Genomic DNA, 143,803 nt, shown 5'->3' with positions numbered 1-143,803 from the left:
TATAAATAAAGTTTGATTTTTCTTGATTTATTTTTTAATAGACATGTTCACAGATAATCACACATCTTTCCTCCAATGACAGCAGTTCCCCACAATGAGAAATCTGATTTACACATATGGTATTCTGTGTTTCTTGCTGGCACGTATCCACTTTGTCTGACAGATTCTGCAGATTCACGGTTTGTGTTCTGCAGAGAGAAGCCGTGTTCCTGATTCTGTGTTGGACCCAGACCTCCTTTCCGCCGATGCAGTAGAGGATCACTTTGTAATGGAGCCAGGTTCCTACGAGGAGGTGCAGCAGCATTCTAAACAATGTCAATCAGCGCAGTTTCCTCTTAGAAAGCTCATCAGTTGCATTGGTTTTGCACCCTGCAGGACTCGTCTGCAGGCCTGCAGCTGCAGGGCCGGGCCATGCGCTCGTCTCGCCGCTGCATCCCTCACCAGCAGTCCTGCCTGGGTTACCCTCTGCCCTGCTGTGACCCCTGCGACACCTGTTATTGCCGCTTCTTCAATGCCATCTGTTACTGCCGCCAAATAGGCCACACCTGTGCACCCCGGCGCACCTAACTGCTTACCTGATGGCTGAGCAGCGACGTGGATCTGTTTGCTTGTTTGTTTGTTTTTTCGCTTGTTTTTTTTTTTGTGCTAGATAGATATTGTGTGTTTTTATGAAATAAACATTATAAATAATCCCAGCAGGGGCTTTGTCCATGTGACTAACTAGTGTTTTGTGTTTATAAAAGAAATCAGAGTAGATGTTTCCTGCTATGTTTGATTCTGGATGCTGGACGGTGTACCGAGACATTCGGTAAGTTTCTCAAAGAATTTCAGTAAAACGTCAACATCAGCACAAAAAAATTCTGCTTCTTTGGACATGTTTTATTCAGTTCATGTGCTGAATTCACATGAGAAAATGGCAGGGACAGTAGTGGATCCTAAAGGGAAGGAGGAGACCAAGAGGAGAAAAACGTTTGTTCATGCTAAAAGACATGCTGATGTAGAGGTTCTGAACGGGGGGGGGGGGGGGGGGCTGGGTCCTTCTGCTGAACGCGCTCAGTTAGCAGCTATGGTCTGGTCCATCCAGGCACGCAGCTTAGTGACTCTCGCATACACACCGGGCATAGAGGTGCTGCAGGTTGAGCTTCCCCAGGACACAATACCCACCAGAGTCCAGGCTCCATCCTTCTGGCAGACCAGGGGACCGCCAGAGTCACCCTGAAGGAAGAGCAGAGGGAAGCAGGTCAGTGAGAGGGAGGGAGCACAGGTGTGGGGGTGGCACAGGCGGAGCAGCGCCCACCATGCATGAGGAGGCTCCAGAGGCGCCGGCGCAGATCATCAGGTCTGTGATGTTGCTGCCCCAGTAGCTGCTGCAGTTAGCGTTGGTCAGGAGGGGCAGGGCAGCCTGCTGCAGCAGAGCGGGGGTGTTTGCATCTAAAAGACATTTTCACAAAGGCTCAGATGTAGAGTCCGCTCAGAATCCTCCAGATCCAGTTTTCAAAACACAATTTCTGGATTTTACAAGGAAAAACCCAGTTTAGTTTAAGTTTTGCACCTAAGATTTATCAGATGTTTTGGTTTTAGAAAGCCAAGGCCACTCACTAGCATGGTGGGTCAGACCCCAGCCAGACGTCATACACATCATGCCTCCAGCGAAGTTGTCGGTGGTTTCAGCCACACACACGGGGGACACACGGGTGTTAAGCTGGGCGGGGGTGGCCAGCTTGATGAGCAGGATGTCGTTGTTGATGGTGTAGGAATTGTACTGAGGGTGCTTGAACACCTGGAGGGAAGAGAAACCGTGAGAGGGGCCAGACGACAGCAAGACCACGAGACGCAGCGAAGAGCCGGTTCTGTCACTCACCTGACCAACGTTCAGCACCTGGATGTTCTCAGCGTTGGAGTTGCGGTCATGTTCTCCGAGGATCACATAGTGAGAAGTCCTGACAGCACAGCAGCAACACCTTTGCTTAATTCACCAGCAGACAGCCACCATATTGGTGTTTTCACCACGGGGTTACCTGACGTTGCAGTGGGCAGCAGTCACCACCCAGTTCTCGTTGATGAGAGAGCCACCACAGAAGTGGAATCCAGACCAATCCTGAAAGAGCAGCCAGACGTGTGAGAGCTGCAACATCAATGCGACTCTGCTGACATGTGAAGGCCGGCATTCACCTGCAGGGACGCCTGCCAGGGCCAGGAGTGAGGCACCGCCTCCTCGCCGTTCACAATCCGAGAGTAACCGGTCACGATAGGGGAGATGGCAGGCCTGCCACAACCTGTTGACATCACCACCATCATCATCATCATCATTTAGTCTTTAGGTATCCAAACAAGACAGATTAAGAAGAACATTTGTGCTTTCAACTGTAGTCTGGCGGTCATAATCATCATAATCATCATCATCATCATCATCATCTTCATCATCATCCTCATCATCATCACACCAACAAAAAAGTCTAAGTGTTTGGAGGTTTGTGAATGCTGGAAGTGTCATGTAGTGTTCCATCAGCTGTTCATCAGCATGCTGACACCGTCAACGCCACGGCATGAGTCTCACCGTGGGCGGCACCAATAAAGGCGAGGCAAGAGAGGATCCACAGGAAGGCCATGGCTCGATCATGTCTGCACAGTGGAGTGGTGGAGGATTTATACCCCCCAGCACAGGAGCCTGATTGGGTGGAAGAGGGGGCGTCTTATCAGAGAAGTCTGGGAGGTTGGACAGATGGAGCTGATGCAGTCTGGTTTTCCACCTGAAGAAGCCGGAACATGAAGGTCAGACATGTGAAACTGAGCAGAGGGACAAACCACAAACAGCTCAGGTCCATGTATTTGTCTGTCCCTTCAAGATGTCTATGAGACAAAAGGGAGGGAAATATACTGATGATGTCCTGAATTCCAGAGAAACTAATACTACAGTATAGTGTACTGAATGAAGAACAGAAATTAAGCTTCAACATCAAGGACAGTTTACACTTTATGGTCAAGAACGCTCAGAAACCTCTGCAGAAGTTTTAAACCAAACTTTTAAATTCCAATGTTTACTTGGAACCGTTATCATGTTATTGTCTAAACATGCGCTGAACTGTAAGGAAACATCTGCTGCAGTCCTGACCTCACACAGTCAAGGTTTAACTTCCACATCAGCCTTTTATGAAATATTGATCCAGAAATCAGTCATCCAACTCTTCCAAAAACAACTTCTTTGTATTTTCTGCATTCCGTGTGGTCTTCCTCTCCACTTAATGATATTTAGAACAGATCTTTTGATGTTTTCTGTGAAAACTGCTGATCAGCTCTTCACACCAGGGAGAGGGGGGGTCAGCTTTGTTAAGGCTGGCATTCTGTCTGCAGTAGAACAAACAACCCTACTGTTAACAGGATTTGACATATACTTCAACAGTTGTGAAGTCATTTTATTTAATGATTTGTTCATTCATTTGACAGGGATATTGCACATTAAAAGCATTGCTGCCAGTGCACCAGAGTCAGCTAAAAAGCCATTTTCCATCTGCTGTCCTTGGACTGATGGTAAAATTGTCGCCCTAAAAACATAAAATTAGAAACAAAATGCAATGCAATTTTAAAAAACAGTAAAAGTACGGTAAATAAGTAGTAAAGTTTAAGTCCCACTATCTGTCACACACCGAGGTGTGCGAAATTTGTTCTACAGCGGTGAGCTGCAGACACAGCTGCGCTCGGGAACCATTTGGTGGCTCAACCCCCCCATTCCAACACCTTAATGCTGAGTGTCAAGCAGGGAGGCATTGGGTCCCGTTTTTAAAGTCTTTGGTATGACTTTGGTACGACCTTCCAGTAACAGGGCGGACACTCTAACCACAACTGGTTAGGTATGCATCATGACAATGAAATGTAAACACAAGCGAGCCATAGAGATTGACCATAACTTCATAAAAATGTAAACAAATTGACTGCATTAGAGATTTGAAAATGCAGACATTTATAGAGACATTTATGGTTAAATTCGGGGCATTAATAGATAATATACGTTGACATGTCTGATGCATCATCAGCCCATTCTGAAGATGTTTAATCAACAATCTTTGTGAGTCTAGTTCTACGGTGTTGTTAGGGATAGAGTTCCATTCCTGTGCCGCTGTGGCTTTTTGAGCCGAAGCACTTCTGGGCAAAGGGGAAATCTCCTCGAACTGACCCTCGTGTGACTCGTTGTGAGCTGCTTCAAATATTTACAAACTAAGTGAAGGAGATGACAAAGAATGAATCATTTTATATATCAGACAAATGTCTGAATACTTGATGAAATTGTTCCAGGTATACATTTTATGTTTAGTCAAAAAGGATAATGATGACATCTTAATTGTTTTGTCTAATACTTTCATTGTTGTTCATAAAGTGACTGATGGTTCGAGTGTTGTTTCGTTTGTAATATATGTAAAATCATGGCATCCATAAACATTTTAGCGGCCTACAATGACTACTGTGGTCTTATGAATCAGAAATTTGCCAAATTAAACTTGACCTGATTACAGACTTGATTTGATTTGGTTAGAATCATACTTGAGTTCTGACACACAGTGGGAAAGAATAAATCATTCTTTTCCCCATTTCAGGTCCCTGGCTCCGGACTTCTGACATAACGTTTATCTTAAAAACGTTTCATGTGTTAACGCCCCCATGTGTTAAATACCCTGTAGAGCTAAGAATGCTCTCCAGACCACAGACATACAGTGGACATACAGAAAATCAGCTGGGGTAGGAGGGGCATGTTGAGCGGAGTTTGCAATGTTCAGAAACTCTCAAAGAATCTTTATTGGTGGCGATATTTGGAGCTTTGAGGTTAAAGCTGGAGTAAACACCAAAAGCTTTACCAAAGTAAAACCTCGGTTTACTGAAGGAACTACAGCTCCCTGCCTCTCTGTCTCCCTCTGCTGGTGGTTGTTGCTAATGCTGTCTGGTGGCCTGCTGGTTTCCTGTTTTGTTGCCGCAGGTGTTCAGGATGAAGGGCAGGGCGTCCTGACTTACCTGCCACTCATCACTCCTCCAGTGATTAAGACCGGTTCCTCCACCGTCACCCTGCCGGTCTGTCTGCTTGTCTTGAGTTGTAGTAAGTTTTGCTGATCTCTGGTCTGTTGCCGTGTTTAATCTTCTGTTTATGTTCTTCAGTCTGCTCTCGACTATGGAGCTCATCCATTTGCTTCGACCTTGTGACCTGGAAAATCCACTACCTGTTCTGGACTCCAGGGATGTTAGAAACTAGGCCTTTAGATCAGGGTGTAACTATGACGTGAATTCGATTCCTACCATCCAACCAGATCCATCTGTCTGAGGCGAGTTGTTAATCAAAGCAACCTAAACCATTAAATTGTTTCAAAATGAAAAAATAATTGTAATCAACGTTGGAAAATAGCATTTGGACTGAGACACAGTAGCATTATTATAACGTAACAACGACCAAGTGCATCACAGCAAACAACACACATGTAATGCAGCAATAACTGATCAGTCCATCATTCCAGTCCAATGTGTGGAAACACTTTGAAATTAGCAAAGATATGTGACCATACAGTGTGCTAAAATGTTCTGAGAATTGGACACATATTTCATGTACACTTGATTATCTTGCAAGAAAAACAAGGGATCTGGAAAACTTCACCTGCACTGTTCAGTATCTCAGAGTCCCACTGGTTGAAGTTTTGGATAAAGATGTTTTGGGATAGATTTTAGGTCACTGAATCAGATTGTTCAAAATGAACCAAAATCGACTAGGAATCAGATCAGCAACTGCAAATTATGATATGAATCGAATTGTTGGTAAAATGAATCGTTACACCCCTACTCCTGCCACATTGAGTCAAGTTAACTCAGCTGTGTCGAGGCTTCTGACACGGTCGACAGCGCCATCAGCTGGCTGTGGAGAGTGCAACGAGGGAAATTCTCCACAACCACTGGTGGTGTTGTTCTTGTTGTTTTTTATTAGAAAAGATTAATGGGCAACTACTCTGGCAGGCTGGAGACCTGTCCAGGGTGCGTCCTGCCTTCACCCACAAGTGGCCGGGATAGGCTCCAGCAGCCCCGTAACCCCGAAAGGGAATAAACGGTAGAAGATGATTGAATTAATGAATATTGGGGAACAAGATAAAATTTGGTTATATAATATAGCAGAACTTAAAAAATTAAGAAAAAGGAAGGCCCTTTAGGAAGGACTATATCCATTAAAAAAACAAAAAAAAGTGATAGTAATGGCATATTTTATTGTTTAGTCCAGTTTGTATCAATACACATAAAGAGAATGTGCCTGTTTGGTTTGATTCATAGATTTTTACTTAAAATATTATATTTTTTCTATGGTTTTGGGCTTTAGTCTGCTCCTCCTAGGGAACACTACATTTCAAGCTTTTGAGACGACCCGCTCACACCGGAACGATGTGGCTGCAGAGATGAGTCACGCCGTGAGAATTAATCCAACTGGACTTGAACATTTCACCATTTTTTAGACAAAATGTTTATTTTTACATACATTCCAAGTAATCAGGGATATGTTTACCTATCAGAAAAATACATTTTCCAGTCTCAGGCATTAGTTTTCTTTTTGATTATTTACTTCCAGATGTGATCACAGTAATCTTTCAACCCCATTACATACACCATCTTTGAATATTATAACATTTGTTTAAAAGAAATTCAACATCTTCACGTCAGTCAGATGTCCCATGTTCTAATCAAATCAATACACATGGAAAATTGACAGCAAATAATATGTTTTGGATCACCTAAATTCTAAAATTGTAACTAATTGGTGAAAGCACCCAAGTCATTGTCATTAAAAAAAACTACCTTCTATGAAGAATTACAATCAAAAACACAGATTACAGGATAGTTCTCCATATTTCAGGCCAAAGTCAACAAACATTGAATTATTTGTTTTAAATTTTTGATAGGTAATGTCTGACAATGTTGGCGTTACAGGGTTGAGGGGACAAATAGTTGAATTAATCATGAAGTTGAGTGAGAAGACTTTCCATTAGTGTCATCTGTTTCATTTTATAACCACAAGAAAACCTGATACAACGTGAATTGCTCAAATACAACAATAGTGTCTATGTGTGTGACAGATGTGTGTGTCTAATGAGAGGTGAGTTAAAAGTCACCTCTTTAACAGACAACTAAACTTGATCAATGAAATAATCTGAGATTATAATCAGACGCTGCTGCCGTTTTTTTCAAATCTTTACCACAGAACAGAACTCAGATTTAGTTGCATGCAGTTTAATCATTCTCATTGTAACAAATGATATTATTACTACTATTACTATTATCAAAATAATTGAATAATCTAATCTGTTAACCAAAGTATTCAAATCTCATTCTCGTCACAGCGTCTCAACCCCCGCTACACTAAAACATAACAGAGTTATGCTTCATGTACTGAATACTACGAAGTGATCGCATTGAACCCATGAAGTTCAGAATTTAAGTGTTTATCTAAATAAAACTCAAATATTTAAAGTGTCTACAACAGGAACTCCAAACAGTGGACAGGCATCGAACAGTGCTGTGTCTGATTTTAGTGAGGGTTGAAATGATTTCCTTTTCTGTAGTATTGTTTTACAATATAATAAATGAAAAGTCTTCAAAATGCTTGGAAAGTATTCATTCCTGGACCAACAAAGATCTCCCTCATACTGCACCACCATGATCTGTTTTAATTAGATCCTAAAGCTTCCACAGCGTGCGTTAATTTCTGATAATGCACACTTCTTCAGGCATTAAACCTTACATATCACATCCAGGATATTTCACTTCATGACAGAAATCAAGCATAGTATTGGGCAGTTTAAACCTTTTCTTTGGCACGACAGATCAGCACAGCACTCTTAACAGCACTGTATAAAATACATTACGGAAGACCAAAGCTTGATCATTTTGAGGAGACGTTTGGTTTGCTTAACTCTTCAAGACAACAATGAAACACAGACCCACAGAGGATTCGTGCTGAATGTACTTATGAGTTTCTTTTGTTCCATAAATACAAATGTTTGTCTGATTTTCAGCTTGAAAACTAAACTGGCTGTCAGTAGAATAAAGAAAATAATTAAATGTTTCTAGTAAAATTATTTCTAATGAAAAAGTAATCTGAATGACGTTGATTTCAATGACTACAACCATTTGCCTCTGGTGGTTGGCGGGCGCCTGTGTTTGGCAGCGGAGCCGCCACCAGTGTGTGAATGTGAGTGAATGTGTGTGTGACTCTAAAGCGCTTTGTCCTTGTAGGAAGAAAGGCACTATATAAGTATACGCCATTTACCATTACCATTTATATAATAAGAAATGTTTTTTATTCAGTTATTCACTATTTGCAGAAAGAGTCACAAAATATACAGATTTCCTTTATTGAGCATTTCTGTTCAGCATCACTTTATATTAACAATAATAATATGTAATAATGGCTTAGATTTATCTGCGCTTTTTCTTGGTGCTCAAAGCGTTTACAATGTGTCCATTCTCATTTACTCCTCATTCATTTTTGGTGATGGTAAATACTGATGTAGCCTCAGCTGCCCTGGGGCAGACTGACAGGGGCGTGGCTGCCAGTTTGTGCCTACGGTCCCTCTGACCATCGCCGGGACAGTCATGCACATTCACACACCAGTGGAGCCAGACTGGAGGCAGGGAGGGGGAAGTGTCTTGGCTAATGACTCAACGACACCTGGCTGGGGCTAGTGGGGATCAAACTACCGACCTTTTCATCACTGGACAACCCTCTCTACCGCCAGAGCCACTGCCGCTCTTTATACTACAAGAACTGTCTGGACACCGTTTCCCACAATGCTTTGTTTTGTAGTCAACCTTTCGGTTCGCAGTCAGCGCAGTCCCACATTTCCAGCTGTGCTTGCCTGCGACCTAACGGCTACTCAGATGGGATAGAGATGTGTGTCCCTCTGATTCACTTCTGGTCTCCATCTGTGTAGTTTTTAGGCCTCCTGACACACTTGCACTCACCTTTATTGTATGTCTGAGTGTTTTTGCCAGCTGTTCCCTGCCAACCCCATCGCCAGTTTCTAGCATTGTTGAAATAACCAATGTCTATCATTTAAAAGGAGTGGAAGAAGAATAACGCTACCCCTCAATTTCTGCTGGCCTTGACCACAGTATACCAGTTTTTTTCATCTTCTAGTCTGATCTCACTCTTGGATTATCCTGGTTATTTCTGAAAGAAATGATCTCCTACCTCACAGGATCCAGACACCAACACCTTCCTTTGAAGCAATAAACCATTTTTCCCCATCAGGCAGCCTCCTCCTCTTTTCATTTGACAAATGACTCATGAAGCACATCTGTTCATAGTCAATTCTGACAGATTATAAAAGTATAATAAATGCGGAAAATATTAGAACACTTTTCTAAATCTGACAAATCTGTCAGCTAATTTTTATTTGCTGAACTTTAAAATTTTCCCTCCCATCAGATAGATAGATTTATTTTTCTTTCAGGAGGAGTTTTGCCCGGTGATTTGGACGATGGTAACATTTTAGGATTTACTTAAAGGTTTGGTTTGGTGTGTAATATGTCAGGTTTTAACTTTTTTAAATTTAGATCCAGTTTTTTTTCTAGTTTGTTGAAAACATTAGTTTGTTATCTGCAAGTTTTGTCATCTGTGTTTGGTTCCCTCAAGCTACATCCCTGACTTTTGAAATCACAATGTGATTCTCCTTCTACACTGCATCAAACACATCTAGAACATTTTTGTTAGTTTTAAATTAGTAGTTTGTCAAGTTTGCACTTCATTTAAATCCTCCTTGACCAATCAGTACACATCAAAAACACTAGGAACTGCTGTCTCTTGTACCTGATTTGACACTGCAGAGCTCACATCAGAGGAACTGGAGGACAGCTCTTCTCCAGTGCAGGAACATAGTTTCACCTGTGCGATTACTGACAGAAAGGCGATGCCATAACCCAGCCTGCACACTTCAGACTGAAATTACAATAAAATGCAGGTAGTATTTAGTTGAACTGTGTGTCTTTTGTGGCATCTTTTCCTTGAAGTTATTTTTTGTTCCGCATTAACCCTTGTGCTATCCTAGGCACTTTAACATTGGGAGTTGGGTCATCTAGACCCACTAGACAGTGCGCTGAGCCTTTTTTCTTCAACGATTTGTGATCTTCACTGGTGTCCATGGATTACATGAAATCTTTCCACCTTTATCCACCTTTGTCATGGTAGGGAGAACATGTCAATGTAAGGGTGGGGTCATAGGATGGCACAAGGGTTAACTTAAGAATGAGGTTGTCATTATCATCTGATTTTTGTGTGAAATCTATAAAATTAAGAATCAAGAAAAATACTAAGACAAAGTCTGTCTTCATTGTAAGGAAGCAAGAAAAGAACACCTGCTCACAACTAATAGTTAAGCATTTGACGTGGCAGGACAAAGGTTTTTATCCAAGTTCAGTTTGTTTAGGATGAAGTAAAACATTCAGTGAATCTGTTTTTCATCATTACTGGGCGTCATGCAGTTCTGTCAAAAACCTCACACTGCAGAGACACACTGGTTGAAAAAAAAAAACGATTCAAACAATGCTGAAAGATGTGTAAACTTTTATTGTCGGCTTCCTCGTGTTCTGCTGAAATGCAGGTTCAGGTGGCCTCAGGAGGCCTGGCTGACCCAAGGCCTGGAGGTATGATCCATCGCTAACATTTAGTTGGCTGCAAGGATCTGGTCGACCCACCCACGGAGCTCGGTGACACGAGCGTAGACAGCAGGAGTGTTGGTGGAGCAGCTACTGCTTCCCCAGGAGACAATACCCACCAAGGTCCAGACATTGTCTTTAGTGCAGACCAGAGGACCGCCAGAATCCCCCTGAAACAGCAGACATGTCGGAAAGAGGTAAGCAGTCAGGCAGAGGACAGGAAGGGGTCAGGGATGTTGGGGGGTGGGGGTGGGGGTTACCATGCAGGAGGTGGCACCAGCTCCTCCAGCACAGATCATGACATCAGAGATGTTGCTGCCCCAGTAAAGTTTGCAGTCGTCATTGGACAGCAGGGGCAGAGAAGCCTGCTGCAGGTTGTTGGGGGTACTGGGAGCTGTGGGAGACAGGGGGGGTAGTAAGACCTCCTGAACATATGAGCAGCTTCCAGGCAGGTCATCGTGTGTGTCAGAGTGCGAGGGGCATACCCAGGTGGTGGGTCAGGCCCCAGCCAGAGGTGACGCAGGTTGAGCCGGGGGCGAAGTAATCGCTGGACTCAGCAAGGCAGACGGGGGAAACGTGGGCGCCCAGATTGGCGGGGCTGGCCAGTTTGATGAGGGCAATGTCGTTGTTGATGGTGCTGGGGTTCCACTGAGGGTGGGTGAACACCTGAGGAGCACAGCAGGGAGTTAACGAGGGTGGGGGTGGGGGTGGGGGTGGGGGTATTGAGGAAGCGGACTGGCCGGTCTCACCTGAGCGGGGGTCAGGATCTGGATGTCCTCGTTGCTGCCAGCGCCCTTGTTGTGTTCTCCAGCGATCACACGATGGTACGTCCTGGAGAAAGCCACAAACCATAATCCAGCTGTACCCCCACAGTGTTCAGCTGCCAGGCCACCGATCAGGCACATAGATGTGCACCTGAACTTTCCTTATCTACAAAAACTGTTTCCACTTTTGTAGTGACAATAATAATAATAATAAATTGTATTTAGAAAGAGATGTGCTCAGATAAAAATCTCACTTTGTGACAAAAACATCTTCAGCCTGTTCACCTTCTCATTTACAGAGATGGAAATCATTAATCTTTCAATTTCATGTGAAAAATTTTTCTTTTTCATTTTTGAACCTTTGTTAGATTGTAAATGTTGTTTTGCTCCTAAAAGAACACAAATATTTTAGAAGAGTCTCGCTGATGTGGTACCTGAAGCTAAGCTTTAAGTAACACACACATTCTCTGCATTTAATCATGTTTTCTAAATGTGCTCTACTATTTGGTTGAGCAGGTAGGTAAAGGGTTAAAGTGTCCATAAGACCCTAAGGACATGTGTAGAAGGACTTAGTGGGACTTAAAATTTTCATCTGAATCACAAAACATTACAAAAAACAAAACCACATTTAACTTTGTTAAAGATGTGAATTCTAAACCATAAATAAACCACTTTAAAAGTTAGGAAAAAAATAAAGATGAATCTGGGCAGCCAGTTGTACACAACAGTAAATTATTCAGCCAGTCAGACTTTTGTGGTCTGAGAGGAGGAGCCTTAACAGAAAGTTCAACCGCCATTCAGTGTTTCAGGACCATCATGGAGGACAACCAGTGAAAAACATCTATTTGCTGTGGATTCACCTTCAGAAAAAGCAGCTGTTTTTGTCAAACTGACTTTTGAAGAAGTGAGAACCTGCTGAGGTTCTGGACTGACCTGACATTACAGTGAGCAGCCGTCACCACCCAGTTCTCGTTGATCAGAGATCCTCCACAGAAGTGAAAGCCGTTGGTTTGCTGTGGGGTTGAAAAACAAACAGAGGTGAGACGCTGGAACAGAGGAGCTGGGAAGTTCCTGAAGTCCACTGGCTTACCTGCAGGGACACCTGCCAGGGCCAGGAGTGAGGCACCGCCTCCTCACCGTTCACAATGCGAGCCTGGTGAGTCACCCGAGGGGGGATGGAAGGGGTGCCACAACCTGGCAGGAGGACAAATAGTGGATTAGGAGGTCTGTTCCCCTGTTTTCTCCTGGAAGCGGAGCTGTGTGTGATTTTTGCATGGCGTGCCACGTCCGGGTCAACGGACGGGTCAATAAAAGTTGGTTTATGACTCAGCCGAACATCAGAGAGAAGGTTCTGCTCCAACTGCTGCTTCTTTTCAGAGAGCTGCAGCTGCTGGATCTTACAGGCAGATAAAAGCCATCAGATGATGTGAGGAACGTCAATCAGCCTGTAGACGACCCAACCTGGTAAAGTCACTGAGCATGTTTGTGTGTGCCGGTCTCACCGTAGGCAGCGCCGATGAAGGCGAGGCAAGACACGATCCAGAGGAAGGCCATGGTGATGAAGACGATGCCAATGGGGACTGAGCTGCTGCTTTTATCCCTGGAAGCTGGCAGGTCGCAGCCAATCAGAAGAGTTTCATGAAGGCTATCAGCTGCTTATCAGAGCTGAGGCAGAGGTAGAGTTCCCACAGCTTTCACGCCCCGACATGCAGCTCTCTCATTGGCCAGTGGAGTTTTCCTCAACTACATTTATTTTTGGATAAGGAATAAAGCAGGACAAAGATGAGAGAGGGAGCAATGGCAGACAGAACAGACACAAAGTTTAGACAGGAGCTGAAAAATAGTTCTGCTTTCTGTTCTGGGGTAAGAAGGTTGTAAATAAGCTGGAAAATGAGGCTGAAATAGTTTTTACACTGTTTCCCACCACTGATGCATGATTGGTGAGCAGTGGCGACGTTTGACCTGAAGACCCTTTAAAGTGGAGGCAGGACATCTTGAAGTTGTGGAGCAGTGGCTCGTCCTCCTGAGGCTGCTGGCTCTGTAAAGACCTGACTTCAACTCAACAGCTGATTTCCTGCAGTCCGAACCAGTGTCAGACAATTCTCATCAAACTGTAATTATTTCATTCACTGGCTTTACAGAGATCTTTTTCAGGCAGTCAGCGCCGGAACCGACGGAGGTGTTGCCTTCGTGATAAGGGTCTGAGGTGAGAGCAGCTGCTGTCAGGCTTCGTGTTCACAGAGGCTACGCAGAGGTGAACTGCAGCAAGGTCATTGAACATTTCTACTGAATCATGAAAGCAAAAATGGATCATTTGTTCCATTTTGTGTCACCTCAGGAGGGAAGATAAGACAGACTTCGTGGTCCCTGTGGTAGAGTCTGAACCGGTCTGCAAGAGGGTCTCCAGCAGGCTTCAAAAACAGGTTGATGATCTGACAGGAAGAATCAGACCTTGAACTCAACGGATCTGGGTTTTCAGTGTCTAAAAGTCCTGGAGCGAATGCTTTTAGGTGGGGTTAGTTTCTCTGTGGATAAAATGTTGATGGGGATGAATCCAGACTTTGCTCATCACAGAGTGCATCCACTGCAGACCTGGGGCCTCATTTATAATACTTTGCGTAGGATTTGCGTCAGAAGTGGCGTACGGATGAAACATACAGAAATATTCGGATTTATAAAACCCTGCGCACGCACATCCTACGGATTTTTCCCTTAATAAATCACAATCAATTCTAAATGTAGCGCAGCTTTTGCGGCTTCATGACACGCCTATAGTTGCCCATAAATAGTCCGTGAAACGCCCACAAATGAATATTCATTGATGGCGAGATCATGGCAAACACAGAGAGGAAATCAAAAAAAACGTAACTTCACTCAATGTGAAGTAGAAGTTATCGTTGGCGAGGTGGAAAAGAGGAGAAAAATGTTGTTTGGAGGGCACAGTGTGGGCATTACTAATGCCAAAAAGGCATGTGAGTGGCAAACGGTGGCAGACGCCGTTAATGCTGTAGCCTCACAACTTCGGACCGTGGCCCAAATAAAAAACCCGCAGAGGTCCAACAGGACGGCTCGAGGAAGTCGGAACCGGCTCATAAGCCACTCGTCCTCGTTTGCCAGCATGTCTTCTTGCTGTCTAAAGATGCGTTCACTCCGAATTCTTCCATTTGCCACATCTTCTAAGAGCGCAAGATCAGCCATTGTGCGTCATTACGCATTGTGATGGGGCATTTTATTTCCCTCCATTTAATTACATCTGACAAGCTACAGATGTCGGTAATAATCCACGTGGAAATGGGATATTGATCAGCGCAAATGTAATTTCTTGTTGCGTTTTGAATGGTTGAGACATACGCCATACATTGTTTTATCAATGTAGTTGATGTAAATCTGTGTCTTTCAGACACAGATTTACATCAACTCTCTATATTAATCAACTACTGATTGTGTGTCTGCCTAGGTGGTCTGCAGCACGGGGGCTCCACAAGGGACAGTGCTCTCTCCTTTTCTTTTCACACTCTACACATCCGACTTCCACCATGACTCCAACAGCTGCCAAATCCAGAAGTTCTCCGATGACACAGCCATCGTTGGACGCGTGTCAGAGGGAAACGATCTGGAAGGTGATCAAGGACTTTGTGGCCTGTTGTGAACTCAATCACCTTCACATCAATGCCACCAAAATGAAGGAGATGGTGGTTGACTTCCGCAAAAAAGGCTTCTCAGTCTCCTATAGTGGACATTCAGGGACTGGACATCGAGAGGGTGGATGTGTACAAGTACATGGGTGTTCACATCAACAATGAACTGGACTGGTCAGATAACACAACGGTCCTGCACAAGAAGGGCCACAGTCGCCTCCACCTCCTGAGGAGACTGAGGTCCTTTGGTGTATGTAGGCCACTACTCAAGACCTTCTATGAGACTGTCGTTGCATCAGCAACTTTCTATGCTGTGGTCTGCTGGTGTGGAGGAAGCAATGAAAGGGACAAAAAGAAACTGGACAAGCTGGTCAAGAGAGCTAGCTCTGTCCTGGGCTGTCCCCTGGACCCAGTGGACTCTGTAGGTGAGAGGAGGATGGTGACCAAGCTGTCCAGGATTTTTCCCCCACTCATTTAGTCTCTCATAGTTGAGTTATATCCATGATGAAAAATTACAGGGCTCTCTGATCTTTTTAAGTGGGAGAACTTGCACAATTGGTGGCTTACTGAATCATTTTTGCCCCGCTGTATGTCCTTAGAATGCACAAAATGCAGCATACTTAGTGGTTCACTGTTTTGCTAAAGCAAGAAAGCCATTCCCTGTTGGTGAAGAATTGATCTTCCCTCCACATGATGTTTGTCATGAACTTCAAGGATAGGCTGCCGTTAAAAGACTAATGAAGATGCCTCTAATGGCTAGAATGGTGGCTCAGCTATAGTCAAAGACATTCATCTTTGGAGAGGACTAATATAACGCTATGGTACAATCTCCATCTGATCTGCAGATGTTGACAACAAGGACGTATTACTTGTTTATGCATATCTTTGTCAGAACAAGCAATGCAAGATGAAAATTACATTTTCTCTCGTTACATCATAGGTGAGCTGTCATCCTTTTTCCTACGTGCTTTATACTCTTCAAATAAACTTTTCACCTTTTTACATAAGTGTAGCTTTGTATTTGAAATCTGTGCATTCTGGAGGAAGCACAGAATGAACGAGGCTTGTTACAGTTTTTCTCAGTCGCTTTAGTACAATTCTCCGATCAGAATGAAATTCCCAAAACTATTTGTTCAATCTTCACATCATGATGTCACTTGTGCACATCATTTAAGCAGTTTCTCACTTTTTTGAACAAGTTGCAATTGCTTTGGTACATCCATGCAAATGATTATGTACAATTCTCTGCTCTTTGCTACATTATCAATTGTTTATGTCATGTTGATCAAAATGTATTAAATAGTTCACTGTGCTATAGTCAATAGTGACTCCTCAAAACACCTAGTCATTAGTTCATCGTACAAGTCATTAACTGCAAAATGGTTGACCAAGTTGTCATAATGGGACAAACATATTTCGCTGCATTGCAAGAGAGGATATTCGCTGTGATGTGGATGAGAATTTTTGGCCTAACATACAAGAAAGACAAGAGGTGTAGGAAGACCACACCAATTCCTACTGCACTGCCTGTACTGTTGGACAGACTATTGTCCTATCTTTTTTTCCCCTTTGTGTTACTGTTTGCAGTGGGTTTTTTCTATGTTGGTACGACATGGTCTGTCAACAAATTACAATATGAACAATAAAAGTGTAAATGTGAATCTTGTCCAGTCTCTTGCATTCTAACAAAAAAGGTGTAACTTACATTTTACAATAATTGTCATCAAAACTTTAGCCATAGTTTCCATCAGAACCTCCCTCTAAAGTACACAGTTATATTGACAACATGACTAAGTCATTTGACTGTCTTGTTCGTAGACAATGACACAAGGACTTGACATTCTGATGTCAATGACATAAAGACCTAGTTTTGAGAGATGAACTAAAGATTTTGAGCAAGTTACAGGCTTTTTCAAGAAATCCATAGTGTTTTGCTGTTTGTACAAATTGTTTTGAGAAATGCACACACGTTTTTGCAAACTTCAATTCTGATCTGAGAATTGTACTAAAGCGACTGAGAAAAACTGTAATATCAGCAGGGATATAAAAATCTTTAAATATTTTTTCTTACTTCTAGATGCATCTCCGCCATAGGGTATAAACCTAGGTAATCTAAATGAAACCTTTACTTTTAAAACTACTATAATTTTATTTTTCTCTAACCACTATGAAGGGGTCTAAGAGCCACATGTCGCTCCAGAGCTGCAGGTTGCAGACCCTGAACTACAGACTGGAGACTCTGAGGAAAGAGTCTGAGATTTTGATCTTATTGGATTTGGGACAAATTGATTATCTGCTATCAGAAGCAGCACTAAAAAGACATCAGTCCCTCTTTAACTGTGACACCCTCACCAGACACTTGCTTCTTATTTGTGAGATGGTTGTTTTTTTTTACTGATCATTCCTCCTTCTTTTTTTTTCTAGAAAATAAAACTTTGAGTGTGTCGCTGCGTCAAAGTCTAGAGGTGTCCCCTTTTCAAAAAGAAAATAACCAACTGATTTTTCATAGGAAAACACCAAAACTTAAACTATGTTTGGCTATAAAGGAAAATCCATAAAAGTAAAAAGTATTATTCCAGCTCGACTGTCACTTTGTTCCTGCAGTCGTTTCTCAGCCGTTAATCTCATTTGTTTGACTGCAGTTTCTTCTTCAAGACGTTTGCAGGAATTAAAAAGGGTGGACCGCTGAGCTTTGACGGTGATGAAACGCCACAAATGACACTAATTAAAGGAAGTCATTGTATCAGTGAACGCATTTCCCTTTAAACTGGACTTTTTCATCTCTGATGGAACACAAACATCACAAGATGACACTAAATTGTAATGCAGAAACTTTATAAAAGAAATCTGATTTCAGGCCCAGTTTGGCTTTTTGATAAATAACTTTATGTTTAAAAATCGAAATTTTCCTCCTCCCTGCATGAGGAGTTGACCTTTAAAAAGCCTTTGGCAAAGAGCTGGAAGCTGCTTAGTTTCTCTGTGACAGAACTGTCCTGCTTTTTTACATCCATCATTTCTGCTTCTCCTTCAGTACATTTTCTAAACTGTCTTTACTTTTCTTTTTCCTTTTTACATAAAATAAGGATTTTTTTGTTTGTTTAACATTTTGTCTCAGTGACAATAAAAAAAGGATTTTGATGCATTAAATGTTACAGCTACTCCAGTGCCGCTTGTCGTAACCCTTGTGCTATCCTAGGCACTTTAACATTGGGAGTGGGGTCATCTGGACCCACTAGACAGTGCGCTGAGCCTTTTTTGTTCAATGATTTGTGATCTTCACTGGTGTCCATGGATTACATGAAATCTTTTCACCTTCATCCACCTTTGTCATGGTAGGAGAACATGTCAATGTAAGGGTGGGGTCATCTAAGATAGCACAAGGGTTAAAGTGATGAATCGGATGTATCTGTCCCAGTGTCACGTTCTAAGCTAAACTTCATCCGTTTGACTAATCCAGTTTGTAACCTGACCAGCAGAACTCCTGCATTTCCACCAGCTGGTTCTGTTTGGTACTGCAGATGGATCCCGCCATCACATAAGTGCTGAGGGTGAGGAGGAAATTCCCAGGATCACGAACAAACCGTCACCTGAAGGTCTCACATCAAACATCAAAGGTGTGACCGGACTCATCTGGGAGCGGCTTTGCTGTTTGGTTCTGCTGCGATCCGGCTGTTGTCCTAACAAAATCAATCATCTAATATGAATGACTGAAACCAAAAATCATAACTCACACATGGACAATCTGGAAAATTCATTGACATGATGGATGAGTCCAGGAAATAACCATGACGGGTTCCTGGCTGTGTGCCTTGTTTGCAAAGCTGCTGATGAGACAGATAACCAGCTGCTGAGCCATAATGACTGTGATGAAGCTTCTCATCCTCCTCCTCCTCTGCCAGCAGACTCCATAAAGTAAAAATGAGGACAAGGTGACATCAGTCACTTCAGTGAAGGAAACATGCGGATCATCATTCCTGTGCTGTCTCTGCAGTAACAGGCTTTTGGATGCTGACACCTGTCCAACATCCCTGTCCACATGACATCCCATCACCTGAGGGAGGGTCCTCGGCCCGGAGAGTCCTCACCACGCTGCTCCTTCACTCCTGACCCTAAAGCACTGAGTGGGAGGCTGCTGCTGAAGGATGCTGAGAGGAAAATCAGATCTTCCACTTCCTCTCAAGAACTCAGAAGTCGATTTAAGAGCATTCTGAAAATATTTGGCTTCAAAATCATTTTCAGAACTTCTCTTAAATAAACTCAACCTGGGTGTGTTTTTGTCTTTATCTGGCAGTTTCTTTGATCAAGGCATGAACAGGAAGCATGCTTCCTACAAAATAAATGCAGACACTTAAATGTAACGTGAAGGGTGTGCATGCCACTTAGCAAAACTCAGTACAATGAGCTCTACTGGGTTTGAAAAACACATGATATGACGTTCATCTAAATTTTGTCAGTGAATTAATGCCCATATTTAATAGCAATTCTTTATTTTTACTGTGCATGCTCTCGATTGCATGCAAGTGAACACACAAATCCCTCATCAGCAGTGAGCTGCAGGACAGAACCAGTTCATGGAGCCATGGTCTGCAGTAAGACAATCATTGTCAGAACAGTCCTGTATCATTCTGCAGGCTGCAGATTCAGAGTTGAGAACCTTTTAGTCTTTTAAGGGTCATTGTTAAAAGAGGCTTCAGACTTAAAGCTGTTGAGGAGCATCGAGAGGTGGAGAGCAAACATAAAGCTGTTACACAAATAAAGTGTTTTCAAACAGAATATGCATTGACGAAGTCAAATAGTTTTCCCTAAAGCAACCAGGGCCATATAAACACATTTCCCCCCTAAACTGGATTCACTTTATTCTGAAAGAGGAATCCATTCTCTCTCAACTTGTTCTTTTCAACAGCAGAGCAAACAGATGAGAGCTGAAGGCCTCTTGTGTTGGACCGATTTTACCGTTACAACAGGGGGTTGTGATTCTCCTGACGCACAAGCGTTATATTTGTATAAACGCCCTTTTGTTTATATATACAGTGGTGGACAAAATTGTTTGTACCCCTCAGTTAAAGAAAGAAAGTCCACAATGCTCACTGAAATGACTTGAAATGTTCAAAAGAAACAATAAATTTAAATTTATTGAAAATTAAATAGTCAAAATCAGCCATTACTTTTGAGTTGTTGAGTTCTTAACGCCCCTCTCACCCTCCGCGGGTGGTTTTCTCCTCCAAGCTCGGGTCCTCTACCAGAGACCTGGGAGCTCGAGGGTCCTGCGCAGTATCTTAGCTGTTCCTAGCACTGCGCTTTTCTGGACAGAGAGGTCTGAGGTCTTTCCAGGTATCTGTTGTAGCCACTCCTCCAGCTTGGGGGTTACTGCCCCGAGTGCTCCAATTACCACAGGCACCACTGTCACCTTCACTTTCCATGCTTTCTCCAGTTTTTCTCTGAGTCCCTGGTATTTCTCCAGTTTCTCATGTTCCTTCTTCCTGATGTTTCCATCGCTTGGCACTGCCACATCCACCACAACGGCTTTCCTCTGTTCTTTATCCACCACTACAATGTCTGGTTGGTTCTCCATTACCATCCTATCAGTCTGGGTCAGGTGATCTGGAAGTCCCACAGGATCTTTGCCCTCTCATTCTCTACCACCTTCGGAGGTGTTTCCCATTTTGATCTTGGGGTTTCCAGTCCATATTCTGCACACATGTTCCTGTATATTATTCCAGCCACTTGATTGTGGCGCTCCATGTATGCTTTCCCTGCCAGCATCTTACACCCTGCAGTTATGTGCTGGATTGTTTCAGGCGCCTCTTTGCACAGCCTACACCTTGGGTCTTGTCTGGTGTGGTAGATCTGAGCCTCTATCGTTCTGGTGCTCAGGGTTTGTTCCTGAGCTGCCAGGATGAGCGCTTCGGTGCTGTCCTGTAGGCCAGCCCTTTCTAGCCATTGGTAGGACTTCTTGATATCGGCCACTTCAGTTATGGTCCGGTGGTACATCCCATGCAGGGGTTTGTCCTCCCATGAGGATCTGTCCTCCAGCACTGTATCCTCTGCTCTCCATTGCCTGAGACGTTCACTGAGCACACTGTCATTTGGGGCCTTGAGCTTGATGTACTCATGGATCTTGGATGTTTCATCCCTGTGAGGAGCTTTAGTGTTTTAACATCCGTGGTCTGTATCTCTTCCTTTGGCCATCTTATTATTCATGCAGGGTATCTGAGAACTGGCAGTGCGTAGCTGTTTATTGCCCGGGTCTTATTTTTGCCATTGAGCTGGCTTCTCCATATATATATATATATATATATATATATATATATATATGTTTTTTACAGAGGTGAAAGAGAAAGGGAAAATTGTGAAGAGGGTAAAAAAAAAAAGGGTGGGAATAAATTGGGGGAGGAAGTGAGAGGATGTGAGTGCGCCACTGCGCTAATTTGAGAAGGTTATGACTTTGAGCTTCACAACATTTATGGTAGACCAGCTAGGAAGAAAAATTGTATATTTAAGAATGAAATTCACAAATGTTTTATAACTGACCATGGATCATACTGGAAAATATCTGATGTGTGCATCACTACACTGTGGTTTAGGAGTGAGAGATATAGCAGACAGGAAGCAGTGTGACACTGTGCATGTGCAAGTGGGGGTGGTGGTACAAGCACGTTGCCGAAGTGTACCATATTTTCATTAGGGGGACCACAGCCTGAGTGGAGAAGTGGGGAGGTGACTCCCCGGACCCCGGAGCATCCCCGGCGAAAGGAGCCACACAGTCCCAGCAAGGTGCAGAAGAGGCTGCCCTACGGGGCACGAAGGGGGCTTCCCCAGCACCACGGAACATGGATATACCTGGTATCAGGGCCCCAGATCATGAGCCAGGTAATCAGCAGCAGATAAGGCAGGGTTTCTGGAAAACTAGCAGGGGGCTGGCCCTTGAGGCCTGGACACCCCTGCCCTAGATGAATGAAGGTGTCTAAGATGAAAGGAAAAGTAGAATGGAGAGCGGGTGCTTACGAGGGCCCAAGAGAGTGCTTCACTGATCCCTGACAGATTTCAGTCTCAGCAGACTTGCTGCTAAAGTGATTGCTAAAGCCCCTTCCTGAGCTGCATCTGACTGCTTTCCACTGGTCACAGAAGGCGGTTTTACTTTGAAAGGGTAAAACAGGATGCAGTCTGCGTTAAGTCTGTGAAAGTGTCTTGTTTCCAGCAGAGTCCGAACCGGCTGCTGGAAAGTGGGACCCTGGCCATGAAGCTGCTCTGACTCCCAGGTGCCCCCCCACCATGCTGCCAGGAAACGACTCCTCCGTGCGCTCCGAGTCCCAGGACAACAACCTGTCTGTGCGCGCGAGCGGCGGCGGCGCGGGCGGCGGGGCCGGCCCGGAGGCGGTGATCGTCCCGGTGGTGTTCGGGCTCTTCTTCGCAGTGGGGGTGGTGGGGAACTGCCTGGTGTTGGTTGTGATTGGAAAGGTGAAGAACCGCGGCGGAGCGCGCTCCCTCAGCCCGACCAACATCTTCATCGTGAACTTGAGCGTGGCGGACCTCAGCTTCCTCCTCTTCTGCGTGCCCTTTGAGGCGACCATCTATTCCCTGCCTGAGTGGGTGTTCGGGGGGTTCCTTTGCAAGTTCGGGCACTACTTTTTCACCGTCACCAAGCTGGTCAGCATTTTTACGCTCGTGGCCATGTCAGTGGACCGCTACGTGGTGGTGGTGCGCCCTAAAAAGTCTGCGTGCGCCCGCAGCCGCATGAGCGCACTTGTTGGGCTGTGCGTCATCTGGATGGGGTCTCTGGTGTGCTCGGTGCCGGTGGCGTTGCATCAGGTGGTCACCAACCACCCGAGCGCCCCGAACAGCTCGTTTTGCTGGGAAAACTGGAGAGGGCCATCCAGACAGTTCTACAAAGTCTCCATTCTGCTGCTGGGGTACCTGCTGCCGCTGCTGCTCATCTGCTGCTGCTACACCAGGGTACGGTCAGACTAAGCTTCATGTAATGTTTCACCTGTGCTGCTGTAAAACGCACGTTAATCACAGCGCGCGGGGGTCAAAGGACGCGCGCAAAGTCCGAGAGTCATAAACTGTGCGTAAAGCTGCGTTTCGCGCGCGCAGCGGCATGGGCTAATGTCATCTGAGCAGTAAAACAGCTAAAATTGAAGGGAAACACTTTTGGAAAAAGCAAATCTTTGTTTAGTAAAGGGAATCAGAATCTTTCTGACTGCTTCTCTCCCTGTTGTACTGGGGAGTTACAGTCAGCAGAGGTGCACCCCAGCCTGCTGCACTCCGATCTCTGCAAAACTCAGACATGGGGCTATGAATGCCTTTTAACCACTAAGAACGTTTTGCATCTCCATGTTAATTCAGGTGCTTTTCATGTGGCTTTGACATGGCTCCTCTAGTTCACAGACAGGTTTGGTTCAGCTGAGAGCCACATTTGATCTGGATTTTGGTGCAGTCCAGGCAGGATCTGGAGGAAAAGGATACAGCATGGGGCAAAGTGGGTTTGATGCGGGGTGTTTTTCTACAGCAACACTCTGAAGAACAACATGCAGTCAGTGGATGAAGACATCTGCAGATGTTACATTTTAGAGGGCGTTGCCATTTCGGAACAAAATGTAACACCCTTCCCTTTCTGGAGCTCTCAATGAGGCATCGGTCCATGTTTCCCTGCTAAACACAGCGAGTAGAAAAGGAACAGAACTGAAACATTGATACAGAGCGAACATAATTGTAGAAACATAAAGAACACTGCAGCTATTATCCTAACAGCTGTAGTGGATCTTTGTGAAGCTCAGATCTGCTGTCCTAAAGCGGCCTCAGTGGTTTTCTGCGATGCTTTATTGAACACGTATTTTATGATGTTATGATTCTGTTCAAACCTGTCACTTGAGTTGGGACATGCTGGGTCGTCACAGGGCTCGCGGTCTGGTTTTGTCAGAAATGTCTTTCAGTTTTACAAATATTCAGCATAAAATAGGTTGTTTTTACTGAGCTGTGAATTCTGAAGCCACGGACAGACCAGGCGTGTGACACACCTTCAAGAACTCGCTAAACACGGGTGCTGGAATGCAAATTTAGTATATGGTGTTCACATTGGACAACCAGGGAGGGGCTTCTTCTTCTTCTATTGTTTTTCTACTCTTTTACTTTGTGTGAAATATCAAAGTGGTGTAAATCTGGTGAATCTTGCTCCAGGCTTTTTCTTTCACACCTCTATTCCGATACATCAAAGACTTGGCGGGATAGAATTCCAGCTAGGAACAAACAGCAATTATTAATTTCTCCTCCCTGATCGATTTCCAAATGTTTGTACTTCCATGAGTTAACAGGGTCGCCATCCATACATCATTACAAAGACCTAGTGCCTGATTGGTCAAATTTGACCTGTTTTAACTTGCAAGTCACGTTCAATGGTCGCACGTTTTGTATGTAGAGCTGAAAATTGCCGTAGAAACTTTCGTTGCTACAGGTGAATGCGAATGTTTTGAATGCAGAAGCCCAAAAGATGTGTTTACACACATTTCTATAGACTTTTCATTGGAAATGGCCGCTTTAACATGAATGGCGCGGCCGGTGTGAACGTAGGTTGAGTCAACTGAGTTGTTTCTGCCCCACTTACATTTTCTCTGTAATTTTATCCATCTGTCAAGTTGATGTGGTCCTGTCATAGGCGAGGAGACTTTATTCATCAGAAGAATTTATGAGGACAGAAGTGCAACATTAACATGACTCTCATTTACATAATGTCTCCAAAATACAGCAAAGATCAAAGAAATAGCATGGATGCTTTTAAATAGGGGTTGGTGCAAAGACCAAAAAACTGCAGCTATGGAGCCTTTGCTGAAGAAGCTTCTCAATTGAGTTTGTTATCCAGGTGAAAACGCAGGTAAGGGGGCTAGATGTTCGCTGGAGGGTGGAAGTCCTGCTGAAGTTCACCACCTGCTGGTGTTGAGGTTTAGATAGTTTTGTTTTCACCGAAGACCAGATGACGACTGTATTCACCGTCCCTCCCCATCGTCCACAACCTTTGGACGTCATGCAAACTGTAGAGGTCCCACTGCCGAGCTGACATGGCTATGGATGATTCTCTCCAGGGGCTTCATCAGATGTAAGGGGTTGCGATCCCAGCACAGGATCTGGGATGTTTGTCACAGGACTTCAGACGTGAAGCTAAGACTGAACATGTGTGTGACCATCCCACAGAGCTGCTCTGCCCTCTCCCAGATCAGCCTGGAAATGATGTCATCTGGGCCTGGGGTTCTGCTGGTCTTCATCTTTCTCAGTTTCCTCCTCGATCTGTGGACAGTTGTAGTGTTCACCAGGCTCTGATGTCATCTGCGTTTAGAATGTATTGACGCTGTTGGGTCTCCCCCGTGGATTTGGGTCCTCTCAGACCTGATTTGGGTGGGATTCAGCTTTGAGTCCAGGATCCCACAGGCATCATCCAGTTCAAAGTGTTCGTCTTCATGCCTGCAGATCATGTTCTGATCTTTATTTGTCACAGATCAGTCATTCGACCACAATGTTCAATTTCTTGCAGATTCTCTGGCACCTTCATAAAAAGATGAAGAACATGTCCAGGAAGTCCCAGCGCTCCAAACAAAAGGTGCACATCTCCTCATCTCTTCAGTCAAATGTTCAGTCGTTAACACTGAAATCTTTCATTTTCTCTTCAGATTATTCAAGGGCTGGTTGGTTTAGTTATAGTGGTTTGATGACGTAGAACAACTCATATAAAATGATTGGGTCGGGTTCTGCGCCAACAGAATGATAATGCTAAAAATTACAATAATAGTTACTTTTATTTGAAGTGCCTTTCAGGACACTCTAGGTCACTGTATAAAATAAAACAGTCATGATAAATTGCAATTTAAGACAAAAGTAACAAAATCACAGGTTTTGAGTTTGGATTTAAAAGCATCCATAGAATTAATGTTATGGTTGTCAGGGAAAAGATAGTCTCAGAGTTTGGTGCAGAGCGACTGGAAGCTTTGCCAACCATGATACCAAGGGATGTACAGGGAGATGAATGGAGGAAGAGGATCTAAACAAGTTCTAGATGGTTTTGAAGTTAAATCGAAGGAATTTGTTTCCATCCTTTGGATAACTGGATGAAGTTGATGAAGAACAACAATAATGTGAACAGAAGACAGAGTTTTGAGGATGCGTGCTGCGTATTTCTGGACCTGCTAAAGTTTAGGGATGGATTTTTGGGGGATATCAAGCAGAAGGGACTTCCAGAAATCGCAAGGCAGTAGATGAGAATGGATGTGAACCATTGACTGTATAGAAGAACTGGACTGAGTGACGTCACCCATAGAAAAAGACTCGCTTCTGACTCCAACCAAATGAAGTCGATTCAATCTTTTCTCTTGTTATTTGGACGCACACATGTTGGAGCCAGAAGACGTCAGCAAGCAGTGATTGGTCTGAGTCATCATTTCTATGGCAGCCACTTCTGCCAAGCAGGATGAGCTTTTTGGAAGACCACACCCCCACATATTTAAAAGTGTTTTTGGGAGAGCCTGTCAATCAAGCCTTTGAGTGTTTAATGTGAGACTATCTACTTTTATAGACATCTGTTGGTCTGTTTATACCAAGAAAAAGTTGCAATAAAGAATAAAAATGAAGAAAATGCCGATTATCAGGAACATGTGAAAAAAGGGATCAGATCAAGAATGGTAATGCTGACCAATAGAATGACTGAGTAACAGCTGTTTATTTCTCTATAGACGTCTATGGGATTTTGGATTCTTGGAGCCAGCTGGTACGTCCTGTTTGGAAAACAAGGGGGAGGAGTCACTCTATCTAGTTTTTATATACAGTCAATGATGTAGAGTGGGGAGTCAGGGAGAGGCAGAGATGGTTAATATTGCAATGGTGAACATGTGACATTATGATGTGAGAATGACAGGATGGAGGCTGTCAAAGACATCACACAGATTCTACCTGAGAGGAGGGCGGAGCCAGTGTGCCGTCCATGTTAAGAGAGAGACTCTTTTTTATTTTTAGAGAGATTAGATTTAGTTCCTATCAGAAGGAGCTGAGTTGTGTGACTATTCAGGTTTAACAGGTGAACCAGGATTTAGGAGTGGGGATATGGTACGAGAGGTAGTGTGGAGTTGGGTTTTTGCTGGACGTCAGACAGTGAGCAGACGTCCTGCAGCAGCAGATGTCAGATCAGTGAGCAGCACATAGTTTACAGCAGAGTATCTGCTGCTACTTGGGTCACTAGAAAGGAACAAAGACTGGAAAGTAAATATTTAGACCACAAGACTAAGAATAGAGGAGATCCCCTGTGAGGAGCTACACAACTTCATTCACAGACTTTCAGGATCCGGTTCTGTTCTGCTGAGGCTCCTCTACAGTGCTTTCTTCCACAGACGGAGGACTTTCATTTGGGATTTAGGCTTCTGTAGAGACTGATAACAGACTTGATTTAGGCTAATGAATAACACACCATGAAAAACAAACAGGAGGCCGAGTCATAAAATCACAACTTTTATTAAGTGCACTGAAGTGTGGAACCATCATGTGAGGAAAAATAAATCAAACAGCTGCTGGAAACTCACCCAAAATGCATTCAGATTTTATGACCCTTAAATAAACCTTGACATCATGCTGTTCATTGCTGACACAGGATGCAGAGAGAAAAGGAAGTCACTCCTGTCAGATCAAACAGAATTGTGGAAGCTTTGGCAAAAATAACGACAAGGTACTAATAAATCCTTGAAATGAATACAGAGCAGTGTTTATTCTTCCTGAATCATTCCAAATCAAAACATCAGCTTAGTGAGACATGATTTGTCTGGGAATCATCTGCTTTTGAAAAGACACCTGAGATAAAACAGCTGAATGATTACAGATGACAGTAAGCGGTAATTCTTTAACACTTGATCTTTGTTTCCTCACAAACGTTCAGCCTTGAAAAGTCAACAAAGAGCTTGAGTCTTCCTCTGAGCACAAAGCTCTCCTGATGTCAGTCCAGCTCCACTCCTGTTTCAACGACATTAACACCAACATTTATGAAAGAAAACATCCATCCAATCTTCAAATACAGTTTTACATTCAGACAAAACACATGTGAACATCACACCCAGACAGGTGACATATACCACCTTTGTAGAAGATCGGGCTCTTTTTAAGCCACCAGGAGGCGCTGCAAGGCAACAAGGGAGGGAAACGACAGTATAGGATCAGGGGGGTATTCCAGAAAGCAAGTTTAAACTACCCTGACTTTAACCCTGAACTCTGGCTGAAATCCGCCTGAACTTGTTTACTCTGGGTATGTCTGTTCCAAAAGACCGGATATGAGTTAGCGTAATTATGCCCGACTTGGTAAGCCTGGGTTAATGTGCGTGCACGACAAGTACATGAAGGTTTTCTCAATGGATCGACGATTTCCGGAGGCACCATGGAAACGTGGAGTAAAAAAGAGAGCGCTATACTTCAGTGAGACGGAGTAGGAGATTTTAATGACAGCGTATGAAGATTATAAAACCATCAAAAAGTAATACTGCTGCATCATCAAAAGAAAAAGTTTCTGCTTGGAGAAAAAGAATGGACAGAGTAAACGCATGAGGTTCTTATCTTATTTTCAATTACATTGTGATGTGTATATATATATATATATATATATATATATATATATGTATATATATAACTTATTACATTTAAATGAGTTGATTCAATTGGTAACAAGTAACTGAGTTAAATTTATTCAACCTAGTTTCTTATGTCTATCCAACTCAATAGTTGTTTATACAACTCAAATTTACATATTTATCAAACTAATGTCATATTACTCAAATTCAATTACATGTTTTTCTATCTTAATTTATTGTACTGCTTGAACTCTGATATGTCTAAGTTAGAGGCTGCAGATTTTCTCATTTTTATAAAATTAAAATAAATGATACAGTGTGGATTTACAATGTATAGCATGCATACAGCTAACATGACTCTGACTGTAACGTTCATATGCCATATTGTTGAACTAGGGGTGGTAAATAATCTCATCATCCAGACAGACAAACAGAATGGTATCCCACAATTCCTTGCACTGCCAATCTAACAGCAACAGCAAGGTTACACCTACTTAATTGAATTAATTTGAATGAAAGTAAAAAAACTGTCTGAGAACTACGTGTTATTTTTAAGTTAACTGAACTCCAAAAAATGATTTATCTTAACTGAAGCAAATAATTAAGTTAGATTAATGTAAAAAGGTTTATCTTTCCAACATCCATATGTGGTTTTATCACCCTCTTATGGTGGAAAAAGTATTATCTGAGCTTCTTCATCCACTAAATCATCTTCAATTGGACAAGCCATGCTGCTTCACCTCTCTGAAAACAAACTAACCTTAAACTAAACCTGCTACAGACCAGGTTATGTTCAGAGCATGAGTTGCCAGGGGAACTAAGCATACCCTGAAACATACCTCCATTTTTGGAACTGAAAGCTGAGGTTATTGGCTTCCTTAGCCTCAAACTTACCGTGGTAACTAGCATAACCTGCTTTTTGGAAAACCCCCTGGAACATTTCTCAAATGACAAACATTCAAGTGGATTGTAAAGACGCAAAGGTGTAACGCCAGACTAAACCATACCATTTCGGCCCCCGTTGGTTGTATGGCCATGGCAAAATGGAATGGACTGGTTAGTTGATTGGCTAAAGGTCATTCCGACAAAAGAGAGCTCCAAGAAAGTGTCTTTGCTCCTCTTTGCTACCCCTGCAATTTTCTCTCAAACAACAATAAATGCTTTGTTTGTAGGAGGTAGCTAAAGCCAAGCCATTGTTGTTGTTGGCGTTACACTGCATGCGCCGTGACGGTCCAACTGTGAGTGAAATAGCTCACCTGGACCATTCTAAACCGGACCAGACCGGACCGGTGCGTACCGCTCAGTGGAAACAAGGCTTAAGAGACAAAAACATACATGTGTCCATATTTATACAACATAAGAAAATACATGGCTTCTTAAAGTACACACAATCTCTATCATCCCTGAGTTATTAGCTGAAAGCACATTCTCTTCCCTTTAATTTCTGTGCCAAATTAATCTATTGTCTGTATATCTTCTGATTGGTCTGCCAAAAAGGCAGGACTTCCTAAGTTCAGGCAGGTGGGACCCCCGAGATGAAAGATGACAAATTGTTTTCTTAGTTTGAATTTTGGGGCAGAAAAAAGAGGGATTGCCCTCCGCCTCTGTAAACGTATGACACAAAAATGGTACATTTTGTTTGATTAGTTAAACTTAACCCTTGTGCTATCCTTGGCACTTTAACATTGGTAGTTGGGTCATCTAGACCCACTAGACAGTGCGCTGAACCTTTTTTCTTCAATGATTTGTGATCCTCACTGGTGTTCATGGATTAAATGAAATCTTTCCACCTTTATCCACCTTTGTCCTGGTATGCATAACACGTCACTGTGAGGGTGGGGTCATCTAAGATAGCACAAGGGTTGAGTCAGAAAAATGAGGTGCTGGTGGTGACAGTCAGTGGCTCAGTAACCTATTTTTTGCTTTTTTCTTCTTTTCCCATCATTTCTTTATCAGTGGGCACATATACAAATAGTGCAGGGAATCCATTTTCCCCCTGTAGCAAGATACCTAGAGTTACCTGAATACAGGTTATCAAATACTCATTTTAAGACAGAGAATAGGAGAACTTTTGAATTTTAAAAACAAAAGTTGTCATTCAGCCAAGAGTCTTTTTTTTAATGTTGTAATTGGAGAAACCCTCATTATTTGAAGGAGATGACACCATGCAGCAGAGGAATGTCACAGTGTGTTGGAGGTGATGTCCTTATTTTAGCTAAAATAACCATAAAAGGTTGAGGAGAAGGGAGGAGGCTCAGGGGAGCAGCACAATCAGATGACTGCTGGGAGAAAGCATGGTGATGTGGACTTTGTTGTGGAGATAACACTTATTTGGCAGAGACACCAAAGATAGATTTCCCTCCTTCAAAAGATGAGAGAAATGAACAGACGGAACCCTAAAAATAGATGTAGCATCAAACCTACAACTTTACCCAGGATTTCTGTTTTCACTTAAACGACCGTGGCGCTGGGACAGTGGTCAGCTGCCTGTGCCTTTCAGGTTCGTCTGGGATGTTTTGGGCAAATCATGACAAAAAAAAGCAGGTAATGAAGATAAAACTGTTTGACTCATAGTGAAAATCATTAAACAAACTGTTCCTAGAAATAAGTAAGGAGGTTAATTTTATTTATATTGCACCTTTCATCACTAGGACAGTGAACTTCCGCTGACAAAAACATAAAAAGGGCATTTCTTGAACTCAAGACAATAAACAAAGAACTACTTCCCAGCTTTTTTCTGGACCATCAACAAATGAGGGTGAAACCATTCTGGACCAGGTCCCGCACGACGGTTTATGTCAAACCAAGCCACCAGATTCCCCATAATAGCCTTATATGTATTTTATCAGTTGAAAAAAGGAGTCAACTAGATACTTTTGGTTTATAGTCAAACGCTGGAGGAGAATTTGGGACCTATCAAATGTTTGTGCAGAGGCACAGAGACAGAGGCTGGAAAAAAAGAGAAATGCAAAAAGGAATAAATTCAACCAAAGTTTTCTTTTTAAATCTGTAGCATTCCATTTCAGTCAGGGTCAAAACACCGTACCTGCTTTAGCTGTTCCAGACACAACTTTCAAACACCATTATGGGTTTTTGCAGAATGTGAAGTACAATAGAGAAGGAAGGCGTCCGCAGTGATCTGAACATCAACATTCCCATTCATTTGGAACCCATTATTCTGTTATTGTGGGAAAAAAAATCAGATAATAATGAAGACATGGCAACATTCCCAAAGTGTGTTAGAAAATGTAACCAGATTTAGAAAATCAGAAATTGTGTTGCATAAAGATTGAACTCAGCAAGCAGCCAAATTTGAAAAGACTAAACAAACATTTATCTCAGACTCCTGGAACAAAGTCCTGGTAAAAGAGTAGATTTGAATGGGGCTTGTGAGGAAGAGATACATTTTTATGGTCTGTTTTTAAATGTTTATGAAATGTGATGCTTTTGTTTTGTCAGACGGCTCAGACGGTCCTCCTGGTCGTTACAGCTTTCACCATCTGCTGGATGCCCCACCACATCATCGCTATGTGGGTGGAGTTTGGCACCTTCCCTCTAAATGATGCCTCCTTAGCGTTTCGCATCGTCTCCCACTGCCTGTCCTACGGGCATTCCTGTGTGAACCCCATCCTCTACGCCTTCCTGTCCAAGAACTTCCGCAGAGCCTTCTGTCAGGTCTTCAGCCACCTCTTCACGCACCAACCGCCATCCAATGGTACAGTTCGTCTGCGCATGGACAACTTCTCCACCACACACTCTTCCACCAATGTGTGAAGCATTTGATGGCAGGTGTAGCTGATCATGTCAGTTAACTCCTTCAGATTACATAACAACAGAAGCATCAGTGTTTGGGTGCTCGGATCACTGTTAGCCATCACTTGTCCAGCCGCAGAAGATCAAAAAGACGCTGACTTCACAGAGAGGTTAAGGATTCAGAGAAATGGGCCCTAATTCATTTCACATTTCTGTTTTCTTGCGGTTTGAATCCATGAGAACATGGACAGGGAAAACAAGAAAATGTCATAGGAACACACCTAATGTTCCACTGTGTATCAGCCCACTGCACCAAATGATGCTCCTTTGTTTGTGCCCTTTCAGCTACCTACATAGGACGTTAATCACTGAGGCTGCATTTGTTTAGTCCCTGTTTGTTATTTACTTTGTGCCAAAAACAAGTAGCTCTCTCAGTTTCTCCTAAATCACAAGATGTCAGGAGGATTGAGGTCAGTTTCACCACAGTCAACCTGAAAAGACTAACATTCTGCGATGTCTGACAGCCTGAAGGAATCCCAAACCAAACCGAAAACAAAGCCTGCACAATAAATCGCAAATTTATCGTTATCTGATGTCAAGCTGTGTAATACGCATATCGCAAAAGAGGGCAAAAATTGCGATAAATGGTTACCTTAAATGTGCTAAAGCAATCTTATGGCAGCTTGAAGTATTTAGCGACTCAAATAAATCCCTTTATGCATAAAAAAATTAAGGCTCAGCCATCAGAACATTAATGACCAAACCTCTCCCCCCTCCTTACTGTAAACGGGGCTGCGTCTTCTGATGAAGTGTCTGATGAAAGTCTGTTTATGTCTCCAGAGGAAGCGTCTAGGTGAAATTTAATTGTGTGCAGTAGGGTTCCCCTTCTTCTTTTAAGTCCGAGCCAAAGCTGCTTTCCAGATTCTGTAACAAACTTTTTGTCACTGGATTCGTCCTCTGAAATATTACATACATGTCCAAAATTTACTAATCAGTACAATGAAATGAATGTGATGTAAATGAATGTCAGAGATTGCTGTGAATGTGAGCAGAAAGCCAGACTCAGCACTTTTCTTTTTCCCTCCTCTGTGTCTTTACTCTGACTATTACACACACTTTGTATTCTACTGCGTCTGTTCCTGAATAAAGACAATATTCACATCTCTAACTATGTAGTTTTCTACAACCTGCCTATTTTCTGACTTTGATCTGCTTCTCCTTTGTGCCGCAAAACTAAACACAGAACTCTCATGGCGTTCCATGGCTGCCATAAGCTGAACGAGCGCAAAGATAACATAGCGGGTGTATTCAGGACTGAGTGAGCGAACCTTACAACCGTGCAAGCGGACTGCTAACCGAGCGACCCCGCATTTTACAACTGCACAGTTGAAATCCTAACTGAGCAGGAATCCTAACTGAGCAGGGATCCTGCGCGCTCGCTTCGCTCCTGGGTTTGCGCACAGGGTTAAGGGGGTGTTTTTGTCACTTGGGGGCGGTGTTCAGGGGGCGGTAACCTTTCTGGTTGATCTGATTGGCCAAAATTTGCATGATAAATCCAGCGGGGCGGGACTTTCATTTTTTAGATCAGGGTGGCTAACACACAGCTCTCGCCCAATAAGCATGCAGCTCTTTTATCATATTTTTTATACCGTAATTTCACGACTATATGGCGCACTTAAAAGTTTTAAATTTTCTCCAAAATGTACGGAGCGCCCCATGGTGTGGTGCCAATGTGTTGTGTGACTTCAGTAAAGAGGACCTAGGAGAGGGCAGCATGGGAACGTTAAGGAGGGAAGTGAGGACGTGAAAGAAGACACCCCCCCAACAGTACAAAGGTACAGGTATGTGCATTTTGCAGAACAACGTCGTTTTGGAAACCCTGAAAATGTCACCTGCAAAAAGACACGATTATGATGCACAGTTTAACCCTTGTGCTATCTTAGATGACCCCACCCTTAGATTGACGTGTTCTCCCTACCATGACAAAGGTGGATAAAGGTGAAGAGGATTTCATGTAATCCATTTACACCAGTGAAGATCACAAATCATTGAAGAAAAAAGGTTCAGTGCATTCTCTTGTGGGGTCCAGATGACCCAACTCTCAATGTTAAAGTACCTAGGATACCACAAGGGTTCAACTGCAAGCTAATAGCTACGCAGAGGAACATGGGAATGGAGCAGCTGCCAGAGAATTCAGGATGAATGAATCCATGGTTCGCAAGTGGAGAAAGCTGGAAAACAAACTCTGACAAGTCAAGAAGACGCAGCTGAGTTTCCGTGGAAATAAGGCAAGATTGCCCGAGTTGGAAGACGCACTCAAGCGCAGCAACTGGCCGGCGGATTACAATGAAAAGCTGTCCATCTTCTGCTCCTTTTACTGGGAGGCAGCGCCGGGTGAGTTACGCTACAGTTTGTGAATGGATTGTAGATGCTTGGGCTAACGTATCTGCTTGCACTGTTCTTCGCGCTTTCACAAAAGCTGGCATCATTCATGAGGAGCCACACGACAACGAGCCGGACTCTGACAATGACCAAAGGGAACCTGGCATAAACTTAGCCCGGCTGTTCATTTCAGATACAGAAGATGAGGACTTTGAGGGATTTTTGGATGCTGATTGATGACTGGAAAAAAAAATCACAACCAACCCAGTTTTGCTCCCGCTGCCTTTTTAAAATACACACTAGCATGCGTGTTTTACAGGTATGTGTTAATGTTAAATACAGAAAAAAAACATCCATAACTGAAATGGTGCCCCTTAATAAAGTGATGTTGTATTGTAAGGAGAGGAGTGTATTATGGGAAATAATATGGCTTTAATTGTGTGTTTGTGTGTGTATGTCTGACAGGTCAGTGCGTGGTGTGGCTCTTTAACTGTCACAGTTAAAAATTTCGGCTCTTTGTGTCAAACTTGTTTGCCATTCCTGTCTTAGAGGCTTTAATGGAAAAAAAAAAAAAAACGACGGATGTAATGTGGCTTAAAACGTTAACCAACGTACCATGACCAAGGTAAGAAAGTGCAGCAGGTTTTTGTGCTGTAATTTTTTCTCATGTGAAAATCACTGAATTTGTGTATTCGTTAACATTTTATTCCACGTTCTGTTTTTTTCTATTAAAGCCTCTAATAATTGAAAGTCCCGCCCCGCTGCCTTGCCGGATTTAACATGCAAAGTTTGGCCAATCAAATCAACCAGAAAAGTTACCACCCCCAAGTGACAAAAACACCCCCTGAAGACGGTGCGCACACCCAGCGAGCGCGCAGGATCGCCGCTCAGTTAGGATTTCAACAGTGCAGTTGTAAAATGTTGTACGGTTCACTCACTCAGTTCCTGAACACACTCGCTCAGTTGTCGTTGCGGTTGTTTAATATATGGCAGCCATGAAACGCAATAAACTCTGTGTTGTCAAAACATTTTATGAATCTAGTTGCATTTCTAAATTTCTTTTATGTAACCTATAAACTTGGTAAGTGAAGTTACTTGTACTGTTCTCTGCTCAATTCAATTAAATTCAATTTTATTTGTATAGCCCAAAATCACAACAACAGTCGTCTCGATGGGCTTCGAAGTAAAACATGAACTCAAAAGGATCATGAATACAAAGAGTTCAATAGGAAAATACTAAAATGAACTAACAAACTGACTAAGCTATACTGGCATCCCTGCCCTTAGACCCCCCTTCGCGGTAAGGAAAGACTCCCAAAAAAAACAGATTCCGGAAAAAACGAAGAAAACTCAGGGGTGCCCACATGAAGGAGGGATCCTCCCCCAGGACGGACAGGCGATTTACCAGAACTCTTAGAAAAGAATTAACTTATCTAAATCTACAACTACATATATAAAGTCCAACAGACGAGCTTCATCCAGCCGTGGTTGTGGGGACAGTCAGGGGCGCGAGTCGAGCCGGGAGACAGGAACCACAGCCAGGTGTAGGAGCAGGAGCAGAGACGAGGTACTCGGTCAGGAACAGAGCAGAGATGAGCCAGAGGCAGGAACCACAGCCAGGTGTAGGAGCAGGAGCAGAGGCGAGGTAGACGGTCAGGAACTGGAGCACGTATGAGCCAACAGGAGTCTGGAAGCACTCCCACTCCCCTGGAGGGGAGAGGAAAAGAGGGACAATACATGAATCACACTGCACCAAACAGAGGCATGGAGAACTCAGTGTAGTAAAAACACTATCACATCCCACTTCACAAGCTGCATTAAGCTTTGCATCAGCTACACGTACAGCTGAGCTGAAGCATCCGCTTTGATATAGAATAGCATAAATTTATGAAGCTGTTGGCTCAGATCTCTTTCCAGGTTGCACCAGTGGCACAAAGTGAGCACACCTAGGTGACCCAGAAATCCTTTGATGTGTAAAGGTTTGTATTGTGTCATTAATGTGCTGTGTGTGTGATAGTGTGTGTGTGGGGTTATTGAGGACAAACCTAGATCTTATGTAAAGGCTGGTTTCCACTGATCCATCTGCATTGCGTCTCCATGGCGTTGACACAAAAATATAAACATTCATTGATCAATCACGATGTTTACATCGTCTCCGTCATGTCTGTGGTTCAGCACCAGGGGGGTATTACAGAAAGCAAGTATTAACTACCCTGACTTTAACCCTGAACTCTGGCTGAAATCCGCCTGAACTTGCTGACTCTGGGTATGTCGGTTCCAAAAGACCGGATATGAGTTAGCGTAATTACGCCCGACTTGGTAACCCGGGTTAATGCATGTGCTTGTCAAGTACATAGAGACATTCTCAATGGATCGCCGATTTCCGGAGTCACCATGGAAACATGTGGAGAAAAAAAGGGAGCGCTATACTCCAGTGAGACGGAGTCTGAGATTTTAATGACGGCGTACGAAGATTATACGTCCATCAAAAAAGTAATACGGCTGCATCAGCAAAAGAAAAATTTCTGCTTGGAGAAAAAGAACGGACAGAGTAAACGCACGAGTTTCTATCTCATTTTCATTGTGACGCAAAATGCTTTAGGGAATATATATATATTTATATATATATCCAACTTAAATGAATTAATTCAATTGGGAACAAGTAATTAAGTTAAATTTCTTCAACCTAATTTATTATGTCTATCCAACTCAATAATTGTTTTTACAACTCAAATTTACATATTTATTTAACTAAATGTCATATTACTCCAATTCAATTAAAAGTTTTTCCATCTTAATTGATTGTAATTCTTGAACTCTCATATGTCTAAGTTTGAGCCTGCAGATATACTCATTTTATAATATTAAAATGAATGATGCAGTGTGGATTTGCAATAAATAGCATGGATCCAACTAATATGACTCTGACTGTAACTTCAGTTCTCGCAATAGAAAGCAACAGTGGTGCCAAATAAGCTCATCCTCTCCTCCCTCCCTCTCACTCATGGTGCAGAAAGAATTAAACACAACAGGATATAATAACTCGGAAAAAACAGCTAAACAACTAAACACATTTGGTCAAAAACCCACACTTAAACCCTAATTCGTCCAGAAAGAACATAGAGAATGGTATTGATATGGTGCCTCTGTCGGCCTCCTCCCCCTCTCCTCTCCGCTTGGCTGCTGATTCTCAACACCTGCGACCACTTACCTCATCACCTCACCCGCCTTCATAAGGAGCCACAGGATCATCAGTCTTCGCCAGTCCGTTGCCCCTGATGGTGCATAGTTGGTCTTCAAGTCAAGCTATAGTTCGTTTGCTACGTCAAGTCTATGACTAAATCTGTCTCTCTCTACTCACCTTCAGGAATCCAGTACCACGAGTGGTCGCCTGAATCAGCTTCCAGCCGGTCTCGCCAATCTGTCCTCCCCTGCGGTCCCACCACGAGCCTCTGCCACCTCAAGTATCCCAACCTTCGCCAGCATCTGCCTACGGAGAAATCCACCAGTGACGCCGCTAACCTCTGTCTCCAGTTTGGAACCGACATCCAGTCCTGCTCACGCTCTGCTCTCTGCTCCTCGAATTAAATCTCTTACCTGCCACGCTCGCCTCCCGCTGTGTTTCTTCTGGGTTCCAGCATCTGGGTTCGAAAAGTGTTCTGTAGCCATGACAGAACGGACTGGCCATAACCCCGACCCAGCTGACCCAGAAGGACTCAGATTAGCCGTTTCCCAACAAGGCATTATGCTGGGGCGTCAAGCGGACGCCCTGTCACAAATGGCTGCTGCCCAGCAGGATCTCTTTCATCGCCTAGATGGTATGACTCAGACCTTGCATGAAATAACTAGCCAGTTTTCCCAGGTTTCGCCTGCCGCAGTCCATACTCCGGTCATCCCAGCTTCTTCCGCTTCCGGATCGCCGTCCGCACCCGAAAACATCCGACTCCAACCGGAACCTTTCTTCGGGGATGTGGAAGCCTGCGGAGGATTTTTGCTGCAGTGCCAGTTAATATGTCAACAAGCTCCCCGATTCTATCAAACCGACCACAGTAAGATCACACTCATTGTCAATTCTCTACGAAGCAAAGCTCTCCAGTGGGCCCAAGCCTTTCTCTCTGCCAATCCCATCTCTCACCTGTCTTATGAGCGATTCATCGGCGAATTCCGCCTGATATTCGATCAACCTCGTAAACAGGAAGAGGCGACCCGGCGGCTGCTTGCCCTCAAACAGCGGAACCGTCCTGTTAGTGATCACGTCATCGATTTCCGCATTCTAGCGGTTGAAGCTGGCTGGCCCGATTTGGCCCTCAAAGGTGTTTTTTACCAGTCCTTAAATGAACAAATTAAAGACCACCTTTGTTCTCAACCGGAAGCACGATCCTTTGAGGAGTTAGTTTCCGCCGCTCTCAGGTCAGACGTTAGGATACGTGAACGCCAAAAAGAACGGAATCATCCGCCTCCACGTCATCCGACTAAGTCAGTCCACGCTCCACCGATCGATCCAGGCCCGTATGCTGAATGTCCTGTCCCCTCCAAGACTATGGATGAACCCATGCAGATCGGTCACTCAAGGCTATCAGAAGAGGAGCGGCGCAAAAGACGCGAAGCTGGAGCCTGTTTCTACTGTGGGGCTAAAGGCCATTTAGTCTCGGGGTGCCCAGTACGTTTAAACTCCCAAGACGACAGGCCGCGAGGGGAGTTATCTGCCACAAATTCTGGTAAAGAATTTATGTATTTACCTGTCAAGTTATGCCTCGATCTCCAAGTTCATGATCTTCGGGCCCTCGTAGATTCTGGGGCGGAACAGAGCCTTATTGACTTTCATGTAGTTAACCACTTGTCTATCCCCACAGAGCCCCTAGAAACCCCCATTGAAGCTTCTGGCCTCGGGGGACAACACCTGTCTCGTATCACCCACCGTACCAAGCCCATTCTACTCGTCACGTCAGGTAACCATAGGGAATCAGTTCAGTTTTACATCACCCAGTCCGCGCATACTCCCATAGTGTTAGGGTTCTCCTGGCTTAAGTTACACAATCCCCAATTTAACTGGGCTTAAGGATCTGTCACTCAATGGAGTTCGTACTGCCTCACTAACTGTTTACTGTCCGCGGTTCCTCGTGTGTGTCCCATTGATACCGAGAGTCCCGTCTCGGTAGATCTTGCTTCCATTCCATGATGTTACCACGACTTAAAAGCGGTTTTCAGTAAAACGAAGGCTAGCGCCCTTCCCCCGCATAGACCTTACGATTGCGCTATTACCCTCCTTCCTGGTGCTCCTTTACCTAAGGGGCGGCTATTCAACCTGTCGGGCCCCGAAAGAAACGCCATGGAACAGTACATCCAGGAAGCGCTTTCGCTAGGGCACATACGACCCTCCTCCTCCCCTGTGGGGGCTGGATTTTTCTTCGTGGAGAAAAAAGATAAGACACTCAGGCCTTGTATCGATTACCGCAAACTTAATCAGATCACAGTCAAAGATAAATACTCCCTGCCACTAATCACATCCGTTTTTGACTCCGTTCAACAAGCTCGAATCTTCACTAAATTAGACCTCCGCAATGCGTACCATTTGGTTCGCATCAAAGAAGGCGACGAATGGAAGACTGCATTCAAAACCCCCTTAGGCCACTATGAATATTTGGTCATGCCTTTTGGCCTCACCAACGCCCCTGCAGTCTTCCAGAGGTTAGTTAACGACATACTCCGTGATTTCCTTAATCGGTTCGTCTTCGTATACCTAGATGACATTCTCATCTACTCTCAGGATCAGGCCCAACATGAACACCACGTACGTCTCGTGCTGGAGAGATTATTGGAAAACCAGCTTTATGTAAAATTTGAGAAATGCGAGTTTCATGTTTCAACCGTTCAGTTTCTCGGCTATATCATTGAGGCCGGTTGCATCCGACCTGATCCTGCTAAGTTAGAGGCCATCACCTGGGCTCCTCCAGACAATCGGAAAAAACTTCAACAGTTTTTAGGCTTCGCCAATTTTTACAGGCGCTTTATCCGTAATTACAGCAGCATAGCTTCTCCCCTCACGCGCCTTACTTCTACTTCTCACCCCTTTGTCTGGTCCACTGAAGCCCAACAAGCCTTTGATAAATTGAAAGAACTGTTCGTTTCCGCACCCATCCTTATCCAACCGGACCCATCTCGCCAATTCATCGTCGAGGTCGACGCTTCTGATACCGGTTTGGGGGCCGTCCTCTCCCAAAAGGAAGACTCAACAGGCAAAATGAAACCTTGTGCCTTCTTCTCCCGCAAATTATCACCGGCAGAACAGAACTACGATGTCGGCAACCGAGAACTACTTGCCATCAAGCTAGCTTTGGAGGAGTGGCGTCACTGGTTGGAGGGAGCAGAACAGCCATTCATCGTCTGGACCGATCACAAGAACCTGGCCTATCTCCGCTCAGCCAAACGGATCAACTCCAGGCAAGCTCGTTGGTGTCTCTTTTTTGACCGCTTTAATTTTGTAATCACCTACAGACCCGGATCCCGAAATGTCAAGCCTGACGCCCTGTCCCGAAAGTACAGCCCATCAGAACGCGCCCCAGCCACTATCCTTCCCTCCACCTGCGTCATCGGAGCCCTCACGTGGGACATCGAAAACAAGGTACTCCAAGCCCTGAGAGACAATAGTAACCACCCTCCTGTCCCCAGGGGTACCTTGTTCGTCCCTGCTGATCTCCGGTCCGAGGTCATCACCTGGGGGCATACTTCCCGCTTGGCTTGCCATGGGGGGGTTCACCGGACTCTGAACCTTATCCGCAAAAGGTTCCATTGGCCTGCCATGGAAAAGGACGTGCGGGAGTATGTCGCTGCCTGCTCCACGTGCGCCCGATCAAAATCTTCATCCTCAGCTCCGGCAGGTCTGCTTCATCCTCTCCCCACTCTCAATCGACCCTGGTCCCATCTTGCCATGGATTTCATCACCGGTCTCCCCCCGTCACACGGTAACACTACTGTCCTCACTGTTATTGATCGTTTTTCGAAAATGGCTCACTTCATTCCCCTTCCTCAACTCCCCACGGCCACTGAAACTGCTGACCTGATGGTCAAACACGTTTTTCGCCACCATGGCATCCCTATGGACATTGTCTCCGACCGTGGCCCCCAATTCACGTCACAAGTGTGGAAGGCTTTCTGCTCGGCCTTGGGGGCCACGGTCAGTCTCTCGTCCGGTTATCATCCCCAGTCAAATGGCCAAGCGGAGAGAGCGAACCAGGAGCTGGAGGCAGCTCTCCGCTGTCTGGCGGCACAGAATGAAAAGGACTGGTCCACCTTCCTGGTATGGATAGAGTACGCCCATAACACTCATCCTTCATCTGCCACCGGGATCTCTCCTTTTGAGGCCGCCCTAGGGTACTCACCACCTCTGTTTCCATCCCAGGAGTTGGATCTGGCAGTGCCTTCCGTCCACCATCACCTCCAGCGTTGTCAACGCGTCTGGACTCAGACGAAGGCCGCTCTCCTCCGCACCAAGGAGAGCAACTGCCGGATCGCCAACCGTCGCAGGTCAGAGGGTTTGGCTCTCTACTCGCAATATCCCCATTCAGGCATCCTCCAAGAAACTGGCTCCCCGATTCATCGGTCCTTACGTCATAGACAAACTCATCAACCCTACCTGTGTCCGTCTTCGTTTGCCCAAAGCCCTGAAGGTCCACCCGTCGTTTCACATCTCCCAGATCAAGCCAGTCCAGGACAGTCCTCTGTGCCCGCCGTCCACTTCCCCACCGCCCGCCCGGGTCATCGACGGCGCTCCGGCCTATGACGTCAGCCGGATTTTGGACGTCCGTCGGAGGGGTCGTGGATTCCAGTTCCTGGTCGACTGGGTGGGCTACGGTCCGGAGGAGCGCTCATGGATTCCCCGCTCGTTTATTTTGGACCGCTCTCTCATTGAGGATTTCTACCGTGCCCACCCTGATCGCCGCCCTTGACCGCCTGGAGGCGGTCGTTGAGGGGGGGGGGACTGATATGGTGCCTCTGTCGGCCTCCTCCCCCTCTCCTCTCCGCTTGGCTGCTGATTCTCAACACCTGCGACCACTTACCTCATCACCTCATCCGCCTTCATAAGGAGCCACAGGATCATCAGTCTTCGCCAGTCCGTTGCCCCTGATGGTGCATAGTTGGTCTTCAAATCAAGCTATAGTTCGTTTGCTACGTCAAGTCTATGACTAAATCTGTCTTTCTCTACTCACCTTCAGGAATCCAGTACCACGAATGGTCGCCTGAATCAGCTTCCAGCCGGTCTCGCCAATCTGTCCTCCCCTGCGGTCCCACCACGAGCCTCTGCCACCTCAAGTATCCCAACCTTCGCCAGCATCTGCCTACGGAGAAATCCACCAGTGACGCCGCTAACCTCTGTCTCCAGTTTGGAACCGACATCCAGTCCTGCTCACGCTCTGCTCTCTGCTCCTCGAATTAAATCTCTTACCTGCCACGCTCGCCTCCCGCTGTGTTTCTTCTGGGTTCCAGCATCTGGGTTCGAAAAGTGTTCTGTAGCCATGACAGGTATCCCACAATTCCTTGCACTACCAATCTAACAGCAACACCAAAGTTACACCTACTTAATTGAATTAATTTGAATGAAAGTAAAATAACTGTCTGATAAGTATGTGTTATTTTTAAGTTGACTGATCTAAAAAAAATGATTTATCTTAACTGAAGCAAATAATTAAGTTAGATCAATGTAAAAAAGGTTATCTTTATAACATCCATATGTGGTCTTATCACCCTCTTATGGTGGAAAAAGTATTATCTGAGCTTCTTCATCCACTAAATCATCTTCAAATGGACACGCTATGCTGCTTCACCTCTCTGAAAACAAACTAAGCTTCAACAAAAATCTGCTCCAGACCACGTTATGTTCAGAGCATGAGTTGCTATGGCAACTTTACATACCCTGAAACATACATCCGCTAAGCTGAGTTTATACGCTTCCTTAGCCTCAAACTTACTGTGGTAAGTCTCATAACCTGCTTTTTGTAAAAACCCCCAGCTCTCTGCATCGCAACGCAAGCTTTACGCAGGAGATCTATTTCCAGTCTGTTCACGCATGAATTTCACGGCAAAAAGCCAGGGAACCAGAAACAGAACTTAATTTCATGGTTACGGGGATGCGCTCAAGCAATAACGCATGTTAACATTGTTATAGCACCACCATGGATGATGAAAGTTTAATTGTGGAGGTTCAAAAACACAACATCTTATATAACAAAAAACGTAATTGACAAGGACTCAGTTAGGACGGAGAGGGAATTGGGGATTCATCATTGAAGTGTTGGATGAGCAAAGAGAGCGGGACGATCTACTTGACAGAGGGGTGAAAAAACAAACTACTCCTCTGGGATTGAGGCAGGAGGGGGATGGATCGGACATGCAACGGAGACCGTGTAAATTAACTGATGGTCGTGAGACGGACTACTCATGCAACGAAAAAGAGACGCACCATAGACAGGTCGGTGTAAATTCAGGGTAACACCCATTCCAAATAGCTGATGTAACACTAGTTAATATGGTTGACGTATGAATGGTGGGGTCCTGGGTACTTACTACTAGATATTTAAACTTTGGTAAACAGGAGATAAAAATAAACATTTTGGTCTGAAACTGCATTTGCACCAGCCTCGGGAATGCACTTCAATGAAAAGTCTATGTAAACGAGCGTTTTGGACTTCCATTTTCAAACACTATTGTATTCACAATACACAAGTTTCTATGACTGTTTTCAGCTCTACATACAAACTTGTGGCCATTGAACGAGTGGAATGAGTGGAAAAAATATTCTCAACGTTACGGTCCAGCAGATTTAGATCTTTACGTTCAAATAATCTTTTTTCCCCTTGTATTTGTTCAAATTCTTATTTTTCTACCTTATAGTTTTATTTAGTCTTAAATGGCGTTCCAGGTCAGTTATTTTTTTCTTCTTTCTTTTCAGGCCTGAATGCTGCTTGACATCGTATTGGCCTTTAAACATAAATCTGCTATGTTTACTTAGAAAACAAGCCAAGAAACCGAACACGGATGTCCTCAACCTTTGCCTGAATGGAGGGCAGGTGTTAATGCTAATGGGTACACATTGTGGCTAGTTGCATGGTCCACCAACATGATCTAAAGAGAACAAACGTCTCAGGTCCGGTGTACAAAGATGTCCTGTTAAATGTTGCTGTTTAAATCCCACTTAAATCTCCCTTCTATACATAATGGAGCTTAGAAAAAAGTTAACTTCACAGCTAGCATGCTAAAGGCTATACACAATTAGCTTTTTTTCTTGTGCCAAAGGTTTGGTTTACGCACATTAAACTACATTCATACATCGGAGCCAGTTTAGCTCGTGCTGGTTTGCGGCGCCTTCCGTCCGTGAAAACAGGGTTCAAATCTGGGCTGCTCCCTATTCCCTTCTCTGCTTCTGTGCCGGTCCCAAGCCCAGATAAATTGAGAGGATTGCCTCAGGAAGGGAATCCGGCATAAAACATTGCCAAGTTAACCACGCGACTCGTCCTGATTTGCTGTGACAACCCCTGATGGGAAAAGCCGAAGGAGAAAGAAGAATAAACTACATTCATACATCAAGTAGTCCATCCTTCAATCACTTCCACAACTCAACATAAGCAGGTTCTCCATCCACTTGTTTAGCAGGTGTTTCCCGATTGCTCCATTGCTGCTTCTCCATCCCTCCCTCTTCTATCTTTGCACAGCATGCCAAACCTAAGATTCCTAACCCACCATTGACTGTACACGAGAACTGGATCTAGTGAAAGTTATGTGACCCATGGAAAATACCTTGCTGTCAGTTCCCAAAGAAAGTCAATTCAGTGTACATGTTGCAGCCAGATGTCAGTATGGAGTGATTGGTCCAAGTTAGGTTTCTATGGCAGCCATTCTAGACAATCAGTTGTGAGCTTGTTGGAAGTCCACACCCCTTTCACTGAAACTGGACTCAAGAGAATCTGTCTATCAAACATTTTGAACTTTCGACATGGGGGCCAGCAGACATAACCTGCTTTTATTTAGACATATGACTCGTTAGATTATAACTTAAATAACTTGCGATAAAGAAAAAAAATGAAAGAAAAAATGATAAAAATTTTGCTAATAAAAGGTATCAGTGCAAAAATGGTTACTCTGACCAATAGAATGACTGAGTAACAGCTGTTTATTTCTCAGTAGAAGTAATCTTTTTTTGACTTCCGGGTGTGATTCCTTGAGTGATTGCGGGTGCGCTAGGCAGCTGCTGCTCCCTGGACAGTGCTAAAACTCCCTCCACTACCAACAATATGAAATGATCTTGTGTGGATTATACTCATTTGGACTATCCTGTCATGAGTATGGCAATTTTCGACAGCATTGCTCCAACACTCTGCAGCTAAATTTGCTATGCTTCAGTACTCTCCACCTGTGCCACCGCCATTAGCTCTACTCGAACATATACCCCGCTGGAGATACACTCATCATACACTCATACACTTCCAGTATGACAACACGAACCCCATCAAATCACTCGGTTCCTCGGCTCGCCATCTACCGAAGAACTCTGCTCGCTATGCTGACTACAGCGTCCTAGCCTGCCTCGCTCCCTCGACTAACAACACAGCAAACAACCCTCCCCTGCATGACGGTCAACTTCGGTCTCCTGAACATTTGCTCCTTCATAACCAAGGGGAATCTTGTCCAATATCTCCTCATTAATCACGAGTTGGATTGAAACATGGCAACAACCTCAGGATTTTACTCCACTCATTGACGTTACTCCGCTGGGGTTTGTTAACATCGCCAAACCATGAGACGGGGGCAGTGATTTATAGCAAGAACTGTGACTACTCCTTTGTTTGAATCTTTGACATCTTCAGTCTGTGAGTCCTCTGGATCAACTCCAACTATCATTGCCACCATCCATCGCTGACTTAAACCTAGCTCTGACACACCTCTCCCTACTCTCAACAATTATAGTACTCCTTGGTGACTTCAATATTCAAAATGAATAACTCTACTACCAAAGACTTTGTAAACCGTTTTGGTTTTCACCGACATATCACCATTCCCGCCCACACCAAAGGACGTATCTTGGACCTTGTCTGTTGCTCAGGTGTCTTGCCAGATGCCTGCAAAGCAGATCCCCTTGCTCTTTTGGATCACATATAGTGTCATAGCGTCAATATTTCACCCACTGGATCAAACCCCCCTGCAGCACAACCTTCCGTAAAAAATCAACAATATCAACTTGGATCACCTCTCCTCTCATATCACTAACCTCCCCAGTACTGATAAACTTGTTGCTCTTCGCACATCATAACAAAAACCTCTGCAACATCCTAGATATCCATGCTCCACTCAAAGCCAGAATGGTCTTCTTTACTGTCACTGCTCCCTGGTTCACCCCCACCCTCAAACAACTAAATGCTTAAGGACATGAACTTGAAAGACTATTTAAAAAATTATCTTTCTATCCAAGAGGACATGTACAGCACTGATCTTTCCCACTACAAAGACTCAATTTCTAAAGCCAAATCTGCATGCTACTCTGCTCTAATAAACTCAGGTGAAAGAAATTCTGAGGCCCTTTTTTCCCTCTTTTCCAAAATTACACAGCCTATGAACCTACTACCACCTCACCTGTACACCTCTGACTTAAGTGACACCCTAGCTTCCTTTTTCATTTAAAAAATAGAGAACATCCACCAGGAACTCTTAGTAAATCCAGGCTCCAATCCAGCTCCCTTATTCCTGTTGGACCCAAATCACTTATTCTCAGCATTTCCTCTACCATCAGTCAACGAAATCGCTGAGCTAATTCAAAATTCTAAGTCCACTACCAGTCATACCACTTCCTTCAGCTCTGGTCAAAACTGCTCTTTCATTCCTCACCACTGACTGGAATTGTTCCCTACACTCTCAAAAAGGATGCTGTCACACCTATACTCAAAAAACCTGGATCAGATTCTTCCAACCTCAACAATTTCCACTCCATCTCTAATCTTCTGTCCATCTCAAAATTCTTGAAAAAACGGTTGCAGCACAACTTCAAATGCATCTTTCCTCGCAATAACTTATATGAACAAGTCCAGTCTGGCTTCCGTCCCCTTCACAGCACAGAAATGGCTGTCTGCATAATCTGCAATAACCTCCTCTTTGCTTCTGATACTGGCCTACTGTCCATCCTGCCCTTACTCGATTTGAGCTCTGCCTTTGACACCAACACTTATACCATTCTACTAGAGAGACTATCCACCAAAGGTGTCACAAACATACTCAGGCCGCATCTAATTTTTTTCTATTAAAAACGTTCACTTCCCTCACAGTTCCTGTGTATACAGCTGTGCCCCAGTGGTCTGTCCTGGGACCCCTGCTATTTATTATCTACCTTCTACCTCTTGGTAAAATCCTCCGTAAACACAATATTTGTTTCCATTGTAATGCGTACGACACCCAGCTCTACATCTCTGCCAAACCTAATTCCTCTCTTCCTCCCACTTCCCTCACCAACTGCCTTCTCGCAATAAAACCTTGGTCAACCCCAAATTTCCAAAAACTAAATAATGATAAAACCGAACTTCCCCTGATGGACACTAAATCCATCCTAAACAGCATCCAGAACTTCCCCATTCCATATGAAAACTCCTCCATTTTCCCCTCCCCTCAGGCTAAGAGTCTGGGTGTCATCTTTGACAGCACCCTCTCCTTCACGTTGCACATGAATTGCAACCATTCACAATTCAATGCAAAATTCTCCAAGAAACTAAAAATCCACCATTTCCAACTTGCAGATTTCCCCCCATAACTTGACTGCCTTGGCCTATTTTTTACAAGTGCATATTTTACTGTACATTTTATTTCTGTTTTATTGTTTGTTTAATTGTCAAAATTTGATGTAGGGCAACCATGGGGTCCAAGAAAGGCGCCAAATAAATAAAATGTATTATTGCAGAATTTTGGCTTATTAGATCCAGCGGGTACTTCTTGTTTGGGACGTGAGGGGAAAGGCCATTCAGTCCAGTTCTCATGTACAGTCAATAACACCGACACACATTAATTTGTATCCTTTACTCCTGTTTGGACATCACAGTTTCCTTATCCAAAACAATCACAGAACCCAAACATTGACAAAACCAAGTTACAGGGCAGAGAAAATACAAATGCAATAAATGCAAATCAAATGAAATTAATTTTCAGATGAACGAACTAAAATGACTAAACTGATAAAGTTTTAGGAACCGATTTTTCTATCTATTTTTGTCTCATTTATAGTTTTGGTGTGCTTAGCCTAAAGAGATTTTTAGACTGGGCTACATTAAAGTGTCAGCCTATGAAGAGAGAAGGACACAAAAGATGGAAATTTTTATGTGAAAATGAAGGAGTGGTGAAGAAAGGAACATTGGACCTAAGTTTTCAGACACAGGACTAACAAAGTTTTAGAAAAACTGGGATGAAAAAAAAACTACAAACGAAATCCTCCACATTCCTCCAAACCCCTACAAACGAAACGCAGATTACACAACAAATGTCTAAACAGAGAAATTTAAACTTTAAATTTAACCATTAAATGGGCTCCCTTCAAATGTGATGCTTGGTACCCGTCTTGTAATAGTTGGGCAGGAACAACCAATGTTTAAAAGATTCCGCCGGGAGAACATTGTTGAACTGAATAATTTCACTGATGTTATGATGAAGTTAGTCCCAAAGAGCATGGGTCAATTAGAGGTAAAGGTACTTCAAATCTCTCAATCTCTAGTGTTGAGTAAAATACTTGTGGAGTACTGGTACCGGTACTTTGAAAGCGATGAACTTTAGTGTAAAACGGTTACGATTTTGCAAATCTTCTTTCTTACAGGTCAGAACACCCAAATAAATTGTGTGTAGGAGACAACTACCCCAACTATTTTGAAATCTGTTGCAGGCATCAAATTAGAAATGTTTTATTCAAGGGTGACATTAAAGATTGAACACATTTCATGATGTCTTTGCTCGGTTTGGGACATAGTTTTGGTACACGTAACCTGAAAGATCTTTAGTTTTGTTTTGAAAGTTCAAAGTAGAAAAACACCTGAACCTTGGAATGTAACGACTCTGTAATTGTAAACCCTTTTTTTATTCTAAAAAGATAAATGTGAATGCTTCCTGATGCAGTAATAATTAGATTTACCAGCTGCTGCTCCAACACTCAAATCCATTCTGCAGCTTGGTCCATGTATAAAAACAACTAGACTTATTAAATGCTAACTTTGTTAATCTTTTATTCAGTCTAGCCAAATCCACATTAGAAACAAAAACTGTACCTACAACAAACAGGTTCTGAAAATCATTGACATGTTAATTCTACTTATCTTTAAAAAGGCTGAATGTTCTAATCTGAGGATTAGCTCTCCACTAAAAAGAATTTGTATATCCTCAATGGGATCTAAGTGGAGTTGCAAGACTGCAGTCCCCCCATGTCCTCCTGGTCTTTTTAGTAGTCCCTCCCACCTGGATCAGGCGTGCTGACTGCCAAGGACTGGAGGTCAACACCTGCATCATGATTGATGAGCTTCATTTACCAGAACCACATCCTCTAATGGTTGGGTTAAAATAAGAGATTCCTCTCATCTGTCTGCTTCAGTTAGTTGCGTGAACATGTACACAAATACATGAACAAGTATAGTTTGCATTAGTTGCGATGCATTGGAAAGATCTATGATAAACTGATTGCTCCCCTCTGTCTTTCGGGATCAGCAATGAAGCTACTTGCACTTGAATCCAGTCTGTAGGCTGTGCTGCTACTTGAACGCTGAAGCCAGGTTTTTGACACTCCCAGCTGAGCGAGGTTTGTTATCATCTTCCTTTCTCGGATGTCTTTGGTTGAGGCTCATGGAGCGCATTGTTGGGTACATCCTGCCCTCTCCCAGAAGCTCCTGCTCCTCCTTCTTCCCATAATTACCATCCAAAGCCTCATTCTGGTGCTTTACAGTTGGCAAGTTGGATTCCTGCTCAGCACTTTTATTCCTTCCTACAGTCACTGGGGCTGTGAAAAGATTGGTGGGGCTCTCCTGGTCCTGCTGGGGGGGAGTGAAGATGATGCTGCTAACAGAATTTCTGGTATTCATGGGGAGAGAGGATAAATATTGTGTGACCCTTGTCTTCTCCAGTGGATAAGACACAGTTGCCTCAAGTGGGCTCTTCTTTGTCGACTGGTCATCATCAGTGGCCTGGGGGGTGCCGGGAGAACTGTGGGGGGGTCTGCGGTCTGGGTCGCAGAGTGAGATCCGGATGTCTGGAGATACCAGTAGAGACTGAGTCCTGTCCCTCAGTGCTCCAGCATCCAGAGCAGCACTAGACTCCTTCAGATCACCTGAACACAAGAAGCATGAGATCAGTCCAGCTGGTGGTCCAGCAGGTCAGGAGACATTTTCAGAAAAGGGAAATGATCAGAACCAGAGGTCATGGAACCATTTGGCCATGTAGATGTTTCTCTGAACACTGACACACAGTTTTGATCTTAAAAACAAGTTGAATTTAAAAACATCATGCAGAAAGTTCAGGAAGACTGCTGTACCTCTATGCTCACATCTAATTTCTCTTGGTTTTATTTAACATTCATGTTCTCTGGATGCCGTTGCAGTAACAGACTAACAAACCCACTATATTTCAGGCTGCTGACCTCATGGGCAGGTCACGTGTCTCGTCCTACCTGCCAGGCCTCCTCCCTCGAGGTTTGCTGACTGTCTCTCTGGGCTCAGACGGACGGCCTTGTCGTCCACGTCCCCAACCAAAGATGTCTTATCATCCAGTGGGTATCGGTAAATGCTGTAACCATCAGCGCTGCTAATGCTGCTGTGCCGCAGCAGTGATGATGGTTGGTACACGGATGATCCTCTGGAGCAAACCAGTTCGGCTCGGTCCACTCCTGCCAGCTTCTCCAAAGCGTTCATCATCCGGTTGGAGAACTCCTCCAGCTGGGCCAGACGGATGTCCACCGTCTGTAGGGAGGCCTTCATGGAGTGCTCTCTCTCATTGACCTCCTCTAGACGCATGGCCATGTTCTCCACCCTGAACAAACAAGAGGCTCACATTAGGACAAGACTGAGAATCAACGTGGAGTCAGTTCATCTTTCATAGGACCAAACCAACAAACAGCTGTCAATGTCTCACAAGAAGAATCTTACCTTATTTGACCTTCAACATGTTTTCTGATATTGTTTATTGAAAAAAATTAAGAAAAAGTCAAATGAGAATCTGTATAAAAAACCTTTTCTACAGCATCCTGCTGGTTTTCTGCTCAAAAACACTGCACCTGTTTTCAGACCACAGTTTCACTGACCATCAGGTTACAGGAGGAGACTGTTAATCTAACCTGTCAGATGTGACGCGTATCCTCTCTTTTGTGGATGATTGATTTTCATCCTCTTTTCCTCTGAAGTATTCTTCCACACACTGCTCCTCAAACTCATGCAGACTCTTCAACTCCTCTGCGTTCAGCACCAGCTCTGAGGAAACACACAGAACTCAGCACTCCCTCCTTCAGATGTAAAAAGAAAATTCTAAAGCATAGAAAAGATGCAAGCAGCACAAACGATGCATTTCAACAAAACAATTGATCTTTCCAGCCATAGTTCTGTGATGGAGGTTATTTCATCTATACTTTCCTGCCCATACTAGACATTCTATGCCAGCAGATGAGTCTGAAACCTCACCAGCAGGTTTTTCTTTAGAAAGAAACTGACTAGTCTTGTAACTGAATGTGCAGCATTTGTGGTGCAAAAGAAGCAATATTCTTCTTAACTTTTCAAGCTTTTGTTCTTTATATAGAAAACCCAAAGTAGCTCTGGACATCACTAAACAAGAACAGATTAATGTGGACCTGAAAGCAATCAATTGTTTTTATGGAGAGCAGTCAGGAAGGAATGCCTGATCCGTAAGTTTATCTTCGATTTCATCAGGGGGCCATGATCAGATGATTGGGTTTCTCTGCCCCCTTTTTCTTTGCAGCTCCACCTTCTCTGTTGGTTTTTGTTCATCACACCTGGCTGTACCACCAACACCTGTTGCTTGACTCTCTGTCAGTGTACACAGTGTAAGCTGGGCTCTGCCAGAAACTCCTCCTCTCCTATGTAAATACCAATAAATTAATCAAAGTTCTAGTTTGTGTGTTGCTTTTTATTAAAGTTTCTATGTTTGGTTTTTCAATCTAATGTCTCTTTCTGCTAAATAAATATGGGTTAAACCCACTATTATGACCCAACCACTGTCTGATTCTGATGCATTTGGCTCACAAACCAGCAACTAACCATGAAAGGACAGATCTACTGTGCAAGTTAGACCAACAACTCCACAAACAAAATCTGTTTTCTTTTTTTCTCAAACTTTTCCTGTTAAACACCTGAGCAGATCAGATCTGAAGGCCTCTTGTGTTGAACAGATTTTACTGTAACAACAGGGGGTTATGAGTCTTCTGACACACAAAGTGTATATTTGTATAAGCCCCCAAAGTCTGTTTTCTGCTCCTCATTTTTTTTATTTGATTTTGATTTGAAAGGGTTTATTTCAAGCAATCAAATAATAATAATACACAAAAACAATACAATCAACAGTTATACATTCATACAATGACAAATCAATCACTTTAAGTTTTTTTAGAATGCAAAAAATAACTGAACCAAATTCCCGTTGACCATTGTCATGTGGAGTAATAACATCTGCTTTGAACAAGTCCCATTTTTTGTTGTAGTCTAAGGTTTTTCTTTTTCATCATTTTTTCATGGACTAGACTACTAAAGCTTCCAATTCTGCTTTTCATGAAAGCATTAGCTGTCTGTCAGTTCACTTTGTGCAAAACAGTTTGGTATTTTAACAATTCAAAGATCATAAGTGGTGGCAACAGAGAAGAAGCTAAATGCCAGCATTGTGTCATGGTCCCACAGTTTACATGCAGATCTGTCTGTATGCTCTGCTGGACATTTGTCACCTTACCAGGAGGGTTGGACTCCAGGTCATGAGGGCTGGCATCCTGCTGGTTTAGCAGAATGCAGCCCTACCTGCTGATGATTTTTGCCAAGAAGAAGCTTCAATGGCAGGTTTGTTTGAAAGCATGGAGGACACGTGTCCCTGAGACCTGGAGCTTTACACCTGTACTTTAGTCAGTTATGTACTACTTTTGTATGCACTTGAATAAGAATAACCTAATTGCAAATACAACAGTTGTTTGGTCATCTGTATACAGATACATCTGTATCTTTATATGTATTTAAGATTGAAAGTAATCTGAGCAGCCCTGGTTAGCATGGTCAAACACAGCATGAACCTGTGTCCTGCCCCTATAGGTCAGTGGCTTACGTAGTCTCCTCTCGCGCTCATCATGCTCCCCCTCCGGTCTTTGTCTGCAGCGACAGCAGAGTCGCTTCAGAACGATGTAGATGTGAGGGAGTATGATGAGGGGCGGCGGCAGGATGGGGCGGTCATGGAAGGTCATGATCAGCTGATAACGCTGGAACTTCCACACCTGGTTGGAGATGGACTTCACTTCAAAAAAGGTGTTGCTGTAGAGAAAGGGGCAGCAGAGGTTATGAGGGGGCTGAGTCTGTATTTGACCTGAAAAAACAACAATGAGTTTAAAGATTATGCGTTTTGGAAGAGGTTTCCCATTCCATCTGTTTTGATCCATTTCTGCACGATAACATGGGGCAGAGGGTGGAAGGACTTTTCCAGAATATTTGGATTAGTCATTCCCTGAAGATACTCAACAACTTCTACTAATTTCCACTGACTCACAGAGAAGATTTGATAGAAGAACCTATCTTTCCTTTCTGAGAAGAAGCAGACGAGTATTTTTCACAGCTTCTCTTAACAGCATTTAGGTTGTCCTGAGTTCTTCATCTGCCTGTGTTGTGTGTCTGCTGCTGCTAAATATTCAGTTAAGTTTAAGCTGAAACCTAGTTTCACATTTGTTTCTACAGGCAGTAGTTCCTAGTTTACTGGATGGCTATAAGTTTGGTTTCCTCTGTGTTTGCTAGTGTTGTAGTTTCTAAGCTGAAACATGCGCTTCATGACCAACCAGTTTCTCACCTGAGTTGGTTTAGATTGGTAACATTTCTTTGTCCGCATTGTGTTTGCGATTGAGTTGCATCAGTTTCTTTGCTCTTCCTTAAATTCTCTCAGACCCAACTGGTCTTTGCAGTGTGCAGTCTGAAACTCTCTTCTACAGATAGCTCCATTTGCTCAAGGGCACACACACACAGATGTATGTGTTCTGCATGTAACAGTCTGCTGTTAGGTAGTATTCATTTTATCATCAATTTTTTTAGAAATAATTCACATTGGAAAAATGCCGACTCCAAATACCAACATCTGCTTCTCAAAGATCATTGGGGATGTCTCTCCTGTTTGACTCAGTGATTACACACTTCAAGACTTGAGAGGATGTCTTCTGAAGACTGCTGTAGTGGGTGGGAGCTCTGAAAATGAGAACCGCCTGGTTCTCCCTCATCCTATTAAGAATTATGTAACCATAACCATAATGCTTTTGGCACTACATTGAACAATCTTTGGTGCATGGCATGGTGAGATGTCGGGTGTGAATGATTGGTTAGAAGTCAATGTACTGACTTGAAAACGGCGATGAGCAGGTTGACCAGCAGGATGTTGGCTACCAGAAGGTAACAGGCCATGATGGCAGGGGTGAGCCAGGCTCCTGGAATACAAGGAGGAAGCTTCTTCCCGTCTTCATCATACATGTTCTCTCCACATGGAGCTGTGGTAGAAACACATACAGACACAACTGACTCTTACTACCCATAAATTTTACTCTTGAAAAGCTGAAAGTGTATAAAACTCTGCAGTTTCTACACAGGTGACCAGAGTTTATCGTGAAGAACCCTTTTTGAAGGTGGCAACAAAACAGCCACTTGCTTAGCAATGGTTTAGATTGGAGTAAACATTCACTTGACAGCTGGGCTCTGAGATTCAAGTCATAAAAAGAAGTTGGACTCTAATCCAGTCTGGTTTGCTCAGTTTGGTTTACTTAGAGACCCCAAGTTCAGTTGCCATGTGTTAGGAACCGCTCCAGTGAATGAGAAATTGGATTCTCTGTATGCCTGGATTAGGACAGGGCTCTTCTTGTGGTTATGACTTGCAGCCCAAAAAGGTGGGTACGGAGTAGCCCACCTTCTTGGAGTCTCCAGAAGAGGCAACAGACAGTGATTCAACTGAGGTTTTGATTGAGAGACTTGGGCAACAACAGTGATACCTGACAGGGTGTGATCGAGAGGAACAGCCTTGCTGATCTGAACCCCACTGGTGTTTTTCTACTGGGGTTCTGGGCCAGCCACAGTTTATCCTTAACAAACACCATGTCCAAGCATGAGGGTGTCTATCAGTGCACATAGTGCCAAGTCACCCTAGACAAGAGGTCAACGATAGACTTTATAGTCATTTTAGGTTACGTTTGGCTGTGTGTCTTTGGAGACTCAGGTAAAATGGAGTGCGGAACTGTCAACCAATCACTATCCAGTGGAGATAGTGATTGGTTGAGGAGAAGACCTGAGAGGCTTAGCAGGCCAAAAGATAATGAGAAAGTTGGGAATGTCTAGCTGAGCTAACTGTCAGAAGAGTTTCTCATATGGGAAGGAGTAACTGTCAAAAAAAAAGAAAAAAACGTAGAGACAAATTTGTGCAAAAAATAATATTTTAAGCACAATTTTGCTAAAAATATAAGTCACACATTTTGTTTTGAGTATAACATGTCTGTTTTGAATTTTCCCTCATCTTGAATATTTGAAATTTCCCCCATCACCTTCCTGTCAAAAAGTCACAGGCAGATATATCCAGTCCCAAAACAGCAATACAACTAAGTGCCCATCCCTATGGAGGCTCTCCAATTTAGGAGAGAACGAATAAACTGATTGCAGAGCACTTTGAAAACGATCCTTAACAACAAGCAACTGATTTTGGAGAATTCATTTACCAAAAACCACAACCTTATCAAAAGATTCAGTGTGTCAGTGACTGTTTGCAAGTAGGAGAAGATGCTGCACTGTGGTGAACAAAGGTTTCACACCTTTTAAGGTCTCGAAAGGTCTCATAACATGAATTACCCAGAATCCAGGTGGAATAATTTCTTTGATTCTTTTTCTTTTTTAAGAACACTGGAAATGTGAGCTTTCTGGAAGTCACTGCCTTATTTGTACAGCAGGATGTTTAAAACCACAGAAGGACAGAGATCAATGTTTGGTTCAGAGGTCAACATGGGCTGCTGCTGTCACACCAACATACTGACATTAACTGTGTACTCGGTACTCACGGTTGATTTCCATGGCATAAACTGGCCATCAGCAGCAGAGTGAATGCAGACAGAAAACAGTCCATCAGAGAAGGGCCTTACAACCAGACGTTCACTGTTCACAGCACAAATGTGAAAAAAGTTTAGTTCATGGTTGCTTTTAAAGTGAAAACTTCATGATCTGAAAGTAAAGATCAAACAGGAACAAAACAAAGGGAGAGACGAACAAGTAAGGGTTAATGGCCGGCGAAGTGTATATTATCAAAAATCAACGGATGGATGCTGTGCAAACTTGAACTTTCTGACGCGAAGTGCGTTAATTTCTGATAATGCACACTTTGAAGGCCATTATCCCACTTACATATACCATGGTCACTTACAAAATAAATAAATATTCAATCAGTTTTTATTACTTTATTCTTGTTATTTTTCAGTTCAGGTCGCCTTTTACACAAAAAGCGGACTATTTGTTACGTTGTCATGTTACCGTGACTGTTGACTGTTGATCCGTTTAAGCATTTCCAAGCATTTCTCTAGAAACCTGCGCACTGAGCATCAACCCCTTCCAACCAACGAAAACTAGCGGGTCTTCACATTGTGATGTAGATAAGTAAGAAAAGCCCCTTCCAGGAAGAGTCTGCACAGCCAGCACCATCCCTAGGCTAACACTCACACACTTTCTCCTTGAAGCTAGAGGTGATCGGCAACACTTTCTTTTTATATGAACAATTTGCACATCTAAATGGGCGGCACCCAAAATGAGAGAAGGGCGGAGCCTCAGTGATTCAGTCGTCTTACTTTCGGGTTGGAAAAGAACTCATGAGTATATTTAACTAAAGAAATGTTACTTTATTGTGCCACAGGTAATATCTTATCATACACACGGATATTGTTTACTACAAAATGCTTAAGAAGTGCCTGTTTTAGGCCCTTTAAAGGGAACATAAAACCTTTTTTGGAAATAGTTATATTTTATGGATTTAATGTATGACGTCTACTGTATGTATAAAGGTCTGTCTATCTTCCCATCCATCCATCCATCCATCCATCCATCCATCCATCCATCCATCCATCCATCCATCCATCTATATATCTATGTCTATATCTATCTCTCTCTCTCTCTATCTATCTCTCTCTCCCTCTCTCTCTATCTATCTGTATGTATGTATTTTTCGAAGCACCAGTGATCTTTGATTTATTTCCCACCTTGGTTCTATATTTGTATTTCTGTAAAAGAAATCCACTGTGAGCATGTATAGCCAGTCCAACTCTTTTAGAAAGTTAAAGCCTCAGGCTTTTGAGTCATTTTGAATAATTGAGAATTGAGTTCCTGTTAAAGTTACTTTCAATTTAATTACTCCTTTAGAATGTGAAACTTTTCAAAAACATATGATATACTTGCTTCCATTCGGTGCCAAAAGGATTTCTACCAGCTCAGGTGTTTTGCTATAATACTATCTAATAACTGCATGTTTTCTCCTAACAACCAGTAGGGGTCGAACAATCATCTGTGTTCATTTATAGAGAGATTAAATGTGGTACAATGTGGGCATTTTGGATAAATCTTTTATTCAAATTTAGACTTCAAGCTGCAGATTAAGAGAATTTTAAATATTACCAAATTCAATTAGTCAAACTTCAGGTTTATAAGAGCTATATTTACCATTTTTACTCAGATCTTTGAAACCTCTCTTCAAGAAAACACTGAACCGTATTGACTGATGGTCAATTCATGATCGGTACTCTAATATTGTAAGTATGCTATTTTGAGAGTTACCAAGTGTTTCTCAATTCTTCATTCATTTTTAAAGCTTTAAATGGTCCATATTAGAAACTGGTATTTATTCAGTTGTTGAGGAGCTCCCTAAAACTGGTTAAAAATCATCAGTACTGCACAGACATGTATAATATTTATGTCCAGACTGAGGACTGAGTTATAATATTGTATAGGACTCCTGTGTAAAAGTTACTGTTCTGTGCTGTTCTTGTGTTTTTATGTGAGTCATTCCCATTCTCTAATGACTTGTCTGACTTGCCTTAGGACAACACATGAAAATTAGCTAGTTAGCTAAAAATGGCTAATTTGCATTAAGGCTTATGCTGACATGTTGATTCATGTGCCCTGCCTCAATTTGAAATCATTAATTTTGTTAAAAAAGCAACTCTTACTGCCCCTGAATGGTGGAGACAAGAGGAATACTCCAAGTTTAAAAAGGTTAAGACAGCACAAGAACAAAAGGACAGAGAGGATAGGTGAAGGGAAGGATGAGGACCAACTAGTGTCTTACTATGTACGCAAGTCTTACGATCTATGGAGTCTGCAAACACCTCTCCGTAGATCATCCAGTACGGCATATAGAAGATGTTGCGAGCCAGTCTCCACGTGGGCTCCTCGTCCGGATGGAGGATGGCCTGGCGAGCTACACCAAAGCTCATTAACACCACCAGCATGATAACCACGAAGTACAACATGTCTATCATCTGGAGACACACAGGAGACACAGACCACTGAGCTCTGTGCATTGCAGTTGCTGCAAGAGCTCTGAGAAAGCAGATCCACTGCAGACAGCTGTTTCTTAGACAGTGGAATAAATGTTTCAGCTGTATCCTACCATCTTTCCAATCATCATGACGTAGGGCCCCAGGTATTTATTGACTCCAAAGATGTCAAGGACTCTAATGTACCAGAAGATGATGTCAACGCAGTAGATGACACGTCCATAGCCCATGTAGGGCTCTCTCTGCACCCGAAGCAGGAGGCCCAGTAGGAAGGCCGAGATGGCCACCAGGTCTGTAATGTTCCAGTAATCCTCTAACCAAACAATAAACTTCTGCCTCAGCTTCCCCGGCTCAGACATCAGGATCTGCCATCAGAGGGTGGGGTAGGAGGTGTGTGTCAGACAAAAGACAAATCTTTAAAAACAATGCATCTTGTTACCAAAACAGCTTTCGTGTAATTTGTTAATATTTTGCATCTTTTAAAGAATTGTTCAGTCACGATAAGAGTTTAGAGAGATTTGTGAACTAGCGGTTTAACTTTGAGATTATGAAATCATATGTTCATCTCAGTTTTTGGGTCATTCCTGAGGCCCTGAAAACAAAGGGGCAAGGGTCTTTGGTGGTAAGTGTTAGTCTGTGGGTTAAATCGGCAAACTCTACAGTCACTGAATCTTTATACATGTAGAAGAGGCTCTTCCAGCTTAATAACTCAAGCTAATGTTTTTCATAGACAAGAGGAATCATTCTTTGCAACAAATCTAAGGCTGCATTCAAAGTGAATGCTATTGGCATATTGCGGCGTCCAGTTTCAATAATAAGTTAATGTACAGAAGCAATCACAGGTCCTGCGGCACATCTTGAGTGTCAGGTGTGGCACAAGGGTCTGGCAGCAGTGAGTTTCAGGTGTCACAGTACGTTTTGGGTTTTGATCGTTCTCCTTCTGAACTTTATGATTTCTGTGTAGATTTTCAGTCATCCACGTCATGATAAAATGAAAAGTTCTTAAAAGAATTCAACTGGAGAAAATTTCTGGTTTGAAAACAAGATATTTTGTCCCGTTAAAATGTTTTTTTTTACTTTTTATTTTGACCTTCATGATATCAGAGTGAAGTACCGCTGAAAGCAGCCATCATTCAGACACAGATTCTACAGTAAAAAGTGAACCTCACTGTACTGGGATAGTTTCTGGCTGTGTCCACATTCCCTAGCTTATCCCTACCTACTAAAATGTGATAACCATCCCTCCCTCCCTCCATCCATCCATCTTCTTCCGCTTATCTGGAACCAGTTCGTGGAGGCAGCAGTCTAAGCAAAAATGCTCAAATTTCCTTCTCCCCGCCCCCTTCACCCAGCTCCTCTGGGGGGACCCCGTAGCAATTCCCAGGCCAACTCAGAGACTTAGTCTCTCCAGGGTGTCCTGGGTCTTCCCCGGGGCCTCTCTCCAGTGGGACATGCCCAAACCACCTCCCCAGGGAGGTGTTCGGGAGGCATCGGAATCAGATGTCTGAGCCACATCAACTGGCTCCTCTCCATCCTCTCATCCCAGCCCCCTCACACTCAGCTGCAACTGCCTCAATGCATGCTGGAGGTCCTGCATTGATGAAGCCAACAGAACAACATCATCTGCATAGAGCAGAGAGGAAATCATGTGGTCCATAAACCAGACCCCCCTCCATCCCCTGGCTGGGCCAAGAAATTCTGTCCACAAAAACTATGAATAGCACCGGTGATAAAGGGCAGCCCAACATGCACCGGGAACAGGACTGACTTACTGCCGGCCATGTGAACCGAGCTCCTGCTCCGCTCATACAGAGACCTGACTACCATCTGTGAGCTTCCATGGACCCCATGCTCCAAGAGCACCCTCCACAGGACACCAAGGGGTACGTGGTCAAATGTCCTTTCCATAATCCACAAAGCCCATGGACTGGATGAGCTAACTCCTACAAACCCTCCAGTACCCTAAAGAGGGTGTAGTGCTGGTCCACTGAAAAGACTCTAGATAACGTGCAGGACTATCTAATGCCCTGGATTTTAAGACCAAATTAGACACCATGCTTACTACTTTTTTATTTTTAAAAAAAGGCCAGATAAGACGTCACTGATTTTCTCAAGTAAAAGGTAATAAATATGAATATTTTTTCACATAAAAAAAAAATTGTTTAATCGCAATGCATTGTGGTCTATATTTGCTAATCTAGTGTGAATCAATGTACACTAGATTTTTGCAGAGACTTCTGGGAAATTTCTAGGTCACTGGATTTTGGAATTGTAGATCTATATAGAACACTATGCAGTGAGTAGTGAAGGAATTCAGACATAAACTCTGAATGATTTTTATGATCCCAGACATGGAGACGTGCTCACGACACCTTTGGAGATCTCTCAATGTCATCCATGTCTTTCATACATTGTAAATGAGATATAAAGATAACCAGCAAACGCTTCCACGTAGCAATGAGGCTAAAAACAATGACAGTAGCTCCTCCCACAGACGGGAGTGTTGAGTTTGTGAACTAATTTTTGGACAAATGTTGATCAGCAAACTTGACGAGCGTCGATACAGAGGCAGCACATACAAATTTGATGTGCAAATCGCATTGAGTAAAAACACAGCTTTAGATTTTTGTTAGGTTGGGGAAGCAGCTTTCTTTCAGTTATTATTTTTGGGAGTGTTTTTTGTTGACTTTAACCCACATGTAGCTTATGGGGCTTTGGCAATTAACACAAATTTTTTTCCAGCATTTCACTATAAAACATTAGAATATGTTTTACCGGTAGTTGGTTTTTCATGATAAACACGTGCAAATGTTTGCCTTTCAGGTAGAAACCATGCTAAAAATGAGTATTTTTCCTCTCTTTACTGAAATAAAATTAGTTTAAAGGATTTAGTGAGAAGATGAAGGTCAGGTGTTTGTGGCGTTTACCTGTCTAACTTTCTCCAGACCCAGCGTGATGATGTAAGAGATAACAATCCACTCCTGCAGACAGGGCAAGCGCTCCATCTTCACCAGGATGATGTAATTATACAGCATGAGGTACACCAGGTAGGAGATCTGGTTCACAGAGTCACTGATTACTGTCCATCACATGGTTCAGTCACTCACCTTCATCACATCACCTTAAAAAAGCATAAGCTACAGCAGGGCTCTTAAAGACACAGCGAGACTGCCAAAACTGAAAAACATTCATAAATATAATAAAAAGAAAACTGAAGAGTCTGTAGCAGCTGTGCAAAAAAGAAGTTTGTATTAAAGCCCAGTTTGCCTGTTTGTGCTACACAGCACTTGAAAATGCAACTGACAAAGCTTATAAGACATTCAGTAAAAAAATCAGTTGCATTAATTGTCTAAAGCTCTCTCCGGAGTTCTTCTGTAGAGGTTTTTGAACTAGCAGGATTATTCTGCAAACTAAAAACAGACAAAAAAATGTCCTGTAGCATCAAACAAACTGAAATTAAAGCTCAGTTCATTGCTCTGCCGGTTGCTCATTGGTCTGAGATGCTTAAATACTTGAATTAAATAAAGGTTTTCATCAATGAGATGACTCCTTTGTAATGATTTGTTTATCTTTATCAAAGACACAAGAACTTCCATTCTCAGGCTTTCAACTCACAGCAACGGTTGCATTGTGGGATTTGTAGTGTATTGGCAGCAGTTATTGAACATTCTGTCACAGGTCAAGCCTGGCCTGCGCGTGCCAAGCTTGACATGGTTACGCTACAGCAGCTTTTAGGTGATGAATGTCTGTGAAAAGGGCCTCAGACATGGATGATGTGCTTCTTTGTTTTACCATAACACTCTAAATCATCTTCTTATAGATACAGAATCACAATAAGAGGGGAACCCCGACAATTCTCCACTTGTTACTTCTTTGTCCTGTGCAGCAGCGCTAAAGCATTTGATCTGGGCCTTCAGTCTTTTGACGAACTAAGAAGTTTGTAAAATTGAACAAAAGAGTGGAGTTTCTCTTGACTTGATTCATTTTCCTAGCTGAACACTGAAACTGCAATTCTGCAAACAGCAGTCTGCTTTGACAGAAAGAAACGCTGTGAATATCAAACTTTGATTAACTGTCATGTGGATGAATAATGAGGTAATCAAGGTTAATCCCTATCAGCTGCTTCACCCAGCTAAAACTATTTGAACTGATGTTTCAGGACTTTGATTCATTTACAAATGAGTTCTTGGACACAGAATAATGACAGTGAGAAAATAGAAACCAGAGAAATATTCTGCCCATTAATGGGAGTCAAAGAGCTTAAGTACAGCTCAGCAACAATACAGGTTGTGGTGCAAACAATGTTCTCCAGCACCTCCAGAATACTATGCAGCTGTTTGCTTAGAAAAATATTAATATAATAAATTATTAATATTATTGTGACCCAAACTGTTCTCATACTGAGGAGGTCAAACCCTGTGGATCTGTGGAAACATTCAGAACTCCTGCACAACCCTTTGTGAGGGTCTCCTCAGAGAGCATGTGTCTGTTCTTTACCCATCATCTTTGCAAACTGCTCAGGAACATTTTAGAAAAGGAAAATGAAACCATCACACCCAGCCCTAAATCTTTAAGATCAAGCCTTGATGCATGTTGTTAAGATGAAAATGTACTTGCCGTGTTGAACCAGAATTTGGTGAAGGGAGCATTGTAGAACTCGTAGATCTTTCTGCCAATAGGAACCCTCTGGTGCTTGTGGTTTTCCTCATCTCCTTTCTTTGACACAGTGTCAGCATTTGACATAGCGTCCTGGGAGAAACCACGCGTCAGCCATACTACTTTAAAAACCTCTGTGTCCTTGTTTTGTACCTTGCTAGCTTTGTTGTCGTCTTTATTATTTCCATCAGAACTGTCTTTGGATGAATGATGGGAAGCTTCATCCCCGAGACGGAACTCTAGAAGTGGGATGGCAGGAGGGAAAATGATCCCTATAATGACCTGGAGCGGAGACGAGGGGTAGGTTTAATACAGCCCCATTGGGGCACTTCCTGTTTAAAAGACACTAACAAATACAGAACTTTACCAAGAAGGTAAAGTACCTTGAGGCTGTTGCTTTTTCCCATCCGCAGGCAGCCCATCCACATGTCAGTGAGCAGCATCTGACTGCAGGTGTGGGCGATAAAGTCTCTGTGTTTGGCAGCCACAGCCAGCTTCAGGCAGGTGGAGTTACTCCAGTTTTTCAGCTCATACGTCAGGAGCTTCATGGCCACCTGCTCATCATGCTTGTATGACTGGTCCAACAGCTCGTAGGCCAGCAGACCAAACTCCCTGCACAGAATGACAGCAGTAGCTGCTGCTGATTACTCTGGAAAGCTCAAAACAAGACAGCTTGAGGAGTAGGATGTGGAAAATTGAAAGTGAGCTGAAGTTCTGAAACAGTCTCTCACAGGATGCTTCTGAGAAAATGTTAGATTTGAGAACTACTGACAGATAATTTTCAAAGTCAAAAATGAACAAATGGTTGATGAAAATGCCCTTTCTGATTCTTCATTGCTTGATTTTCAGATCTTATAGCACAGAAATATGACCCTGGTTATGCATGAGAGCAGTTTTAATTGACAGTTTATGGAACTAAAGTTGCCCGATGCCTGAAAAAATTTCCTCTTCCTTCTTGGTGAATCATTTTGATCAAACTGTTGTAAAGAAAATATTTTGTTAAGCTAAATGAAGCACATCTGACTCCATGAGTGAGGAGATCAAAAAGCAAAATATCCTTTTTTGTCACTATGAGCTTCTAAAGCATAAGAACAATGATTGTTTGTTTGTTTTTCCAAGGAAGACTTTAAATACATAAGTCTGAATGTTTTAAACAAAGGAAATGATAGTTTGTAACCCCTCACAACGGCTGTGGTACTGTAGAGAAAAGAGGGAGCAATCCTATGTGGGCTTTGGTTTTCTGTGGAAAAATGCGTTTTGCAGAGCTACTGTCAGGCGTTGAGGCTACCAGAAGATGCGGATGAATGGAGTTTATAATCAGATGTCAGTAAATTTCGTTTAACAATTTGGTTGTCTCCATACATACAACCAACTACGGCTCACCAAGCTCCAGCTGGGGACGAGACACCCCTGAATAAACAGATCCTGTGGTTTCTTTGTCTTTTTGGTCGGAAGAATACAGAAAAACTGGTCTCTGATGTTTTGCTCACTCCTGGTGTTGACTTGACCCTCAAATTAAAGGTTTTTACTGCTCCCATTGTTGTTGCCAAGAACTGAATGTTTTGTTCTGCGATCAGATGGCTTATGATCTCTCCGGAGAAGTGGCGAGATCTCTTTCCCTTCATGGCAGTAGTAAATCACACTACTACCATGAAAGGCGTAGCAGTCTTTTTGGTGTCTGTTTTTAGAATGCAACTGGAAGGGGTGTGGACTTCAAACAAACTCACTCCTGATTAGGCGAAAGTAGATGCCATAGAAACGTTGATTCAGACCAATTCGGACTAATCACCGTCATCTGGCTCCAATCTGGAAATGTCCACAATGCGGAAAAATGGCGACTGATTTAGCTTCCCCTGCTGGAGCCGGTAAAAAAGTTTTTTTTTTTTTTTTTTTTTTTTTTAAACCTTGTCCTGTCCAACAGCTGGGCAAACAGATGAGAGCTGAGGGCCTCTTGTGTTGGACATATTTTACTTTAACAAGAGGGGTTATTAATCTTCAGACAAACCAAAGGTATGTCTGAATAAACCCCTTTTGTAATTGAGGCCAAACTTTATTAATTTCAAACATGTTTGAAGATCTTTGGTGTTGGACCGGACGGAAAAGGAAAGAGGGGAAGAAGATAGAGGGACGTTAGAGAGAGGGGGGGAAGGAGGGTGATAGTAGGAGGGGAAGGGGGATAAGACCATGAAGCAGCATAAAGCAACAAGTTTACTGGTTGTTAATCACCATGGTAAGGCTCAAATGCAGTACAAAAAGGGCGGAGCCTGTCCACACACACACTCAAGTGTTATAAACACTGCTAGCTGCAAAAATGTCCATCTGTCGACATGTACACAAAACAGATAGTGCTCACACGCATACTTATGCCTTAAAACCAACTAGTGTGAAACATTTCAGTGATTCAGTCACGCAAACCGCCAGTGCAAAGGTGAGCCAACACCCGTGCTCAGGTGAGTGCTCATGTTCTTCTAAAATGGATGGTGGAATGTGTAAAGAAGGAGGGAGAGCGCCCAGCCATCCCCACCCCAAGACCCCCACCGCAGCAGCAGCGGCAGCCGGAATCCCCCCCACGCCACACGGAAACCGGCAGGAAAAACCGCCGCCCGGGCGACCAAGCCCGCCACCCAGGCCAGGGCCAGCAGGACCGCCGCAAGGCCCCCAGAGCCAGAGAGCAGGGAGGCACGGAGGGAAAGAGAGGGCCGCCCCAGCCCAACCAGGAGAACAGCCCCCCCGCTGCGCTGGGAGAACCCAACGCAGGGCCCCACCGGAGAGGGACGCCCACAGCCCCAGACGAGCACCCCACCACCACCCAGGAGTTCTGGGCATCCCCCCGCCCCAACCCCAGGTACGAGCCAGGACCCCCCAAGGGAGACCCGCTCCGCACTCCAGGCAGCCATCCGCCCGGCCCACGGTTGGTCCAGGGAGGAGCAAGGCAGGGGCCCGCCGCCCCCGCCCAGGAGGGGGGAACCCCGGGGAAAAAAGAGGGCCCACAAGGGGTGTTGTAAATATGGCCCGACCAGGCTCGGCCACAGTTGGAAATTTGGCGGGGCCCAGCGCTCAGGAGCAAGGACCAGAACCCACCCCCCAGGGACACCAACACCCCCGGCTCAGATGTAATGTGAACCCCCCCACCGCGCGGAGAGAGCACCGCCGGGCCCAGGAAGCCGGCACCCCGGGGACACGGCCGCCGTTGCAAAGGGGCCCGTACCCCCCACCAGGGAAGAGGCAGGGGACAGATGGTCCTAGGTCCCACCTTCCTTGCAAAATGTGTGTGCGTGTATGTGTGTTTAAGAGGGTGTGTGTGTGCATGTGTGTGTGTTTATGTTGGGATGTATATATTGAGGGGGGAGGGGTGTGTGTACTAAGGGGGGTGCAGTTAAAATTGGCAGGTAGGGCATCAAGGGGACATAATGTAAAAAAGGATTTTCCATAAGTGGTGTCACACTCGCTCAGTCTAGTTCTCTTATAAAGTTGATTCTTCCACTGGTCCACAACTCATTTATTTATCAGCCTTGCTTTTATTTTTTATCTTGTGTTTCCAAATATATATTTTTTTGTTAAAAAAAATGTATTTTTTTATAAATCTCTGTCTTGCTTTGCTTCAGTATAACAGCTGTTAGTTGACCTTACAGTGGTAACAGTGCAGTGATTGTCTGAGGCACCTTTGCTGTTTCATCACTTAACCGGTAAAATTAATAACTCAACAGTTGAACAGACAAGTTCATAGTTTTAGAGTCTCACTTGGAGTTGTTCTCCAGGTCCTGGTAGATGTCATCCACCAGCTCGCTCTGGGACGACTCATGGGCCATGGCCTTGTAGAGTTTGCAAGCCACCAGAGCTTTAGCCATGGCTTCCTCCCCCCGTTGCCACAGGAACAGGGCCATCTTTTGACGCTTCATTAGCACAGCCCACACCATCAGCTCATGGAACGGATACTGGAACCTGCAGACCTCTGGGTCGTCCACATCAATGTCAAGTTCCTCTTCCTTTTTCTTGTTTTTCTTCCATTTTCCCTTAACTGGGGTTTCATCGTCCTGCAGAAACAGAGCAGATCAGCAGCTTTCCCTCTGATGATCTGAAGTTTTGTCTGCACATAACTTCTACGTACCTCCATGCCGAGCAGCTTTAAAGCTTTGGGCTGTAAGACAGAAGTTTGGAGAAAAATTCGAGACGTTAGGAGGAGGCCTTTGTCTGTTGGGTGTTTATGTCTGCATGTATTGTAAACTTGTGAGGTCCCATGCCTGACGGACGACTGACTTTGTGAGGACGTTTCGTCTGGCAGACACACTGAAAAGGTCTGGTTGATTACGAAACTTAGTTTTAGAATGAGTCATTTCTGATGATAATGTCTAAGAAATCCGTTATTGTTATTAAAAAAGTATTATTATATTATATAAAACACACAAAGAAAGATGTGTTGTTGAGTGTTTGTGTTGTCTTCTTTTAATCACCAACTTTTGTAGATTAGACTTAATGCTTTCTCATTCCTGATGCTGGTCAGAAGAATCTCAGCTCTGCTCTAACTTACCCTTTTAAGGCCATACAAGTTATTGTACAGCGTCCGGAAGCTCTTCCTCGTGTAATTGCAGCGGTAGGCCCCACCCATTAAAAACTCCAACACCAATCCAATATCGATCAGCGTTATCTGGTAATCTGGTGGTAGATTCCCCTGAAAGAAACATCAGTGGATGAAGCACATTGTTGAGGTTGGTCATTGTTCCTTTCTTCATTCTATGTTCTTTTGTTCTGAGCCTTGATTTGTGAAGGTGCCCTGTATCAAAAGCCTCAGAACGACGCACTGAAACTGGACTGCAGATGTATCACCGTTCATCCATTTGGATGTCTTCTCTGACACTATTTTTTTGGACACCCCTGTTTAACATGTTCAAACAGGGGTTTAAACATGTTTAAACCTGACTTTGCTCTCCATCAGTGCTTTCCATCACTTTTCCAGCGGTGTTTTGTTGTTGCCAGGCAACTACAGCTGTTAATGTAAATAATGCACCTGCAGACTGTTTCAGACACAGATATGGTGGAAATTAGTCCAAATAGAAGTAGCAGACATGTCAATATAACTATGAAGTGTGAAAAAATGCCTTTTTTGTCAGAATAGGCTGATAATATGAGAATTAGGAAACCAAAAAAAAAGAAAAGGTAAGCTAACTTTGGGCTTAAGTAGCTAGCAGCTTACCGCAGTTTTGTAAAAAACAAAACAAAACACCTCACTAGGATCAGAATTCTCTTTCTTTTACTGAAATTTCTTGCTAACATAAATTGTTTTGTTTTACCTTTTTCTACGAAGCCCTGAATGAGGCATAATTGCATTCTTCCTTATTAAACTACACTGTCTCTTGTTTATGACAACCAAATGCTGCATTGGCACTGATTTGTTACAACCAAATGAATACAAGCAAATGCTGTATTCATTTTTTTCTTCTCAATAGTCTCATTTTGAAAGTAGCCTTACCCCATCCAGGAGGACACAGTGGTGTTTCATAGAGAAGGGTTGGAGGTTTGAAAGCAGCACTAACCTTCTTGACGTCCCGAACCAAGAAATGCAGCGTGTTGGTTGGTCCTAATTTCTACAGAAACACGGCAGAGACACAAGACAGAGATCTGGAGTAGATTCGTCTGCCCACATTCTCTGACACGCATTTACATCCATACAGGACAGGATCAAAAACACTGGGACTTTTGGCTCTCATGAGCTCTGGAAAAAGAAGATATGACACTGCAGCAAGTGTGTTGTTAAAAACAGTTTTCTTACATGTGTGATGATAAATCAGAATGCAGAATGAAAGCTGAATGAACAAAACCAGTTTAAAAATCTAAAAACATGCAGGGATCAAATGCCAGGATAGTTTAGCAATCCCTCGACAGCTGGTGTCCTGCTCGGCTTTTTAGAGATCCCTGCTGCTGTTTGTCTGAGTCAGCTGTTTTCCACCGCTCAGAACCAAAGAAGGCAGGTCAAGGTAGAAAAGAGCCTAAGAGGTGAGTTTTTGGTTTTGGGTGACATGAATTGGTCAGAGACATTTTTAGCTGCTCTTGGAGTTTTTGTCAAAGTAGTCATGAGTTTAATGCTCAACCGCGAATTAAGCGAACAGGATGCTCACTATTCTCCATCTGGGACAGGACTGCAGCGAATGTACGTTTCTGATCGGGAAAAGAGAGCAGTTACCATGTTTGCTGTTGTAACCCTGAAGTCTTGTTAAGTTCTCCATACTGTGTTAATGTGTGTTTGACTCACTGTGTTGTAGAGCTCTTCCAGGCGGGGGATGGTGAGGAAGTGATGGATGTTGACACCATTTTCGATGAGTAGCCTCACAAAGTCCACCCTATCCAGGACCAGAGCATCCATCATGGCCTGCTCCAAGGAGTGTACCTGCCAGGCATCCCCACAGTCATGTCAGCACAAGATTAGAGATTGTGAGTGTTGCTTAGGTCACTTACCCAGCTCATCAGCTCTAGTTTACGAGGATCTGTCTCTTCAGGAGGCTCAGTTTTGGCTTTCCCACCTTTTCCCTTCTTCCCTCGGGCTTTGCCTTTACCTCCTGCACCTGAGGGGCGACGGGTCGCTGGGCTTTTTGGCCGGTCGGTAGTTAAGGAGCTTGCAGGCTGGGAAAGGCAACATCATGGATACACATGGGTAATGGCAGGGCAAAAGAGGCGCACACACAACAGTCTGACAAAACCTTTTTTATAAGGTCTCAGTTACTCAGCTGTCACCATGTAAAAAGACGTCACTCACTGCCACTCATGTACTGACATATGCATAATAAATAAATTGGAAAAAACTCACGGGCCAGTGGAGTCCATACACAAAGATTTGACTGTGAGCGATGTCCACTCTGTTCCAGGCGAGAGCCAGGCTCAGCTGATCCGAGGCAGAAGCATTTGTTCCTGCGGTCACAAACCGCTAACACTGTCAGTCCACACAAACACGGAGCAAGAACTTTTCTGAACAAACAAGAGACTGTTTGGGTTCAAACAGTAATTCACTGAAATACAGAACACTACCTTATTTTTTGGACCATAAAGCGCACCAGATTATAGGGTGCCTTAAGATAAACAAAACAGATATTGTGGTTTGACTAAACTACCCAGAATGCCTAATGTGTCCAAGAAGCAGCAGACAATTAGTCAAAGGGTTTGATGGGAAGTTTTTCTAGTGAACTTTGTTGTTCTTCATAATCTCTTCTTTTATCTGCAATGTTCAGCTTTTGCAGAGAGTGTAACACAAAACATAGGTCAAACTTTGTTGACAGTAAAGCAGCGCAGTTTAGTTGTAAGACATAAAATAAAAAACAACCGTACCGTAACGATAAACAACCAGTAAACCTGCCTGCTCTATGCTGCTTCATGGTCTTACCCCCCTTCCCCTCCTATTATCACCCTCCTACCCCCCCCTCTCTCTAACGTCCCTCTCTCTTGTTCCCCTCTTTCCTTTTCCGTCCGGTCCAACACCAAAGATTTTCAAACATGATTGAAATTAATAAAGTTTGGCCTCAATTACAAAAGGGGTTTATTCAGACATACCTTTGGTTTGTCTGAAGATGAATAACCCCTCTTGTTAGAATAAAATATGTCCAACACAAGAGGCCCTCAGCTCTCATCTGTTTGCCTAGCTGTTGGACAGGACAAGTTAAAAAAAAAAAAAAATAAATAAAAAAAAAAAATAAAAAACAATGCTCTCCGCTTTTCTGGTCATTCATTATGTTAAAGCCCAGTACAAATCAGTCCATCAGGCCTCTGACAAGAGTACCTGTAATGTGTGCGACTGTTTCGTTTACACGTGCAATTGGTTTTGGTAATAGTGGCGTTCAAAGGTTTAAAGTTTGAGGCAGCTTTTTCAAAGATTTGAGCAGTTACTATTTAAAAACAGCTAAACTGTTTGAATGACTTGTAAAGGATAAATCCATTGTGGCCACTTTGTTTACAACAACCAGATAAATAGTTAGTGTTTTGGTAATCTTCCTAATTTCCACCATCAGTGAATGCACCGAGTTTGAAGCTCCCACCGTTAACATTCTGATTGGTCCTGCAACTAAGCCCCGCCCCCACATGCCAGAAAAGGGATTTCTGATTTGAAAGTGAAAAACAGATTTATAAGTGACATTTTGAGCAATGAAACACAAATCAAGGTTACATTTAACTTGTGTCTGTTTTTGTTTTTATTTATTTTGAGTTTCAACACCAGTTTTTCCGCTTTCAGTTTCAAAATGTTGTATTTTGGTTTTCAGAGCTTTTGGCCCCCGTTTGGCATCATAGTTCGTGGGACACATGGTCAGTCACAATAAAGGCATTCTGACCCTGAGTTAACAGCATTCTGCCTGTGTCCACCCTGAGACTGGAAGGTCGTGAGTTCAAATCCACAACTGAGTCATACGATAAACACTAAAAATGGGACCCTGAGCCTCACTGCTTGACACCAAGTATTCCAGGGTTGGATTGGAGGGTTAAACCATCAAATTGTTCCAGGGTGCAGCTGTATGTACAGCTCTCTGCTCCCCCAGGGCAGGGGTCAACAAATTTCATACACCAAGGTGCATGACAACTAATGGGACTTTAATGGGATTTACATAAGACAGCACTAACACGCGCCCGGCTAGCTAGTCCACCTGAGTTCTGCCCTATCCAATACTTCACATCAGTCCAGCCATGGCAGTCACGACAAAAGTTAGCAAAGTCTAAACATTTGGACATATTTTTAATTCTGTATACCACAGAAAATCGGGTCAAGGCAGTAAACACAACCAGAATTAACTCATGTGACGCTCTGATGTCCATGTTTTGTGGATTCATGAGACCATTAAATGTTTTAAAGTCTGCTTTAAGGCCCAGAAAATATAGTAGATGTTCTGACTTAAATATTCTAAACCCATTCTGCAAAAAGATCCCCCAAATTTTGAGGTGACAGAAACAAAAACTGAATAATGATACTGCAGTATTTTAAAATCAACACTTTAATATCAAGAGACATAAAAAACAATGGAGCATTCTTACCCTTAAGCAGAGCAGTGAGTATAGACATTTCAATGTCCTGCTGCCCCTCCGAACCCATTCTGAACACTGTGATCTGATCTCACAAACCCACACGCAAGTGCACATGCACACACACACCCAGATGTGCACATGCACAGACACATGCACATGCACACACACAGAAAGAAGATAAACAGATATATTACATACAAACAAATGATCTAGATGAGCTGATAATATGGCTGTATTTGTCACAAAAAATATTTTTAACTTTACAAAGAAACAAACCACAATAGACCGCTCATGTTACACAATAGACAGTGGAATAGACAACAGGAATCTCTGTGGACCAGGGTGTTTGCAGACGGAGGAACACCATCTGAAAGAAGACCAAAGAGGATGTAGATGGATGTAGTGAACACTGAGGATGGTTGGTGTCCGCAAGGTGGATGCAGAGGGGGGGGTTAAATGGAGTCAGATAATTCAGTGTGGGGATCATTAGAGCAGTTGTAAGAAAAAGAAGAAAAAGTGATAAAATATAATGCAGTTAGGAGGTTAGCAGCATTTTGTTGCAGGGCCCTACAGATCTAAACTAACCGTAGATCTGTCTCAGCACCATGGTCAGGCCGGATTCGGATTCCCCTGGTCACACAAAAGATTTTGCGCATTTTCCATGTATGAATTTTCGGTGGTTTCAGATACATGTGTGACATATGTAATTCAATAGTGTTTTTGTGATATTCCACCTGCCATGCCTCATTATAATCAAACTTTGTTGACAGTCCCTTGGCAGTGGCCCGCTTCATGTCTGCATTTACTTGAAGAAAAAAAAATATATATTTTTTTTAGTTCTACAAGAGAACAATACACATTAAAATGCAGAAAAAACTATCTTTTTTCTTTAGAAATGCGTTTGTAGTTCACTCTCCGTGTGAATAAAAAATGACTGAGATCATTGCTGTCACATTTGAACGTTTATCACAAGATAATTTATTTTTGTTTTTATTACACGCTCTTGGGTTATTGAGGGACATTGAGGCTTCATAGTGGGTCACAGAGACACAAAAACACGCGGAAGGAAGCGGCTGACAGACAGACGGAGCAGTTGTGTTGTGAAATCTAAAGTGTTGTGTTGTGACCCTTCTGGGCCACTGATGGGGGGCAGCTGCTGCAGACACACTCACTGAAGAGTTTTAGAAGGGAGAAGGGTGACATCTGCTGGCTGTAAGCAGAACTGCACCTGACGAAAAGGCCAGAATTTTGAAGAAACATTTCAGGAGAGTAGTCTTATCTAATAATGCTCGTTTTTAATGATCACTTTATCTTCTGTTCCGCCAAATTATTTATCTTTTTCTTTACTAAATACTATCATCAGCATCGTTCAGACTGTCACCACACCCCTCTCAGTTTTGACTGTTGGGCTAATTAGCTCTTTGGAGAATTCCCATTAAATAATGAAATACAAACAGCCTGTAAAACTGTTATAAAATTTTAACCCATGTAATTCTTGACTTTGTTGCTGCTCCTGTTTGCCTTTTGCATTTGTGGAGAAATCATAGAAGAGAAAGACAAGCTGACCAGAGTCGACACCTGAAGAGGGCCAGTAAAGTGCATGTTCGTTTCATTAAAAACGTCTGTGGTGTGGCCTAACAGGTAAAAGAAAAAGGTATGAAAAAGAAAGAAAAGAATGGTCAATCAGTGTTCAACACTGTCAGTCACTGTTAAACAAGAACACGCTCTGCAGAAAACAGTGCAGAGACCGGGAAAAAAGCAGGGTGGTGGACTTCAAGGACTGGGGTAGAGCAGTCCTGCCCTAAACCCTCACTGCGGGGTACACTCTGGACTGGTTGTCAGTCCGCTGCAGGGCACACAATCACCCAGACACACATATGCACACTTTAGAGTCACAAAAAACCTGTGAAGCATGCTTTTGGACTGTGGAAGGAAGCTGGAGCGCCTGGAGAAAACCCACACGTGAACGTGGAGAACATACAAACTCCACACAGGAGGGTCCCAGCCGGTATTGGAGCCAGGTGAGAGCACTAACCACTGCCCCACCGTGCAGCCTTTAGCAGAGAAAATAATGTTTAAAATATTTTAATGGAATTGTCTTCTCTTATTCTGAACCAGCTCATCTTCACTGTACGACACCGATCCCAACGGTAGTACACAAAGACACACAACAGAACAAAATGGAGCACGCATATTTATGTGTGATCTGAAATGGTTTTGTTTCAGACGAGGAACCAGAGTGCTTTAATCCGTTAGCGGCTCATCTGAGTGGACTGACCCCCAACCTGCAGCGCTCCACTGCAGCTGTTATGTGATAGCAGCCGAGGATTGTGGGATTAAATAAAAGGACGGAACAATCTTCCGTAAGTGCTCTAGCGTTTGGTCAGACATAAACCAAAAGTTATTATGACGGTGAGTAAACCACACGTCCGCAGACTGGAAAAGAAATGTATCTCAGCTTGAAAAAGAAAATTCAAAACAGCTTAAACAATTAGAAAGGAATAGGAAAACATAAAAATAAAAACATGTACAAACACTTGAAACACGTTCAAGGCATTCAAAATACGAAAAAATAAATGTTTCGCTGAAACGCAAAAGATTCTTTGCAGCTTTCTTTAATGTGTCTTTAATCTTATTATGAAATTTACTTACAAAAGTAAAACAAATTTCAAAATAAAGTATGTAAAGTACAGAAAAATCTGGATGCAGTTAGTTTCTGTCTCAGACCCTTTCTGTTTATAGTTCCAATTTTCTCCTCTTCATCTTCCCCCCAGCTTCATAACTGAAGGCAGGTGTGTGTGTGTGTGTGTGTGTGTGTGTGTGTGTGTGTGTGGGTGGGGTGTTCTGATATGGATGACATGCCAACACAAATCAAGTATTTTAAATATATAAACATTTGGATTATGCTTGAATTTCATATTGTGAGATAGAAAATCACAAAGATAATTCATTTTAACCCTTGTGCTATCTTAGATGACCCCACCCTCACATTGACGTGTTCTCCCTACCATGACAAAGGTGGATAAAGGTGGAAAGATTTCATGTAATCCATGGACACCAGTAAGGTTCACAAATCATTGAAAAAAAAGGTTCAGCGCACTGTCTAGTGGGTCTAGATGACCCAACTCCCAAGGTTAAAGTGCCAAGGATAGCACAAGGGTTAGGGTCTAGATCAGTGTTTTTCAACCTTTTTTGATCCACGGCACACTTTAACCTTGATAAAAATCCTGCAGCACACCAGGGTCAAAAAATAAAAAAAGAGAAATTCATAGTCTGTATTGATCTACAGCCCCTCCACAATCTCACATGCATTTTTGTGACAATTGTGGCAGAAAAAGCTGGAAGTTGCAGCTGTTTTTTCTAAAAGTTGTAATAAAAGTTAAATTAGAAGATTTAAAAATTGTTTAATGTGTGTTTGTTGTGGTTTCAAACTGTCAAAGGAAGACTCATTGTGCACTGAGACGCTGTCACTTTAACCCAATGCCTCATGGGAGATGTAGTGCAAACAGCCGCCGAACGCAAGACAGACTCGCGTCTCTTAGGCTTCATTGTTTTGTTCACTTTTTCCACGGTCTGATACCAGATCCCTCAAAAAGCTACACCGCTAAATATGAGCTTTAGCTGGTCTTTTTGTTGGAACTGAGAGACTTTATGAGGAGAATCGAATCAGGAAGTGAAAACTTTAGCCACTTCTGATTGGTCAGACTGATGACGTGTGATTAAGCCTCCAAGAATGATTGGTGGAGACAGTTAGAGGGGCGGGACTTTTCCGAAAACGGCTGACGCTATGGCTAAATCACCGTCATTCTTATCAAAGTGTCTTTAATAGAATCAAATTAACACAAAGAAAAAAGTATTTTATGATCTTTCATATTCCTAACTTCTCAGTTTTATCTGTTTGGATGAACAAAGAGCTGAAATCCTGGAGATGGAAAATGTTTTTAGATCAGTTAATGAGGGCAATTTCCCACGGCACACCTGACCATCTCCCACTGCACACCAGTGTGCCGCGACACACTGGTTGAAAAACACTGGTCTAGATGACCCAACTCCCAATGTTAAAGTGCCTAGGATGGCACAAGGGTTACAAAATGTTATATACATTTTTTTTCATGTCATTGACAGAAATAGGTATTCGATACCCTCGTAACCATTAAGAGTTCTGGTTCAAACAGACCAGTTAGAATCTCCTCATCAGCCTGTCACCTGAATTGAAGACACCTGTTTGAACTAATCACCTGTAGAAAGACACCAGTCCAAAGAATCAGTCCATCGGTCAGACTCCAAACTCTCCAACATGGAAAGACTAAAGAGCTTTCAGTGGATGTAAGGGAGAAGATTATAGATCGGAATGAACTACAAAACCAACAGCAAGAAGATGGGAGTTAAGAAAACAACTGTTGGTGCTATTTGGATAAAATACAATAACTTGACCATCAATCCACCTTTAGGTCTGGGGTCCAAACCAGATCTGACCTGGTGGGTTTCCATGATCATGAGAACAGTGAGAAATTGGCTTAAAACAGCACGGCAGGAGTTAGTTGATTATTTTAAAGCAGCTGGAACCACAGTCACCAAAAAAAGCATTGGTGATACTTTACACTGCAATAGTTTAACATCTTGCAGTGCTGGCAAAGTCCCCTTGCGTAACCCTTGCGCAATCTTAGATGACCCCACCCTTCCATTGACGTGTTATTCCTACCATGACAAAGGTGGATAAAGGTGGAAAGAGTTCATGGAATCCATGGACACCAGTGAAGATCACAAATCACTGAAGAAAAAAGGTTCAGAGCACTGTCTAGTGGGTCTAGATGACCCAACTCCCAATGTTAAAGTGCCTAGGATAGCACAAGGGTTAAAAAGGTACATGAGCAGACCGCCTTAAGTTTGAACACCTTCACGATTTAGAGAGTGATTGGGAGGAGGAGCTGTGGTCGGATCAGACAGACATGGAGCTCTCTGGCATCAACTCAACCCGTCATGTTTGAAGGAAGAAGAAAGCTGCTCATGAACCCAAGAACACGACCCTCACTGTCAAGCATGGAGGTGGAAACATTATGGTTTAAGGATGTTTTTCTACACGTGGCTACTTCATTGTGTGGATGGGCGGAGCCATGTGCCATCTAATCCTGAGTGTTTCCATCTGCCAAGAGGCTTAAAATGGGTGGTGGATAGGTCTTTCAACAGGATAATGACCCAAAACATACAACCAAGGCAACCAAGGAATGGCTGAAGAAGAAGCATATCAAGGTCATGGAGTCTCTGGACCTCAACCTTAGAGAAAACCTATGGAGAGGACTAAAGCTCAGAGTTGCTAAGCAACAATCACCAAATCTGAATGATTTAGAAGTCATTTGTACAGAAGAGTGGACCAGAACTCCTCCTTATATGTGCAGAAACCTGCTCATCACCTACAAGAAACCTCTGACCTCTGTTAGTAAAGGTTTTCCCATAGCCTACTAAGTCTTTCTGCCAAGAGGGATCAAGAACTTATTTCCCTCAATGAAAAACAAATAAATGTATATAATTTCTTTAAAGTGGATTTCTTATTTTCTTTGTACTTTTCTATCTCTCACTGTTTATGAACCCACAATTATGATGACAGGCTGTCAATTTCTTTTTAGGGGGGCAAACCTACAAGATCCAATACTTGTTTCCTCCGCTGTATATATTTGACAGGAGCAGAAGTTTTAACCTTTAATCTACCAATATCTCATCTTTCTTCCCCACAGACAGTCAGCTGCTTTGACAATTGAGCAATAACTCAGTTTTCTTTTTTAACCTAACAGCATCAATGACATTTTCACTCTTTCAGAACCAGACATGTGGTCTTTCTAGTCTGACACCACTAGAACCTTCAGGGATCCAGCTGTTTCTGTGACTAAGTTTTAAAAGTTTAATTTCCAGCAGAAGAGGTTTCAAACCTAAGACTGAGCATCAAACCACACCAACCAGTGGATGCGTTGTGAATGACAAGCATTCCCTGACCTACCAAAGCCCTCTTCTTCATGCATTCCATCACCATGAGGAAGATCTGCTGAGCCTGGCTGCGGCTGTAGTTGAAGGTTTTCTGGATGGTCACCAGCAGCTGGTCCTTGACACTCTCACTCACCAGCCTGTAGAGGACCAATAGATCAAGGATAATTCAGACACCATGTCTAGAACCAAACCTGGAACCAATGAGAAAATACACCTCACCCATCTTCCTCGCTGTATCTATGAGCAAAGGAAATGATGTCAGAAGCTCGCCCACTGCCATCACAGACCACTACAGGGACTGGAGGCTCCTCCCTCAGACTTTCCAGGACGACAGAAATGATGTTTGGACCCCCTTCAAGGATCAGACACACCACAGGGACTCCTTGACCTAAACCTGTGAACAAACAATAGATTGGTCTGGACGTACATGTGATACAATCATCACAGCACAAAATAATACACAACACATGAAGAAGTTGAATTAAAAAGTCTGTTTTTTCTTCTTCTTTGTCTTTCTGCAGGTGCCTTTATGCTACAGTGCATTCCTGTCCTCTGCATCTTCCTCACCCACACATCCTCCTCCATCCATGAGCCTCCTCTTTGGTATTCCTCTTTCCTGATAGCTCCAACCTCAGCATCCTTTATCACATCATCACGGTTCCTCCTCTTACGTGTCCAAACGTCTCCATCTGCTTCCCTGCATTGATCTCCAGAACATCTACCATGAACTTTTCCTCATTCAATCCTGATCCGTCCTGGTCTCTCCCAAAGAGAACCTCAACATCTTTATCTCGCTGCCTCCAGCTCTGCCTCCTGTCTCTGCATCAGAGTCTCTAAATCAACAGCATGGCTGCTCTCACCACAGTCTTCTTCATCTTTTCTTTTATTCTTGATGACACAAAAGTCACACTTCACACCTGAAAGCTTCCTCCGCCCATTCTAACCTGCTTTCACACCCCTTTTCACCTGTTTCCCACACTCATATAGCCGACAACGGGATAGAAAAGGTCTAGATTGTGCCCTTTTTTGTAATTGCATTTAGCATTTGAAAGTACAAAAAAGGATACATATTAAGAGTCCTAAGCAATATTGATAAAAGGACAGAAGCTTAAAAGGATAATCACCAAAAACATTGTAGAATTGTACAACCTGGAGCTATACAGAGCAGAATTAAGTATGCATTAAAATATCTGACAACAGAAAGACGTGAGTCATTCAGCATCTGTAATCGCTCACTGAAAGCTTCTTAATCCATTAAAAGCATTGTGCACAGGAAGGCCTTAAAGCCCAGGATTACTATAGTTTTTCACTGAGATCTCTTCTTCAGGAACCTTCAGTAAATCTGGAATGAAGCTAAAAACTGTTCAACTTCTTGATTTATTTTTAAATCTTACATGACAGCACAATGCAGAGCTAAAACCCTTAAATAAAACATCCATCTATTTCTGAAACCCGTTTTATCCCTTACAGGGTCACAGGGCTGCTGGAGCCTAACCCGCCCACTCTTGGGCAAAAGTTTTCAAACATTATGTTGAACTGGAACAATTTCTTCAGAAGTAAAGTATTGACATTTCATCATCTACCAAGATGTGCAAATCTTTTTCTGTGTAAATCAATAACCAATTGTTTGTGCTTTCTGAAAAAAAACAACAAAAAAAAAACGTATAAAGATCTGCCAGAGCAGAGAAAAACAAAAACAGACAGTTTGCTATATCTGTAGCTATAGTAACCAGTTGCTGTTGTTGTTTTTTTTTTAAAGAAGAAAAATCTCCCTTGTTGCTTTTGTATCTTTTAAAACAGAGGTTGTTCATGACGGCTGTGGTCACAGAAATGATCTAAGAGGTTACTGAAGATCAGACATTTCTTTTTAATTGTTCCTCAACAGAAACATGATATAAAACAATTGGAAAAATGATGGGACCCTTGTGTGGTAAAGTAGTTCTTTGTTTAAACACATGTGGTTAAATGCCTTTGAAAAGTATTTGGAGTTGGAAAATGAAAAAGTAGATGGAAAATTATGTCCACTCATGTTTCGGATGTGTAAACAATATTTATGCCCAAAATAGCACATAGATGTGCAGAAAACTGCAGAAAAGGCAGGAGGAAAAGAGGTGTGGGCTCAATTTTGAGGACCTGAAAATATTTCAGATGACTAAAATGTTTTAATAAGTGTGCAAAACATTTTTACAGGCGTAAATCTTTTTTTTACTCGTCCTAATTAGTTTCTGAATGACCCTGGAAGCGATGCTCCTCGGGATAATTGAGCCCCTGGCGGGGCCTTTGCAGTTATATTCTAAGAGCCTTGCTTCTGAGACCAAGCTTTATAACACCAGCCAACACATTTTACTACCAAATGTCTTGGTCTTCTTTAGATTTGATTGTATCTAGCACAGATTCAGAGACAATCTGATACTTTGAGTTGGAACGGACCCTTGGACATGAGGCATCTCACAGGCATCTGAAGCGTTTTTTTGTCATCTAATGGTTTTGGAAGAGTGGAACGCATTGGCTCAGAGGTGTCGCTGTCAAGCTGTCATTGCAGCAGACGGTGGAAATACTCGCTATGGACATACTCAATGTTTGTTCTTTGGTGTTATCTTTATTTTTGGGGTGATAAATATTGAACTGATGAAAATAGCTTCTTCTCATTTATTATCAGAAGTATCCAATGGAACTATTTATGAATGTTGTTGAAATTCAGATCAAACGGGAAAATCACTCATCACTCACTCACTCATCCCTAAATTATTGTAAGTAGTTTTTGTGCTTACTACATTCAGACACACCTGAGCATAGGCTTTTCCATTTCTCTTCAGCTTTTCGTTTTCTGCTCTTAACAAACTAATTATGTATTTAACAGCTTATACTTGCTGTAACAACATCTGACAGGGGGAGGTTGTGTTCTTTGTGTACTCACAGAGTGCGGTTTTGTTTTTGTCACATGACTCACGTGTGTTGATCTTTTGGAGGGCTATGTGCTTCTCAAGCTGTCGGCGGAGGCGAACCTCAGCACCGTACTTGCCGGTGGTCCCATTGTCAGACAGGATGAAGTGAGAATGGCTGCTGTTCAGGACTGAGAGCTTGCTAAGGGGGTTGGACATCGTCTGATAGGGCCGTGTCACCTACAACATAACAGCATGAGGGTCAGAGGTCAGAAGGTGGACAGAGCTCATGCTTAGAAGCACAGGTGAAGTGCTGTGGTTAATGGCAGAAATAATTTCCCTTTAAACTGTCATGTCTGAGTCAGTGACATTTAGTCAGTGCTTCTCAATTATTGTTTGCAAGCCCCCCCCCCAGGAAACAGAAATTGTTTCGCGCCCCACTATTTGAGAAGCACTGCATTTAGTCGTGAAACTCAAATAATCAGCAATCAACTGTTTAGCCAACATCTTTATTCACAGTGCAGGTTAAGGCTTAGCTGGGGTTGAACAAAAATAATGAAATTCATAGTAGATGAATATTTTACTTCATCCATCCGTCCATCCATCCATCCATCCATCCATCCGTCCGTCCATCCAACCATCTGTCCATCCATCCATCCGTCCGTCCATCCATCCATCCATCCATCCGTCCGTCCATCCATCCATCCATCCATCCATCCATCCGTCCATCCATCCATCCGTCCGTCCATCCATCCATCCGTACATCCATCCAACCATCCGTCCGTCCGTCCATCCATCCATCCATTCATCCATCCGTCCATCCATCCATCCATCCATCCGTCCGTCCATCCAACCATCTGTCCATCCATCCATCCGTCCGTCCATCCATCCATCCATCCATCCGTCCGTCCATCCATCCATCCATCCATCCATCCGTCCATCCATCCATCCGTCCGTCCATCCATCCATCCGTACATCCATCCAACCATCCGTCCGTCCGTCCATCCATCCATCCATCCATCCATCCATCCGTCCATCCATCCATCCATCCATCCATCCATCCATCCATCCATCCATCCATCCATCCATTCATCCATCCGTCCGTCCATCCATCCATCCATCCATCCATCCGTACATCCATTCATCCATCTGTCCATCCATCCATCCATCCATCCATCCATCCTTCCGTACGTCCATCCATCCATTCGTCCGTCCATCCATCCATCCATCCATGCATCCATCCATCCATCCATCCATCCATCCGTCCATCCATCCATCCATTCATCCATCCATCCATCCGTCCATCCATCCGTCCATCCATTCATCCGTCCAACCACCCATCCATCCATCCATCCATCCATCCGTACGTCCATCCATCCATCCGTCCATCCATCCATCCGTCCATCCATCCATCCATCCATCCATCCATCCATCCATCCATCCTTCCGTACGTCCATCCATCCATCCATCCATTCGTCCGTCCATCCATCCATCTGTCCAACCACCCATCCATCCGTCCATCAATCTATCCTTCCAACCATCCATCCGTCCGTCCGTCCAGCCATCCATCCATCCATCCATCCATCCATACATCCAACCATCCATCCGTCCGTCCGTCCAGCCATCCATCCATACATCCATACATCCAGAAACGGGTCACTGGGGCAGCAGTCTAAACAAAGTAGCCCCGACTTCCCTCTCCCCCGCCACCTCCTCCAACTCCCTGAGGCAAACCGAAAGACGTAGTCTCTCCAGCGTGTCCTGTGTCTTCCCCGGGGCGTCCGCCAAGTAGGACATGCCTAGAACTCCTCCCCAGTTTTTTTTTTTTTTTTTTGTGCAGTTAGTCCTCAGTGACTTTGGCCCATGATGGGTCCTGGTGTGCTTTTTTCTTCTGAACACAAACTATGTTTGTGGTTTGGTTAGGCACAGCGAATGTTTATGTTGGACATTAGTTCAGCATCAGTCAAAAGACTGGCTGCTACCATCAATTTTCAATGGTAGCAACCCAGGATTTAAGGAAAAATGAGTGAATGAATGGATGAGTTGGTAGATAAATTATTTTTCTTGACTCCCCAAAAAGGTTGAGCTCAAGCTCTCTCATAGGGAAATTAATATCTATTGATAAATGCCCTCCTCAAGGGCAGTTGGTGAATGAGCTAAAAGACAAACATCATGTCCTAACAAACATCTTAAGTCAAACATCAGAACAAACCATCATGTCTGCTTTCCTCCTGATCCATGATCTCCTATTTGAACGAATATAACAACTTTGAAACACAACAACGCTGACTTGTCTTACATCTTTCCCAATCAAATCTTCCTTGTTCTCAACAATGCCCCATGGTGCAATGCCAATGGCGTAGACTTTTCCTCTGGACTTTGATGAGTGGTCCTTCAGAGCATCTCCAACATGGCGGATGACCCCTAAAATAGGGAAAGACAAATCTAAAGGATTAATTTTTAAAGATGCTTTAGTTCTTTCATGGACTCACACTCTAAAGTCTATGGTAAAGCTGTTCCAACTTCATTCATTTCTAAGACGTTTCTGTTCTGAAATTGTAAAATAAAGTTCTTAAAGATCATTTCAAGATTTGGTTGGACAACATCTCAGTATAAAGTCTCCTAATGAAATTGTGTCTGAGGGAGAAGCTATCCAGGCAAACTGGCATAAAGTTTGGGTTGTAGTTCTACCTGTGGTGACCCCTCCAGTGAAGATCCATGCTCCAGTTGTAACAGCAGCTTTAATTAGTCCTTTTCCAAAAACCTGCTTCAGTTTGGGAGGCAGGTCAAAGTTCTGCAGGCCTCCATGGACAGAAATAAGCAGCGTCGGCAGCTCTAACTGCCATTCCTTCACCATTAGGTGGAGCAGGGAGTCTGGCTTGGTGTCAAAGGAGACCCGGATGTACTGCAAGATGGAAGAAATCCCTTTAGCCCAGATATTACAATAACATTTAAAATTAACAGATTTTTTTCTGTTACCATAGCTTTGTTGACATGTCCACCTCCCTGGAACTCCAAAACCCCAAAAGCATCAGTGGGAGAGGTCTTTGTGTGTTTGAGGGCACTCCATCTCTCTCCAGGTTGGGACTCCAGCTGAACCTGCGGGGTGGCATCCTCCTTGGCAATGGCAGAGTGCTGCACCACCAGCTGACCACAACTACACCTGAGCCACGACAAGAGCATAGAAACCTGAGCTAAGAGAGATGGAAGCATTTACCTTTAGTCTCATTTAAATTTTCGTGTCAAATTTGCTATCTTTGAAGGCTAAGTATGTTACTAGGGCAACTGAAAGCCAGCTGAGTTTACTGGTTCTAATCTTTGAAATCTCGATTTGGCCAAAGATGGGACAAGTGAAATGGGACCTGCTCGAGAGTCAGCTGACAGGGTTCGGTTTACAGTGCTCTCAGACAAAAATTCTCACCTCATTCCCTCTTCCATTGCCTCTACCAACACAGTTCTGGGGTGACAAGAGGCAATTTCCTTAATATGTCTGTCAGAAAGACAAGGCAGGCACACCTTATCAGGAAGGTGTTAAGAGAGGAGATGTCTACACCACTGAAACTGAATACTCAGGGTGCATCAGAAACAGACAGGAGTGACTTTTGGACAGCTTTGCAGAGTGGTGTAGAGCAAACCAGCACCATTTAAACTCAGAAGATGGTTGTGTATTATAGGGAAAGGAAAACTCAAACTAAGTCCACTACCATCATAGGGGTGTACGTTAATGTTGTGGACCACCACAAATACTTGGGAGTACATTTGAACCACATATTTGATGGGCCATCGATCACCATCATCAAAAGTGGGCTGAACAGGTTTTTTTCCTGAGTAAGCTTTGACCCTTTAGTGCAGGGGTGCCATATCCAGCCCGCCAGGTGGTTTACTCCGGCCCACACATGAAGAGTAAAAATCATAAGGATGATTAAAAAAGAAAGCAAGTTTCTAGTCCATTCCTGTGGCGAGTTATGATTTTTTAACCCTTGTGCTATCCTAGGCACTTTACCATTGGGAGTTGGGTCATCTAGACCCACTAGACAGTGCGCTGAACCTTTTTTCTTCAATGATTTGTGATCTTCACTGGTGTCCATGGATTACATGAAATCTTTCCACCTTTATCCACCTTTGTCATGGTAGTAAAACACGTCAATGTAAGGGCGGGGTCATCTAAGATAGCACAAGGGTTTAAAGAAATAACTGAAATGTGCAATTCCGCCACTAGGGGGAGCAAAGGAAAGGTGAAACAGCATATCTCTGCATGTGCCAAAAACAACATCCCATCTACTACATGACTCTACGGAAGCACAGTCATGCTAATGCTGACAATTTGTACATCTGTTGTGTATTTTGTTTTCTCCTTATGCGTACTGTGTGTTCTAGCTTAGTCTTTCTTTTCTGCTTTTTTAATTGTTTATTGCTGGGCTCCTGTTTCACACACGTTTCACTCACAAGCTCTGTTGCCTCTAAGCTTTGCACTGCTCCCATGCCCTTTGCACAATATAACATTTATTCTGAACTTGTAATGAAATTATCAAGTAAACAGTGTATTCTGTGTCTCTTTCAACTCAATTCACTGAGTGACAAGCGACCAAAAACAGATGCTGATTTAGACAAGTTTCCAGTATGCAAAACTGATTTCAGATTGAAGGCGGTGTTTCATTGCATTCTGTCTTCCCTGTCAGCTTGGCCGGGCTGGCACGTGCAGTGAAAATTCAAAAACACAGAAGGAGGGTGTTGATGGACTTGTTTTCTGCGGCCAGAGTGGGCCTCACCCGCAACATGATGGAACGCACGTGAACTTAGGTGCTTTACCTGACAGTGGGGGAGGGGGTTGGGAGTGTTGTCAGACATGAAGTCTTACCCATTCTTTTTTTGGATCAAATCTCATACAATTTGCGGCGAGCACACGATTAGTTTTTCCTCCACGTAATTTCATATTTTGAGTGGCGGAGGAGAAGTGTAACGTACATTCATTCTTTCATTCATTCATCTTCTATTCTGTTTTATCCCTTTCAGGGGCACGGGGCTGCTGGCCCATCCCAGCCACTTGCGGGCGAAGGCAGGGGACACCCTGGACAGGTCACCAATCTGTCACAGGGTCACAATCACACACCCATGCCCTCTCACATTCACACCTATGGACAATTAACAGTGAACAATTTACCAATGAAGCATGTTTTTGGATGGTGGGAGGAAGCTGGAGTCCCCAGAGAAAACCCACGCATGCACAGGGAGAACATGCAAACTCCACACAAAGGTCCCCCATTGGTGTTCTGTTTCTGGGACTTGAACCAAGGGCTTTTCTTGCTGTGAGCAAGAGCGCTAACCAGTGCACCACTGTGCAGCCCCAGTGAAAGGTGTAACGTACAATTATCTTTTAATTCACACCGGGCACGCACACAGCTACAAATTACATGTTATTTTGCATTTTGAACAAGGGGGGGGGGGGCATGCACCCACAACGCTTATCCTCCATGTTGTCAGTTTCGCTTTTAAATTTTTATTTTTGGTGGATGTGCTAAATTCATTTGTCTTGTGTTTGTCGTATGTTAGCGTTATAATAGTGAAATTGTTTCTTCTTGTTGTTTTTCTGTTGAGTGGGGGATTGTATTCTCGTATTCTCATAACCCCAGGCTTCTTCCATTCCCCTTTCAAATCGTATTTTCAAAGTCTTGTGTAGACTTATGTTTCATTTCATGTAAGTGTTGATTTGATTTGAAATAAATCTTGTACTACTACTACTAAAATAAACGCATGTAAATCATATGTCACTATCAAACTTGAGCTGTAGATGGGTTTAACGCGGTCACATGCACTGGGTGCAGGAGCATGTGACGTGCATTCACGTAGACTTTTCATTGGAGGAGGCTGAATAAACGTATGTGACAGCATAGCATTAGCTGCAAATCCACCCAAACAGAACTTTCTGACTGTCCACTGTGAGGAGGAGCAAATTGGAAGACCTAGCAAATGTTTTAGATGAGGACACAATAACATTCAAACCTCTGAGCAAAGCGCAATGGCTGCTGAGGCATCAAGCCGTGAAAGCAGCTCTGAGAAACTACACTGTGCTTGAAGAATACTGCAAGAGAGAATCTAACAACAATGGAGATCCTGTGGCAACAAAAAGTTATTGCTTCAAGGAGTTAAGTGATTCAAAGTTCAGGCATACTTTTCTGCTCTAGGAGATGTTTTGGTTAACTGGCACGGCTCTGCCTTTCTCTTCAAAGGGCTAACCTGAATGTGATGGAAGGACACTGCTTAGCAAGAGCAAAGACTGAGAAGTTCCATTCCCAATACTTGAAGGATAAGAGGGATGTTCCGTGAAGTGAGCGTGTCAAAGAGGTGATGAGGACCTCAGCAACTGAAATACCAGTGAGACTTTAATCCAAAAGCTCTGGAACCTTGGATGCTGGTTTTCCAGAAGATGAACTCAAGGAATGGTCTGCATTTGACATTGAATCTTTGGACTAAGCTTTTATTTTGGATGCACATTCATTGCCACACTGACAGACAAGTATTAGGCCATTTTCCGCCACATACATTTAAAAGAGGCTGTATACCAAGAATATGTCGAGTTCAAGTACACAATGAAGCGAAAACTTAAACAAAGGTCAATAAAACCTTCCCAGATATGGGATCACTTAGATCTGAAGAACTCAAGGAAATCTCTCAGCTTCTTGATATTTGTGCTACATTTCAAGCATCCAGTGCAGATTGTGAAAGAGGCTTTACACTTTAGTGAATCGTATCAAAACAGCATCCAGAAAATTGTCTTGATGTGGCACATTTGGACCAGCTGATGCACATAATATCAAAGAATGAAGCAAATGAACCCTTCCATCTGGACGAAGTCTAAAATCACCAGAGAAGTGATCAGAACAGATGGCAAAATCAGGTAAAATTTAAGTCCCCAAGCAGCAGACTTGCACTTATTTGGGTGTCATTTATCAAGACTTCATTTATGGAGGATAATTATTAAAGGACCTGGATGCGATAATTTATGAGCAGTACCAGTGCTGATTAAAAATGCTGCATGGTTTAAAGTGGGAAAAAAAAATCTCTGTGTACATGTTTCACATCTTCCAGACTATGACCCCAACCCAGACCACAACATGGCTTCTTTCCCAGAAGGGCTCTGCACTTATAGAGATAATAATTTTCTTGGCTGAAAATAATTATATTAGTTTCTATAACATTACATAACATTTAAGGAGTTGTGAGAGTTATACCTACTCTATAAATGTAATCATGTTTGGTTGAGAGCAGTGCACAGCCTTACCCTCTGTTTGCCATGATTGGATGGAGAAACATGACTGGTTGGTCAAAATTCATTATTTTCTTGGCTAGCCAAATATGGTAAAAAATGTTTTGTAGGTTGTGTTTTGAACCTCTAGCCTGAAACTTAAAACTTGAATTTTTTAAACGTTTGCAAGTTACAAAATAACTTACAGGTACAAAACAAAAGTCCACTTCTAGTTCCATACCTTAAGAGACGCCATGAAAACGGAACATATGATTGTGGTGCCTATGATAGGTGTATCGTGAAGTATGTAAAAGGCTAATGGAAGTTTCACACACTTATGATGTACGGGGATGCTGTCATATGCGGCTCTTACGCCAAACTCTTGTCATCGGTAAGGTGTGAGGTGCAAATACATGTGCATGGAGTGAGCGCGAGATATATAAGTGACGTAGGATGTCCACACTGTGGGAATGTGGCATTACAGGCTCGAAGTGCAGTCCACTTGATTTTGGTGAGTGGGAGAATGAAAAATCTTAACACCATGCTTATGTCTCTACTACTTCACCCTTACTTAACATTTTTGCTCTAAAGTCTCATTGAGCGGTCTATGAGCTTGATATTTGATCTTTCTTTTGGCCGCAGACAGCCCATAACCGCCCGTAAAGGGAGTTTTGACTTTGGGTCTCTGCTCTGAGAAGAAGCTTTCCCTCCTTAATTTGAGTTGGAACTCTGTTTTCTGACTGTAGAAATACCTGCTGCTGTCCTTGCTGGGAACAATCTGGATACATTCTCTCTTCAAGAAGGTCCTTTCCACCCACACTCTGTGGACCTGAAACGAGAAGATCAAACATCAGGAAGTTGCTGTTTCTCAGAGTCCCATACATCTCAACCTATTAAATCAGTTCAGAGGTTTTTTTAATGCATCATGCTAAGTTGGAAATAAAGTTAAAATACAACTAAACACAAATGTTATATTTCAGGTCAAATAATTATGGCCCGCAGCAACAGTCACTGACAGCAAGGACCATTTTGTTTTTGCAGTTGGAAAGATTTCTGTCTTTGAGCGAAAATTTGACACCGGCCAAATGCGCGAAAAGTGACCAAAATTTGCACACACCTACAACTCCCAAAAAATGAAATTTCGACATACTAAAAGACACCCCACCCATGATAATGACATCACAGCGAGCGATAATGTCATAAAATGAATGGGCTGAAAAACAGCGTGGACTCAAATAAAAATAATATAAAAAATCAGTAACAAAACCAAATCACACATGTCAGGGATATTCTGGCCTCCCCTATGACTGCGCTTGGGCTCAACTCCACTCACAGTCTGGGCTGTGAAACACAGTCCCTCCAGATGGGTTGGACTCACTGCCCTTCTGGAGTTGCTCATGGTGAGAGGAGGCGGGCTGGTGTAGGCCTACTCGTGAACCCCCAGCACAGCTCCTAAGTGACGCAGTTTGCCCCAGTGGATGAGTGGGTCAAGTCCTCCTGGCCCGGACTCCGAGCTTCTGCGTGATGATTGGAGGGTCTGTCGAAAGACTGCATCTCCTTTTGACTGACAGCGATTCTGTACTATCAGGAATCACTGAAGCTTTTCGCTCAGTCCCATCACGGATTTCTCAAGTTCAGTTGAAATAAAAACTGCTGCAACCTATTTCTTTGATATTTGCTTGGTGAAATTGCTTGATTTTCATCATACATTTCAGACAATTATACACCACATTCCTTGTTTCAGTTTTACAGAGTTTAATCTTTTTTTTTAGATTGTTCATTCTTCACTTTGATTCAGGAAGACTGAGGTCAGAACTTAAAGTCCTGTATTCAGATCAGGACTTGCAGGGTAACAGGGGAAAGCTGTGTGATTACTTGGTGTTCCTTAAAGACATGGAGTTGGACAGTGCAATGCCTCAGCCTTACTAACTGTTCTCATTAGTGGCAACAATTGGAGCTACATCTGCAGGTGTAGAAAGGAGCTTCTCCTGTTTAACACTTGTGCTATCTTAGATGACCCCACCCTTACATTGATGTGTTCTCCCTACCATGACAAAGGTGGATAAAGGTGGAATGATTTCATGTAATCCATGGACACCAGTGAAGATCACAAATCATTGAAGAAAAAAGGTTCAGAGCACTGTCTAGTGGGTCTAGATGACCCAACTCCCAATGTCAAAGTGCCTAGGATAGCACAAGGGCTAAAGAGACTCAAGTTCTATGCCCGAAACACAATGGGCCAAGGCCGTTTAAGCAGCCTAGCTCTGCTGGCCATTGAGAGGACAATGGTCAAGTCACTTGAAAAGAATCCTAGTTGGTACAACAGGGTCACAGACCTTTTTCTTGAAAAGGAACGTAGGGCAGAATTTACTTTTAAATAAATGGACAATTTTATGATGTAGGCCGAAAATGAGCTTCCCCTCTCTGACAGACCAGTAGCATTTCTAGGGTTCTATGGTGTAGTGGTTAGCACTCTGGACTCTGAATCCAATAGTCTGAGTTCAAATCTCAGTAGAACCTTGAAACTATCCTCACTCATCATTGTTACATGGATCTACTGTATACAATCAAGCTGCTCAAACTGATTGACTAAAAACAACAGACATTGTCATGGTCAGTTTTCTAGCAACAAAATTCTTTTTGGGTTTTCAAAAATCATCTATACACTTCAGTTAGTGTACAAAATATGCCACATTACTTCGTAATATAATGTTTATTTTTTTCATAAATCTTGTTTTTGTCAAAATATTTCAAGTTTTGTTAGAATTTTTATTGTAAAAATGTAAGTGTACAAAGGTGTTATAGTAAGCAATCTGGACTTCTGAATCCAGTAGTCAGAGTTCAGAATTCAGTAGAACCTTGAAACCCAACCAACTCTCCTTACCCCTTGTTCATTCCTGGGCAATTTAACATTGGGAGTTGGGTCATCTAGACCCACTAGACAGTGCGGTGAACCTTTTTTCTTCAATGATTTGTGATCTTCACTGGTTCACTGGTGTCAATGTAAGGATGGGGTCATAGGATAGCACAAGGGTTAATCATCACTGTAACATGAGTCTAAACAACCCAGTATTTTAAACTAACCAATTAAAAATAACAGACATGTTCGAACATAACTTCAATTTTCTGGCCTCTAGCAATGAAATTCTTTTTTTGATTTATTCTATACACCTTAGTGTATAAAATATCCCACATTATTTTTTTCGATATAATTTTTATTTTAATCATAATTTTTTATATTGGTCAGCATAGTTTCCAATAATAATGTGGGATGTTCTGGGGTTCTATGGTGTAATGGTTAGCACTCTGGTCTTTAAATCCATTGGCCTGAGTTAAAACTTCAGTAGAACCTTGAAACCCAACCAACTCTCCTTACACACCATTGTTACATGGATCTAAACCAGGGGCTCCCAAATCCAGGCCAATAATTCTATGCTCATCACTGTCAGTGTACAAAATATCCCACAAATACTTTTACATATAATTAACATTTAATCATAAATCTTTGTCTTGGTCAAAAATATGTCTCATTGGAAGGTTCTATGATGTAGTGGTTAGCACTCTGGGCTTTGAATCCAGTGGTGTGAGTTCAAATCTCTGTGGAACCTCGAAACCCAAACAACTCTCCCTACACATCGTTGCTACATGGACCTTAACAATCCAGCATGTGAAACTAATGGACTAAAAATAACATGCATACCATCTTACATAGCTTAATTTTAAAATCCCTGCATTGGCTCCCCATATGCTTCAGGATTGATTTTAAGATACTTTTAACCGTTTTTAAATGTCTTAACGGTCTTGCGCCTTCTTATTTATCAGATCTTTTAGTAAGATATGAATCCTCGCGGACCCTGAGATCCTCTGGCACTGGTCTGTTAACCATTCCAACTGTAAAAACTAAAACCTATGGAGAGGCTGCATTTCAGCATTATGGTCCCCGCTTATGGAACAGTCTGCCAGAGGACCTGAGAGCCGCAGAGAGCATTGATACTTTTAAGAAAAGGCTCAAGACCCATCTTTTTAACCTGGCTTTTAGCTAATTTTTTATTTATTTATTTTACTACTTTTATTTATTTATTCAGTTATTTATCTATATGTATTTTCTATTTTTATTTTATTTTTTTATCCATTTTATCTTGTTTTATGAACTTGAACCTGATTTTTAACGTGTTATTTTAATTTACCTTATTTCAATGTTTTATCGTTTTTATCAATATGTTTACTTTTTGATTCTCATTTTTATTTCCGGTGCTTCCTCAGTTCGGACCTCTCCCTCTGGGACGGCTGCTGTTCAGCCACTGCGGCTCTGGGTGGGGACCTGCATCACCGCTTAGCTGTGGTGGAGCGGTCCCCGCCTGTGATGTTGCATTTGGCTGTCTATGCGGCTGTTCACAGGGGGGGAGGTTCCAATTACTAGCGTTTCCCGCATCATGTTTTTGTGCTCAGCATATGTTTTATAGCCTATTTTTCATTTTCATTTCCCATCAGTTAGAGAGTGGGAGGTGTGAAAGGCGTGGGGGGCTAGGTACGGGGAGGGGGGCCCTATTATTTATTTATTTATTTATTAATGCTTGCTTGTTTTTATATTTTGTTGTTTTAATGTAAAGCACTTTGTGTTATATTTTTATATGAAAAGTGCTTTATAAATAAAGTTTGATTTGATTTGATTTGAAGTTTTCTGGCCTCCAAAAACAATTAGAGGCGGCCGTGGTGCAGTGGTAGGGCGGTCGAGCTCCAATTGTAAGATTGAGTAAGTTTGATTGATTAGTTTGATTCCCGCCTTGCTTGCCCATGTGTCGAAGTTTCCTTGGCCAAGACACTGAACCCCACCCTGCCTCTGGTGGAAGGTTGGCGCCAGTGTTTGGCAGCGGAGCCGCCACCAGTGTGTGAATGTGTGTGTGAATGTGTCTGTGACTGTGAAGCACTTCGGGCCTTTGAAGAAGGTAGAAAAGCGCTATGTAAGTATGCGCCATTTACCAACAAATTATTTATTTATTTTTTTCTTCAAAAAAACATCTAGACACTTCAGTTAGTTTACAGAATATGCCACATCAATTTTTGATTTAATTTTTTTTTTTATTATTTATGGAACTGAACATGTTAAAACACACTCGATATGGACCTATAAGGAATGTAGGCTTAGTTAGCAAAACATTTCAGTTGCTGACGACATCCAAAAGTTTACTTTTTCCAATTTAATTTCGATCTGTTCGTTATCCCCTGGCAACCAAAACATAAAATGGTTGCTATGGAGATAAAACCAACAGAAAAGCTGCCATTTAAAAAAAAGTTGATTTTCTATCATCTTGTCATATGTAGCTTTTACCAATAAGATCATCTCAAGCAATGTGTTTTTCTGAGTGAGTTGATGATGCTGATCACAATGCTAATGAGTATTGATGCACACTGGTTTTTTGCAGACTTTTGGACATTCTAGGGCACTCGATTTTGGAATTGTAGATTTGGACAGGGCAGCACTAAAAAATGGCTAACGCACTATATAGTGAACTATATAGTGCTTTATATAGTGAAGAGTGAATGAATTTGGAAATAGCCTATATAAAACTGAACATACTGACCCCTCCTCCCAGGAAGTACCTGCTAGCTAAAATCCCATAGATTTCTATAGGGAAATAAACAGCTGTTACTCAGTCATTTTATTAGTCAGAATAACCATTCTTGCTCTGATACCTTTTTTTCACATCTTCTTGGTAATCCTACATTTTTTCTTTGCAGCAAGTCATTCAAGTTATAAACTGATTGATCAGGGGCCTCATTTATAAAACTTTGCATAGGATTTGCGTCAGAAGTGGCGTACGGATGAAGCATAGGACGTGCGTACGCACAGAAATATTCGGATTTATAAAACCGTGCGCACGCACATCCTACGCATCTTTCCCTTAATAAATCACAACCAATTCTAAATGTAGCGCAGCTTTTGCGGCTTTATGACACGCCCATAGTTGCCCATAAATAGTCCGTGAAACGCCCACAAATGAATATTCATTGATTGCGAAACCATGGCACACACCGAGAGGAAATGAAAAAAACGTAACTTCACTCAATGTGAAGTAGAAATTATCGTTGGCGAGGTGGAATAGAGGAGAAAAATGTTGTTTGGAGGACACAGTGTGGGCATTACTAATGCCAAAAAGGCACGTGAGTGGCAGACGGTGGCAGACGCCGAAAATGCTTTAGCCTCACAACCTCGGACCGTGGCCGAAATAAAAAAGTAATGGTCGGACATCAAAGTCGAGGCGAAAAAACTTCTAGCGCTTCTAGCGCACGCGTAGTTCCTCCGAGTGCTCCTCTGCCCAAAAGCCCGCATAGGTCCAACAGGACGGCTCGAGGAAGTCTGAACCGGCTCATAAGCCACTCGTCCTCGTTTGCCAGCAAGTCTCCTTGCTGTCTAAAGATACGTTCACTCCGAATTCTTCCATTTGCCACATCTTCTAAGAGCGCAAGATCAGCCATTGTGCGTCATTACGCATTGTGATGGGGCATTTTATTTCCCTCCATTTAATTACATCTGACAAGCTACAGATGTCGGGAATAATCGACGTGGAAATGGGAAACTGATCAGCGCAAAAGTTATTTCTTGTTGCGTTTTGAATGGTTGAGACATACGCCATACATTGTTTTATCAAAAATAAAACAAACTAAAGGCACATGCATGAATACCATAATTCCGTAGCTTATGAAGAAATGTTTTGCTCTGAAAACAACTTTCCCCAGTGGACAATTAATATGTTTGTCCGTCCGCCCGCACCTATATCTGCTCCGCCAGACGGACACATTAACGAGAATATCAGTTTTGTACATTATTTCGTTCTGTTAACTATATTATTTATGAGGATGAATTGCACAACATGCCAATATTGCAGAATATATTTCATTTTTCTTTCTGCAAATAAGTGTTCATTTGAATTTCTGTTGTAATTTCTGTTTGATTTTTTTTGTTTGTTTCACTGCTGATCGATCAAACGGGTGTTCGTGTGGGCTGTTAATTGTAAGACTTGCTTTGTGAAGTCTTCATGTTATTTATCAGAGGCAGTATTGTCATTTTCACTTTCATATGTTTCTTCCATCTGCCGACGGTGTCGCAGTTTCTCATTTCACCCGTTTTTGTGCGTACGCCTGGGTCAGAGCTTGCGTGAAGGACCGCACATTTTCCCGTCAAGTTTGCTTTTTATAAATCTCAACTATTGCGTAGAGAGTGGCGTACGCCTTCTTTTGTGCGTACGCAACGTTTATAAATGAGGCCCCTGGTGTCTCAGCAAAAGCATGTGGTCCCTGCTGGCCCCCACCTTGAACATTTGATTGACAGATTCTCAATGGAAGGGGTGTGGACTTAAAACAAGCTCACTCCTGATGGGCAACAATAGTTGCCATAGAATCAGAACTCGGACCAATTACAGTCGCTTGGCTCCAAATGGCGTTGCCTATATCACAGAAATAAAAGATGACGTCCGAAGCTTCGCTGCCCGTTTGTACCACGTGACTGATTCTTGGAGTGGTTGAGATGGTGCCGCGGCTGTTGGCAAATGATTTCTGTGAGATGAAGTTTTACATTCTGCACCAGCTCAACAATCAACAGAAACATCGCAGACTGCCTTAGCTAATTGTTTAGAAGGATGGAGCTTTCCGTTTGTCAATTCACCAAATCCTCTCATCCTCAGTTTGATTCCACTGCTGTGCACAGAAACAGAACTGTCTGTTAAGTCCCAGTTTCCTGTTTGTTTAAATCCATTCAACTTCATCAACCCTGAGTGAGTGTGTGAGTGCATGTGAGTGTGTGCTCACACGTGTTTGAGTGTGCATGAGTGCCCATGCATGTGTGTCTTCACATGTGTCATAGTGTATACATGTTTGTCTGTGTGGGTGCATGTGTTTTTATGTGTGCACTGCATCTGTATGTGTGTGTAATTGTGAGGCCAGAATTAGAGAAAATGCTGCACTCTGAATAATGGAGGATTAAAGTTTGAGCAGCACATGAGCCTCAGTGTCATTCTCCCTTTAAAGAGCGAATCATCCTCTTCATCATCACCACGTCATCTTCCCTTTGTCTACACAGGTTTGATGCTACAGACACTCTCCGTCTGTCTCTACGCTCAGTTCAGCGGAGTGACTTTAAAGAGACGGAGACAAACGTCAGCGAAACCACAACCTCGTCCGGATTCTCCATGTCCTAAAAGGCATCCAAAAGGAGTCAGACTGCCGTCTACAGGAGTCCAAAGCTTCGACGTCTTTTCAAAAAGATCTTTAAAAAATAAAAATAAAATAAAAACTCTTTTAATGAAGTTTCAGTTTTACCTCAGACCCTGTACCTGTTCAAATACAAGATGTTAGTGATTCTCTGAGTTCTTTTGTGGAGCAGAAGAATGTGATGCTACAATAGAGTTTTAGGGCCAGTTTACAAAACAAAAAAATTAAAGGACGACTTTAAAGTCCTAAAAAAAAAAAATAATAAAAAAAAAATAAAGCCTTAAATTTACGTGAAGTCCTAACTGGTAAATTACGAGATTACAGTCATATATTTATGACTTTCAAAGTCCTAGGCTAAATTTATTACTTTTTTCTCGTGAATTTACGCGTCTCAAAGTTGTTAATTTACAAATTTAAAACATGTTAACTTTATGAGAAAAAATTCATACATTTACAAGAAAAAAAAGTCCTAAATTTATGCGAAAATAAGTAAAAATTAATCGAATTGTCTGTTTATCGGAGCCGCTTGAGGATGGAAGATGTGGAAATTTTTGTGAAGCTTTTTTTCCAGATGGGTTTTAAAATCAAAGAAACATTTTGAAGACTCAAAATCAAATTATTATTAGTTTAGTTTGCTTTCCAGTCTTCGTGTCAGAAATGTGAAGTTTCATATGTAAAATAATGAGCCTTCCAATGTGTCCCAAAAATGATGGAATAGCCTGATTGCAGGATGTGAAGACTCCAGGAAGAACAAGAACATCATCTGATGTTTAGTTAGAACATTTTAACATCAATTTATAAAATGTTCAAATGGTTTCTAAATTTGTCAAGAAAAAATGTTTCTGTTAGTTTGACGTATAAGAATTTATAATCCTATTTACAAAACTTTATTCAGTTAGTTTAACTAGTAATGTGAATCCCCTTTTTTTAACTTAGACGGTTTTGAAATGGAAATTTGAAGAACACTGTATACCTTTATTCAATCCAACCGTGTAGAAATGGGATAGAAATGGATTCACTTGTTTGGTAGAACCACCAAGCTCTAACGATGCCAGGAATTTTTTGCAAAGATATTTCTTGCTGTTGATCCGCAGCACATTCAGCTTTCTGCTCTGATTTTACCTTTCTTGTATAGAGCCAGACCAGCCTCAGTGCTATTGTCGGTCTGGCTGGTCTGACTGGTGGTGGTACATGGCTTGCTGAGTGTAGTAGTAGCATTTTACAATTTAGCAAAAAATACCCCAACAATATTTTGTTGGGATGAAGGTTACTGGCAGAAGCCTTAAAGCAAAGCCTCAGGTACTTTTATGTTTTTAAAAACTAAAAATGTGTTGGTGCCGACTCCAACACAGGAGGAGGGTTAAAACAGAGACTTTTGTGAAAACTTTTGAAAGTATTTATTTCTACATGTACTAAAATACATAAAAGGATAATTATTTTGTAGGAAAAAAATGCACCAAGTTGCAAATCTGTGATCATCCTGATCTAATATGTTCATTGAAAGAGCTTGGAGATGGAACAGACCAAAAACAGAAATCCCTGCTTTCAAACTTTTGAGGATGTTCTCTTCCTGTCCTGGGGGGCTCTGCAGGGGCGGGGGGGGGGTGTCTGACAGTCTACAGGGGTCTGGATCACCGCCTTACCTTCTGTGATCCAGAAGATGTCCGACGTGTAATGGAAGAGTCTTTGATGGATCCGTTTGTTCCTCTCCTTCCTCTGTTGTCCATGATGAAGATCAGTTGTCCTTTTGCTTCATCCTCTCATGTCCACTGTCTCAATGGACTACCTATGTTTGTGTTTTCTCTTCACCAACTTCTTGTCTGTCTCTTCTTGTTCCTCCCTGATGTTTCCTCCTCACTGATCTTCTCTGTATGGTTTTTTTGTCTCCCCTCTGCCCTGTAAACTCCAGCTGCAGTCCTCTGTGGTCTGTTCAGTCTGTTGAACGTGGGGGGAGCAGACGCCCCCCTTTCAGTTGTAATCAGGATTAGTGGATGCAGGGAGAATGGAGGGCGGTGTTTTTTACCGGCTGTAGATTTAATAAACGCTGAGTGAAGTTAAATCTTCTTTGTGAGGCTTTTTACAGGCAGCAGTCACACAGATTCAAATCCAATCACCTTCTTCAGCTGATGTTTGGATCACAGCGCCACCTGCTGGCTGCATTGGAAGGCAGCAGCTTTGCAAGAAGGTGACTTTGCAACATTTTGCTATGTAAAAATTGATGTTATATAAAGATTTGGAAGGAACCTCCCTTGTTCCACATATTTCCTGCTGTACTTTGTTACCCCTTTCAACATGCTCTACAGTGACACCTACACACTAATGGAGGCAGAGCTGCTGTGCAGGGTGCTAGCCACGCCTACAGGGGCACTGTGGTGTGTGGTGTCTTGCTCAAGGGCAGTTCAACACAACTGAACCTGGAGTCTTCAGATCAGAGGTGAACAACTCCACATAATTTAAGGTAAAACTATGAATTTAGGACAGAAATTTGGTGAGGGTTTTAACATTTAGAGTTGAGGCTCAGATACTCTATGCTGCACCTCTGGTTTGTCCCATGGTTAAACCTGGAAAATTAACCATCTTTTTTGAGAAATTCACACAGACTGAATCTACGGAGCCCCCTGGGGGCCACTGGTTAAAAAGAAAAAAAAAAATCAGATAAACTGTGCCCACCTTTGATCGAAGGGCTGTTCACATCCGAGTACAGTGCCTCAAAGGGAACACACTATCTAGCAGAACTGTTATGTGAGCCCGACATCTTTGAACATAGGGCCGCTCCCATCCGAGTACGATGCCACTAGGAAAATAATATATAATGGAACTGCCATGGAACAAGACCTGGAAGACGACACAAAGCATAAGTAACACCCATATATTCGAGGCTTCCAACTGGCATAAAATAAATATTCAGACATCAAAAATGCTAGAACTTATTTTCCTTTGTGCTGCTTATATGTCAGTCGATCGATTTTAGTCTGATGTATCTTTGAATGCGGAGGAGGACCCTCGCTCCATTGCTTTGAGTGTAGAAATAGGCATGTGGAGTGCAGCTGTCGAAGCGGCACCGATTCACGAGGAGTGCCAGGCCAAACCTCATGTATATAGATGCAGACAACAACAAGTCTCTGAATGGAGATGCTCTCAGTCGAGTGTCTTCTGCTTGAAAGCAGGGCAGAATGTGAGGATTGGCTTGCGGACACAAAATGTTGAATTCTTAGAATTTGAAGCTAGAGAGAGCGTCAGCAATGTTATTTCTATGGCCAGGGATAAAAGTTGCTTGTATTATAAAGATATTCAAACCCCTAAACCATGTCAACCGAAGCATTAAACTACTGATCATGACACTTCTTGAATGTCCTTTATTAATAATCACCATCGTGGTTGCGTTATCGCAGAACACCATAATCCAGTTTGTGGACTAATTAGAGAAACATTAAAGCTGTGGATTTGTGTTCAGCATCCGAAATTTCTGGCAGCCAGACATCAGCAAACCACTCGTCATAAAAACCCCTTTTACCCCTGCCATAAGGCACAAGGACTCCCCGGACGTATAGAGCCTCCAAGATGCAATGGGCAGGCCAGTCCTTCAGACGCTTGGCAGAGAAGCAGGAGCTGCGGTGCTGAGCCACCGGAAGAGGGGTTAGCAGGAGGGGCAGACGTGGGGGTGACAAACGCCTCCACATCGGAAGAGGGGAGATGATCGCTGTCCGAAAAAGACAGGGAGAAGACATCATGTCGAAAAGCAAGAAGGAGAACAGCGAGCCCGGAGAACCGGCGACAAACACAGTGCTCGCGGAAATGGATGACAGAGGGCGTAGAACACACACCTGGTTCTGTAAGTAGGTCACAGAACAGGCGAGTCAATTGGGCTGAACCGTCCATGGGGAGGTGTAAACAGGTAAATGCACTGCTGAGCTGCCTGCCTGAAATTCTCCCAAGGTCGTTCATTTTATGAAGTGCTGACCCGTGTTTGAAAACCGCATATGATGAATCTCCTATAGCAGTTTATGTTACTAACAAGCAAGGGTATATTTACTCTGCAGGTTCAGGGGTCAAAAAATATTTTCATGTACAATTGAAAAAATAAAATTGAAGAACAGTTCAAGTGACATTAAATCTCTGTTTTTTAAGTTGAGCTACTTGAAAATTTGGTCCGAGCCTGAATTTTTCCAAAGCCAAATTAACCAGAATTTACAGTGTTTCATTTATTTTTGCATCTGTTCTTCAGACATCTGCGCCGATGAAAGCAGAGAAACCAAAATGGAAATTTCAAGTATTTAAGTGGTTGAATTTATATGGAGAAGTGAAGTGAGCTTGTGAGTCTTGGGTTTTTTGTGCAGTAAGTTTTTCTCATGTGAAAATCACTGCATTCACTAACGTTTCAATCCACGTTACAGCCAACGTTTCTTTTCTATTAAAGCCTCTAAAAGAAATTCCTGTCCCTGCTGCCTCGCTGGATTTGACATGCAAATTTCAGCCAATCAGATCAACCAGAAAGGTTACCGCCCCCAAGTGACAAAAACGCCCCCTTAACCCAGCGAGCGCGGGAGTGAAGTGAGCGCTCAGGATCACTGCTCAGTTAGGATTGCGCCTGCGGTTCCTCACTCAGTTCCTGAATACACCCGCTCAGTTGTCTTTATGCTCGTTCAATATATGGCAGCGATGAAACGCCATAAACAAGTCACACTCTAAGAAAGTGGGAAAGCTACAGTGACCCGCAGATCGGAACAGTGCAATGTAGCCGAAGTGCTCTAATGCAAGGTTGTTAGGGCCAGCAGAAGTCTGCTTGCCTTTCATCATGTATCGCTTCAAGGAGGCCCTTTTATCTGGACGAGCATGCAGCCCCACAAAGTTCACTGATTCTCTCTAATTTGCCCAGTGGATTCCACAGGACAGCCTTGCTGCTCCAGAATACTGCAGCCTTAAAAACAGAACACCTTTAAAAACAGAAGCTGGGTGGCGGTTACAGCACAGAGGTGATGCAGGTGATGCACAGAGAATTGATGGACCATGGGCAAAACAAAACAAATTACCACCAGAGTGCAAATATTTACTAGAGGCCATTCATGTGCAGAGCAGCACTTAAAGTCTAACATTTGCTTCTGTAACGTTTTATTAGATTGAGCTTCATGTGCTGGTTCTTCTGCCTCATCGTGACAGCTTCCCTCATTTTAAGCTTCATTATATTGTTTGCATGACACTTCAGGCACAAAGCCATTTGCTCTTTGTTGTGTTGTCTAAACTAGAACACACTGTAACCAATTCTCTATCAAGAAACTGGAAAACCAAAACATTAACTTCATAAATCCAGACAATGTTAAGGCAGGACTCAAAAAATACCTTCAAGCACCTTTAAGTTTGAGCGTTTATTGCATTGTTTGCAAACTTGGGCTGTTTTTCTTGTCTAATCCATTTCATAGGATGCACTTGTGCTCCGTTTCTGATCTTTTTCAGGTGGTGTGCTGCTGCAAATGAAAAGTTTGGTTTCTCCTCTACATGCCTGCAGTTTGCACTCTGACCCTCACCCAGTGTAAAACACAGTGATGCAAGTGACAAAAGAAAGAAGATTATTTGAGACTGATTTTATGGACAGTGTTTGTTCAAAACTACAATAAAAACAGTTCAGATGAGTTAATGAGCTTTAGCATTTATGCAGCTTGCTAAAGGGACCGGACATACTAAATTGAGCCGTCCTCAGCCTGAGCACTGCAGCATGAACACATGTAGTGACCTCTCCTGCCTCTGGGGGCACTGCTCACACACATTTGTTTTTCTTAAATTTGGCAAAAGAAGCAACTGATCAGGATCCAAAAGTTGATCAGACTCATAGTAAAGGTCACATTCACAACTCCACACACACACACACACACACACACACACACACACACACACGCATAGGTTACAGTTCATGGCTTGGTCCAGTTGGCACAGAGGTGCAGCACTTCCTGTCAGCTCCCACCCAATCACTTCTCAGTTTTCTTCTTGATGTCAAATGTCCCAGCATTCTTATAGGCTCCCACATATCCAGTATTCTCCACAAGCTCTTCCCGCCCTTCACGCCCTTTTCCCCGACCACTTTCATCAAAGCGCTCCTTGTGAGATCCGGTGTACCGAGACGGGTCAGTCAGACGGTCCACTGCAGCGATCTTTGCAGCTTTCTAATGCAAACAAACAGCAGGAACAACAGTCAGTGTTAGGGTTCGGTTTAGCATATTTTCTTGTTGTTTACTTGTTGTTTTAAGGAATACATGGCTCTATCAGAGGTCAATAAAACTCCAGTCATCTAAGGTAAGGCCGAATGAGTCCAAAACACTTTCTAATAGTTTTATTTTTGTAATGGCTCGTTTCACAGATGACACTCATGAGTGAACCACAGACTGAAGTGGACTAATCTTATCCCAGATTAAAGATGAAGCAACAGTTTAAAAAAAAGGGTGGTGTAGGGGTCAGCACTGTCTCCTTCCAGCCACCAGTCTCAGCTGGCTCCTCTCTGTGTGGAGCTCCTGGTGAATACATGGATTTTCTCCAGGAGCTACAGTAAAGGAATAGTATCTGATATTGTAGGTTTGCCCTCTTAAAAAGAAGTCAACAGTCTGTCATCATCATTTTAGATGCATTAAAATAGTGAGAGATAGGAAATCACAAAGAAAATCAAGAAATCTACTTTGAAGAATTTGTGTTTTATTGATGAAACTAAATATTTTATCCCTTTCTCTGGAAAGACTTGTTACTTTGTGACAAAACCTTTAATATCAGCACAGAAGTCATAGAATTCTTGTAGTGATGAGCAGGATTCTGCACATATCAGGAGGAACCTCATCTTTACAAATCGCATCCAAATCATTCAGATTTGGCAGCTGTTGCTTAGCAACTGAGACCTTCAGCTCTCTCCATCGGTTTTCAATAGGATTGAGGTCCAGAGACTGGCTGGACCACTCCATGACCATGATATGCTTCTCCTTCAGCCTTTCTTTGGTTGCCTTGGTTGTATGTTTTGAGTCATTTTTCTGTTGACCCACCCACCACCTGTTTTGGCTGAAGCTTTAGTTTTTCCTGGATTCCCTGGTTCTGCTTCTCCCTCCTCCTCCAATAGACGTTGTCCAGTGGATTCATGGACCTGACCCACTGACCCTCCAGTTATCTCCCATCTCTTCACTACCAGGAATTAACTTTCCTCTCCATTCTCTGTGTGCCTGACACCTCCTGTTGGAACTAGGAGTTTTTCCCACAGACTCGCAAGGAACCTTAAATTATTTGAAATAAATGGTTTTGCTTTTACAGTTGAGGGTGAAAGTTTGGAGATCTGAGATACTTTCTCTTTCTGGTACAAATTTGTAGAAGTGTTGAATTCCTAAATGGGGAAAATTCTATTTAGCAAATAATAAAATAAGAACTGTTAGACAACTGTTTGAACTCCATAAAACCCATCAACACCCATTTTACAGGACTCAACCTTAAAGTGCCACAAAGAACCGCTCAGAACAGCGTCTTCACCGAATCAGCTTCTGTCTTTGTTTGTGGACCTCTAGAGAAGCAAATTTTGCAGGCTGGGTGAGCAACGTTATATGCTCACGAGTTTAAAGTGTTGGTCAGCACCACATCAACTGTCATAATTTTGTATTTAAAATTAAATGATGTCTGCGTGTTCAGTGTTTTTCTGACATTCTTTTGCGTAAAGCTTGTGTCTCACCGTCACCCCAACGTTGGCCGGTCCCTGGCCCTCCACCAGTTTGCATATGGATTGTAAAGCTTCCTCCTGGCTTTGACCTTTGAACCTCTTCAAAGCCAGCTCCTGGAGGGCGCGCTGAAACTCCTCGTAGGTGATGACTCGAGCTGTCTTCTGCCTGTATGTTGACACAGACGAGGACCACAAGCTCTGGTTCATCATCATGGCATCCATCAGCAAAAATTAGATGCGAAAAATGGAAAACACTCCAAAGATGTACACAGTTCAGAACATGTTTTTATCAAAGCATTTCGTGTAGATTTTGAAAGATGACATTCAAAAATGCTGGTAAAAACTGCAGATTAAAGCAAAACTCTAAATACAAACAAAGAAGTGTACTTTGGACAGTTTTCTTTTAAGAGAATAGGGGAGAGGGGGTGTAGCGGTCTACTGAACCTGCGATCCGTTTGTTTATTCCAGACCAGCTGGCAGCGGCACTTCTGATGAGGGTTTGACCAGAGAAGATATATTTAAAAATTAACTTAAGCTTCAGTAGGTGTCGTGTAACAACATCATTAGGTGGGCTTTCACATTAAATAGGAAGAGAAGGATGTTCTGTGGTACTGCAGATGTAGACCGTTAAGCCACAAATCTTTTATTTACGCCCTAATTGTGAAAACTAATGTCTTTGATTGTAATGGTCACATATTGATGATGTCACTAAGCGCTACATTCTTCATCTTAAGAGGTTGTAGTTGAAGGCATTTTAGCTTTGGGAGAAAAAATTAACACAAATGGTGCACTAAATTTAAGTGTTAGGCAAAGGAATAGAAGCTCACAAGTTTATCGAATTTATTCAACGTTTCTCAAATTTTGCTATTTTTTTTAATGACAATTCAATAAGGCTGATTACAAATAAAAGTGATTCCATTTAAAGCATTCTGATTTCAATACTAATTCATTCTAATTGTATCACTTGGCCCCTTCACGCTGCCTCCTCGTCCATCTCCCTCCAGAATCTCTCATTCTCCTCCAGCTCTGAGGACAATAACCTTAGACTGTGATGACGCTATGCTCCTCAATTATAGTGACAACATTCACCATCATATCTTCTTTACCCTCTCTGACTCTCCCTTGTCCTCCAGAATATACTCATCCTTCCCAAACTCTGCTCCTCTATTACTCTTTCCACTCTTTCCAAACTGTAAAGTAACTGTTTCATATGATTTGACATAGCTGGATGGTTCGGTTGGCTGCGTGAAGCACTGGTGCATGGGAAACCAGGCTTCAATTCCCAGGGGGCCCACTGAGCTTCATTCAGTGTGGGTCCTTGGGCGAGACCCTTCAGGCTGCTGCTGCACAATGTAGCCACAAGGGGGCCCACATCTGTGCCTCCTGGTGTCGGTCCCCAAATGCAGGGTTGTGTCAGGAAGGACATCTGGCATAAAAATCTCTGCCAAACCACCTGTGAAAGCTGACTGGATGTGGCGACCCTTGAAGGGATTGCGTTCCGTTTTTGCCATCACTACCACAGGGTTTGTACTGTCATGAAAAGCCTGGAAAGGTTTTGAAAATAAAAATGCAATTTCTAGGTCCTTAAAAAATTTGTGAAAAACAAAATCTTCTGCAGAGTTTAGGAAAAGTTGTGAAATTTGAATATTTTGGATGAAAAAAAAAAACATTTAAAAAATAGTATAATTTAAACTGTGGCAGAAGTTCATTGCTGTAAAGCAGTTTGAATTGTTGTATTTGTTAAGGCTACAGATGTCATTATTCACTGGATTCTGTATTGTGCGAGCGGCACCAGAGAAGCCAGATGATCCTTCCTTTGTGTAGTCAGTTTGTTCTGTTAGAGGGCAACAGAACAAACTGCCTAAACGCTGTTTTCCACCACGCAGGAAAAGGAAAGAGCGGTGCAGCACAAACTCTCCTTTCTTTCCTCACAAGACCTAAGAAGACAAAACTCACTTGACTTTAGTGAAGATGATGTCCACGTCTGTGCCAGTCACATGCTTGCCGTCGATAATCTTGCAGTCTTTGCAGAGTTTGGCCCAGTTTTTCCCATTGAGCTCCTTCCCTGAAGCTTTAGTGTCTCCGTGAACGGCAAACTTTTGAAATGCTGTGAGGAGCTTATCCTCATGTGAGTTCTCAGCCATGATGAGAAAGCAACTGGGAGATGGAAAGAAGAGAAAACAACAGATTAAAAAAAAGGACCAGTATTGAAATTTTGGAGCCTTCATTTAACAAATGATACATAAAGGATTTTACATCTTCATTCAACTTTAAAATCATTCTGTTAAAACAGATGTGAAAGAGCAAATGAGCCCCTCCTTCCAGTGGTTTGTCAGAGAGGGGAAGCTCTGATCCTGCCCATGCAACTTAATCTTGCACATGCACTTACATGTTCATTGCTCTTTTCATGTCTTTTATATGCCCTGTCAAAGTTAGACAGATCTCCAATCCTCACCTTTGACCAAACAACACATCCGTGAGATGGTTTCATCAAGAGGCATGGCCAGCAGTACATTTTATTTGTCACAGCACTTCCAGTCAGCCAGCTAACTTTGTCATACCAGGAGAGCTGAAAAGACCTGTTATTTTTCCCTGTCTTTTGCAATCAATCAATCTTGGGTGTTGATCTGCCCTGCTGTTTAATTCTAAGTTTTTCCTCGTGAGGAACACTTTCAAATGGCTTCGCCAAAATCAGGTCGAAAATATTAGCACCTTCGTGCGGAGCTTCACCCACGACGCTAGCCTAGCCTACTAACGTTATATGAATGAATGAATGAATGAATGAACGATCTAAAAAAAATATTAAACTCTGTAAAACTGAAACAAGCAATGTGGTGTATAATTGTGTGAAATGTATGATGAAAATCAGGCAATTTCACCAAGCAAATATCAAAGAAATAGGTTGCAGCAGTTTTTATTTCGACTGAACTTGAGAAATCCGCGATGGGACTGAGGGAAAAGCTTCAGTGATTCCTGATAGTACAGAATCGCTGTCAACCCCAGGCTGAGAGGCCGGGACTTTATTGGCAGGCTCTCGCTGTCAGTCAAAGGAGATGCAGTCTTTCGACAGACCCTCCAATCATCACGCAGAAGCTCGGAGTCCGGGGCCAGCCCACTCCCCATTCACCCCCAGAGACGTTGAGCGTCCGTGGGCGGGACATAATCGCAGCGTTTATCCAATGACCGTCTAGTTTCGAAGCGCTGAAAAAAAAACGTTCAAAGCAGCCCCATTGAAGTCAATGGACGCTGGGCTTCCATAGGGAAATGCACTGTGAGAATACAATGTTATTACAATACAATAGTACATATTTGACCATTAATTTTGTGACATTATAAGGGAAGCCGAGCTTCCCTTGCAGTCTTAAAGAAATCGCCACTGCGCTCCTTCTATGTTCTGTGGTCCCTGACTTTGCTTTACAGATGATATTCTGGAGCAGAATTCACACGGAACACGTCTTCTGTCCCTGCTTTGAAACTAAGAGTCAGGCTTTCTTAACAAAACTTCTGCAGTTCTTTAAGAGATCACTAGAAATGTACAATGAAAGAGAGTCAACATTGCTCTCTTGGCGAATTCTTGCCATATTTTCCACAGGGAAGATCAGTTGTTTTCTCCATCTGCTATCTGTCAGATTCTATACTGTTATTAATTTCATTCCTTTTTTCCTTGTTTAATTCTAACCCTTGTGATATCTTGAGGGGTCTTCGGAGGAACGTTGACGTTGGGAGTGGGCCTCCCTACTCTGCATTTTGGGTCCTTCATGCTCATCAAGCCTAAACCTGACAACATGAGGGTGAGAGGTAGAGAGAGCTCAGCTAATTCTTACACTGAAATAAACCGTCAAGATCTATAAAGTTTTTGTATTTTACATAACAGATCTCAAATAATAACAGCATTTGGGAGATAACTGACATCAACACCCCTCCCGCTGGACAGAAAGGGAGAGGGAAATCAAGCGCCACCTTCCAAACTTATAAAGGGAAAACCAACAAAGAAGAACACATTAAGGAGGGGCTACAACTTAACACTGAATACAGGGGGCAAAGAAACTTAGGAACAACCCATAATTTGTGTAATTAAAAAAGAAAGATCTCGCCCCGTTACACTAAGTGTGAAGGAGTGAGGAATAGAAGTCCGTTTATGGGTTTATAGAATCCCCCTGGCTCATGTAAAGGCATTAATGTCAGAGCAGACTTAACTAATTCCTGATAGATTACATTTCTGATGATTTAAATGAGTGAAATGCCCCCATGGGACAGAGTTTTTCTGTGCTGAAATCAGATCATGGATGGATCTACCTGAAGGAATTTGCCTTTCAATGACAAATGCCTCAATTCATATTTACATTTACTGATAACGTTTGCTGAGTACACAAACATTCATGCAAAGACCAATAATCTATGGTGTCACCAACAGGAAAGTCAGTGTTGAAGGGGTGTGGCCATATTGACTGAAATTCACTTAACTGAACAGTGTTATGAAACTTGGCAATTACTTTTAAATGAACGTGAGACAAAGCTGTCAAACTGCAAAGGCTTTATTTAAGACTGCCTTTTAATGTTGATTGAGTGTAAATGAGAAATGTGTGTTATTGTTGTGCTGCTGCCTTTTGGCCAGGACGCTCTTGCAAATGAGATTTTTAATTTAAATTAGCTTTTTATCCTGGTTAAATAAAGGTTTATTAAAAAAAAAAGGATGAAGTACGTTGAGGGTTCTTGGAGTCTAGTCCCACCCCACTCGAATAAAATCAAAACTGCCTGAGATTTTTTTTAAATTGCACTCATAACATTTGCAAAGAAAAAAAAGAGGAACGAACATTGATAGGATTTTCATACACATAAGTAAATATCTCCTTTTTGTATCCCGCCTTCAGTGTCAACATTGGTCATTTGAGGAGGAAGGTGCAACCTCCTCAAATGACCGGTTTTGACACTCAAGGTGGTCATTTGAGGAGGTGTAACCTCCAGCACGGGTTGTGTTTCAGGGGGTGTGAGGGATTTCAGTCCCGCCCATCTCATTGTAGCTGCATTTTACATTCACACAAACTAATGATATAATTTAGTTTGGCCTAAAAAGCCAAATTTTAATATTAAAGGCTGATTTTAAGCAAAAACGCTTTTCACTCAGGAAGTAAGAATTCATCTCAACATTTGTGCCGCAAACGCATCAGTGAGAAGCGTCTAACATTTTGAGTGCTGCTGTTTCACAGATTCACAGATCCTACAAGTTGACACTGTCAAAAGCTGCAGTCAACACACGCACTCACACCAACACACACACACACACACACACATTGTAAAGGTGCTTCTTTTACCACAAGCATTTTTAAACTTACTTTGACATTAACCATGACAAGTTCATGTGGAGCTGGCATACGGACCTCATTACCTAATCCAGCTCTGAACTTCACTGAGAACCTATAAACTGCATTTTGTGATCAACAAAGGCTTCAAAAGGCTGTTCGATTCCTAAAAGATTGTGGTAAATTGGTATGAAGCATGCTGCAAATCCAAGACCTAAATCTCATGACAATGCAGACACAATGTCCCACCACAGAAAAAGAACACTTTGCTGCCCATAACTGCCATTACTACTGATCAAGTGCAAAACACAAATTTAATACAGAAATCACACAATTTAGTCACAAACTGATAATATAGAAGAAATAAATCAATAGCTTTCAAACTAAATGATTTTTTCCAGATATTTGCACCATAGGTTCGCAGGTGAACAATGACTGTGAGGTCAGCAGGCTAGGACCCTCTAGGCAAAAAGGAAAGCTGACCGTAAAAATGTTTTAAAAAACAAATATACCACAACTTTTCTTGTTTTTTTTCTTGTCAGTATCTGTGCAGCTGAGTAGCTATGAAATGTTTTGCAGCGTCCTACCTGTCCGTCCTCCTGTGTCTCTCTGCTCCCTTTCCTGGCCTGAGAACCGCACTGGAGGGCTTGTTATCATCTGTTTATTATGTCGCCATGGTGACATCCTGTCCTACATGCAGAAGAACATCAAAACAGAGACTAGGGAAATGGAGGGCTGATTCTCCGGCTGGGTGAGTGATCTTGGTGCCAAACCTTTTTATTTTCATGAGCTCTGACAACAGAAACAGAAAACAAGGACATGAAGGAGCTGAAGTCATGAAAAAACATTCATCAAACAATACACAAGCAGATGAACTAAGTTGCAAAAAGTGAGTCACAGTGTGAGTTAGGACTTTTTTGCACCTCAAACATGATCAAAAAACACAATTTAAAGAATAAAACCTACTAGTCTTGCGGGTTTTGAGATTTAAGGTTATTATAATCTTAATTTCCTCATTCTGCCTGATTTTCTGGAAGTCTGCATTCATCAAAACACAGAATCCGGTCTCACAGGATTAACTGTTAAAAAACTATGAGCAATCAATAAACATTACATACAGGTGTTTAGTCGGAAAGGTCATTTGGGCCATAAATCATGTTTCACACTCACCTCCTATTCAGAAGACCCTCACATACTACTAAAAAGCACACACATACCATGGTAAATACTTGGACATACCTCTACAATAAATGTAGACACGTTGATGTGAAAAAACACGCAGACACACACTCATGTAAAAAGCAACCGCACACTAGTACAAATGCACACGTCCTCTTTCTTCTTGCTTCATTTTTTCTAATTGGCTTCCTGAAAATCTGTGTTTATTTATATTGAAAGAAAACGCATTAAGGGCAATTTGCAAAAAAAAAAGAAAAACATCCAGGAAGTTGATTTTTAAAGAACTTCTTTGAATAATGGTGCAAAAATAAATATCTATCTCCTTCAAACAATCAAGCGTTCTGTTCCCCACTAAGCTGCTACTTCTAGAAGAAGCTCCTTTATTCAACAACGGTTACCTAAAGGTAATGGCTGCCCCTTTGAGAGAGCAATGTCCCTTTAATGCCCCTTTGAGAGAGCAATGTCCCTTTAATGCCCCTTTGAGAGAGCAATGTCCCTTTTCCTTTTTTTTTATTCAAAACACCATACACTGTACGAGTAACTCGATCTGTCACCAGGGGTGAGTGTAGGATTCCTAAACGTTAAACCCAGTTTGGTAGTTCTACCTTCTGACGTGTGGCCATGAGTCAATGGAATGCCCTTCCCACAGAATTGATGTTCAAACTCCCATACATTCTTATGCTTATCAAAGCACTTGTAACAGGTAAATTTTACTGACATTATTGTACAGTATGTAAATGTTAATAGCAATTACTCTATGACATAGTATAGAGCTGGTGTAAAACCCCACTGGACCTCTAGATTGAAAAACCGTCAATGCAAGTGAATGTGGGAAAACATGGGCAGGACTTTCCAGCTCTATATACTGTACCACAGCATACAATAAGTAAAAATATCTTTCACTACATCACATACTGTACCACTGTAGCAATTTTCTGTAGTATTGTAATGAAGGGTTGGTATAACTGTGTGAGTTTTCACAGAGCCCTCCAGGTTAGAAAGTGGTTCGATACGAACCAAAGTTTTATCAATCTTTGCCTTCCACCGTACTCCCCTTTCCTAAACCCTGTTGAGGAACTCTTCTCCTCATGGGCGTGGAAGCTATATGAATGCCAACCTTACACCAGGGTTAATCTCCTGCAAGCCATGGAACTTGCCTGTGGTGACATAGGTCATGCCAGGGGTTTTGCCCCCGATTGCCTGGCAATGTGGCCTGGGATGTGGATGAAGTCAGATGGCCTGACCCAGTATTTTTATTTTTACACAGGTGCCAAACCCTTATTTGTCTTTACAGGAGCTATGTTTAAATGCACAAGAGTTCAGTTTTTTGTTTCTTTTTGAACAAGCCCTAACTGCACAGGTTTTCTGCAACATGCTGTCAGAAGTCAGGACTCTGTCTCCCCCTCTGGTCACCGGTGGGAGCAGTCTCCAGAGTACTGAATGCACTTCATCTCCCAGCAACCCCAGCTTGCAGTTTCTGAGTGCTGCACACCTGACTCATTTGCCAAATCAACCACAAGTACTTCTCCAAGCTTCACTCAGTGTGAAGTATTGTTTGGGCCACTCCGCCTTCATTACAGAGTGTTATATCTGGATCTGATGTTCTGTTTCCTGACCGTGTTCCTCACTCAGTTTTTCTACCACCTGCCCCGACTCTTCTCTGGATCCACTCTACCCCCGTCTCTTCTCTGATGCTCTCGTGTTATTGACCCCTGCCTGACCCTGATTTAGCTTTGTGGACTTTTAGCTAAGCTAATAAATCTGCTGATTTGGATCCAGCCGTCTGTTCTTGTGACACATGCATTTAGCCTACAGTCAACAATAAACATTTCTCCAACTTCATTTCCTGAGCATTGTGTTTTCTGTAATTGTAACGTAATGTCTGCAGACACAACAGCGAAAAGAACTTAAACTGTTAAACCAGAAGAACGGCTGTTGATCAGCAGAACATGGAATACTAACCTTGAACAATCGGCAGAATATGGACCCTTTTTTCTTTTGTATTTATTGCATTTTATTTCACAGCACTACCTTAATAAAAAAAAAAAAAATCAAAAGAAAGAATGCTTAATTATTGAAGATGGTTAGGAGTGTTGAGTATATTGCTTCATTGCTCCAAAAATTGATTCATGATTTTTCCTAATGTAACATTTTGCACATTTTAACTTTTGATACTTGATCAATTTCTATGAAGATTTTTCAAAGGGTTATGTCTATTTTTCTGAGTGTTTTTTAATTATGCACATGATTTTTCTAATTAATCCAATCTGCATATATTTAAGAGCTGATCTGCATTTACTGTTTTCTAAAATTGTTATGTCTGTTGTTTCACTGACTCATCTTTGTCATGTACTTTGATACCCAAGGATTCTTAAGTCTGAAAAGTTATGAACCAGAATGATCATGTAATAAAATGGTTATGGTAGAATGGGGTGGGAATATTGTAAAAGTTCACTTCCCATTTCTAATTATCCTAAGTTTGATACATCATTGTATCAATTACTGCTGCTTTTATCGTTTGTGTATTATTCTTACTTGAAATAAAATCAATTTGTAAGTAGTGTTTTGTTACTTTTCAGTGCTGCTTTTGACTTACTTTGGGCATAATTTCACAATGAAATTCAGTTTTGGGCACAGATTGAGCCGTTTTAAAAAGTTGAGGTTTTGTGACTGCCGTTTAAAATTTGGGATTTTTGTTCAATTTAGATAAAAAGCAGAGCGGCGTTCAGGAAAAGCGTCTTATTGTGACCGAATGCCCTCTTACATTGCACCCTAAATGGAGACTGGATGTGATAGTGGTTAAAAATATACAATTTATTAAAAACGTGACAAGTTCCATAAATGAGAAGGTTAAAATTAACTCTGACAGTTGGACCGCACTCCAACACTGCATGAGGGCGGCTGCCTCCAGGATCACTCAGCCCCACTGCACCGGCGGGTGGCCACAAACACCACCAAGGGAGATCTCCAATCCAAACCCTCACCAGGAGTACCTGCTCAGGGCCCAAATGCACACAAAAACACACCACAACCCAAACAGTGATTAAAAGAAAATACAAAACAGGAGAGGTGCACCTGAGCAGGACACCACTAATTTATGGGCTGAAAACAGGGGGTCCCCCTTACACAATACTATGTATGGCACCCACCAGCTACCGTGAGGATAAAGGGAGGAGGCAGCCACCTCCAGCCAGGTCCAACGACCAAAAGACTAAAATGAGCACAAAACAGTTTAAAAATGGATAAAAGCAAGGGTGCCAAGCTTGATTAAAACATTAAAAACAAGGACTAAAAACACCATGCAAAACACAGCAGTGGCAACTCTGCTGGAAAAAGAAAAATGAGTTAGTTCTCCCTGGGACAAACACATGTTTACAAACCCTTATATTACCTCTCATGCCCCAGGGTCAGAACTCATGCCACCATCTCTTAATATAAGTAGAATTTAAAATGTTGCAAACTCAAATGCTTAAAAACTTTAGTAAAAGGACTCAAATGATTAAAAGCTTTAGTAAAAAAAAAGGTCCACATATCAAGATCACTCACCAAGTCCAAACCAGGAGGGGGTCCGGGCCAAGATGGCGTCTCGGTAAGACACTCGCGCTCGAGCTCCGCTTAAAAAGCCTTGTTAAAGCCAAAATTAAAAAGACTGTGACAACAACAACCGTATATTTATATCACCACCATGCCAAAACCCGAAAATAAACGGAAAGAGCGAGAAAGTCTGCCCACAAAAGGCTGTGTTATAGACGCACACAACTATGCTAACCAAGCGGCTGCAACAGACTCAATGGAAGCTGACGATTTCACTTTGACCCCCCTCCCTGATACGCCACTGAAGTCCCCACTTCTGAAAAAAGGTAAAGCTTCTGAAATCGAAGACCCTGAAGGCATTGTTTCCAAACTCTCTTGCCTCATTAACTCAAGATCTGACTCCATTGAAAAGATGGTGGGGGAGAACTGTATGAAAATTGAGGGTCTGAAAAAAACTATTGACTTCCTTTCGGAGGAACTGAAGGAAATGAAAACTAAAATGAAGGAGATGGACACCAAAGTTAAAATGGGGGAACAGCGCATGGGGTCCTGTGAAAGTCGCATTGAAGAGCTGGAACGTTATTCTCGACGGTGGAACCTGCGGCTGGCCGGGGTTCCAGAAAACAACACCGAAGATGTGAAAGCTAAAGTCATCAGCATCTGCCAGAAAACCCTACTGGATGAAAACATCAAGGTAAATGAAGGACTCGACATCGTGCACAGACTTGGAAGGAGAGACATTAATAAGACCACGCCACGGAACATCATTCTCCAATTTTCCTCCCGCGCCCTGAGAGATGCTCTTTGGAAAGCAGCCAAAAAGTCCAGATACCTGAAAGAAAACAACATGCGATTTTCTGAAGACCTCATCGCTTCTGACCGGGAGAAACGACGCCTCCTTTGGCCGCTGGTGAGAGATGCTCGGGCTGAAGGCAAAACGGCTTACTACGTTGCTGGACGCGCCTTCGCCAACGGCACCGAGTTGTTCCTGCCCCCTTCCACCTAACCGTCACCGTGTGACCATCCTGAGGATGATGCTGGACACCACTCTGACTACTTTCTGGTAGAAAACTTAACTTCAAGGTGTCTGCCAAACTTAGTTAAAATCTTTCTGTTTTGATCTTGGTTGTTAAAATGTGACTATTCACGTCACTTAGTTTTTAATGACATTATTAGGCTTTAAACATGTTAATATTCTGAGTAAGTGAAGCTCGAGTTCTAACGTGTTTCTTTAAGTAAGAAGCACTCTTCTGAAGTTCACATTTCTCCTTATTGTTCTCTGTTGAGAATTTGTTATACTGTTCATGTCTTTATCGTTTCTTTCTTTTAATGCCAGGGGTTTAAGAAATATTTTGAAACGCAAAGCAGTTTTTTTATTCATCAAACAATTTAAATGTGATTTTTGTTTTATTCAGGAGTCTCATAGCACAAAGGAAGATTTAAACTTTTGGAAAAGTCAGTGGGGTAAAGAAATATGGGGAGCTCATGGTTCTAAAAAAATGGCTGGTGTTTTGATTTTAAAGGATACATTTCTTGGGGAAATCATCCATCACTACAGTGACCCTAATGGGCATTTGATTATTATGGTGCTGTTAATCTCCCAGAACGTGGTGATCATTTCTAATGTATATGGCTACAACTCTCCTTTGGAAAACAGTCAGTTATTTGATTTATGGGATGGAAAAATTAGTTTGTGGCTTAAAAAATATCCTGAGGCCTTTTTGATTTTTGGTGGTGATTTCAATGTTGTTAATGACAATACCTTAGATAGACACCCTCCTAAAAAAACTAATCCAAACAATAAGTATTTAGAAAATTTCATGGATAAATTTGAAATTGTGGATGCTTTTAGAGCAAAATTCCCTTCGTTAAAATCATTTACTTGGCACACCAAAGATTATTCTAAACAATCTCGGATTGATTACTGGCTGACGTCAAAAAGAATTAATGTCACTAATATTGATGTGAATTCTCATCCAGCTCCCTTTTCTGACCATATGATAGTCACCCTAAAGTTAACTCTCTCCCCAATGTCCAAAATTCCCAGGGCTGTTTGCTGGAAAATAAATAACAGTCTTCTGTCCCACAACACTGTAATAGAAATGACAAAAAAAATAATCCAATAATACTGTGAAGAAGCTACTGAATTAAAAATATTCAGCCCTAAATGGGAATTATTAAAATTTGATATTGGGAAATTTATGAGATCTTATAGTAGTAACTTAGCAAAACTTAGAAGGAAAGAGGAAAATGAACTTAGCTCTAAAATTGCTGCCTTGTCTAATAAAAGCAGTGAGAACATCACTGAAAATGAGCTGATAGAACTTGGTGAATATCAGAACAAGCTGGAAGAGATGTATAAAAGGAAAACACAAGGTGCATTTATAAGATCTAGAGCAAAGTGGATGGAAGAAGGGGAACAATGTTCTTCCTATTTTTTTGGACTAGAAAATTCTAATTTCAGCAATAACTCTCTGGATTCTCTTCAAATTAACAACAAAATTGAAACAGATCATAAAATTCTTGGCTCATTTTGCTCTGACTTTTACAACAAACTTTACTCTTCTAATTACTCAGAAATTAAAACGCGTGAGCTGCTAGATTCTATTAAACATTGTAAGATTATCAGTGAAACACATAAAAAACTCTGTGATGCCAGTATAACCTTAGAGGAAGTGCAAGATGCTATAATGATTCTAAAAAAGAACAAATCTCCCGGTAATGATGGATTGTCAAGTGAATTTTACAAAAAATTTTCAACAGAACTTAGTCCCTTTATCCTGGAGACGCTCACTGAAAGTATTAATCTGGGAAAACTACCCCCTACTCTAACACAAGGTGTTATATCACTAATACCCAAACCTAATAAAAATAAACTACAAATTGATAACTGGAGACCTATCTCGTTACTTAATAAGGACTACAAAATATTAGCTCTAATTTTAGCCAAACGAATTAAACAAACCTTAACATCTATTATAGACGAATCCCAATCAGGATTCATGTCTAATAGACACATTACTAATAACATCAGATTAGTTTTGGATTTATTGGATTATTCCGAACTAATAAATGAGAATAGTTTTATCCTGTTTTTGGACTTTTATAAAGCCTTTGATTGCCTAGAACATGAATTCATTTATCGATCTCTAGAAAAATTTGGGTTTGGACCATTTTTTATAAAAGCTATTAAAACTCTCTACAATAATTCTAACAGTACAATAAAACTTAAATATGGTACGTCTCCAAGATTTCAGGTGGGTAGGGGGGTACGCCAAGGCTGTCCAGTGAGCCCTTATTTATTCCTGCTAGCAGCACAAATGCTTGCAGCTTTCATCCAGGAAAATAACATCCATGGCATTTCAGTCGCTGATAAACACATTCTTATAAGTCAAGTTGCTGACGACACCACTCTTTTTCTGAAAAATTCAGATCAAATTCCCGTTGTTATCAACCTTATTCATAAATTCTCAGAAGCTTCTGGCCTTAAACTTAATATAAATAAATGTGAACTTTTACCTATTTCAGAATGCGATCACTCAGTTTTACATGGTATACCTGTAAAATCACAAATTACTTATCTTGGAATTATGATTTCTAAAAACACAGAGGATAGATGCAACCTAAATTTTAATCCCATAATTGAAAAGACCAAAAAGAGATTTAACCGCTGGCTTCAGAGGGACGAGTGCCCCCTTCAGAGGTCACTTTAAGAGGAAGAACTTTATTATCCAAAGCTGAAGGAATCTCCAGATTAACATATCCAGCACTTGCCCTCAATGTTAACGCATCCACATGTAAAACCGTTGATAAAATGCTTTACAAATTTATTTGGAAAAATAAAACTCACTACATTAAAGATAAAGTGCTTTTGAACACAATAGACGCAGGAGGACTTAATGTCTTAGATTTCACCACCTTAAACTACACCTTTAAAATCAAGTGGATTAAGAAATTTCTTAGCAACCCAGATTCCTTATGGAATTTTATTCCAAACTATTTATTTTCTAAACTCGGTGGACTCCCTTTGCTTCTCCAATCTAACTATAACATTCAAAAGTTGCCCATTAAATTAGCAAATTTTCACAAACAAATGCTTCTGGCCTGGTCTCTAATCTATAAACATTCATTTTCTCCTCACAGCTTTTAAACCTGGAATAATACTAATATTTTGTACAAAAATAAATCTTTATTCTTCCCTTACTGGTTTCAAAATAATATACTCTATGTAAATCAACTTTTTAACTCAGGAGGGTGTTTAATGTCATATAATCAATTTTTGACCACTTATAATATTCCAGTTACCCCCAAAGAGTTTGCAATAGTCATGGATGCTATTCCTAAAGGCGTTATAATGTTATTTAAAGGTATTGTTCACCCTTTGCCCTCACATTCAGTCTCTTTATTTGAAACAAATATTGGTAAGACCTGCTTTACAAGAACATCTACAAGAAATAAAAAAATAAGATCACTGTTTCAGAAAGATATTGCAGTTGTACCATATGTGACCCACTATTGGAGAAAATTTGCCCCAGATATTGAATGGAAGAAAGTTTGGACTTTGTCCTCTAAATATTTTATTTCAAATAAACCCCGGGATGTTTGTTTTAAACTTCTTCACAGATGCTACCCAGCCAAATCCTCACTCCACATAGACATTGATAAAAACTGCTCCTTCTGTAAATTAGACTCTGAAACAATTATACATCTTTTCTGGAAATGCCCCCCAACAGCAATTTTTTGGAAAGACTTCACCTCCTTCGTTCAATGTAAAGTTTATGAAAAATTTGATTTGGTATACAAGGATGTATTATTTGGTTTTTATAGTGTTAATAATTCACTAAGAAGGGAATACTATTTAATTAACCTTTTGATAATACTAGCCAAATTCCACATACATAAATGCAAATTTTCTGAAAAAAAGCCCTTATTCAAACTTTTTATGATTGAGTTAAACCAATATATCAAAGCAATAAAATATTCTTCCAACCCCAAAGCTATAAGAACGTTTGACACCCTGGAATTTTTTAAATGTACAGAATAGCAACTTGCTGCTTTTTCTGCTCTTATTTATAATTTTTTTTCCTCTCTTTTGTTCTTTATGCTCCCCTGGCACATTTTGTTACTCTTTGTTTTGTCTGTGTACTTAAAATTGACTTGAATTTGTATCTTGTATATCTTCAATCAAGTTTAAAAAAAAAAAAAAAAAAAAAAAATTACCGCCAAAGCACAACCCAGAGAAAAAAAAAAAAAAAAAAAAAAAAGTCCAAACCAGGAAACCAGCATCTATTTGGAACGCCCACAGCTGCTATTTATCAGCCTCATGAGCCAATCACAGCTCAACAGACAGGTGCCGGCCAGGAATGTTAACCTATGGAACACCATGAGGGACAAACTACCACCCACAGCCCTGTCTGTCAAATTAGCAATCTAGAAAAACAGTAATATGCTAAAGGGGTTGGCTGAACAGGCTAACAAGCTCTCACACTCACACTATAACTCTGACCCTCTTACTCAACCCCAATCATTCTCACTTGGTCACTAACTCTCACCCACATTAACCTACTCTCACTAACATTAACATCCTCTCACTCTAACTCACTCCTACACTTATTCACTTTCATCCTCTGATTCTGACCACACTACCCTACACTCAATCACTCGATCTCACCCGCTTTAACACTAACTCACCCTCAGCTGCTAGCTCTTTCACTGACACTCACTCACTCTAACACACTCGTTCACAAGCTCACTTTCTTACTCCCACACTACCTTTCTTTTTTACTCTGATTAACCCTCATGCTTACTCAATCTCACCCTCACACGCTCACTCTAACCCCCACTCACTCTCTTACATTCACATTCACACTACCTCACTCTGGTACACTCATTTACTCTCACCCTAATTCTTACTCTTTTACTCCCACTTTAACTCATCCTCACCCTCTAACTCTAACTGGCTCACACACTAACTCACTCTCACAATTACTGTTTCACACTAACTTCCTTATTCAGTCATTGATTTACACCCTTACTAACTAATGGACATACTTTCATTTATTCAACCCATCACGCCTTCACTCTCACTCATCCTCACACTAACTCACCCTTACTCTCTCCCACACTACCTCACTTTTACTTTTTCCAAGTCAATGACTTACTTACTCACTCTCACACTTACTCTCACTTAATTACTTTGTTATTTTCACACTCAATCCCACTCCAAACTAGCCCCACTATCTATAACTCTCACACTTTTACTTAGTCACTTACTCTTACACTTACTCTGACCCATTCACTGCTTGCTCACTGAACTCACTCTCAAAACCTAATACTCACTTACACTTATTCCCACATTATATCACTCTCTAACACTTACTTTCACTTCCTTACCCTCACTAACTCACTCCCACTTACAGATTGCCTCACTCTTTCATACTCAGTCACTCTCACACTCACTAAATCGTATTCACTCACCCTCACTTTAACTCATCATAACCCAATACGACTCACTGGCATACACACTCTCACATTACCCTCACTCACAGTTAATCACTCTCACCTTCTCACACTCTCACTTATTCCCACACTCACTTATTATCACAAAAACTCACTCCTACACACTCACACTAATTCACTCACCTACTACAACACTACCTTACTCTAGATTCCTATCACACTCACTTACACTCTCTTTGACACAACCTCATACTAATTCACACTGACTCACCAGCCACAAGGGACCAAGACTTAGCAGCATACAGTACAGGGTTGTGTCAGGAAGGGCATCCATTGTAAAAGGTAAAAAACAATTTCACTCTCAAACTCAACCTATCACTCACTCTCACAGTAACTTACAATAACTCGCTCTCACATCGCTTACTCACTCCCAAACTATCTGTCACTTATATTCAATTACTCTCACACTAACTCACTCTCGTACTCACTTAACAGTCACCTTTTGTTGCTTAAGGGAGCAACACAAAAGTGACAATGCAGAGCAGATGACCTGACAATGAAGGACTGAAAACCACTTCAATACACTTAATAATAATAATAATAATGGATACTTCATTTATCCCACAATGGGGAAATTCTTCACTGCATTTTGACCTTTCCCCTGGGGGGAGTGGTGAGCTGCAGACTAGCCACCCTTGGGGGGTGACAACTGGGTGGGGAGAGTTGGGATTGATCCACCAACCGTTTGGTTGTTGGATGACCTGCTCTACCGCCTGAGCTAAACTGCCGCACTTAGTACAATTAATAGAAATGAAAACAGCTGTGGATAATAAACATGAACTTGAGTTCAGGGGTTAACTTAAAACATGACCAAAACTAACTTAAATACCAAACGAACCACATAATCCTCCCACTGAGAGCAGTTTTGCCTAGCTTTGAGTCTAGAACAGAAGAGGGCTTTCTGTTGGTCTTTGCTGATCTTTCAGATTACTTTATCAAGAACAGGAGAAAGGCTTGGAGGACTCCAGCAGCTTGACCCAACCTCTTCCCAGGCTGTGATCAGGAAGACAGGTTTCTGCCTGAAACCTGATACAGACATGTGAGCAGTCAGATTCGGTCAGCAGGGAATCATTTAAGGGAAGCAGAGTGTGTGTGTGTGTGTGTGTGTGAGTTTGTGTGTAAAAGGGCAGGAAGCGACATCATGTGAGTAGGAAGCAGCTGCTGGACTCAAATAACCATGTGGTCATTGTCCCGATTGGAACATCAGATGATCCTCACCAGTATGTATGCTTCACTAGAATTTCACACTGTTTGAACACAAACTGCCACTGGGATCATTAGGTTTTTTCAACGATTTAGGATCACCTGCTTTATCAGTGAAAAACCACCTGGCTAGGAAACAGAACTTGTGGAGACTTTAAATGCATTTTGTTTTTTAAGCTATACATTTTTTACTGTCGGTGGCACAGTGGTTAGCGCTCTTGCCTCACAGCAAAAGGGCCAGTGGTTCAATCCCTGTTCCCCCCAGTCAATTGCTGCTGTGTTCTTGGGCAAGACACTTCACCTTCCCGGTCTCCAGCGTGGCTCCCTATGATGATGGTCAGAGGGGCCATAGATGGGAACTGGCAGCCACGCCTCTGTAAGTCTGCCCCAGGGCAGCTGTGGCTACATCAGTAGCTCACCATCACCAATTATGAATGAGGAGTGAATTAATAGTGGACATTCCTTCTAAGCGCTTTGAGGATTTGGAAAAGCGCAGTTAATTCAATTCATTATTATTATTTTTTCATAGGTTAATTGGATTTGTGACCCTGCAACAGATTGGCTAACTGTCCAGGGTGTCCCCTGCCTTCACCACGAGTGGCTGGGTAGGCCCTGGCAGCCCCGTGACCCCAAAGGGAACAAAAACAAGTTCAGAAGATGAAAAAATGAAGAAATTTTTACTGGCCAGTCGCAGCTTGAACAACTCCTCAGTATTGTACATGTGCATCACAAATCTGTGCAGTTTTGTTTTACTACTGTCGTAGATCTAAATGGGAAGACTTAACACATTAGAATAATAAGAAGTGTTTTTTTTAACTCTCTTTGTGTCACTCAAAGAAGAATTTGAAACAATTAAGAATTGCAGAGCAGTTTCTTGATAAAGCTAATGAAACTACCTGATCATATCAAACACTGGTTCCTCGGACCAGGACAGAGGTCCGTCTGCAGGCCAGCATGGAGTTTTCTTTGGGACAGAAGTAGTTCTGTGCAGCCTCATGCTGCCCTGCGGCTCTCCTGTAAACCTCGCTGGGTTCTGCTGCCGTGGCTCGGCACTCACAGCTCCCTGCTGTCGCCTTGAAGGCTGTCCAAGTTCAACACACATGCACATGTGTGTGGGCCGTGCCTCCAACTGCCACTCCTTTGTGACTGTCCCTGTTTTGACGTTACCATGACTGGTTGCTAAGAGAACCTCTCCTCACATCCCAGCAGAATGAGAACATGCAGAAACAAAACACACAGACTCCATGGTGTGTCGGGTCAACAGCTTTCACATGAAGAACTAGTATTTACTTGTGGAAGCAGAAATGAAAATGCAGGACTGGCACACGGGAAATGAGGGTTCAATTCCCAGGGTGCTTCCTCCAGTTTGGGTCCTTGGGCAAGACCCTTAACGCTACCGCCTAACTCCCCTGAAGGGATGTGCCTAAAGGTGAACAACAACTTTGCTTTAGCTGCGGACGGTGTTGGCTGACCATGCTAAATCCATTCGCATAATGCTAAATTTGCTGAAGGGTTTGAAGTTTCCTTAAGCAAAAATGTGGTATAGAATTACAAATAGCCCTGGCATGCAATCAAGTGTAAAATGTTGAAAAGAAATGCAAAGTTGTATTGAGGAATATTCTTTAAATGATGATTTTTTACTAATATGAGATCTATATATACATTCCATTGTAAGTGTTAGAATTAGTAAGCAAGAGGCTAAAGCGCCAGAGACTGCAGATGTTTAGAAACAGTGTGAGCATGTGTAGCTCATTGAGGAAACCCAGAAAGGATGCAGAGACACAGCTTTACCCCAAAACATCAGCAATGTTTCTAAACTATAATCATGATCCAAATTACATTTCAGTTCTGAAAAGCTCAGACAGAAGAATCCAGCAATATACATTTTATTTGTATCCAGCTGAAACTCTTCTTCGGAATTGATCAGAAGCGTGAGGGAGAAGTTGTTCCTCTGCTGAGCAGAAAAGCCTGTGTACATCTGTGGTTCAGAGGTATTTTTTTCTACCTCCAAACAAATGTTCATAACTTTAAAACTCAAAAAAGTTGAGCCATTTTGTGAGAACCACAACCATTTGGGATACAATCTGTGTGTCAGTTTCATCTCTCCAGGTTCAAATATGTACTCAGTCATGAGTTAAAATCAAGATTTGGGATGGGAAGCAGCCACCAAATTTAAAATGAACAGCAATAAGAGAGTCAGTAAAGTCTGTCCCGGACTTTGGGTTCTGGGGTAAAAATTTTGTTCCACAGCTTTGAGAGTTGAATTTTATAAAACCACAGGCCTTTTGCTACGTTTTTCTGAAAAGATTTCACTCTGACGAATGCTGTTGGTGAAAAAATTCAATTATATGTCAATAAGTTTTGTTAACCCTAAAGCAATGATTGTTTAACTGTTATCCAAGACACACTGCTGTTTTAGTTTCAGTCATATTTAGAAATGCAAGTTCCTCATGCATCACGATTTTGCTCAGGGGGCCAAAATCCAGAACACACTGCAGGTTGAACAGGATAAACCTATAGTAAACATACAAAACAAAAAAAAAAAAAAAAAAAAACTTTTATTACATAAATATGACTAAAAATAGACCAAATATATTATTCCAGAATACTCAAACCTCAGAAAACTTATATTTTTCCTTTCATAAAAATATGTACTGTCAAAAATATACAAGTTAGAAATAAAGTAATTGTCAAAAGAAAAAAGACATTGACCTTTCTTTACTCTTATGTCATTTTATAAAAAAATAAACTTACAGTTTAAATACACCAAAATATTTTTCCCTCAATAAAAATATATTATGTCACAATTACACAAAATCAAAATAGGAATATGCTGCATAACAAAACTAAAAAAATGGAAATATGAATCAAATCTGTGCTTTTCGGAAATTCAATTCTTTTTTCGTGGCTCTTGTTTTAATTTATCAGAGCTGGATGCCTCGCATCATTTTTTGTCAACAAGTTGGTTTGTGTTTGTTGTGAGGTCCTGTGTTGGGGAGATTCTCAGGATTCTGCAGGTGCTCCTCAGTGAGACGTGGACGACGCTTAGCCTGCTGTTCTTCAACCTCTGGGTCTGTCCCACTCAGATATGGAAGTGATTGATGAGTTTATTATGGCATGGCGGGCTGATTCTCCATAAAACTCTGAGATGGAACACACATGCACATATGTGCACAACTCTCTCAAACTCACAAGAACACAAAACAAACAAACAAAAAACTTTTTGCATTCTAACATCATGAGAAGTAAAATAATTTCTGTTTTCCTTCTAAGGCTTTCCAAGGAGAGTAAAGATGAATTTGAAATCTTTTTACTTTTAGTCTTTTAGGTTTTTCTTTTTCAAAACAGACACAAAAAAGTCTTCTATTTTTGCTCTTTCACCATGGACGTACTTCAGATATAAATTCAATTTTCTTTGCTATCTTCTTGCTTCTATGTGTTGTTCAGCTTTGTTGATATAGAGTGTATTTTTGTTCCCTACATTCACGTTACATTAACTTTAAGCGAAGTAAACAGAAAGGCCTCCGAAATGTCCCAGCTGACATTTTTTTTTACTTTAGATTTTGTAATTTTACTACTCAAATAAAAATCCAAAACAGAAACAAAACACAAAACCATTAAATACACATATCATCAATTCTTTCATTCTCTTCCTTAATGTGTAACAGCAACATAAATAAATAAAAAAGAGCTATAATGTAACTGAAATTTCCTCAATGTTTACTATGTTTATCTGCTGGTCTGGCTACCAAATGTATGTAACATGTATATGTATGCATAGTAGCCTTCAATGTAAATATCCAGGTAATCCTTCACTCTACTCCACCGCTGTCTGGTTTTTTGAACCTCAGGATGCACAAAATGCAGATAAAAGGAAACAGGCTTCATGGCAGAAGGAAGTGACCCACAATGGGATGTACAGGGACTGGCAGAGTCCAGCAGGCTGGATCAGACCGAACTGTGTCAGACGGAGCAGGGTTGGGTAGATGGCGTCAGGCCGAGCAGATGCGTTGACTGACGCTCTGGCAGAGAGGTGGCGGTGAGCAGACACTGTGAAGGCAGCTGCTAAGGCCAAAGGCATGAGGTTGATTGCAGGTCAGGCGAGGCATGAGCAGGATCCTGACACGCTGTCTACAAGCCCCCATTTCTAAATGACCTTTTTCAAGGTCCCTTAGATTTCAAAGAGGAAGTCATCTTCTAGAATTTCCTTTCAGACTAATGTCTTTCAATTTCCACTGAAATCAGTTTAAAGTTTCTCTCTGACAGAGCATAAAATCTCACACTCGTACTGCTTGCATGACGTCACCATGAAGCCCGAGTTACATTACAACATTAAACTGTTGTAATTCCTAAGTTACAAGGGAAAAGTATCAAATATTTCTACATAAATGTTCAAAATATATTTGTCTAAATTCTCCAAAAACCTTTGCTTTTCAACATAAAGAGATGACAAAGTGTCCGGAAGCTGCTGAAACATGCACTATTGGAGTTTGTGTTGTCAGAGTATTCTGATAAAGAAAGACTGGCTTTCAGCGTTTCCTCAGGCCTGAGGAAACGCTGAAAGCCTGCGGCAGCCTGGCTGCGGCAGCCTGGCTGCGGCAGCCTGGCTGCGGCAGCCTGGCTGCGGCAGCCTGGCTGTGGGCTCTGTGCTGATGATCGTTGCTGGCGGTCAGACCTGCTGGTCACTGGGTCACTACGTCCGGTTTGCCCCCGGTTGTTGGGCAGGGGGGTACAGCTGGTGCTTCAGCCTGACGGTTCTTGGATTGGGGAATGCTGCAGTATTCCAGCCAATGAGTCGTCCGCAACGATCCTTTGAATCTTTTGTGACGTAATTTCCCGGTGTTTCCCCAATGCAGTTGATGTCAGAGAAGAAACAAACAACAACCTTGGTGTGCCTGGGTGAGGTCTGCGCTGATTTTGGGGCCCAGATTGCTGCTGCCGCTGCTGTTTAGGCGGTTAGCTTTCCAAAATAAAGCTCAGACTCTCCGGAGCTCAACCGCCGCTTCAAAGATTAGTGATCAGAGGATCTGCTCTCCAGCGGTTTAAATCCTATCTGTCCGATAGGTATCAGTTCGTTAATGTAAATGGACATTCCTCTCAGTGCACTCGAGTTAACTATGGAGTCCCACAGGGCTCAGTCTTAGGACCCATCCTGTTTACGCTTTATATGCTACCCCTAGGAAACATAATCAGGAAACACAGCATTCATTTTCATTGTTATGCCGACGATACGCAGTTGTATTTATCCATGAAGCCTGACCAGAATGACCAGATAGAGAAACTGAACGCCTGCATCAGTGACATCAAGACCTGGATGACAATTAATGACCTCCTCTTGAACCCAGAAAAAACTGAGGTCATTATACTAGGTCCTAAAAACCTCAGAGATGCTCTGTCTGATCAGATAGTCTCCCTGGATGGCATAAGTATAGCCCCCAATTCCACAGTTAGAAACCTTGGGGTTTTATATGATCAGGATTTATCATTTAAGGCTCACATATCTCAGGCATGTAGAACTGCCTTTTTTCACCTGCGGAATATAGCTAAGATCAGAAATATATTTTCTAAGAGTGATGCTGAAAACTCATCCATACGTTTGTTACGTTTAGGCTGGATTACTGTAACTCCTTGTTAGCAGCGTGTCCTAAGAGTTCCTTAAGAAGTCTCCAGCTTGTTCAGAACGCAGCAGCTAGATTGTTAGCAGGAACTAACAGAAGAGATCACATCACTCCTGTGTTAGTTTCGCTCCATTGGCTCCCAGTTGATAATAGAATCAAGTTCAAGATCCTCCTGTTAACCTATAAGGCCTTACAGGGACTGGCCCTGTCCTATATTAAGGACCTCATAGTCCCTTACCATCCAATAAGAACACTTTGCTCGCAAAATGCAGGACTGCTTGTGGTTCCTAGAATTAGTAAAAGTACGGTTGGAGGTAGAGCGTTTAGCCACCAAGCCCCTGTTTTATGGAATAAACTCCCAGCTCATGTAAGAGAGGCCGACTCAGTTTCTACGTTTGTGCCACCAAACAGCCAATCATAGACAAGAGGGTTCATGCTGATTGGTCTAGATTCCTCCCAATCACGTCATTGTATTTTTCTAACAAACTGACTACAACTGAGGCTCAGAAGCCCAACTGGCTTTTTACCCACTATTTTGCCTTTCTGGCTGAAGAAAAGTTCCTTTTTAAAAAAAAAAAAAAAAAAAAAAAACCCTCTGTCGTTTTCTAGGACATAGTTTCTCCAGAGCGGCAGAAGTTAATTAGGAATTCACCTCTGAGTTGTGGAGCAACCCTGTCCCCCCTTCCCATCACTCATAACTGAGAGCTCTCTGTTCCCACGCCATGTAATGTGATGTCAAGTTTAAAAACGTGTTCAGGAGCGCCGTTTAAAGCACGCCCTATTTCATAACTTTAGGTTCATGGCAGTGAGGCATGAACTGGAGCCCCGCATGAAGCAATCATTTTGGTCAGAGACATTTTTAAGATCGTTACCGTTTTCCTACGCTCAGCCCATTACCCCCCCCCACCCCCAACATGTAAAAAAAATTAGCAAACTTTCCTCACACATCCTGGTGAAAAATAATTTATTAAAATAGTAAATGACTTTTCCCCAAAAATTATTACGTCACAGCGGCGTCAAACCTGCGTCCAGTAAAAGAAATGCTTGGAGGCGGGAGGATTTGTGTGTATTTTGACAAACCAAACCTTTGTTACTTTGTCAGGAAAATTCTCCAAAACGTCAAGATTGTCATTGCAATAACCTTTGACCTACATTTCAGACCCCATCACAGAATTTTTCAATGCTAACGAGGCTCTGTGAGATCATTGGTTTCCTTAACCTTTGGACTACTTAACTCCGTAACCATTGTGCTATCCTAGGCACTTTAACATTGGGAGTTGGGTCATGTAGACCCACTAGACAGTGCTCTGAACCTTTTTTCTTCAATGATTTGTGATCTTCACAGGTGTCCATGGATTACATGAAATCTTTCCACCTTTATCCACCTTTGTCATGGTAGGGAGAACACGTCAATGGAAGGGTGGGGTCCTCTAAGATAGCACAAGGGTTAAACAGGAGAAGCTCCTCATCCAGAATGTATATCATTGAACTGAACTGTTTATGCAAGGAACAAAATTCAACCAATTTTGAAGCTGAGAAAAGCAGCGTTGCTCTGATATGCAACACGGTGAAAGAGTTTCTGTAGTTCAGAGAGCATTTGTTACGGCGACAGGTCCTGTGTCAATGGGTTAAGTTGGCGACATTGTCTGACATCAAGAGAAGAGCCCAAAATGACCACGCAAGGTTTCAGTGAAGCCAGGTCTTTGCTAGAGCAGAGCTGGGTGGGAGAGAGCGCGGCGGGTGTCGGCAAATGGTGAGGGGCATTCAGCGCCGCTTGCAGCTTTGACTTTGCTTAAACTCATTTGTTAAGAAAAAGTAAACGTGTTTTTGTTGTTGTTTGACACAACAGCAGGACTCATGGATTCATTATGTACTTTTGGAGATGGCCAACAACAGAAAGCATATGAAGAAGAGAATCCAACTTTCCTGTTGGGCTTTAGTTCACTTAACTCCAGAACATAAGGCGCTTCTGCAAAGTGAAGGTGACTGCGTCACAGAAGGTGCTAAAACAGCTTAGCTCCTCAGGATTCCAGGCTTAGCTAAACCGTCGTCGAATCCTTCTTCAGAGGAGCCTAGAACAGTCACTGAGAGGGATCTTAGCTCATCTGTAACACTCACACTACCCTTCACAGTCTAACTGGTGGGGTTCAACAAACTCAGTGTTATTTTGAACCTAAGAAGTTTTCATTTTGGGACCAGAGCTTATAAAAGTCATTCCTCTAAGCTCTTGATCTTTCCTCCCACAACGTTTTTTTCCCCTTAGAATCATATGAAATTCTACAATTTGGGATGAAAACAATTTTAGAAAACAAAGTTCTTTAAGGTTTGAACCCAACTGGACTCAAACTAATCATGAATCCTCAGATTCTCACATGGAGGAAGGATCCGAACCTGAATCTATGGAGTCACATTTGTGGCTCCACATTGAGAACAAAAGTCCCAGTTTAAAAAACATTTCCTAAATTACAATGAAAATGTTCAGTTTTAAAAACAAACATTTCTAAACAGCAAATAAAATTATTAAATGTTTGCTTTCAAAGTTTTTTTCTTTTGATTCAAAATACATGTTTGCGTTTTCAATGTGTTGTTTCACATCTCGCTTTCTCCCTAACTTTGAATTTGCGTTCACATCTCAGAGTTTAGCGTGACGTTTGTGCCCCCAAACAGCCAATCATAGACAAGAGGGTTCATGCTGATTGGTCTAGATTCCTTCCAATCACGTCATTGTATTTTTCTAACAAACTGACTACAGCTGAGGCTCAGAAGCCAAACTGGCTTTTTACCCACTATTTGGCCTTTCTGGCTGAAGAAAAGTTCCTCTTTAATCATTTTATTAATGTCATAAATTTTTAGAATCAATTTCAAATTTAGTCAGATTTATGAATTAATGTCTGAAGAGCTCCTGAAGCAGTAAAATGAACTACAAAATGACATTAAATAAACAGGCCTGTGAGATCTATGAACCCTCCTGAGGAAAATATTAAAGGTTGATTTTCTGTCAGCTCTGTTTATTATCAAAACAGATTTCAAGCACATACGGAACAACAATGTTTTCAGTTTCTGCCCAGAGAGAAAAAGATACAAACATTTGAAAACCATTTTCAAAGCAAACATTTAATATTTGCATTTTAGAAATTTTCTTTTTAAAACGGAACACTTTGTTCGCAATTTAACCCTAGTGCTATCCTAGCCACTTTAACATTGGGAGTTGGGTCATCTAGACCCACTAGACAGTGTGCTGAACCTTTTTTCTTCAATGATTTGTGAACTTCACTGGTGTCCATGGATTACATGAAATCTTTCCACCTTTATCCACCTTTGTCATGGTAGGGAGAACATGTTAATGTAAGGGAGGGGTCATCTAAGATAGCACAAGGGTTAAGAAATGTTTTCAAAACTGTGACTTCTGTTCTCAAAATAGTGGCACATTTATGACTCCATAGAATCCAAAGTCTGCCATTAAACGACTCCACGTTGATGCTGGAATCCGGATTCTCTCCAGCTCAGTAGCCGAGCAGCAGCCTGATGGAACGATGGCGTTCTGTGCTGCAGACACATCTCAGTGTTGAAAACCTGACAACAAGCACCTTTTCATGACATCACAGGAGCGATCTCTTTTACCTCTACACTGATCGTACAGGTGCAGTGTGGAACTGCCTTCCTGGTCTGAGGTTACCATGGAGATGAGGATATGGACGGCAGCTAGCTGCACCCAGGAAAACGTTGACATCATCATCACAACATTTAAAGGAGGGGTGATGTATCAAGGGTGTGTGACGGTGGATAATAAGAATTTGGATGCCTCCATAGGAGATTCACAAACATGCACACAGTTTACTCTGTCAGACTCACTTAGGCTGTAAAATTCCAAAGGTGAGTCAGAGACTATAAAAAAAGGTGTTAGGCTATCTGAACGGCTCAGTGCAGGTGATTGTTGATTTAAGAAGAGTATATTAACGCTAAGGTTGCTCTGTCCACAAAGCTGAGCTCTGAGACGTCCGGGATCTGGGGAGGAGTCTGGAGCTACTCTGTCTCCTGGTTGGTTGAAGCTCCTCTCCCTGAGGATCAGCTGGGTTCCCACTTGCCTGACTGACAAACACAGAGGGAGGCCGCGTAGAGACCATCTGAAACCTCAGCTCTGCTGAGCTCCGATTTGGTCGGGAGGAAAAAGCCCTCTTTTTGGTCCTGGGGTGGGGGGAAGGGAGCAGGACCACTGGAACAGGCTGGTGTGATGATGTGGAGGCGTCTCCAGCAGCAGAGGAGGAGGAGCCTAGCTTGGCCAGGACCACAGGAATCTCCTCCAGAGACTCGGCAGAGTCTGAATGGTATTCAGCAGGAGGGGCAGCAGCCTGGACAGAGCCTGGAGTGTGGGCCAGAGAATGGGGGGCCCTCAGGGGGAATGCTGGAAAAGGAAGACGCTGAGCCTGAGATGAGGTGGACCCACTGCTGGACTCTGTCGAAGACAAAACAATCCAGCCAGGAGAGGTGTGGTGTCAGTGAAATCCAGAATGACAGCAGTTTTGGTTCCATTCAAACCTTTAAGGATGTTCTGGACTGGACAGAGTTTCCTTAATAAACAGGTTTTTTCAGGTTAAATGAAAGGCCTTTTTCAGCCACTTGGAGCACAAAGCGATACCCTTCACACGGTCTACGTCACAGGCAAAATGAGCAAAAGACCTCCCTCTCCACCTTCTTTCAACAAGGCATTTTCCATGCTGTTCGCGAGCATCCAGTCCATTTTAGGGAGCCTAATGTTGTTCTGCGGGGGACCATGCAGGGGCCCTTTCATGTGGAGACACTGGGTTCTGGAGGAACAACAGTTTGGACCAATCGCCCCAAATGACAAAAACTCTTCTTGAGAGCTGGTTGTAAAGGACTTAACTCTCACTACCAATATTTATCGGGATTTGAATGCAGAAATAGGAAAAACGGATCCTGAAAACTTGTTTGATAGGATTGTGTGAAGCGCTTTAGTGTTGTTTTGATTGTTAAGCTTCACACTCACACATCCCAGCTGGGAAGAGGAGACTCCTCCTCCATCTCTCTACAGCTGGGAGTTCTTCTCAGCAGTCTGGGTTATACTCCTTGTGTGTGAATTACTGCCATTCCAAGGTGGAGCGGTTGTTTCTCAGCTGAAACTTTGACTGTTCAAACCCCAGTTAACACAATCACCTGTCAATGTGTCCTTGGGTAACACTCCTTCTCACAGATCTAGAGAGACCGCTGGGATTACCTGGAAGCTGCACAGTCGTCAGGCAGCGCTCCCTGGAGGCCTCTGTTGGGATTTGACACTCCCTCTTCTTCTTCTTCTGAGAAGTTACAACAGAAAACAAGTTACAAGTCTATTTATCAGCTCCCATAGAATGTCAGACAGGCCTGAGGCCACTTCCAACTCCGTCTACAGGCTGCCTCCCAAACTCTACATGTGTGTCCATGCTCAGCTATTAGACGGAAACTTTATGAGAATCAAGTGTTTTCATGTTTACCCGTGCATTTTGGCGCGTGTGTGCAGCTATTTTCCCTTCTGTAGAGACAGGAGGCGGAACCTCTTCCTCCATCACAGGGCTGGACATGCACCGCATTCTACCGTTGGGTAATAACCTGAAACAGACCCACCCACACGCACGCACACACAAACACACACAAACACACACGCAGTCTTAAGTCTTGAGCATTCAGATTTGGGGAAACCTGTAATTGGACAGTGGATGAAGCTGTGAGATGTGATCCACGCATGTTTGGGGTAATAATGGGGTTTCTGTCTGTAGAAGATGGCGGTTTTTGACCACCGTTTATTTTACGTAGAGTCCAAGAACGGACTTAAACACTTGCGTAGGAATGTGTGGACTCGAGTTTTGAATGGTGAAGCTCTAAACCAGGGGTCTCAAACTCAACTTACCTGGGGGCCACTGAAGGCAGGGTCTAGCTCAGGCTGGGCCACAACTTTAGCGCATAAACACACAACTTGAGAGTATCTGAGAGCCAATAAATTTGTATGGAACATATACTATACTATACTATACGGGATACGCTCTGGCAGCCCCGTGACCCCGAAAGGGAAAAACGGTATAGAAAATGAATGAATGAATACATAAATAAAAAAAGTAATACATTTCTGTTTATTTAGTCTTCTATATCTGCTGTTTTCGGATTTCAATATCCTAATTAACTCAGTTCAGTTAACACTGTTGAATAATAACTAAACACAAAGAAGACTCAAATTTTCTTCTGATCACGGCTTCTCTTGTCTTCTTACTGCTGGACACTTATCTGCTTCCTCCCAAACAGCTGAGACCCTCAGTGTGGCTTGAAGATGATTGTCAGTAAATCTGGACTGGACTTGGACTTATTGAAATTTAAGGTGGAAAAGTTGGAGAGGATGTGCTCCCAATTTTGAGTCTGTGTTTTTTTTTTAAGTTTACATTTTAAACCACAAATCAGTAAAGGAAAATCAAAATTCAGTAACCATTTTTGGATTTTTTTTCTTATGACTTTTTCCACATTTAAACCCTGGTCACAAGTTATTGTTGGGCAGCCGGTCAGCCACTCCTATATTTTCATAGTTTAATTCAAACTGTGGATCGTAAAAGAACGGCCGCTGTTCACTGGAGATCAGAACACTCGATACAGATATTGAGATCAAAGGAAGGCTCAAAAATGAATGGAAATTCATGTTGGCGACACCAACTAAGTGCAGCCAAGATGCACAATAAGCGTGTCTGAGATCACCCAGGTGGACGCAACGCTGCACAGATCACCTGGTGTGTGACGTAAGTCTTTGCTTTTGCTCCAACATCACCTGTCAATCATCACAAAAATATCACCAGAAAGGGGCGGGAGCAAGGCCCCAACCTATGCGAACACAGCTGGAAATATAGTATTGTGCTGACTGAAAGCTGCCCTGATGACTACAAAACAATGCATTATGGGAAACGTTGTCCTGAAGGTTTTTGTAGTTAAGTGAATTTGTGCTATTTTAAATCATTTAAAATACCTATTGATTAAAAAAAGGCTACCGGTACATACATTACAAAACATTAAAATAAATATAGAAGATATAATAGCACAGATCATACTAAGGGGAAGAGGCATATCAAAACTAAATTGAATGTTAAGGACAACGTCCTGTTCTCAAACACGTCTATCGTGTCAAGAAATGCTTATTTTGCTGTTTAGTCTGGCAACCTGTGTCTCCTGTGAGAACCACAGCTGCAACCCAGGAGCTGCTTTTCTCTGTTCTGTGCCTGAGCGTCTTCAAACTTGGTGGTTTTGGTTCTGTCCTTCATGGAGATCCCTGCTAAATTGTGGAGTTGTTGTCATGTCCTTCCTGCTCCTGGGTTCCTTCCTTGGCCCCCCCGTCACAATCGTTGCATTTCCCCACGTATTTTTAGTCTCTCTAAGACTAAATCTTGTTTTTGCTCGCCCGTGTTTAATGTTGAAGCCCCGTTAGCCGTCACACATGTAGGTGTGGGACATTTATTCTCCTCAGCGACCCATCTCCTGGGGGAGCGGTGGGCTGCAGTCACAGCCGCGCACAAGAACCGTTTGGTTGGGGTTAATACGCCACCCCACGTAACCGTAATCATAACCTTCCTCCGGATCCGTGTGACCCAGAAACAAGTTCAGCTCTGACTGCATGTATTTAGAAAATTACATGCGAATAAATACGTTCTAAAAAGGAAAGTAAGAAAGTCCTAAATGTGGTCCGGAGAGGGGGCTGTCAGGTTTCCCTAAATGTTCTCCTGCTTTCAAGTCCGGTCAATGTCACGCCCCCAAGAGTCAAATACCCCACTGTGATTGGTTGGTCTGTCAGCTCCGCGCACAACACTGAAAAAGTGTCATTCATACAAACTGACGGGACGGACTAACATTAAACTTTATATTAAGGCGGGGGCCGCAAAATATCATCTTGGGGGCCGCAAATAGCCCGCGGGCGGCGAGTTTGAGACCCCTGATCTAAACGCAAGTTTCCTGACATTTACATAGACTTTTATTGATAGTGGCCGCTTGAACGCGAGATGCCGCGTGGTAGGCATGAAGACTTACTCTGCGCCTCCCTGCACTGCCAGGACCATGGGCTCCTCAAAGTCCAGCTGAGTGTTGGTGTAACCCAGAGTACCAGAGTAGTCCACATCCTGGAGACAATAAAGAAGAGAGGCTCACACAGTCAAACCCCTCGCCCCACAAATATGACGACTAATGGCCAATGGCCCTACCTTGAGGACTGGTGGAGCTGTATTTTCATTCACTGTTGCCGGCTTCCTTGAGCAGTCTCTGCTATCCAGGCGGTGGCGCTGTCGTACAATGTACTCATAGGTACTAAGTCTGTTCCACACTGTCGAAGTACGAGAAACCGTGAGACATGCCCCCCCCGGCCAAACAACAGAAAGTTTCCGATTTATACATGAACAACTCAACAGATGTCATCAAGGCCAGATAAAGACTGTTCTGTGACTTTGACCAAATGCGTCAGTGTTAAGAGATGCCCCACAACTGAGAGTTTGAAATATGTTCCCCCCAATTGTAGCGGTGAGCTGTCGTCACAGCCATATTTCAGTTGAACTCCCCATTGTAGTGTCAAGCAAGGATGTATTGGGTCCAAGTTTGAGTCTGGAGGGATTGTAAGCTTCTGAAGATCTCCTAAACGACTTCTAAAATTATGCCATGAAACAGAAACATCATACAACACACCAACAAAAAATGTTTACCGTTTTTGACTTTTGTTTATAATAATCATACTCATATTTTCTTACTCCATAAAGTATTTACATCTTGTCAGTCATTGATTTAGGAGGTTGTTCCAGTGAAAAAGCTGAGTTTGGTCTGTAAAAATCATCATTTCCTTTTTCCTTTATTTATTTGTTCCTTTCATGAAAAGGATTGAATGTCCAATATGTTTACATGTTTGTAGTACATAATGGAAAAGTTCATGATTGGAAGGGAGCAGAATTGAAGAATACTATTCTTATAATTGTCTGCTCCTTTTCATATTTACATTTCTCACACCATCACCTGTGCTCAAATGTCACCATATACAGTTCAAATAAACAGTAAACACTTTCCATTCTTCAATTTCATTGTACAATGGACAATCTAATCTAATCTAATCTAATCTAATCTAATCTATTCCAGTCAACAGTCAAGTTTGTACAATCTAATTTGTGTAGCTTTATACATCCATTTAAATTGAATAATATTTTGACGTTTTAACTGATTCTCTTGGGAATTCCACATTTTTACCCCTTTTTTACAGACACAAACTTTTGCTTTAGTGTTGTTAGGGCAAACTGTTGTTTGAAATCAAATTTTCTATGATTTTCATCTCCAGTGGTAAAAATAAAAAGCTTTTGTAAGTGTTCTGGTAAATCTGTTTCTGGCTTGAAACATAACTAATAAGGTCTGCAATTCAATTACAGTTTTAATAAAACCTGACTTCATGACTAGTTCATTTGTATGATCTCTAAATTTAGCTTTGTGAATAATTCAAATAGCTCTCTTTTGTAATAAAAATTAAGGGCCTTATATTAGTTTCATATGTATTTCCCCACACTTCAATACAATATGTAAAAAGAGGTAAAACCAAAGAGCAATATAACATGTGCATTATATGACATGGTAAAATATATTTGGATTTGTTCAGATCAAAAAGGCCCTTGGCTATTTTATTTTTTACATAAAATATATGAGATTTCAATCTTAATTTGTCATTCCCTAAAAATTTACATTCAGACACCTGTTCTATGTTTCTGTTGTCAATGGAAAAAAAATCACTTCTGTTTTTTCTTAATTACCAAACACCATAAACTTTGTTTTTATTAGATTCAAAGACAGTTTATTGTAGTCAAACCACATTTTGAGTTTTATCATTTCCATTTCAATACTTTTAGCTAAGGTTTTCAGATTATCCCCAGAACAGAAAAAGTTAATATCATCGGCAAATAAAACAAACTGTAACAACTTAGAAGTCTCACAAATATCATTTATATAAAAAATAAAAAGTTAAGGTCCTATAATTGAGCCTTGTGGAAGTCCACAGATAATATTCATGAGATCAGACTTCTTACCTCCAAACTGCACATATTGTTGTCTGTTTCATATATAACTGGTGAGCCAGTTCAGGGCGATTCCTTTAACCCCAGATGCATATAATTTAGAAATCAGCAAAGAATGATCGATGGTGTCAAAAGCCTTCTTTAAATCAATGAAAACTCCTATTGGGTATTTATTTTTGTCAATTGCTGTTGAAATTTCTTCAACCATTTTATTATAGCCAAACCTGTAGACCTATTAGAATGAAATCCAAACTGATTCTCACTTAACAATTTATTTTTGTCAATAAAGCTGTCTGGTTTGTTAACAAACAACTTTTCTAACACTTTTGAAAATTGGGAAAGTAATGATACTGGTCTATAATTATTAAAAGTATGTCTGTCTCCATTTTCAAAAAAAGGAATAACTTTAGCTCTTTCATCCTTTCAGGAAAAATTCCCAATTTGAGTGAAAGATTAAAGATATGATGTAGTTGTTTGACAACACAGTCTATTGTCATTTTGATTATTTCCATGTCAGTCCCATCACTGTCCTTTGAGTTCTTCTTTTTCAGTTTGTATACTGTAGTCAAAATGTCATTTTCAGTCACATCAGATAAATATATAGATTGGGAAATCAAACTTTATTTTTTACTAACATCTTTTGATTATATATTGCATGTAATTTTTTCTGCTAGGTTTGGTCCTATATTTACAAAAATGAATTTAATTCATTTGCCATGTCCTCTTGCTTTTTAATGACCACATTATCTTTAAGAAAGGAATGAGGAAGTTCTGTTGCTGCTGACTTATTTCCATTACTTTGTTCAGAATATTCCACATAGCCTTTATGTTATGTTTATTTTCATACAGAATGCTACGATAATATTTCTTCTCCGCTTTTCTCAATACATTTGTTAACTCGTTTTTCTAAACCTTATGATGTTTTTCAGCTGCTGCTGTTCTTAAGTTCAAAAAGTTCTTATGAGGTTTCTTTTTCTTTTTACAAGCATTCTGTAAGCTCTTTATCGTCCAGGGTTTTCTGTTGTTTTTAGATTTAGGTCTACTTAGAAATTCTGGACAGTGTCTATTGTAAAGATCTAAATAACGTTTTAGAAAAGCCTCATATGCACCATTTACATCATCTGTATGAATTCCATTCACGTCTTGATTCATGAGATCGTTTCTGAAAGTGTTCACAGTTTCAACATTCTTTATTCTTTTATATATTTGGTGGATTTCTGCTGACTTTTTTGGCAATTTAAAGTCAAGTATAGCAAATATAGGCAATTGATCGCGTATGTCATAAATTAATAACCCACAATCTCTTTGACTTTCCAAAATATTGGTAAAAATGTTGTCCATTAAAGTTGCACTAGTTGTTGTTTTTCTGCTAGGCTTTGTAATCAAAGGATACAGTCCTTTACTATATAATGAATCGAAAAAAATCAGATGTTTGTAAATGTGAATCAAGCTTTATGAGATATACACTGAAGCTTCCACAGATTATTAATGGTTTATGTTGGTTTAGATTACTTAACATATCTTCTAAATTTTCACTAAAAGTTTCAAGTTTTGATCCTGGTTTCCTACATACACATCCAACAGTCATATTTTAGTTTTTTTGTAACTCTATTTCCACAGCAACACTTTCCATTTAACCATCAATAGCAGAAGTCATGCATTCTACCGGTTTCCATTTTAAACCATTGTCAATATAAAGGGCACCCCCCCCCCCAATCTGATTTGTTCTGCTATTGAAATACATATCATAACTTTCAAATATAATTTCTCTTCCCTTAATTAATCCATGTCTCTGATAGTGCAATTCCTTTCAATTTTATTAAATTAATATTTAATTTTGTTAAAGTTTCTTGGCAGACTTCTACAATTGAAATAGATAACAGAAAATGTTCCCTCAGTTTTAACTTCACTGAGTTGTTCTTCGCTGTGGAGGACATGATATAAACGACTGACTCACCACTGAGTCAGTTATTTGTGCTGAAAATAAAGTCCTGCTCTCTACAGAATAGTCCACAGTCTGATTCTGTCAACAGAGCCTAAACAAAAATAGAACTTTTGAGTTTTTCATTTGTACTGATCCAGCTCTTTCACTTGTCTCACTGCTACCACTTTGGCTTGCTCTGGTGATCTATTTAGATTTATGAACACTTTTCCATTCCTGGTCCAGGTGGCTTACAATTTTTGATGCTTTTTCTGGATACGACATGTCCAAGCAATTTCTGAGTTTTTCTTGCAGGGCTCCAGACTAACTTTTTTCACTAGGAGCACTGTGGCCCCTAAATGAAAATTTTAGGGGCACAACCTGAAAATTTAGGGGCGCATACCATAAATCAACATGCAAACCAGATCTTCTAATTTCCACTGTATTATAAATACACTAAATAAAATAAATAAAGTAAATAAATACTTTAATTATAGATGCAAAAATTACAATCTGCTTTTTCAAATTCAGTGTCAGATTTTATTCTGCACTTTTGAAGATGCAACAAGAAGGTAAACTGACAGCAGCATCGCTGTCATGACAGAAAAAAATAGTAAACAAAATACCATAAATTTAGAATAAAAAAAGTTTTTAGTAACAAGTGATTACCGTAATAACCTTTCGGTCATTTCACAGTTAAGAACAATACTTAAATGTATGTAAACATTAGGGGATGGAAATTCATGTTGGCGACACCAAATAGGTTCAGCCAAGATGCACAATAATTTGAGATCACCCAGATGGACGTAACGCTGCACAGATCACCTGGTGTGAGACATATTTTTGTTTTTGCTCTAACATCACCTGTCAATCAAAACCAAAATATCACCAGAAAGGGGCGGAAGCAAGACCCCAACCTGAGCGAACGCAGCTGGAAATTTAGTACTGAACTGACTGAAAGCTGCCCTACAGACTACAAAACAATGCATTATGGGACATGCGTCCTGATGGGTTTTTGTAGTTCACTGATCAATTAAAATAATTTAAAATACCAACTGATTAAAAAAAGGCTACATACATCACAAAACATTGAAATAATTATAAAAGATGTAATATCACAGATCAAACTTAGGGGGAGAGGCATAATTATTAAATTGAATGTTAAGGACAACTCCAACTTCCTGTTGCAGCTTCGCCTTCATGCCCCCCCCCCCCCCGGCGCTGGTTCATCTTAAACACGTCTATCGTTGCATTTTCCACACGTGTTTTAAGTGCGTCTAAGACTAAATCGTGTTGTCGCTCACACGTGTTTATGTTCGAGCCCCGTTAGTTGTCACGCATGTAGGTGTGGGACATTTATGCTCCTCAGCTGACCATCTCCCGCGGGAGCGGTGTGCTGTCGTTACAGCCGCGCATGAGAGCCGTGGTTTGCTTCGCGAGTTTGAGACCCCTGCTGTACACTCTGGCACTGGTATACTAGCCGCAGGTCGAAAGAACGAATCAATAGTTCGCTAGCTGTACATAGCTCAGACGCACATATCAGGTTGTGATGATTTGTCTCCATTTCCTTCCCACAGACGTTAACGCGCACTCGATTATCTCTAGGCCCCGCCCCTCCACATATTTTAGCCACTTGCAGTGACTTTCCCTATTCTTCTCACACGCATTGGCCGCCTCAGGCATCACTCAATGACATGCGAGTGTGCGCTCGCGTGTGCTCCAGTCTCACGAGTGTGTGTGTGTCTGTCTGCGTGCGTGTGGGCTCGCGTCTCATTGATGATTTCATTGCTCATTTCATTGATCATTGACGGGCCGCTTCCACGTTTAATGAATAAAAAAATACGGAGGGTGGGGGAGGCAAATTTACTGGTCGCGCATGTGCGACTGGATGTAAAATTCAGTCGCACAGTCTCAAATTTTGGTCGCAAAATGCGAGCAAATGGTCGCAGTCTGGAGCCCTGTCTTGCCTTTACGTTTCTTTGCCTCCTTTAGGTTTTCCACCTTGTGCTTTCTGTTCCCAAATCTTATAATGATTGCCGACTTGTTTTTATCCTTACTTGGCAGAGTGTGGCATGCTAAGATGTGTCGACTATCCAGATCATAGAAACACTTCAACTATGAGAGACAGAATGTAAATGTGCCTTTTTTTTCCAAAAAAAAAAATTGCGTAATGGGACAGAATCTCAATCTCAATTCTTTGTAATTTGAACCTGGTCTTCACCAGGTTTGCTCTGTAGTTGCTGTTTGGTTCATGCAGATCTTCTCAAACCTGCTTTGGGGGCTGCAGAAAAGTATGATGCTTCTGCCCCCATGCTTCACAATGGGTGTTGTGTTCTACTAGGACTATATTTGGGATTCATTCAACCTCACGACAATCTCCCAATCCTCCTCCAGATCAACCAGATGCTCTCTGAAAAACTTTAAATGGACCTGGATATGTACATAGGCAGGAGGACCAGGATTTGGATCCATCATCACGAAGTGTGTTACTATAATAACATTTAATATTAGGGTCCCAGCTCACTTCTAATAATGGACTAGTTCCCATTGTAGTTCTGGGCTGTTTCCTCAACGTTCTCCAGATAATTTGGTCTCCACCAGGTGAGATCTTGCGTGGAGCTCCAGGTGGAGGGAGATCATCCGTGATCTTCTTCCATTTTCTAATAATTGCTCCATCAGTTAATCTCTTCTCTCCAAGCTGCATCTTATTGTAGATTGGTTCATCCCAATCTTGTTCAAGTCGACAGTCTTGTCCCTGGTGTCCTTTGAAAGCTATTTGGTCTTGATTATGGTGGAGAGGTTACAGTCTGACTGTTTAAGGGTGTGGACTGGTGTCTTTATACAGATGACCAGTTCAAACAGGTGACATTAATATGTTATGGATAGAGGAGTTTCTTCAAGAAAAAAACAGGTCAATGAGGAAGAGAACACTTGATTGTTAGAAGGAGATACTTATTTTCTGCTCTTTTATATAAATTAATTCATAAAAAAAACAAACGCTGTGAATTTCTGAATTCTTTTTTGACATTCTGTCTCACAGTTAAAGTGTTTTTATTTTTCTGCTCCACTGTGTGCAACTTTAAAATTATTTCCTCTTCTTTTAAAAAAACCCACTAACCAAAACAGTTTTATATCTGGAACAATATTGGAGGGAAGGCTCCCTTTTCAGAATATACAGTTTATACACAACACTATTTGCTACCAGTATCTACGAATGGAAATCACGGACACAGACAAATGGTCCAGCTGTGATGGAGTAACCATGACAGAACTAAAATATACACTGACCAAAAAT

The 143,803-nt window shown here is 42.1% G+C and overlaps 7 protein-coding genes, 1 long non-coding RNA gene and 1 other non-coding gene across 11 annotated transcripts in view; 4 read left to right on the top strand and 5 right to left on the bottom strand.

The window, feature by feature from the left end:
* LOC101171147 (agouti-related protein) overlaps positions 1 to 968 on the top strand; it is a 6,463-nt gene extending 5,495 nt beyond the window's left edge. For both annotated transcript variants that reach the window (XM_020711666.2, XM_011487064.3), the window contains 2 exons: positions 195 to 292; positions 376 to 968. In XM_020711666.2, the coding sequence (XP_020567325.1) occupies positions 195 to 292; positions 376 to 567 (290 nt within the window). In that variant the 3' untranslated portion in view covers positions 568 to 968. The remainder of the gene's footprint in view (positions 1 to 194; positions 293 to 375) is intronic.
* LOC101170410 (chymotrypsin A) lies at positions 865 to 2,665 on the bottom strand. The gene is made up of 7 exons (XM_004066809.4): positions 2,558 to 2,665; positions 2,173 to 2,276; positions 2,019 to 2,098; positions 1,862 to 1,940; positions 1,600 to 1,780; positions 1,298 to 1,431; positions 865 to 1,215 (listed from the first exon to the last, which is right to left on the bottom strand). The coding sequence occupies exons 1-7, from the start codon at positions 2,607 to 2,609 to the stop codon at positions 1,054 to 1,056; spliced, it is 792 nt and encodes a 263-aa protein (XP_004066857.1). The 5' UTR covers positions 2,610 to 2,665; the 3' UTR covers positions 865 to 1,053.
* Positions 2,666 to 10,562: 7,897 nt separating this feature from the next.
* On the bottom strand, positions 10,563 to 13,057 carry LOC105356289 (chymotrypsin B). The gene is made up of 7 exons (XM_023952045.1): positions 12,938 to 13,057; positions 12,526 to 12,629; positions 12,369 to 12,448; positions 11,421 to 11,502; positions 11,157 to 11,337; positions 10,932 to 11,065; positions 10,563 to 10,841 (listed from the first exon to the last, which is right to left on the bottom strand). Exons 1-7 carry the CDS (start codon positions 12,987 to 12,989, stop codon positions 10,680 to 10,682), a joined length of 795 nt encoding a protein of 264 aa, XP_023807813.1. The 5' UTR covers positions 12,990 to 13,057; the 3' UTR covers positions 10,563 to 10,679.
* A 35-nt stretch (positions 13,058 to 13,092) lies between these two features.
* LOC105356291 lies at positions 13,093 to 16,072 on the top strand. Its single transcript, XR_910492.3, has 3 exons — positions 13,093 to 13,689; positions 13,774 to 13,858; positions 14,893 to 16,072. It is a non-coding gene; the product is annotated as an uncharacterized LOC105356291 (long non-coding RNA).
* Positions 16,073 to 22,266: 6,194 nt separating this feature from the next.
* LOC101175549 (galanin receptor type 1) lies at positions 22,267 to 33,580 on the top strand. Its single transcript, XM_011487414.3, has 3 exons — positions 22,267 to 23,026; positions 25,596 to 25,661; positions 32,119 to 33,580. The coding sequence occupies exons 1-3, from the start codon at positions 22,346 to 22,348 to the stop codon at positions 32,431 to 32,433; spliced, it is 1,062 nt and encodes a 353-aa protein (XP_011485716.2). The 5' UTR covers positions 22,267 to 22,345; the 3' UTR covers positions 32,434 to 33,580.
* A 16,428-nt stretch (positions 33,581 to 50,008) lies between these two features.
* LOC101175302 (transient receptor potential cation channel subfamily M member 1) lies at positions 50,009 to 102,731 on the bottom strand. Its single transcript, XM_011487102.2, has 28 exons — positions 99,151 to 102,731; positions 90,052 to 90,128; positions 85,036 to 85,219; positions 84,748 to 84,961; positions 84,356 to 84,480; positions 82,125 to 82,296; positions 79,394 to 79,568; positions 79,188 to 79,311; positions 73,205 to 73,277; positions 71,001 to 71,101; positions 70,652 to 70,816; positions 70,449 to 70,583; positions 69,733 to 69,783; positions 68,730 to 68,870; positions 68,310 to 68,339; positions 67,943 to 68,235; positions 64,585 to 64,813; positions 64,355 to 64,483; positions 64,163 to 64,294; positions 62,473 to 62,601; positions 59,659 to 59,910; positions 59,353 to 59,527; positions 57,068 to 57,088; positions 55,375 to 55,519; positions 54,106 to 54,308; positions 52,127 to 52,259; positions 51,464 to 51,822; positions 50,009 to 51,124 (listed from the first exon to the last, which is right to left on the bottom strand). The coding sequence occupies exons 1-28, from the start codon at positions 99,232 to 99,234 to the stop codon at positions 50,553 to 50,555; spliced, it is 4,623 nt and encodes a 1,540-aa protein (XP_011485404.1). The 5' UTR covers positions 99,235 to 102,731; the 3' UTR covers positions 50,009 to 50,552.
* Positions 91,748 to 91,819, top strand: trnaq-cug. Its single transcript has one exon. It is a non-coding gene; the product is annotated as a tRNA-Gln (tRNA).
* Positions 102,732 to 103,070: 339 nt separating the features above from the next.
* Positions 103,071 to 111,209, bottom strand: LOC101170163 (tubulin polymerization-promoting protein family member 3). Its single transcript, XM_004066808.4, has 4 exons — positions 111,070 to 111,209; positions 107,139 to 107,339; positions 105,195 to 105,348; positions 103,071 to 103,662 (listed from the first exon to the last, which is right to left on the bottom strand). The coding sequence occupies exons 2-4, from the start codon at positions 107,324 to 107,326 to the stop codon at positions 103,468 to 103,470; spliced, it is 537 nt and encodes a 178-aa protein (XP_004066856.1). The 5' UTR covers positions 107,327 to 107,339; positions 111,070 to 111,209; the 3' UTR covers positions 103,071 to 103,467.
* Positions 111,210 to 132,342: 21,133 nt separating this feature from the next.
* Positions 132,343 to 143,803, bottom strand: part of zdhhc1 (zinc finger DHHC-type containing 1) — a 22,545-nt gene continuing 11,084 nt past the window's right edge. Inside the window, exons 7-11 of one of the 2 annotated variants that reach the window (XM_011487116.3) lie at positions 136,752 to 136,870; positions 136,582 to 136,670; positions 134,022 to 134,136; positions 133,769 to 133,847; positions 132,343 to 132,988 (exon numbers count right to left, since the gene is read on the bottom strand). In XM_011487116.3, the coding sequence (XP_011485418.1) occupies positions 132,495 to 132,988; positions 133,769 to 133,847; positions 134,022 to 134,136; positions 136,582 to 136,670; positions 136,752 to 136,870 (896 nt within the window). In that variant the 3' untranslated portion in view covers positions 132,343 to 132,494. The remainder of the gene's footprint in view (positions 132,989 to 133,768; positions 133,848 to 134,021; positions 134,137 to 136,581; positions 136,671 to 136,751; positions 136,871 to 143,803) is intronic. The other variant, XM_004066826.4, reaches the window with a different exon arrangement.

The sequence above is a fragment of the Oryzias latipes genome, chromosome 3, assembly GCF_002234675.1.
Source record: "Oryzias latipes chromosome 3, ASM223467v1".
NCBI lineage: Eukaryota > Metazoa > Chordata > Actinopteri > Beloniformes > Adrianichthyidae > Oryzias > Oryzias latipes.
Note: the sequence above shows the minus strand (reverse complement) of the source record. Positions and strands in the feature narration are given on the sequence as shown.

Coding starts and splice junctions, on each gene's coding strand:
- LOC101170410 (XM_004066809.4), bottom strand. CDS start 2,609: ATGGCCTTCCTGTGGATCCTCTCTTGCCTCGCCTTTATTGGTGCCGCC. Junction 2,099..2,172: donor CCTGGCAGGCGTCCCTGCAG/GTGAATGCCGGC, acceptor CTGCTCTTTCAG/GATTGGTCTGGATTCCACTT. Junction 1,432..1,599: donor GGGTCTGACCCACCATGCTA/GTGAGTGGCCTT, acceptor AATGTCTTTTAG/ATGCAAACACCCCCGCTCTG.
- LOC105356289 (XM_023952045.1), bottom strand. CDS start 12,989: ATGGCCTTCCTCTGGATCGTGTCTTGCCTCGCCTTCATCGGCGCTGCC. Junction 12,449..12,525: donor CCTGGCAGGTGTCCCTGCAG/GTAAGCCAGTGG, acceptor TCAACCCCACAG/CAAACCAACGGCTTTCACTT. Junction 11,066..11,156: donor GGGCCTGACCCACCACCTGG/GTATGCCCCTCG, acceptor TGTCTCCCACAG/CTCCCAGTACCCCCAACAAC.
- LOC101175549 (XM_011487414.3), top strand. CDS start 22,346: ATGCTGCCAGGAAACGACTCCTCCGTGCGCTCCGAGTCCCAGGACAAC. Junction 23,027..25,595: donor TCTGCTGCTGCTACACCAGG/GTACGGTCAGAC, acceptor AATTTCTTGCAG/ATTCTCTGGCACCTTCATAA. Junction 25,662..32,118: donor CCCAGCGCTCCAAACAAAAG/GTGCACATCTCC, acceptor TTGTTTTGTCAG/ACGGCTCAGACGGTCCTCCT.
- LOC101175302 (XM_011487102.2), bottom strand. CDS start 99,234: ATGGACAACAGAGGAAGGAGAGGAACAAACGGATCCATCAAAGACTCT. Junction 64,814..67,942: donor GACCTGGAGAACAACTCCAA/GTGAGACTCTAA, acceptor CATTCTGTGCAG/GGAGTTTGGTCTGCTGGCCT. Junction 59,911..62,472: donor GTCTGGAGAAAGTTAGACAG/GTAAACGCCACA, acceptor CTCTGATGGCAG/ATCCTGATGTCTGAGCCGGG.
- LOC101170163 (XM_004066808.4), bottom strand. CDS start 107,326: ATGGCTGAGAACTCACATGAGGATAAGCTCCTCACAGCATTTCAAAAG. Junction 105,349..107,138: donor ATCATCTTCACTAAAGTCAA/GTGAGTTTTGTC, acceptor GTCAACATACAG/GCAGAAGACAGCTCGAGTCA. Junction 103,663..105,194: donor CGGCCAACGTTGGGGTGACG/GTGAGACACAAG, acceptor TGTTTGCATTAG/AAAGCTGCAAAGATCGCTGC.